General features: G+C 33.3%; 2 protein-coding genes across 42 annotated transcripts; one reads left to right on the forward strand and one right to left on the reverse strand.

Moving 5' to 3' along the window:
* Nucleotides 1–9357: 9357 nt before the first annotated feature.
* LOC143243054 (prolyl 4-hydroxylase subunit alpha-2-like) lies at nt 9358–30442 on the reverse strand. Of its 7 annotated transcripts, none has more exons than XM_076486766.1 (9): nt 30318–30436; nt 27514–27619; nt 26977–27128; nt 26049–26222; nt 25447–25514; nt 19433–19587; nt 14509–14668; nt 12487–13460; nt 9358–9671 (listed from the first exon to the last, which is right to left on the reverse strand). In XM_076486766.1, the coding sequence occupies exons 2-6, from the start codon at nt 27554–27556 to the stop codon at nt 19572–19574; spliced, it is 453 nt and encodes a 150-aa protein (XP_076342881.1). In that variant the 5' UTR covers nt 27557–27619; nt 30318–30436; the 3' UTR covers nt 9358–9671; nt 12487–13460; nt 14509–14668; nt 19433–19571. The 7 variants fall into 7 exon arrangements, with proteins under 7 accessions (XP_076342881.1, XP_076342880.1, XP_076342882.1 ...); XM_076486765.1 differs by having other exon boundaries at nt 26040–26222; XM_076486767.1 differs by having other exon boundaries at nt 26040–26181; nt 26957–27128.
* A 1608-nt stretch (nt 30443–32050) lies between these two features.
* LOC143243051 (dynein axonemal heavy chain 7-like) lies at nt 32051–108905 on the forward strand. Of its 35 annotated transcripts, XM_076486718.1 has the most exons (11): nt 32075–32139; nt 33148–33227; nt 44898–45081; nt 48569–48724; nt 56898–57109; nt 58529–58690; nt 59036–59114; nt 60000–60131; nt 60594–60735; nt 103268–103412; nt 106829–108905. In XM_076486718.1, the coding sequence occupies exons 2-6, from the start codon at nt 33220–33222 to the stop codon at nt 58605–58607; spliced, it is 639 nt and encodes a 212-aa protein (XP_076342833.1). In that variant the 5' UTR covers nt 32075–32139; nt 33148–33219; the 3' UTR covers nt 58608–58690; nt 59036–59114; nt 60000–60131; nt 60594–60735; nt 103268–103412; nt 106829–108905. The 35 variants fall into 35 exon arrangements, with proteins under 35 accessions (XP_076342837.1, XP_076342811.1, XP_076342833.1 ...); XM_076486713.1 differs by lacking the exon at nt 58529–58690 and having other exon boundaries at nt 103268–103391; XM_076486698.1 differs by lacking the exons at nt 58529–58690; nt 59036–59114 and adding an exon at nt 84013–84060.
* The last annotated feature ends 5779 nt before the right edge of the window (nt 108906–114684 follow it).

Below are 114684 nucleotides of genomic sequence, written 5' to 3' on the forward strand. Positions count from 1 at the left end.
AAAGACGTTAGAACTGTAACTGATATGACTACTGGTAGGAAATATTGAATAATATCTTAAGTTGATCAATAACATTTTAACTAAACACATTGTTTGTGAAGAACATCGTGTAATTGTAACAGTATGTGAACAGAGTGATTTATAAACATAAAGAAGTGTTTACTGATGGTAAAAAATAGTGAAAATATGCCTTCTGTGTCTTAAGAAGACAAACCAATGTATTCTTGAAACATGTAATATGTTCCACCATGAATAAAACACTTTTTATGCTTATAGTTAGTTGTTTGCTTATCTATTCTTTTAACCAAATTTTGTAGAATTAAGAAATTTATTGTTTCAACAAGATTTGTGAATAAGTGAATAGTGTAATCTGGAGAAAAGCTATCTATACAGTTGAGAAGGATTTTGTAAGTGAATTGTAATGTATTTTCTTATAGCAAAGCCGCATCAGGCTATCTTCACTGTCCACCAAGTAGGATCAAACTTGTGATTTTAGCGTGTAAATCTGTAAGCTCGCCTCTGTACCATTGAGAGCAGAGCGAATAATAAAAACATTCTTTCACCTTTTGGTTTGTAGACGTCATACATCAATCTAGTGATGAACTGACAATGCCATAAATAATTTTGTGTTTTCATACAAATTAACAGAGAAAGTTCAAAATATGATAATAATTACATATATATATTATGATTAAAACATAACTGGGCTGTAAGTTAATATTTAAACACATTATATTCAATTATAAACATAAAACTGGTTCTGTGATGATATAAAAGTGTAAACATATAGTCACGTGATTTTCATGTTTATGTATGGAAATATATTTCTGACATTTAATTTAAAGTATGAAACATTTTTATTCCTTTTAGTATGTTGAGAAAAGCACATAAAACTTATTCTGTTGATTTTTCAACAGAAAAATTATGAAGACGTGTGAAAAATTGAAAATATTTACCGATAGTGGTGACCATGTCTTCACTGTATCAAATACACCTACACTGCTGGAACAACGACCAGTGTTAAATTTTACCTCTTACAGTGGAGTCACCCAGGATTTAATAATGTCCCCATATAACTTAAAAAATTGAAATGTTTACAGATAGTGGTGAAAGTGTCTCTACTATATCAAATATACCGACATAGCCAGTGTTACCTTTTACATTGAGTTACTCAGGATTTAATAATGTCTCCACATATAAACAAAAAGAATTAAAATATCCATTATTATGTTTAACATGGTGTTAGTAACAGTATGGTAAGTGTTTGTTACCACTTACATATTGGTTTGTTTGTATTTGTATAACTTCTATTTCCGTATGTATGTGTTTTACGATGTAATTTCGGTTAATTCCCAAATTTATTTTATATATATCAGTATCACATTTTTTTATTGGTTCACTACCAACTTATTGTCATAATGGATAATGCCTGTGGATATCCCATTTATCAGTCAAAACCAAACAGTGATGGTAATCCAGTCAGCAGTGATGAATAATCATAAAAAATCACACACATATTATGGTAGGGTATACATTTTATATATTTTTTGTTTTGGAAGGGTGGAGGTAGGGAGTACAATTAGTCGAAATGTTAGCCTTCTATCCATTTGCTTTCTTTATGAGGTATTTAATGGTAACTGTGTTTCCAAACGAGGTTTAGACAGTGTGTATTTGTCTATAGCAAAGCCACAAAAGATATCCTCTCAGCCCACCGAGGGGAATCGAACCCCTGATTTTAGCGTTGTAAATCCGGAGACATACCGCTGTACTAGCGGCGGGCGTTTAGACAGTGGAAGTTGAATCGTTGTTGGTGTAAACACTCAGCTTTCTACCATTACTTACTTTAATTTTTTTTTTCACGATTTTCCATGATGTTTGACTAGATTGGCATTGATTTTGATTATTTCTGAATGATGGAATATACCAAGTACATTCGGGTGGTATTATCAATTATGACAACAATTTGAAAACCTGGACAAATAATCGTAATGAAATATTTAATTCATTATTTTTTTATACTGCTCATTTAATCGCCTATTAACAATAAATGCAATCTATAGTATGCAAGCTATTTACACACACATATATACATGTAGTGAAACAATGCCAAAAGTCAATTTTCTAATCCGAGGCCAAACAAAGTCCTTTCTTTAAATGGAACTTCTGAAAAGGTTGAAAATTGTCCATAAAGAAAGAGTTAACATCTTTGTCTGAGGTCTTCACAAACTGATTCATCAAGCCCACTTTAATTTGAAGTAAAGCTAACAGGACTTTCTTTGTGTAAACCAAACTTTCACGTTCAATGTTTTCTATCCTGCTAACCTGGGTGGCCATTACTTCTTTATCTGGTGCTGATTTAGTACTTTGCTCGTCCCATTTCACATACACACAAAAAAGAACAACAACGCAGAAACTTTGTATAACAGTATTGTTAATCCTACAACATTCAAAAGACTTTTAGGTCTCCACAAAGTAGCCAAACACATTTTTTTTTATATTTGACTTTATAAATAAAGTTCGAGATTTTCGTGTGTTTCCTTCAAGTGACCAAAATGAGTAATAGTAACAAATACATATATCTTATCGTTAAGAAGAGGACACATTTGAGACCACTGTTGAAGGAATCAATAAACAATTACCATTCATTAAATTATCAAACTTCATCTCTTAACATCGATCCCTCGGTGTAGATTCCTGTACGTGGTGAGAGACCTCCCAGAGAAGGTTATTCTTTCAGTTTACCTTCTCTGGGATCTAAACATTCACACACGTGTTTGCCGTGCATGATGACCTGCAATGGGAGGAGAGGTTCCTGGTTTTGAGGGATTCAACCCTAACACACTATTTTGGCCTTGAATTTCTGTAGATGGGCGACCTTGAATAGCCCCTTAAGGTCAATTGGCTAATCCACTTGGGCTAGGGTCAACCAAGTACTAGTGTTGGATGTTCTCAACAGGTGTTGTGGACATGTTATCTGATACTGGTCTTTGGGTATAGTGCTCATGAAACCCTGGTGTTGCTGCAGTGTTCTTGTTTGGCATTGTAGTCCATCCCGTCGTAGAACTCCATGGCGGGGTGAGGTCAGTGAGCACCAAAATATTCTTTCTTATTATGGACCATCCAAATAAAAACTTAAATAAAATAGTGAAGAACAGCCCACGTCTTGAAGATTTTGGGCAGCAATCTTCAACATTTGTAACACCTGTACCTCATTTTCTTGCAAATGTCTTTCTTTTTTTCATTCAGAAGGAAATAGAAGGATTTGCTGGCTCTCAAAAGTCAGTCAAAAGCTTTGCTCTGGTGACATATTGGTGGAAACATCCACATCTAAATGCAGTGAACTCCTTACACTCAAAGGCGATTGGGGATATACCTATTGAGGTTATGCCTCATCCTATTTTGAATTCATCATGAGGAGTTATTGTTGAGGATTTGATGAGCATCCCAGGTCATAGATCCTCTTTGGTTTCTCCACCTAAGGAGTTTCTGCAGTGAGGCATATCTCAATTTGCAGAGGTGGAATTATGATGCTGACCAATGTTCTCACTTTAACATTTACATCATTATTTGCACCTGCCACCATCAAGGCAGGTTATCTTAATTGTAAGGCACGACCATACATTCCAAAACCTCTCAAATTTTTTCAGTGTCAAACGTTTGGTCACTCGAAGACATCATGCTGTGGTTCCTTAATGTGTGCTCATTGTGGTGGCAAGGGCCATGAGGTCTATGAGTGTGAAATGGACCCTCATTGCGTCAGTTGGAATGGCTCTCACCCATTCTACTTCTATTCTTGCCCTAAAGTATTGGGAGAAAAGTAGGGCAGCATTTGAAGACAATTCAATACATTAATTAACTTTAGGCTCAAAGTTGCTGTCCATTACTTCATCCTGGACGTATGCTGCTGCACTTCGTTCCACTACTACAGTGAGAGTGCAGACAGATCTCTCTGTGCCTCAAAGAATTGTTCTCAAACCAAATGAAAAGCTTTTTGACCTCAACCCTGAATTAACCATTAAGCAAAATAAGCACATGTTTAGCGCACCAAGTGAAGAGGACACCACAAAGTTTTTTCCCCCAGCTACAATGCCCTTAACTCTTTCACTGCCACACTCAACTTTAGTCGATTTTTTGTAATTCTCCTTATATACCATGTCCAAGTTTACTCTGCATTGTTAAGAACACATTTTCTTTGGCTCGGTGAATAAATAAAGTTTCGAGAAACTACTCAACTATGTATCTGAAGCAAGTCGTCATTGGTTTGCAAAATATTACTGTAAAGAGCAGCACATAATCTTGATAAAACTTCAAGTAAAAGATGATTGTATGTTATGATAACTGACATTCTTTCTGCTATAACTATGTATAAGAACTTATAGGTGGTGGAACTGTTTTGTTTCATCATTTACTGCTTTATTTAGTCACATCTACAGAAAAATAAGAGTATCATACTATTCAACTATTTTGCAACTGTAAATTCAAATCAGTATGTTCTGAAAAGCTGGGAAAACAACTGACTGAACTAAGCAGTCTAAAGACGATAATTCGACCTTTTAGGTCAAATTGCGTAAGACTTCGACACGTATGACAACATTATTCTTAACTTTGTTATGTATACACTATACGACTAGTGGTAGTACAGTACTGTGGCACCGTCTTCATATAAAGTTAGTGTAAAGAACCGACAAATCAACAAAATCAATTTAGGATTGTCTGGAAACGTACACGAGTTCAACAAGTTCAAGTAAGCAAAGTTAGTACTGTAGTAGTAAGTAGGCAACGTTCTCAGTTGCATGCATGGATGCGAAAGCAAATTCAAAACAACGGCCTTAAGTTGGGAATAGTCCACTTCATTATTTCGGGCTACAGTAGCATTTCCAGTGTACTATTTCCAACTTTAGGCCGTTGTTTGAATTTACTTTCGCATTCATGCATGCAGATAAAGTTTCAGATATATGCCTATTTTGTTGATGTATGGTTTGTTGGCTCATTTCAAGTTCCCAGGTCAAAACTGAGCTTAAAGTTGAGATTACAACTCATTCTTCAGATATTTGAGTTGGATTAAGATACTCTAACCTAGGCCAAACCCATTTTAGTAGTTCAACATGCAGTGCAGTTTACAATTGATTATGTGTTATGTACGTGTACCAGTACAGAACGATCACTGTATACAGGTTACTGCAGTCCAGAGTTCAAAATTATGAACTGCCCGACATCCAGGGCATGTAAATATAACATACAGGCAACAGTTCTTGCTCTGTCTATTTCCCGAGCAGATAAGTGATATTTCACGTTTAAATAATTGTCTTATTGGTCATTCTTAACGGACTTTTGCTGATAATGGGCAATAACAGCCTGTAATAAAACTGGAAACCGGGAAAACAAGCTGCAATTTCTTTCATTAGACATATTTCCCCTGCCGCACCGGCAACACATATTGTAAACATACAGATTAGAAGGTACATGTGAAAACTATATTGAACAGCCTTGTGCTGTAGTTTCTGTGTGCCGATGACATCACCTTTGGGTGACAGGGTTTCAGTGCCAGCGATTTTGTGAATAGATACCCTCCCTCCAATATCTGTCTGTTTCCATATAATTTACCTAGCCCAACAAGTCCGTGCATCTAATAAACAGAATAGCAGTTCTTGTCTGTGGTTAATGTGTGGTTTTACCAAAGAAAGTGACTTTGTTGAAATATTTCAAAAGTGAAGGAAATCTGATGATGAGAGTTTAGAATTGAATAGAGAAAGTGACATTAGTAAAGACGACAGTCGTACAAAGTGAAAGGAACTCTGGAGTGAAGATGTCAGAATTGACAAGGTTAAAAGTCGAGGAAAAGCAGGCACCACCATAAGTGTCAATGGTCGTAGTGGGATCATTCCTGCTGCTTCGGCAGCAAGATCAAGCAATCAAGGAGGTAACCCAATGTCTTCTGTGGAATGCAATCAATAAAAGTATGAGAGAAGCGATCTCTGAGTTACCTACCGAAATGGGAAGAAACATTCCCTTGGTTAAAGGTGATCAAGAAACTAATTAAATGTTTTGCAAGGCATGCAAAAGCCACAAAAACGTGTGCCAAGGTAATAGTGTTTTGTAAAGGTACCAGTAATTTTCGTCTACAACTGACCAAAGCCCACGATATAAGTGGAAGGAATACTCCGTGTGTTCAAGCTGCCAATGCTGAATCTAAACTACAGGCTCAGCAGATGGATTTATGCATAAGAAATTTACATGCTTATGAGCTTGAGAAACTGGAAAAACTTTTCACTACCGCCTATTACTTAGTAGTAACAGAACAGCTGTTTCTCTATTTGGGCCATTATGCGATTTACAGAAAATAAATGGAGACATGTACATAAATGACAAATCAGCAAAAAACTTTATCACATGCATTAATGACATTATGATGTAAGATCTGTGAGCAGACCTTGATAATGCTGCAGTGTTTTCCTTCATCTCAGATATATCTAAAGACACTGAAGTAATTGAAGAAGAAACTGTATTTGTTAAGGCAGAAAATGTTGTTACAAAATTTTTGGACTTGCAGGCCCCACCCAGTGATACTGCCACAGGATTAAAACAACAATTGAAAAAGTATTTGAGACAGCTGGTGTGGAGAACTGCAAAAGAAAGGCAACCACTATAGGTACTGATGGTGTTTCCATCAATGATGGAGCAGAAAATGGACTAATTGCACTTCTTACTAGAGATGGGATGCCATGGTGAGTTGGGGTATAGTGTATGGCCCACTGCTAGATGCTGTGAAGGAATTAAAAGTTTTATCGGACATAAAATACCTTCTGTTAGGACTTTACAAACAGTATCATTTGGGTGCCAAAGCAAGCAGGGAATTAAAAGTGTCAGTGATGCTCTGGAAGAAAACACATTAAAACTTGTGAACATCTTAGGGACAAGATGGGCTCCTCATCTCTATTCAGCATTTGAAGTCCTGATGAATAAAATGTCAAATCCACATATGTGGATTTAGACCATCAACTGAATCAAAAGATGCTTGTGCTACAATGGTTGGAGAGCTACAAAAAACATTGGGTCTGTTCTCGGATAACATAGCAGTATTTACTGGTCAGCCCATCTCACCATGGCTTATTACAGTCCCCAAATGTGGTCTTTCTTTAAATCATTTGAGAAAGCAGATACTCAGGACAAGAGAAATGGCGTACAGTTCAGCAGTGAACACAGAAAATGTTGAGTGGATTCTGTATGCAACCACTAAGCCACAACAAACCAGAGTCACCTGATTTCAAACCATCCATATAAATAGGAATAGAAGGATGGTTCAAAATCAGGTGATTGTGTGAGCTTGCCATGGTTTGATGTGGTTCGGTGGTTGCACACAGAATCCCCTCAACATTTTCTGTGTCACTGCTGAACTGTAATATTTCTCTTGCCCTGATCACATAGGAGCAAAGCAGGACTTAAATTGCACTATTTGTACTGACTCGCTTTGTTCTCTACTGGCCCTGGAATTGCTTCACATCAGTTCTCATCAATATTCAAAACTGACCGCCCATTTCTCTTTTAACATCTACTTCTATCCAGTTTTTCTAGATACCAGGCCATGTTGGTATTCACAGGAATGGGCTTGCTGATACTGCAGCTAAATCTGTCTGCTCTGGCACTATCACTGCTGTGTCTGTTCCATACATGGACTGTGGTCCTGTATTCAAGACTCAGCTCTGTACCAGTTGACTTGGAGTGAGTAGCGTGAAAACAAACTTTTCCAAATAAAACCCTCTATTAAACTTTGGCCATCTTGCTTCCACAAGTATCAGAAAGAGAAAGTTTTCTTAACTAGACTATGCATTGGTCACAGTTTTTTAACTCATTGTTGCATTGTTGCACCACTGTGTTGTCTCTGTAACATTCAGGTCACAACAAGCCACATTTTATGACTCTCAACAACAACACCAATTTAAACATGTTTTGTCCCATTATTTATCAGTAACATTACAAATATTTTTCGTTTTTTAAAGGCCATTCATCTTTTTAATGCCATTTAACTTTTTAATTTACACATTACATCTTTTTTTACGTAATTCTCTTTTAAAATCAAAGTCCATGTACTTTGATTTGAAATCAGAAAACAGACATTACATCAAATAGCTCGAAACCAGAACTGCTGCTGTTTGAACTACTCATTAGTCAACCTGGTGAGTTATAATTATTAAAATTTTGCTACAAGTCTTTTAAAACTTGTCTTGTTTTACTTTCTGAAAACAGCCATTATGCCAAATAACTCTAAACCAAAGCTTCTAGAAATCAAGAGAAAGGATTTATTCCATACATTTAGGAAGAATGTTCACTGCTTTATTGAAACAATATTGTTGTATTAATACCAATACTATGAGTTGCAGCCTGTGAATGAAGAGTGGATATTGTTCACTGATAACTTCAATACAGGTCCAAAATGTGTTGTTCTTCAAAACAGTAACATATATGTATGTTCCTATTAGTCAATCGATTCACTTGAAGGACACATACAAAACTATCAAAATTCTTGTTAATAAGGTCTATTACAAAGAACATGGCTGGCTATTTTGTGGAAACTTGAAAGTCCTTTGAATGTTGTTGTATTAAACACCCAGTCAGACAAAGTTTTCACATTTTGTGTGTGAAATGGGTCAAATGACACAAAACCAGTGCTGGATAAGAAGTAATGGCCACACAAAGTCAGCTGGATACCAGAATTGAAAACACTGAATTTGAAAATCTGATTGACACAAAGAACGTCTTATTACTTTCATTTCATATAAAACTGGGCTTGATAGATCAGTTTGTAATGATCTCAAACAAAGATGGTGACTGTTTCAAGTATCTGCATGAGGAATTCCCAGCAATTTCAGAAGCAACACTTGAAAGGATTTTGTTTAGCGTCAGATTAGAAAACTGACTTAAAATGAACATATCTAAGTCTGTTTGTTCATTTGAATTTTTTCATTAAACCACACAAAAGCTATCTGTGTTAACTATCCCAAAGTTAGCTATGAAATACTAAAGAAAATGCAGTTAATCATCAGCATCCACTGTCAACTTTTGGTTACTTTTTATTAAAGAAAAGTAGGGTTGATTATAATGACTACTTGGCTGAAAAAAATAAGCATGTTTGGTTGGACAAGGATTCAACCCACAACTCACAGACTGCAAGTTCAACTTGCAATACATTGAGATCATAATACATAGTTTTGACACTAAATGATGTAGATTTCACAAAAATATCAGGATGTATCTGAATGCATATCTGTTTGACATCAACTTTCCTCTCGTTTATTCATTTTTTTTATTTTTATCAACAAACATTATAAAAAATGTTCATTGTGGCAAATAAAATAATAATTTGATCTAAACAAGAGTTTTATTTATTCCTAATTCATAACAACATTTTTACATGGAGGAGAAATGGATATTATTTTCAAAATCTAATAAGCTGAATAATAGGAAGTCGTGGCACCCAATATACTTCTGCTCTTGAAGAAATCTAAGAAAAACAATCTGTTAATTTTCTTGTCCTAAAATGGTGCCAGTCTTCATGGTCAATATATTTCAACATGTATATTGGGATATTTGTTTTTGAGTTATTTGAGTGAATCTAGTTATCACTGTAGTGGGCTGTATTGTTTTCACTGACCGGCTACTTCAATGAACAGATGCTGGGTGAAAAATAAAAAAGTGCTTATTATACATCACATACAGTTTGTTTAATTAGTCTCTTTATACAGTACTGTGTGAAAGTGTAAGGGCAAAAGAATATCTTTTCATTCTTTCCATTTTATGGGCTAATTCTTCCATGTTATTACTGATTGTAAATTTCAATGCCATGGTAGTGATTCATTTATCACTTTTTAACAATTAAACAAGCTGGAGTGAGAACACTGAGTTTTTAGAATTTCCTATGCTTGTACCTTGGACATGTCATAATGGTTCTGTTTGAATGAATATAGGGGTAAAATTTAGGGCCTGAAATAAATGTCATGGTACCACATGCAATGTCTTGACTATGTAGAAAGTAGTTAGCATATTGAACCAGTATGTACCAGAAGGAATAAATTTAATAGCAATCCACAAATAAATCTTGATAAAACAGTGATAACACACATTCGAAGTTATCATTCCACAATTCATAAAGAGGAAAGAATTGTCAGTAGATCAGAGACTTTGCATAAAAGCTTTATGTGATGCTTGTTGGACTCTTCATATAATTGCTGTAGACTTGAAATTTCCCTCAAATACAGTCAAGTACACCATAGATCATGGGAGCAATACAAATAAATTTAAAAATAAGAAAGGAAGAAACAGAACACCTGGATCCAATGATACTGGCATTAAGTACCTTTGTTTGTGCAACCTTCTGGATAGAAGGAACACTGGTTTCAAGCATGAGATGAATGACAATGTACTAAATGAAAGAAATTTGTCCAGATCTACAATATCAAGATGAGTCAATGATGATAGAATATTTGATCATGTAGCAGTTAAAAAACCTTTACTTTGTTCTCCAAGTATTGACAAGAAACTGGACTGCTGATAATTGGAAAGAAGTAATATGGATGGATAAGTCAAAGTTTAAAATAGTTCATTCAAAGTGTGCATTGTACATCCAGCATAAGAAAGATGAAAAATTCTTATGTCAATGCATAGCACCTGTGATAAAACATGAGAGAGGCAGTGTGATGGTTTGGAGTGTTGTTCTGCAGAGATGACAGGAAATTTCTGCAAAATAGGTGGAATAATGGACCACTAAATAATGATCCATCATGGCAGACCAAGTGGTTTGCAAATTATTTGTAACGAAGTTCTACTTCCAAGAGAATAATGCCCCAAACACTCATCCAACATATGCAGAAATTACTTAGCTGAGAAATAAGCCACTGGAGTTATTCAAAATAATACAATAGTTCCCTGAGAGCCCCATCTAAAATTAAATGAGCATATTTGGGATTTCACAGATCAAAAACTTGAAAAATCAAAAGCTACTTCCAATGAAACTATAATGGAAGTGTATCAGAGACATTTTGACTAAACTCCCAAAGGACACTGTGATTAAACATCTTGTACCAAAACCTGAAAGACTTTCTATAGTTATTAAAGTAAAGGAGACACAACAAATATTCACTGTTTGTTGAACTCTCGCTAAATTTTTCTTGCACTAAATGTGAATAATAATAAAATATCGATATTTTACCTGTGATTTACCTTCAGATGTTCTTTGAAAGCTGCCTGAAATCTGATTTTTGACTTTGTCCTTACACTTTTGCACAGTACTGTAGGATGGGCCTAAATGTAACTAAACATACTGGTACTGCTTTTTGGTATATGTTATCAAGATAATAGGTTCAAAGTAAACCAAAATATCTGAGTAAATTAACAGTAATTTATATCATATCTTTAATAAGAGTTCAGAGGCAATGTGGCGTTTATTTACGTCCACTTCTGGACACCTGTCTAGAAAGTCTTGAAAACCTATAGATAGGTTATCTTTATTTTCATTGTTTGGTTTCCCATTTGTTAATATTAAATCAAGTACCTGAAAAGGAGTGTGACTTGATAACAATACAAAATAATTCTGATAATAAAAATATACATGTATATATAATGAAAACAATTATATATATCAGAAATTATAACCAATACTGTTAATGACACTAGCATTACAGAGATAGAATATACCTTACTCACAAAACACAAAAATACTATCTGTGTCATGCACTATTACTGACTCATGTCACTTGACACCCATGACATCGGAATGTACAAATCTTTGGATAATACTCCCTAATACTGTCTAAATATCTCCACAAAATATAACTTTACAGTAGCAGAACACCCTGAGTGAATTAGCTAACATGTAACTATTTATTTATGGGGGTTTAACAAGATGGTAGTGATACTGTAGCAGAAAACAATAATTAACTATTTGTAATTGTATATAGTCTTGTTAAATATTCAGTGTTGCTGTCATCATTCCACTGTTCATTATTACCTTCATTACATCTACATGTTTGAATTATGTGAACATTCTTGTTTTTGTCTTTATTATATATATTACCTGTGGTTGGTGAAGACATTCTGGACAAAGCAGACAATTGTATTTTAAAATTCAAAAATGTAGCTTTTAAAAATTTTGGTTTTGTGAAACAATGATAATTTTTACTATTAAACTTTACGAGAGAAATATCTGTGTTTAACTAAAGCAAAGCATTAATACACCCAAGTTATTAAAAGATCTTGAAATTATTGGTGAAAGACTAAGTTTATCCACTGGAAGTCTCTCTGAGATTTATTAAATCACATTTTATATTATTGTTGCACCAAAGTATTTAACTTTCCATCCAATTTCATGGACTTGTAACTTTTAAAACTTAAACAATTCACAAAGAGAAAAATGCAAGATACCCAAACAAGGAGAAAATTGAACTTCAATCAACTCTTATTCCTTGGCTGTAAGTACTGGTTACCTACACTTACCATGTCAGAATTTTTCTGACGAAATACCAAGAAACCAGATGTTAACCTCCAGTCCGTTCTTTTTCCTTTTATTAATTCTGGAACCAACCAATGCCAAGTGTCAACCAGGCAATAAAGTTATCATGCAAAAGAAAAAGAAAACAGAAATAACTTGTAAATAACTACTAGTAAGCCTTACAAAATTAACTCTAATTTAGATGCCAATATTGTAATCTGATTCCCAACATTTATACAAGAATACACTGGATTGTATTTTGTGTAAGAGAATGAAAACTTAATATTTATTGTATTACACACTAAACAATGTTTACAGTTTTGTAAATAATGCTACATTTGAGAGTACTGTATAAACTGCAAATAATTTAACAAACTCAACCTTTCTTGAATAAAATAATTTCAACAACCATGTACATATAAAGAAGTTGAAACAAGCATAATAAAAACTAAAGAGTGCTGGTTGGAGATAACATACTGGTAGAAACTTAGAACAGAAATGTATAAAGTTATTTCAAAGTTATTTATATGTGGAATGAATTGAAAAAGTCATTATGTCAGAACCAAATGTGGCTGCAACCTCCCACAATAAAACTGTCACGTATTACTTACAACTACAATTTAAACAAAGCAAACCTGTGAGAGTGATACATAAAAAATATTCTTAAACTTGTAAAATTGCTTTAAACTGACCATTTAATTAAATAAAGACAATATGTTAGCACACACTTTATAACAGGTAAGTTTAAAAATAAAAAAAATTAATTAAAATGTAACATTAATAAGACTAACCCAAAGCTCATCACCAACAAGATAGCTAACCAAATAGTTGACGATGGTTTGGATGTTTACTTTGTCCACCACTATAAGTTCGGTGGACGCTAAGCTCTTTTCTTGGTTACTGGTTTTCATTGATCTCTTTAATTGCAACTTAAAACCCAGTAGCAGTTACTATGGCTGTGTAGATAGTTCCTGAACCACTGAAACAATAAAAGTATCATTAGAATTTGTAATGTGCTACAACATGAACATATTACCACATGCTACTTATAAAATTATTGTACCTTTTAAAAAGTAATGGATTAACACATGTTTCTAGTCTTATCTTTTTGTAAGGTGATAAAATTGTATACTTTCCTTGTATGTTTATTATACAACAGTTAGAAAATTGTGCACAATTACTTTTAATTATGTGAATTTCACTCTAAAATACTGATAAAAAATAAATGGTGCATTATATTCACACAAGTAAGCACCGTTCCTCCAAGTTATATTAATAACCTTTTAGAAGTGTGTGTAGCTGTAACATTTGCAATGTCCTAATAATATGATGTTAGTTTTGAATATGTAATACAACAGTTCTGCTTAGATTATATGCAGAAATTAATCTATTTCAGTAAATGTATGGTTTTAATCCTTACAATATTAATAACACTGGATTATTTTGATCTCTAAACCTTGTAACCATTACTGTGATCACACTTTCAAAGTTCCTTGGAAATAATATTTCTACACTGTTATTTTACTCTTCATAATTTGTCAAATCTCCCCTTTGAATCAAAATGTACAATTATCTAGTTACACATTTTTAACACTTACTGAGTTATGCAACTACTTTGCTTGGACTGAAATAATTACAACTGAATACAAACCTTTATTGATGTAAGCTGTTTTTGGGTGAATCAAATTACCAACTTGTAACACTACATTTTTTTTCTTTCCTTGGCAGGCCATAAAAGCATTAGATGTTTTTAATATTCACAATTACTAAATTTTATAATTTGAATAATATTTTCAATACTTCAAGAATACCATTCTACAGACTGATTAACCTGCATATTTATTTTTAATCTACGTCACATATTCTATAAAATTGTTGTGTTATTTATAATTTTCTGTACTAAAAATTAACTTCCAATAAGTACTTATCTCCCTTTACACAGGCCTAGAATAACCAGACAGTTAAGACCCTCAACTTGTAATTTGATGATTGCTAGTTCCAATCCCCATCACACCAAACATGCTCACCTTTTCAGCTGTAGGGGCCTTCTAATGTTACGGTCAATCCTAATATTCACTGGTAGAGAAGTAGCCCAAGAGTTGGCAGTGGATGATGATGACTAGCTGTCTTCCCTCCAGTCTCACACTGCTAAATTAGGGATGACTAGTGGAGATTGACCTCATGTAGCTTTCATAAAATTAAAAACAAACAAACAATCCTTTTACATCAATAGATATTCTTATTCAATGCTGCCATATTTTTGTAAACCTTGTTTTCAAGCATGTCACAGTTTCTGCCTCCTCTTGATTGCAAATTATTCATTAAAATTATCATGTAACAAACCTCCATCAGTAATAGTGCAAGGTACTCTCATTATGCTTATGACTTCATCTGTTCAATTCTAACAGATATCACTGAGTTCTCTTAGAATTTGGAAGCATCAGGTTTTAATGAAGAGGTAAGATGGGAAGTGTGAAATTTGGTAAGAACCTTCCAGAAATACAATTACAGTTTGGAAGAATTACAACTTCCAATACAGTACATTATGTCATATCAACAGATAGCGAGAATCTTACATTGAATAGGTGGAAGAAACAGTTTGAGGGAAGGAAAGAAGCATCTTCCAAAACCATCCAGAGGACATGAGAAAGTCAAATTTGGAGAACATTTCACCCATATAAGAAAGATGTGGTACTTATGGGAAAACTGGAATGTAATAAGGGCTATCAATCTTCATTAGAAGAAAAGTGAGGGCATAAAACACAGTAGAGAGTCTGAAGGAACAACAACACCTGAAACAGTGCAATGGATGACCACAAAGACCTATTTTCAAATGCAGACCATAATGATTCACTCAATACAAGGTATGGTAGGGATGAAGAGCTATTCTATTCCACCTGAACCATATATGTTTTGGTTTAGGATTATGGCTACTTTGATAATACTTTTACAGTCGACTAGATGCCCCCATTAGTTCTGTCAAGGCAATATAAAATAAACTTAAAACAGATTTATCACAGATCCATGGTATGAAAAATCAACTTTGGAAGTATTGATGTGATTAATTATTGTAGTTTACAAAAATAGAGGCATTCATGTAATCCACACCCTGCATACTGACAGACTTGATGATTTATTGAGATGAAAGATTAGTGTGAGAAAATATTACATTATTAAGAACATGGAGTTTACTAAACACAAGTTATAACTTTTTGATAATCTATAATTATTTCACATGTTTACCACTGAGCAAAATAAAACTGACAAGTGGAATGAAAATTAAAATATGCACTGCAAACTCAACACATACCTAGATAAAATGCAGCACTTCATAGATCTCAATTCTTTCAAAACAGAAACTAATTACATGATTTGTGTTCTCCTTGTAGCTGGCCAATCAACTTAGATGGCAATAATCCAGAACAACATATTATTTTTGTGTCATTATTAATACAAATTCACACTCAAGTTGATACCGGGTGAACTATCCCATGAAGCAGCAGGTACCATCCATCATGACTCATGTTAGGTACAGCAACACCTAGAAGTCAACTAGCACATGCCCTATAAAGAAGTTCTGAGCTTGAATCATAAACATAACTCAGAATTTTATGTTTCATATTTATCAAGCTGAGGTACCTGTCCTTTATTTGTACATGAACTTAAAATCTGGAGGTGGAAGATATGATAAATGAAAAAAATCCTGATTTTCATACAATTCATTTACTAGACTGTATAATGGTCATTATGACCCTGTACAAAGAGGTAGTATCAATTGTAATGTCAGTAGGGGTGCATTCTGTTACCTGCTTTCAACACCCAGTTCATCACATCTTTCTACAGTGTTTTAAATGATTATTTAATAGAAAACCAATGGCTACAGAAGTGTCTTACAGACAGGTCAAAGTAAGAAATTACAACTCAAACAACAGCTTTTCATACCAGCCTTATGGTGGCTGTTGAAATAGAAACTTCATCTCAGTTTATGCATTATTGTAACAAAGGCAGTCATCTTTGTTCATTTAATTCCTCCAAAGAAAGCCCATCACAGTCTCTGAGATGTATATATTAAATGTTTGTCTACTTTCTCCCAAACTATATGCATGCATATTAGAGAAAATTGTACAAACGTCTTACATTTTAGTTTAATAACAAGACACCATCTACAAATATATTTAATGTTAACTTAATCAAAGTGTTCAATAACAGCAATAAAGGGGTGGAGGAGTTATGAACCCTCCACTAACATGACCCCTTCCAAATTATCTTCACATTTACCCTCATAAAAAGGATAGTCATCTATTGAAAGCACTGCTGTTTTGCTCCTTTGAAAAACATTTCACACAGTTTGGTTAAGACTGGTCCAGTGAACCTGGAATAGTTAGATAATGGAACAAGAGACAGACACAAATTTTTGTGTTTTGTATATATACACATAATATAGCAATGAGGTATATGGTATCTGTATACCACCTAATTCTCCCTTCAACAAATCAAGACAGGATTTAGAAAGTTATTTTCCTTCTTTCTCAGACAACATGTGAAGAGAGAAAAGAGTATTGTTTTTACCTGCTCTGGATCCCTCAGACCCATGGTGTCCAACATGGTCACCACTTGCCACATGCCAAAACAGCTATTGACCTGTGGTGAACTGGTACTTTACTTCTACCACCTATTTTTTGGTATAATTAATTTTATTAATAAATAATTGAAAACATTACTTTGTATTTTTTACCCATCTGTAAAAACACAGTTAATATTTTTGCCACAAAGTAAAATTTTAACACATTTTAAACAGTTTTGGTGACCATGAAAATGCAGTTTTTCCAAATGGTGAAAATGTAAACACATTTTAAACAGTTTGGGTGACTATGAAATACAGTTGAACACTGGTGTATTAGACCTAAAAGCCACCCACTCCTACAGCTTTTGAAGAACCACAATTACTCCAATGTTCTGATTTCATTTCAGTTAAAACTCACTTTTAAATAGTGTATATAATAATTTAAATTTGTGTGTTGGACTAAGGATTCTTTTACAGTGAATGTTTGCCACTTTTTGGAGATAAATTCAAAAATAAATGAACAGCATGCATTCCACTTATTCTAAAATATGTTCAAAACAAGTGAAACATGACAAATTCTTCACAATACATGTATCACAACTGGATCTAAATACTGTATAGTTCTCTTCTTGAGAAAAATAGTTTGGCTTGTCAACTGCATTTTAAACCAATTGAATTTGGCCAAAATGGATTTTTGTGAAGAAGAGAGGTATTCTTACATTGAGGCATTCTAGAAATCTCTGTAGCCTTAATATCAATTACACAACTTTCAATAACCTTCTGCTTTCAACTTTCTTACTGTGAAACAAAACAGTCATGAAATATTAACTCACAAAATAAATTACCACCACCTACATTAAACAGTGTATTCTATCTTATAACACTGAACTTATATTTTCTAGTCACTACACTACTTATCATTGGTTGAAAACACTTAAAGTTTGTTGTAATGTAGTTTTGAAGAGGAGGAAAAGAGAAAGTGGACTAGTTTGAACAATTCTTGAATTTCAAAAGATAACTTAATTTTAGTGAAATACTTGATCAAAAACTATGAATTTTTTGTATACAAAAAACCAGTAATATTTACAGAAAGCTAGTCAGATTTTGTGAAGATACACATATCATTTTTAAATTATAGTGTTGAAACTGATGGTTATGAACAAAGTCACACAGAGTGAGTCTGTAATGAAAGGGTTCATTTGTTTTGTTCCTATCCCCCCTCTTATATGACATTTTAAGAAGAGAACTGTAGTTCCTCTATCCAGTAAGTATTTATTGCATTGGCTATTGAACCTCACCCTTCCAAGAAGCCAACAGTTGTTAACTACTATTCACAGCAGTGGATATACTAATTAGACTCCTTACTAAAAACCTGTATGCATCTGTTGGATGCACTTTGTTTCACTGTTACTTTGTGTTGTATCTTACCATTTGTACTTGAATGAAAAGGAAAAGAAAGAGACTAAGATATTTGGTGTAGACCGAAGACAGTTTTGAGACAGCGGAGTTGTTTTATAGTACCTATAAAAAACAAAACAACAACATCCCATACCACTTTAAGCTTTGATGTTATGCTTATAATGCTAACAAACATCTCACCAGGGTCCCAACAACATAAGAACTGGTAACTACAATTTTCTCTCCACATTTAAAATCTAAGTGATTTTCACCCAATCATATAAAGCATTTTGAATTGTATGTAATTATCATAACACAATAACAGTTTCAAACAAATGTGTTCTTTCATTTTATACTTAAAATAATTACTAAAATACTCTAGTTCTTATCTCACAATAATGCACAGAGTCTTGTAGAATGAAATTTCAGTCATCACAAGACATTTGATAGTTGGTTTTAATGGGAGCTCAATAACACAAACAATGGAAGTGGATGGTTGAACTAAAGTACCTGCCTTTCACCTCTTATGCTTCAAAAGTGCTCTTTTCCCCATTATAAAACACTGTCCATAATTAGACCTTGCCTGCTGTGAGCTTGGAAATACAAATGTCAGCTTTAAAAATAATTGGCACATATACAAATATTAAATGTTGATATACAAAAAATTGCTGTTCAATTTTACATTTTAAAAGGGTTTGCAAGATTGACTGAAAGGAATAAGAGATCTACATCGATCAACCCATATGGAGTAGAGGAAATCCACAGCCTTCTGTAACCACTCCCTCATAAATGGTTTTGCATCAGATTGCTTAAAAAGTAAGTCCCCATTTTGTTGATCCACTGCCTATATAATGTCCTCCATATGTTACTGTAGGAGCTTCACTATGTATGTTTAGCTCACTTCAAGAAATTTAATGATGAAAAAAAAAGGAAATGGACAAACGTGTACTTGCTGTGGAGTGACTGACACCTCTACCCCATAGTTTCACCTGTTTATTGGTACTTTTCCTTCTGGTGGACAGATTCTTCCTTCACAGGTTTCTTCACATTAATCTTGTTCAGCCTCACTGACATGATGACAAGGAGCTGGAAAGTTTAACTTGAAGGCCATTCACACAGTCAAAAGGCTTAAAATCTTATAGTTCTGTAAAGAAGAAAAATACAGTTTTGTTCACACTAAATCTTGTTCTGAACACAAAATCTCAATTTAGACCCAATTTATTTTAACATTTTACTAATTCCTGGACAATCAAGATTCAAGTCACCTAAAATTTGCATAGTTTTTCTTTTCAGTTAAATATAAAATTATAATAAAGTTAACTGTTTAACAAGTTTTACTGCTATTCATTTAATGTTCCTATAAAAATTACCTTTGAGAAAAACAGAATAGTATTAAGTATAAATCTTTACAAAGTTCTTCAATGGAAAAACTTGAAGTAGGCACTTCTTCACCCACAGCAAGCAATATGTAGACTGCTTATTCCTGTAATTTTAGAAAATGACAGCACTTTGCATAATCTGATGTATCCTGAGGCTTTTTCCTTAGCCACTTATATCACATTATCAGCCACCTTACTGTGACTAACTGTCACTATGTTCACTGCTAACACTTGTTACATATATAGACAACTTATGCATTATCTATTAACAATTGGCTGATTCTCAATTACTTAACAACATTTTGTCAAAGTACTTGTACAAGGTGCTTCCCATGGAGTTTTTGTTTTTGCTGTTTTGATGAGGAAGATTGATTTTGTTGCTCACAATAACAAAGTATTTCTACTTAATGTTTTGCTCAGTTAGACAGCAACTGACGTGCTCCAGTGTGCCCCAACACTCTACCCTTGGCACATATTTATTTGGGCCCATTATCAATTACAAACAGATATGATGCTTGCCTATTACATATTGCCTCACAGGTATTACTCTGTTCATTACTAGGAGAAGAGCATACCTGTTCTAGAAACAGTTCTATACCCCACATGTGTGCCTTCTTTTATCATATGTTACACATTCTTTTAAGGCAGTTGCTATCTGCTCAATGACAGTATTCATACTGTCACACCTTTACTAACCTCTCCACCTTTGCAGTATGGAATTCTGTCTTTGGGTGAGTGGAAGTAGTACTTATTCAGAAACTAACATTTTCTTACATTGAAAATGTATTTTCAATATGTACTTTACCTCCTCTTACCCATTTCCAATCTGTCCTTTCAACTGATATGCTGGTTTTTATTTGTATTTGCCAATTCTCAAAAGGATTGTGCTAGAATAGTTAATCAGGTTTACAAGTCCCATAGTAGTGATTCATAAATTGGACTGTTTTGTTTTGTATTTATGTAAAATAATTTAACAAATTAAACTTTGTAAATATAACACATCATAAATATACTATGGTGTTTTGAAATAACTCATAAATTTGACTTTGCAACAACTCTCATGTTATCTCTGTCATTCGCTGTAACACATTTTATTACATTCCTTTATTTTTCTTTTCTGAATTTGTTATATTTGATAACGGCTTTACAGGCTGAATATTAGAAAAGACAGAAACTCAATACGTTTCTGTTGTCAGAATCAATAATTCTGATGTTATGTGACATTTATTTGCTATGTTTCAAACTTCAAGTCCATTTCATAACTTTATATATAGTTAAAAGAATGTATAATCATAAAGATTATACCTAATTTCAAATATTTTGAGCAGCAGGAATGCTGGTTCTTCAGTATCAAACCTGATGGAAAAAATTTATTTCTGAATGTAGAATTAGGATCATTTATGTATACCTGACTTTAGTCCAAATTTCCTTACAACCCAGTCAACCAGTATGAGGAACCAGAAGCCACTCCAACCATTAACAATTTAGTTGTCTTTAACATACTTTAAAAATATATCTTTGTAATTAGTTTTAACTTTATCAGCTAAATAAGCCCATTTGAGCTTCTTAATTTTTCTTGAAGAAAATCTGTAGCTTTTCTCTAGTTCTACAAATTTTTAACATATCTGTCAATTTAAATATCTTAAAATCACTTAACATCATGGAATTTATCCCTGATTTTCTCTTTTATATCTTTAGTAAACTAGTTAAATTTGATCTTTCCTGTTATTCTTTTGCTTTTTTTGGCTTAATCTATTTTTTACACGAATGATAAATCTTGCATCAAGGTCTCAGAAGAACAAAGATCTCATTTCTTGTTTTTCTCAAAGTATAGCAAAACATTACACTTAACTATTTAGTGATCACTTTTCTCTAAATACTCCTCCACTTCAAATCATAGAAGCATTTCAACTTTAAAGATTAGCAGTTGATAAATCCAAAATAGAATACCTTCTTGCTTGTTTGCTGACTAACTCTTGGGTATAGAAAACCATCTTGAATCATTTCAAGAAGTCTCTCTCTTTCATTACTTGACTTTACACGGTCTCAATCAATGTGTCTAAAATTATTCTCCTATTACGATTGCATCAATATTTGTATAAGTAAAATCCTTGATGTTATTATACAGTTTATCATCGACCTCACATACATGAGGTCAGTAATAAACTGTATAATGTTAACTCCCTTAACAATAATCCAATTAAAACCTTCCTACACTTGCAACCTTTAATTGTAACTTCCATTCTAAAGTTTTCAACTTAACAATCCACAGTTTACTTCTTAGGTAAATAGTCTCTCAACCCCCTTTTCTTTAAAAAGCCTTTCACTGTTAAATAATTTGACCTCTTATCTATTTATGAAGCACTACTTGACAAAAATTTTGTGTCCACTTGTAACTTGTGAATCACTGGACTGATTGTCACCAAATCTGGCCTGTACCTTTAGGCACCTCAAATAGTTAGCATTTGGATCTCTCCCTGGGGACCTTATGTCTTTCCTGTACATTTGTTCACTTATGGCTGGCAAACTATTAAACTTTTTGTCACCAAACCTCACAGGTTCCCTTAGGGCAGTTGGATCTGATGTACTATTCTACCCCTAAGGGATCCCTATTGTCTTCCATATGCTTTGAATGGATACATTACATCAGCTAGTTTCAAAATGATTCCTATTATCAATATTTTCCAAGCTTAACAATGTTCCCATGTTTCCTATTATACCACACTCTCCAATTTCAACTACAACTTTGAACTTATCTATCTTGTTCCTAATATTCCTGATACTAGAATAATAGCAGCTAAGCAAATTGTTGAATTTACTATTTTTATTTTAAACAATGCTTTCAAGGGCCAGGCACTTAGGATTTGGGCTGTATGGTAGACATTAATATGTAACATTATTCCACAATGAGTTAAAACCATATTTTTAGTGTTTTCAGGTTTAACTAAAATTCCAAACAGAATTTTAATGAAAAATTCACAGATTTACCAGCACTGTTGCAAGTTTTTGACTCTCATAGTACACAGTATTCAACTTAATTCTTTTTGGTGAATGTCCACCTTGGAAGATGTATGTATAGTATTGCGTTGTTGACTAACTTTCTCAGCCTATTTTCTAAGATCAAACATAGTTTGTTGTATTCTTCTCTATTTTTTTTCTATTATTTGTTTTCAGAGTAAACAAAGGCCTTCATCTTGGCATTAGTGGGATAATCCTCATCACCTTGGCCAATGGTACTCTATTGCTTTCAGTGCAGTTGGACAAATCATTCTGTAGGTTCTAGCTGAAACCCAGTCTTCAGTCAATGAAAGTGCCATGTAGTGGTTTAAAAAGCTTCTTCTTCAATCTCTCTTTCACTTCTTTGAATGCCCCTGAGTAACATATCAGAGCAAGTATAACTTTTCTCTGGCAGAGAATGTTGCACATCGTTGACAGATGAGAATACTTTTGTATCATCATACATGTTAAAAATGTCATTTCCTATTATGTACATTAGACCTTTAGCATCTCTTTGAAGTAACATGGTGCATAGAATCCTTATTATAGTCATACAGAATGCAAGCAAATAATTGTTCTTGTCAAGAGGTCTGAAAAATTCCGTCTATCAAACTTCTTAATTTGGAAGTTTGACATTGCTCTAGATTTGATACCAAAAAAAAAACTTTCAAAATGAATAGACATCATTCCTGTGCCCTGTTGAAGTACTACAATAATACCTTGCTTTTACATGAGTTCGTGGATAATCTGCTTCGCTTTTTGGTATCATGAAATCCAAGGGATCTTTAGAAATAATGCTAGACTTTTCATCTTTATCACTCCAGAATGGAATAGTATAATCAATCCTTCCTCTTCTTTTTTTTTCTTTCTGCCTTTAATTTTCTCTGCAGCTGTTTCCCACTTTCTTTTGCCATTTTGATCTCCAAGCCTAAACTGTTGCATCCACACTGACATCGAGAACATTTCCTTCAAGTATCATAATGTATGCCCTTTGCACCTACAAGCCATTTTCTTCTTTTCCTGTATTAATATTGTTTTATCAATACAAGATCAGTACAATATGTGATTTATTGGTGTGACAATTATCTGCTTTTTGTCCAATCAGGTTTTGTAGGTTTTAGCCAATGAACAAATGATGCAGGATGACTTCAAAAATTAAGTTATGCAAAATGCTGGTTGCCTAGTGCATGGAATCACTGTCAAATTTACTAAATTTGTCTTTAATAATGTATTTATCTTGTTGTACTTCATGTATACAAATTTCACATTGCCCTAGTTAGCTTATTTGCAACTACACAAAAGGGTCTTGTAGAGTTGAGTCATAGGATGAATAATAGATCAGGTTGGCAGCAGTTCCTGATAGCAGCAACATGTGACTTTGGATATGATAGTAACTGACTGAATATCTTTACAAACATCTTAAAAGTTCACCAGACATCCTACTAACTGACCTACTTAAGTGAATCTCATCTTTAGTATATAATCTCTCCCTTATCGTAAAACTATTCCACAGCTCCAGCTAGCTTATCTGTTGGCCTAAGTATCCACTTCCACTTGACAATCTTTTACTTAAACTTTGGATCTTACTCAATAATTTATTTCAGTATCTGGCTTGAAGGAGTATTCCTTAAACCTCAGATGTGTACTTCTATCCTTAAATCTCTTATGGCATTCTTTATACTTTTTAAGCATTTCCTCTCTCTTGTCTAGTTTTCATTATCATTTTTTCCTACATGCACTACAAAAAGAGGATGTTTCTTGGTACCAACAAGTAAATTATCAACATGCTTCATAATGTCTTGTACTTTAGTATCTAGCAAACAAATTCTAAAACATACTCCCTCCACTGACATTTATAGCAGTTATTGGACCTTTAGGATTTCTTCCTATGCCCATCTAAGCATTGGTCTGAATTTTTTACACTTGCTCCAATATTTTGTAATGCACTCAATTGCCCATAAAGATATTTGTCTTGTAATACTTTCCAGTTACAGTTGACAGTGTGCAATGATCTGTGTTACATATTTGTACTTGTGCAATAGTGTACAATGATCTGTGTTTTGACTTGTACTGTTCACACTCACTATAGATGTACACGCTTATAGCTGGAATCAGTTTTGCTGAGAAATACTGTGGCAACAAATCTAGTAAACATTTGTAATTTTCTTTGCTATCCAAGCGACCAAACTGTCTTACAAGACGTAACTTTTAGATATGTACATGTTAGAATAACAGTAGGTCTTTAAAGTATTACTTTACAACACAACACACAGAGAGAAGTTCCTTACAATACATTATATTATCCATCACACAACAACAACAAGAGTAGTCTATCACAGTACAACAACAGTGGAGTAGTATATCACAGTACAATGACAGTAGAGTTTTCTCTCATTATACAGCAACAATAAAAAATTAATCTTAAAACAACAACAACAGATAAATCCCTCCCAGTACAACAACAATGGATTAGTCCTTCATAATACAAAATAAAGAAGTCCATCTCTTCAAATTGTTACACTAATACATAGACCATTCAATCAATAACCATTAAATGAGGTGATAAACCTCTAGTTGTTAAATATTCATCCACTGTCGACATACTCATTTGTATCTTGAATACACACCTTGCACTTGTTCGCATAAGAGAAGCTTCAAATTCACCACTGATAACATAGTGAGAAGGCCTATGAAGCTGTAAGGAAAGAATGATAATGTTCAGATCACAATATTACACAAGGAGGAAAGACTGGTAGTATTGAAATTACAAAACTAAATGGCTGGAATTACTGATAGTGTACACATCTTAGGTTTACTATTGAAGGAAAGATTGATGGTGCACAGATCTCAGGTTTACTATTGAAGGAAAGATTGATTGTGTACAAATCTCAGGTGTACTATTGAAGAAAAGATTGATTGTGCACAGATCTCAGGTGTACTATTGAAGAAAAGATTGATTGTGTACAGATCTCAGGTTTACTATTGAAGAAAAGATTGATTGTGTACAGATTTCAGGTTTACTATTGAAGAAAAGATTGATTGTGTACAGATCTCAGGTGTACCATTGAAGAAAAGATCGATTGTGTACAGATCTCAGGTTTACTATTGAAGAAAAGATTGATTGTGCACAGATCTCAGGTTTACTATTGAAGAAAAGATTGATTGTGTACAGATCTCAGGTGTACTACTGAATGAAAGAGTTATATTGCACAAATCTTACAATTCTTACTGTAAGTTGACTAATGTTCTTTAGTCTTTGGATTTCTTGGTCACTTATGGCATCGTGGAGTTGAACAATATAAGGTTTGTGGCTCTTTTCCTCTAACTTAATTGGTTGTATTAGCAGATACGGATGATGACCACTGAAATATCGACACTTGAGATCCTTATCCCATTTTAAAGGCTGTGACAAAAACATCATATATTACAATAAAAAATAATGTATTTTAATTTTATTATGAGTAAATTAATTATTTTATAGTATGAACGTTATTAATACTAAAAAATTCACATTTACATTAGGTACGAGTTAATATGTACCAGTTTTAAACAGAGTAGATAGATGTAATTAAAGACAGTAGACACCTAAAGGTAAATAAAGACATCCAGATGTCAATAAAGTAGGAGACATTGAATGCATACATATAAACAAAGAGAGTAGACACATATATAAATAAAGTAAGAAACAGTAGACATTTAAATTTGAATAAAATGAGAAACATTGATCACGTGTATTGAAATAAAGAGAGTAGACAAATATGCATAAATAAAATTAAAACAGTAAACAAATGTACATGAATAAGTAGACACGTGCATTTCGATGAAGAAATATTAAAAGTACATGTAAACAAAGAATACACCCATGTACACAAATAAAGTAAGAAACAGTAGACACCTACATGTGAATGAAGTAAGAGACATTGAACAAATTCTTGTAATGAGATAAGTATAAATCAATAAGGTAAGAAACACGAGACAAGTACATGTATGAATAAATAAAGACATCTACATGGGAATAATGTAAGACACTTACTTATGTAACTTACAGTAAAAAACATGCTCATATTTGGTATAATAAAACAGCATATTTACGATGCTCCTTTAAAGCTGATTCTAGTTTCTAACATACAGATTTACCTGAAACATATATCCATTACCCTGAGTTGTTCTCCACAATACAGTCTGTTGAATTGTTTCTTTTCTATTACAAGATCAAGATTGTCAACAAAAAACACTGGCTTGAAATTCCTTTCATAAGACATGTTGTTTCTATCACTAAAGGAAACAGAAACAGTCTTCCAAGTTGTTTCTATAATAAATCAGAAAATGTTTAGCAAGGGATAAGAGAAAGTTTTGATATTTCTGGTAGCTACACCAACAACTTAACAGCTACAGTTACTCCATTACTGATAGTTACACCAGCAACTAAACAGCTACAGTTACTCCATATTTATATTTATATTCATATTTGTATTTATATCCGTATTTATAAAGTTTAAATTATGCCTTTTAATTATTTATACATTGGCTTTTTCTAATGCACAGTAATAGTTAAATATGTCTAGAGTAAGACACAATCCTCAGTGAACACGTAATAAAACTCTACCAGAAAAGAAGCAGCCTTTTCAAATACAACAAATACGACTAAAACAGTGTTTTAAATAAAGCTTTGTGTCTTGTAATTATGTACTGACCCAAAGTTCTTTGTTTCCCAGGTTTGGTGTAAACACGCATCATGTACACATGCAACCCCTCAGAACAACATCACATCTATTATCCAGTTGTAACCATGGAGATCAACTTTCAATGAAAAATAATCAACTTTTAGATAGGTCATGGACATTCACAGCGTTCGGTATAGTAGTCTGTTTCAGTTTTAGTGCAAAACAAACAGTTCATTTTGCGATAGACTTGTGAAATAATAATATGAACAAATAGAAAAATTTTGACTTTTTCTAATGAACGTGAAAAATCCCCTTCTGTTGATTATCAATTTTAACTTTGGAAAAGGAAGGCTGTGAAAAAATAAGTCTGTTTTAAAGGTAGCCCAAATGTTCTGTAAAAGAGTTTTGAGGAAATTCCTATCATTTTCATACCACTGGTGAAATAGGCATATACATTCTGTTATTATTTTAGTGCCACTGAAAGTTTAGATATGTGTGTATATGTAATACTCTGTGGTACCATTGAAGGACTAGGTACATCACGTTTTTTACCACAGTAGTACTGAAGAATTAGGTACATACACTATGTTGTTGTTGTAGTGACATAGAAGGATTAGGTATATACACTATGTTGTTATTGTACTAACACTGAAGGATTAGGTACATGCATTCTGTTGTTATAGTAGTAACACTGAAAGGCTAGTTATACATGTTATATTGTTATTGTAGTAACACTGAAGGACTAAGTATATGTTATGTTGTTATTGCAGCAGCACTGGAGGACTAGGTATAAACATTCTGTTGTTACTGTAGTAATATTGAAGGACTAGGTATAAACATTCTGTTGTTACTGTGGTAATACTGAAGGACTAAGTATATATGTTATGTTGTAATTGAAGCATCACTGGAGGACTAGGTATAAACATTCTGTTGTTACTGTAGTAACACTGAAGGACTAAGTGTATATGTTATGTTGTTATTGTAGCATCACTGGAGGACTAGGTATAAACATTCTGTTGTTACTGTAGTAACACTGAAGGACTAAGTATATATGTTATGTTGTTATTGTAGCATCACTGGAGGACTAGGTATAAACATTCTGTTGTTATTGTAGCATCACTGGAGGACTAGGTATAAACATTCTGTTGTTACTGTAGTAATACTGAAGAGACTAGGTATATATGTTATGTTGTTATTGTAGCATCACTGGAGGACTAGGTAAAAACATTCTGTTGTTACTGTAGTAATACTGAAGGACTAGGTATATATGTTTTGTTGTTATTGTAGCATCACTGGAGGACTAGGTATAAACATTCTGTTGTTACTGTAGTAATACTGAAGGACTAGGTATAAACATTCTGTTGTTACTGTAGTAATACTGAAGGACTAGGTATATATGTTATGTTGTTATTGTAGCATCACTGGAGGACTAGGTATAAACATTCTGTTGTTACTGTAGTAATACTGAAGGACTAAGTATATATGTTATGTTGTTATTGTAGCATCACTGGAGGACTAGGAATAAACATTCTGTTGTTACTGTAGTAATACTGAAGGACTAGGAAAACATTCTGAAGGACTAGGTAAAACATTCTGTTGTTACTGTAGTAATACTGAAGGACTAGGTATATGGTTTTACTCATCATAATACTCTAAACTGAACAGAAACTGTTTAACCAGTCAATGGATATTTGCTGTAAAATTCTTATCAACGCTTTAAGTGCAGCTAACACTTTAGTTGCCAATTTTGATTTCATTCTTATCAAAAACATCCAAGGTGTTTTTGATAAGAAACTAACACAAAGAAACAATGAAAACCTTTGAAGTAAAATTCATATAAACCAGAAAAACTCTTAAACAACCCTAAAACCTCCTTTCTTAAAACTAAAGCCAATCTCTACAACAAAACTATTTTACTTGTATCACAATCTCTTAAATAACTAGGACCAAGTAGTAATCAGTTAATGATAGTTTACTTTGATGTTGAGTTCAAATTTAACTGTATTTTGTATCATTATCAATATACCATAAATTTTGTTTCTAAACTATTAAACCCAAAGATACAGTAATTGTCATTTGGTATTTTGCCACGTGCTCTACAGTGATTGAGAGTATTTCACAAGTCAATGGTTAAAGTAAATCACGGTTATCACCCTAATAACTGTGATAAAAATAATCACTATACTGGTTATTTTCTCCTGTTTCAGTGTAATCTTCATTATAAATATTACACATTCTGGTTCTGTCAGTTTTCTCCTTTTTAGATATCTTAACACAAAATCGTGGTAATGTGTTGTAGTTTTTTTAACTCAGCTGAATATTACTGTCAGCATAAGCTTAACTGCTCATCCAACATCCTCCATGCATCGGAGTTCATTGACTATTTTTGAATAATTTGTACTTAGACACATAATCTTCCTTCATATTTTCTCTTCCCTTCAAAGAAGCTGTAAAAATCTTACTGCATACAAAAGAAATAAACACAAAAAGTACTTTTATTGTCATAATTACTTTAAAAACACCCTGGCTTTGAACCCATAATTAAATTATTTATATATTTTTTGAAATGCATAGTTGTTATGTAATATTTTGTTACAAATTCACTTGTACTCACTCACTTCTTTTTCTTTATCAGTAATCAACATGAACAAATATTTTTGTACAACTATCAATCAGGTAATTAGACAATTAGCTAAAATAATGCTGTCACACCTAATCGTATAATAAATACTGACTGAATTAATTTATCTCGGTGTTTCTTAAGTTTATAAAACGTTTAACCTCATTCAGATAAGGCATGAATAAATTGTTTATTTGGAAGATTTTACACTTACTTCAATAGTTCTTTGGATTTCTTTTCCATGTTGTTCTTTACCATGTGTGATATCTTTTATGTCAACTAAACGCTGAAGTTTTCTTCATATGTCACTCCCATATAGTATATGGGATCACAAGATTTATTGACTTATTACATAACAACAATTTTGATAATTATCAAACAATTTATCTTTTCTATATACGATTTTTTTTCTCGTAACAATCATCAAAACTATATATGCAAAAATGGATCGTTTGGGTTGAGAAATTATTTTACATGAAAAATAGAACTACGTCAAGTTCACAATGAAAGAAGTAACTGACCGGAAGCTGACCACATATTTGGAAGGGATTGTGTAACTAAGTGTCGGAATATAGAGGGCAGTGTTAGATTTTTGAATATATAATTTTATTTATATAAATAAATTACCGGTCAGTTACTTTCTTTGTGAACCTGACGTAGTTCGCTCTTCCATGTAAAATATTTTCTCAACCCAAAAGAAACGTTTTTGCATATATATTTTTCTACACGTGGGTTTTTATCGACATCACTAATCGCCATAACTGTATTAAATAAAAAAGTTATTACCTTAATTAATACGTAAACTAAGATATATTGGACAGCTGTCATGTTTTCTTTGATTATAAATTGGAGTGTAGTCATTATTATGACTTTAATCAGTTTCTCTAAGATACTGATCATCACCTTTTCAGTTAAGTATCTCTCGATATCTATCATTAGCATTTTAGTCTCACGCATGAAAACAATTAACATGATTTGTGAAGTTAAACATATTAATACGGCTATCATGACAATGTTAGTCAAACATCTGCCGAGAACCATCAGGATGATATTTACGAAACAACTTAGGATAACCACCCAAAAGACATTATTTGAAAGTTTTAGTACATTTGTCATGGCTAAGATAATTAAACAGATTAGGAGAACCACCAAAACTACGATAATCAGGAATATTGCGATATTTATCATGGATACGTAATGTAATCGCCATAGGACAGTTACCACAACTATAATAAGATATATCAAGATATCCGTACAGATTTCTTTAAACATGTACTTTAAAGCGTCTTTCATATATTCCGTGGTTTTACATTTACAGGAAGCCGTCATTACTTTAATTAAGTAGCATATAGAAGCCATTATTGATGCTACGATCAAAAACCTAAAGAGAGCCTGTATTAAGATATCCCTCCAACAGCATATTAGAAGCAACAGAAATACATGAGTTAAACACTCCAGAATAGACATCATAATTATGTTAACTCAGATCTTCCAAAGAGGCTTTGTAATTACTTTTAGTAAAATTAATATTTTGAAATATACGCCGCAGTTGTTTTTTTTTTCACACAGACTTCGAAACTTGTGCAGTGATAGTTTGGTTCCTAAGAGACGGTGTGTATTGTTGAGTATTTCTAAAGTAGCAAGCGCGTAAGGCGTGCGACTCGTAACTGAGGGTCGCGGGTTCATTGTTGCGAAAGGACATCAAAAGCTGATGTAAAAAGTAATAATATTTCATATTTATCATTATATTAATGGTTTATTCTTATATTTGAGCCTTTCTTCACAGTAGTATTTCTGACACTGATGTGTATCAAATATTATATTTGTACATTCTTTGCATTTGTTATTTGCATTTGTTATTTAAATGCTGTTCATTTTAAATTTCCGATTTTGAACAACAAAAATTCTCTCAACGCTCAGGTTGCTTTTTTGTCGTTTAAACGCTATCAAATATATATGTATATTTTTGATGTTAACGCTGATCATCAAATCTGAGTTTTGAGATGCAGGGTGAGAGTGGTCGCTCTTATAAATTTGTGAGTTATTTAATCTTGATATTAAAATTGAAGTCATTTGGGTTAAATAACAACTAGATATAGTCTGATTTATAAATAAAAAAAGGATGGTCACAATTTAAACTTAAAATTTAAAATGTGTAGATTTTACAACAAGGTTTAATTTTTAAATAGGCTTAACATTGTAACGGTACTTTCGGCTTCGTTAAAGATAAGCTTGTGATAAATCGTAGAACAGTATAAATATATTTTTTTATTAAGTAAATATAATCTAAAATATAGTTTACTAAAACTGTTTTTCTCTTCGTGTTTTATTATTACAGCAGAAATTAGTGAACTCGATTAACTGTAACGAGCCTATTCTAAAAGTTTTAATATCTTTTGGTGTTTTAAGAATTAACTTTATTACTTCAAGTGAGATCGCTAGTTTTGATCCAGCTTATAAAAATAAGTAGATTATAAATCAGACTAAAAATATTTTGTTATTAACCTCACGTATGTTGTCAGTTATATTAATTTATAAAGTTCTATATAGCTAAACTTCATTACGTTATTGTGAAGAAGGAGTAGTGATAAAAAAATAATGTAATTGATTCTTAAATGTTAAGCTCAATAGTAGCTGTAAGCTAAAGATTATGGTAATTAGTATTGATAACTGTAAGGCTGCAAGTATCAGTACAATGGTTAAGACTAGGAGACAAGCGTTCAAAGTTTGCCAGATGTAACGAGCACAATGAGGGGATTTCATTTGGGAGCTTTGGACTGGCAGGTATTTTGAAGGAAGCTAGTAATGAAGATGTGCAATTTGTGTGTAGAATTTGTAATTGGAGAGTATCCTCATTAAAGAAGAGACAGGTAAAGTGTGGACTGTGGAGAATGACAGTAAGATTCCAGGAGGAGCTTAAACATTTACATGGAAAAGATATATCAGTTAACATTGACATTCAGGATGGCAGAAAGAACACTATTTGATTTAAAAGTTAGGAAATTGATAATAATAATTCTGTTTTGTTGAACAATAAATTCCAGGGTTTTACTTCTGCAGTTGAGGAACTGTTGGATGGAAGGAAAGCCAAAGATTGAATTACAGTGTTCGAAAACATGTGGAGGTGACTATTTGTGTTCTTTGAATGTGGTTTCCATTTTTCTCCTTGTTTCTCCAATATAGAAGTCATGGCAGTTATCACATTGTATTTAATAAATAATATTGGTGTGGTGTTTGTCATTGTAGTTTTTTACATAATATAAAACTTAGATTTGTGCTTGGTTTTTGAATAAATTTGGTATTAACTAGAATGTCATATTTTGTGACTAGTTTTTGCCAAAAAATTATTTTCTAGGTTGGTTCTAAGGTCCAACATTAGAAATTAAAACATGTTTAGAAGACCTAGCCAGAAAACTTGTGATACTTTCCACAGAAAACAACCAACAGAAAGACAACTCTGACAATTTTATTGACTTTCAACAGCCAAACTTCCCAAAAAAATTAAAAATTAATATTTTCCAGAAACACCTAAAAACAACATATTAAAAGATTTTTTTCAAATAATTTTCTCACAAAATCATCAACATAATTTCACAACAGAAATCTAAAAACAATCTTACAAAAAGAGACATTAATTCCATTAAAAACCTAAAACAAGACAAAAAACATAATTTTAAAAGCAGATAAAGGAAACGTTATAGTCATAATGAACATAAATGAATACATCCAAAAAATAAAGAACATTCTATCAGACACAAACAAATTAAAACCAATACACACAAATCCAACAAAGACACATGAAATGCAACTGAACAAAATACTACTAAAAATGAAAAAGCCAACACAGTTTCAAAAAACTTTATTCCTGCCTACGCAAGACCGACTCACGCACACCACAAATATTCGGCATCCCCAAGCCTCTCAAACCAGATCATCCATTATGACCAATAACATCCACATATGAATTGTTTAATTACAATCTTGGTAAATACAAAGCATAGGCATTCTCCAAGTATGTAACATCAACCAACTCATTCATCAAAGACTCTTTTAATTTCAAGTCTAATCTTAATCAACTTAATCATAAAGCCTTAATGGCCAGTTTCAATGTTATTTCCCTCTTTACAGAAGTCCCAACCGCTGAAGCCTGTATGATAGTCTTAGAACTCTGTATTCGAGACCCTAACTCATCAATAGACATTCCCAGCAACCAATTAGCAACCCTCATAGAATTCACCACAATGAAGACAAACTTCATGTTCAACAACTACAACTATATACAAACAAATTGCCTAAGCATGGGCAACTCAGTATCACTAGTTCTAGCTAATATTTTTATGACACAAGTTGAAACACAAACAATGAACACAGCATTACATCCGCCACTAAACTGGTACAGATATGTAGATGACACAATTGTGAGATTCACATCCACACAACACACACTTAATTTTTTTCAATCACTTTAACTCTGTATATCCCAACATTAACTTCACATGTGAACAGAAAGAAAGCAATCAAATATCATTTCTTAACATCAAAATTACAAGAACTAACACGCAATTTAAAACAGAAATTCACTGAAAAATCACCCATACTGGACTATACATTCCTTGGGACTCAGCACATAAAACAAAACAAAAACTCAACACACTAAGAAACCAAATATGCTCACCAGATAAAATTAATGATGAATTAGACAAAATAAAACAGTACTTCGTCAACATCAATAAGTTTCCTCCACAAACCATAGTTAAATATTGTACACACACACCTAAACATAAAGCAAAATCAACCAACAAAAGTAAATGTACCTCACAAATCAAAAAATCATGAAACCACATACTGTTGTATATCATATATTCCCAATATTAGCAGAAAAATAACCAACATTTGGCAAAAACTAGTAACAAAATATGACATTTCAGTTAATACCAAATTTATTCAAAAATGTTTATTAGAATGTCAGTCTTGATGTCTCATTTATGGGTTGGAAATTCTTTTTTAAAAAAAAAAACGCTGTTTTGGATCAAACTATTTAAACTGAAATGTCTGTAAAACTGTTAAATATTGTTTATTGAATAAATATTAGATACGTCTTATTACAAGTTAAATTGATAAGTAAGAATAAAAGAAAATTATATAAAAAATTAAAATATAATGAAAGATGAAGTAAAATATGATATGATAAACTTTTTACCAGCACTAACAAATATTCACTAAAAAGGAATCATTTATAGAGGTATTTAATCAAGTAATTTTTTGTACAATAAAGAATGAAAACATTAATTTTTGAAACTGTACACAACTAAGACATGATTGACACTTATGATAGATAATTTATTCCAAAACATATTCTCTTTCTCAGTGATAAGTCTGTAAAAAATTGAATATAATGTTTTAAACTTCATAGTTTATTTTAACTGATCTCATGATATTTAACATATTAAAATAAATCTAGTTTTTAATAAGTACTGATGTTTTCCTCGTGAAATATCTTTATTACTTAATTGCTTACCATGTAATTTGTACGTTTTTACATTTTCACCTCTCGATTTAAGTCCACATTAATTGTTCATATTTAAAGTTCAAAGTATATTTTGCTGAAACTTGTGTTCTCCAGTGATGTTTTGTTATTTAGAGTGATGTGATAAACTGTGTAACTAAGTAGTACTACATTTTTACCCTTAGATATATTTTAATTTTCTGTGATATCTCTGAAAATCTCTTGATAATTTTGGTCCATCTAAAAGGAATTCATCTGTGTTTACCGAGAAAGCATCCTCACACCGTGACTTAAATATTGTCTACAATAAATGAGCCAAGATGAGTAAAGTTTAAAGGCAACCATATTGGTGACTATATCAGTAATAACACATGAAAAGACTTGTGGCTCTATTAGGAAGTCCCAAGTTTCTAACATCTATTTAAGTAGATACGTTAGCACAGCCTAGGTGAGATTAAAATATTTAAAAACACTGAAATACTTGGAAACTCAGGGTGGTGCAGCACTTTACTACAGAATTACAATAAAATCAGGGTTTTCATTGTCCTCAGTGAACATGTTAGATAGCTCGATATGGCTTTATTACAAAATAACACAAACACACAATATAATTTAATGTTATAATAAAATACACAATATAATTTAATGTTATATAATGTTATAATAACACACACACAATATAATTTAATGTTATATAATGTTATAATAACACACACACAATATAATTTCATGTTGTTTAATGTTACACTTGCAAAAATATTTATTCCTCAACATATTTTTCAACAAGTTATTCAACAACATTTTTATTTAGATATTTTGTGTTTGATATAAAGTTATTATACCTGATTTTATTTATAAATTAATTTTAAATATTAAGTACATTATCAGTTGCCATGTGTTATATTCAGTTTTATTTTTCTAGTTATATTTATAACTGATGGTTTATGTGTATGTATACATAGGAAGTTATATCATATCACTCACTGTACATACCCTAAAATATCAGTTTTCATACTATTTTCAATAAGAATTTGTATTGTTCATTACAACCTTCAAAGAGTGAAAATGTTTATACTGTCTTCTAGTCTTGAAACTCCCACCTACTTTACGTTTCAATGTGATTCAGCTGCGTTGTAGCATGTAAATGTCCAAGAACAACTCATCACTAAAACACACACCACTATCACAACTGTCTTCCTGTTTACTGTAGTTCACATTCTTCAGTTCTGTATTAGTCAGAAAAGAAGCACCAGAAGTGTGAGGAGAGTATAGTATCTGTCAGAAATATGTTTTCACTGTAAGAAAATATTAACATTGATTCGATATCTTACTGAAACTAACGTAACAACAGGAATGTCACTGGGGATCTCACATTGATTTGGTTTAGGAACCCAGACAAGCAGTCCTCGGAAAATGTCCAAAGAATTTGGTTGGAATGTTATTTTTGTAAGAGGAATAAGCCAGTGAGAAAACACACTAACTAGGTATATTATTCTTCCATCTTGAAAGTCAAGGTCACTAAATTGTATGTAAAATGAGTATGACATTCTTAACTGTAGATATGCTGTCTGGTTTATCTTATTTACCAATACATCTAGACTGGTCCATCTCTTTTTCTGTACCAGACCTCCCAGGAATAAACCAGCTGGAGAAAGTATGATGAGGGTTCTTTAGTCAACTATTATTATTTGGTCGGTCAAATTCCTTTCTAAAGCCAATTCTCTCACAAAATAATCAGTAGGATTTTGTAGATTATGGAATACTCAGCCAGTTATAATTTTCTCTGATATGGAACAAAGGATATAGGAATGGAAAGTACATGTGCAGCTAGTTCAAAAGTCACATGTAAAGCAAGAGAGTAGCAAAAGTGGGATGATACATTTGCTTTCTAACAGTTAGAGTGGACACCACCTCCCGAATTGTTAGCTCCCTATATAGTTCTGCATTCGAAAGATGCCTTTTTAAATGATAGAAATTTACTTTGGTTTTTGACTTATATTTTAAAGCTTATGAACTTACAAGCTGATATTACTATTTCTGTCTCTATTGTGATGGAAGAACTACCTCACCTAAGTCAAATCTCAACAGTGGCTTGGTAAAGTAGTTACATGTTGATGACGTGACAGCCTATTTTCATATATTAGTGATTTTCATTATGTAGCCTACAACTTCATTTCCTATGGTTTTAATCTCTTTCATCTCCCGTTTTCAATGAGAAATTTAGCTTGTTTATTTATTTCCATCTACTACATAAGGCTTTGTCAACTTTGTTTCCTCTTGAGGACAGTATTCAGCCATCCTCTCATTATGTGTACATCATTTACAGCTATGTTCCATTCTGTATCTTTACTTTTATCTCATGACACTTCTTAATTCATTTTTCATCACCAGTAATTTTTTGTTTAAATTTTTTCTGTTTATTATGGTATTGTTTATTAAACCCTAAACTGATGTTGGAAACTTTGAAATGCAAGAGTTTATGATAATTGTCTTTGAAAATCAATGTCTAATAAGTTGTTCTGTAGCTGTAGATATGATTTTTCATCATATCTATATAATTTAAATGTGTGGAAATAGACAGGTATATGGATAACTTGGTATAATCCTGAATAAATTAATTTACCATATGAGCTGAAGGATGTGGTACAAAGATCCAAAAAGAGAGGCTTTTCTTTCTTAGATAAATGGTAAATGTATACAGATGTTGAGTATTCAACTGATACAAAGAATCTTGTAGAATAGATAGGGATTGATAGAGAATTTCAGTGAACCTACAGAAATCTTCCATTAATTCAATCATACTCAGTAACATGTATGAAAGTAAGTTTGAGTCAAAGGTATAGGGACTTCCATCATAGACATGACTTTCAAAATAGAAATAACTTCACTATAAGACAGATCAGAAGTGGATCAACCTAAAATAAAAGGAAGAAAATTCAGCCTCGTTGAGAAATGTTTTGAAAATTCTCCTCAGTGAAAAGGGTATTAAAATTCATATGAAATTCAAGATTCATTTTCATCTGGAGTGAATTTTGAAACTTTAGTTAATTAACAACTATATAATAAAGGAAACACAAACAAACAACATGCAAAACATAAAAGAACAAAAAAGGAAGATTTTAACACATCATCAAATGTAAAGGCCCCCCCATTTCTTTGCATTATCTCCTGCTGGTTAGTCACCACAGATCTGATTTTGGAAAGTTAACATTTTTCATAAAAATTTGTTTCAATTAGATACTTAGCATTTCAGAGAAAGATTCCATCTTCTGTTAGCATCTTCCTTAAGTATTTGTATGACAATAGCTTTCAGGCAACTCCCACCTAAACTTTCGTAAGTTCTCATGAATTATATTATTGGATAATGATGTTACTGTGCAGTAAAGGCCTCTCTCTACCAATAGGAGAGTGATGTCAATTCCATGTTTGCTAGCTCCATCTGTACTCATGAATCTTCATTACTGATGAGAAAAGAAGCTGTAAGTATCCAAAACAAAGCATACACATCAGGAAACTTGTGAGTGAAGTGGCTATTTAATAGGTGGAAGAGGGTACAGATGGTTTACTATGAGGTACATCGCTCTTAATACATTATAATCTATAAAGCAAATTCACTGGATAGATGTTTATGAGGTTGAGTGTTTAAAAATAAAGAGTTAAAGATCTGGTACTTACTCTATTATTGATATACAAAATTACCATGAAACTGTCAGAATGGATAATAATCAAACCATCTACTAGCATTGGTAAGAAATGCAAACATCTCCGTTTGATAGAATAAAGGTCGAGCACACTGATGTGGAGGAATTGCTTATGCTGGTCCAGATGTCTGAGGTGAGATAGCTATTCAGAGATGTACCACAACCAGAAAGATAAGCATCTGTGAAGAGGTGTAGGTCTGGTTTGAATCGATTGTGATTTATGACATTAAAACTACTTCATAAGCAGCTGAAGCCTCAAATATTGATCAACATAGGAATAGAACCCTAGATTTTAGTGTTATAAGTCCATAAACTTAAAATTGATCCATCGATAACCCGACAGCACAAAAAACTAAAGTAAACAGTTTACGTCTGCATGTAAAATGTAAGTAACTTTAACACGTGAAACTGGTTAATGTCGTCCTTGTGTACAGTGAGCTAATAATATAAATCAGTCAGTTATTAAGTTAACTGGAAATTCTTTGTTTGACTTTTTCTGTAAACCTCTACATGAGACCCTATGAGAGAAGAGAGGACAACAAATGTTGGTGTAGACTATATAAGAAGACTTAGGATATGAACTGAGAACAGTGTTTGTATATAGTGTTAAAGATTGTTGATAATATTTTTATTGAAGAAGGGCTTATTTCTGGATAAACAAGACTGCTTAGTGTTGGTGTTATTATTTGGATTATTTCATGACTTAATATTTAATGACTGTTAAGTTCTTCATAATTATATTGTTAAGTGTTATCCATTTTTTACTTCAGTATTGGTAAAGTGAAAAGACAGTGTTTGTTTATGACAACTGTTTCATATGAATCTGGTTCATTTTCTGTCCTTTTAATGGTGTAATTCAATATTTGAATTTATAGATAAGTAAATTTTCACTCTTTGAAATTAAACACTCACTATTCTCTAGTACTTTTCTTACAGTAGTTTTAGTTTTGGTTTTTATTGATATAAAAATGGCTTCACTTTCTGTGTACATATGTGTTTATTTTTTATTTCTCAGGTTTTTAAAGATTGTTTACCTTGTGGAACCACAACATGAATTATGCCTGCTGTTTAAAGTATTAATAATTGAATGTTATTAGAATGATGACATATTGTAACTTTCCAAATCACTGAATAAAATTCACAGCACTATGTGTTCGGACTTACATTGCTAGAAACAGGATTGAATACCCATGGTAGGAAGAGCAAACATATCTCATTGTTTAGTTTTGTGCCTAACTTTAAACAAACTGAATAAAATTCAACTAAAAGCTTTTTATGAATAACTCCTTCAACAATAGATACATTTATAAAACAACACAGAGATATGGGACTGATAACAGTTTATTATATCTATAAAATTATCAGACAAAAACCATTAGTAATTACATTAAAAACAAAATAAGTACTAACACAGCAGAGATATATATCAAAGTGTATTTTTAAAAATTATTGGTTTATGTAACTGTACATAAACGTTATAAAGTTTATAGCCATTATTTGTTTATACAAATGTACGTAAACATTATAAAGTTTATAGCCATTATTTGTTTATATAAATGTACATAAACATTATAAAGTTTATAGCCATTATAACCTATGATGTATTCTAAAGACCCCTGGTAATTAAGTAGGGGTACATTGACAGCTGTACATGGTATGTACGTCATCTCCAATTAAATTATGGTTGATGTAATAACTATTTCAAAATTAGCCCACAAACTATCTCTACATATCTTGTGTCATTTTTGTGATGAGAATACACCTCACTGAGTGTGTAACCATTCAAAACTGATACATCATTCAGTTTACCACATAAAGTCTGGCTCTAACCGTCTGTACATTGACACATTATCCAGTTTCCGCTATGTCTGGTAAACGGATGGCATTGTTAAGACTGGTTCTCTGGTAATAGTTTTAGTTGTGGGTGATCTAAATTGGCAGATACTGGTCATCTGTTTGTGTTTTGAATGAAGCTGTCCGGATGTGTAATATTGGTTTGGATATAGTGCTACATTCATGCTAATGGTACATGTAACCAACTTGTATTAACCTGCTCTGATTGGCCAGTTTTCATTCATCTGATTGTTTTTCAAGTGGTAAAGCATCGATATTTCTTTACTGAGGTCTGGACATTGTTCACAAACAATTTGAAATACTTTAAATGCTGTGATTGACTTTAAAAGAGGCAAGTGAGAGAAGCTTATGCAAATCTAGTGGATATAGTGTGAGCTAAGGTGATCAGTTTCAGATCATAAGTCCAATCATCACATATCTGATTTGGATAACAATAAACATTCATTAAAACATTAGTTTTGTTACCATGGCTGGCTGGCATGTTAGTTTTGTTGACATGTTAAAATTACCTGTTGGTAATGAAATAAGCAACATGTGAACAAAATACTTGTGATATTTTATATTGTCAGATGTGTGTTTTGGATTATTTGGTAAAGATGGTAAAGCCATATCATTCTACATAATGATAAAAACAAAGTTATTTCTATTTCGTTAGATCACTGTGTTACCGAGATCAGCAGTGTAAGTAAGTACTGGATCTGATCAAAATTGTCATTAGTGTAAGTACTGAATCTGATCCAACTTGTTATCAGTGTAAGTACTGGATCTTATCAAACGTGTCATCAGTTTAAGTACTGAATCTGATCAAACTTGTCATCAGTGTAAGTACTGAATCTGATCAAACTTGTCAACAGTGTAAGTACTGGATCTTAAACAAAATTGTCAGAAGTGTATTCACCCTGATCCTGAACTCCATATCAGTGAAGTTGTGCTGTCTGTGGTCCCTGAGACAAGGTTCTTGGAACTTATCTTTGCCTGTATGCTGACCTTTACACCACACATGGGTCAAATGTATAAGAGCACTGAACATCCTCTGTGTCCTCTCTTCCACCACTTGGGCAGCAGATCGACGTTCTATGCTAAAGATATGTAGTGCTCTTATCAGATCGCAACTTGACTGTGGATTATTGATCTATAATTCTGTCTGACCTTTGGCCTAAAAGATGCTAGATCCTATTCATCGTTGAGGTCTTTGGCTCTGCACTGGGGCTTTCAGCACTTCCCCAATTCAGAGCTTATACATAGAGTCTCATGAACCTTTTTTGCACCTCCATTGTTTGCAACTGTCTTTACAATATGCTTTGATACTTCGTTCCTCACCAAAGCATCTCATCTGGGGTTTTGTTTTCCTTCCTTGTTGGGCCATGCTTTTTCAGACCAGATGGTCTGCCATTGCTCCTTTTGGCATTCATATCAGGTACAGTTAGATGAATTGGGTCAGTTCTCAATAAACATTGCTGTATCCACTGGTCAGCCCATCCTACCATGGCTTCTTACATTTCTTAATTGTGACTTATCTTTAAATCATCTGAGAAAAGTAGACACTCTTGATTGGAAATATTGTCTGCAATTTGCTGAACATCTTTTGAACCATCCTTCCATTCCTATTTATATAGATGGTTCGAAATCAGGTGACTGTGTTGGCTCTGCCATGGATTGTTGTGGTTCGGTGGTTGCACACAGAATCCCCACTACAGCATCTGTGTTTACTGCTGAACTGTATGCTATTTCCCTTGCCCTGGATCACATAGAAGTCAAGCAGTAGTCAAACTGCACTATTTATACTGACTCGCATAGTTCTCTTCTGGCCCTGGAATTGCTTCAAGTTAATTCACACCCTGTTCTTGCTGATATTCAAAACCACTGGCCCATTTCTCTTTAACATCTACTTCTATCCAGTTTTTCTGGATACCAGGCCACTTTGGTATTCATGGGAATGAGCTTGCTGACACTGCAGCTGAGTCTCTGCTCTGGCTCTATCACCACTGTACCTGTCCCATACATAGACTATGGTCCTGTATTCAAGACTCATCTCTGTGCCAGCTGGCAGTTGACTTGGAGTTAGCAACACAAAAACAAGCTTTTCCAAATAAAACATTATATTGGACTTTAGTCATCTTGCTTCCGTCAGGATTGAAGAGAGTAAGTTGTTCTAACTAGACTACGCATTGGTCACAGTTTTTTAACTCATCATTTGCTTTTATCTGGAACTGATGCACCAGTGTGTAGTTTGTGTAACACTCAAATTACAATAAGCCACATTTTACTTTCTTGTCATTGTTATGACTGTCAACAACGGCACCATTTTAAACATGTTCTGTCCCAAGGTTTGTCCATAATGTTAGACAGTGATGGTGACACTGTCCACCTTGGTAATGTTTTTAGTTTTCTAAAGGTCATTAATCTTTTTAATTTCTACATTACACCTTTTTAATGTGGTTTCCTTTTAAAAATCATCTAGTTCAATTTAAAATTAGAAACTGGCCTAACATGAAATAACTCGAAGCTAGGACTGGAAAGGCCAACTTCAGGTGACTAACACTGCTTTCAAACTACCCATTAGTCATCCTGGCAAGGTATAATTATATCAGGTGACTGATGGTGGTTTTTGTACTTACCTGTTCGTCTTCCTGGTGAGTTATCATTATTACAGTTACACTACAGAAAGTCCTTTACAACTTAACTTTCTGTAATTTTTTCTTGACTTTGTAGACTAGATGTAAACATTGGTTTTATGCTATTTATGTTGTTTTTTTTAACTTTGTTTTGTTTTACCTTAATTTCCTTTTATGAATTTTACTAAATTTACTTTTAACTTTTTACCAGATGTTTGGTGCAGATAGCCTAGCTGCTTTGTGCCATAAAACACTTAATCAAGCAACAACCAATCAATAATGTAACAGTGAACTTTCTGTAACATTATGCATCTCTTGATCTCCACAAAAATGAGAGATTCATGAATCTAATTTAGAGAAGAAAATTGCAGTGATTTGTAACAAATGGAATAAAAAAAGACAACAAATTCAACACTATTTATTGTATCAAGGGAAACTAAAGGATATTCTAAATGAGAAAGTTAAACTGTAGTACACATTTTCAGTATTTTCAGTAAGTATAAACATTGATAAGACTTCAAGAACCAAGTTTTGGCTTTCTTAAAAGACAGACTGCTTTCCTCCAGATTCAATTGAAGGCTTCATCATAACCATAAAATTTGCTTATCACAAGAAAATTCAGAAAAGGGTACCAGGACATAGAAATGTCTTGTTTCTTGTGACAACTTCAAAGTATCCTCACAAACACAAGGTCAAGTAGAATGCAATTAAACTATCCCACAAATAGTACGTTGTCTTCTTGAAATATTGAGTCACAAAGAAGTAACACCTCAGGTTTGATGTTTCATGTGACAGCTACCAGGTTTAATCAGAATTTAAAAAAATTAAAGATTGTTGTAAATAATAAATACTATGGGAAAGAAAGATATGTAGTATTTGTATACTTAATCATTCACATGTAAAATATAAGAAAATGAGTTCTTTAAGAAAGCAAGTTTTTATATCCTCAGTTATAGAAAATATGGGAAGATCAGAACATTTCTTAAAATTCTGTTTATAAAATACAGATTTGTAAATCCTTTTTTGCTTGTTAGTATAATAACAATAGGTAAACTAAAAAGCATCAACTCAGATTGTGATGTTTACAACGTATTAATAAGTAGGTTTTCTTCTTTCAGGTGGTTTACAGCTGTACAAAACACAATTCATCAAGGTATCAAGCAGAAGCATGTTCCGTCTCCCACTATTCAGCTTCATCTGCAGTCTTTCTTTGACAATGTAGCAATGCTAATGACTCTGCAACTCCAATCTCTCTGCAAGGTGTTTATGGAAAAATACACTGAATTTTTATGCAGATCTAAGGTAGTTATGCCAATATTTGCCTGACATTTTAAAGAAAGATGTTTAATTTATCTTTAGAATAACATGGGTTGCCCTATTTCCTATTTGTAAATGCATAAACAAAACTACATTTTGTCTGTTATAAATACATAATTAATTTTTACCAAAAGAATTGATTATCTGTAAAAGAAAGTTACCAGTAATACAAAAAATGTTTAAAAAAACGTGTAACTATAGATTAAATGTTTTATTGACATCTCATTGAACTGAATGTGTTAAATACTGGACCTGGAGCATATAAAGTTGAATAACTCTGGAATTTACAATCATCTAAACTAAGACTGAAGTTAGAAACTGAGCAGTGGACACTTCAGAATAAAAGACTCATTGAATGATGAATGGATGCAAAGAAAATACAAAACACTCCTCATTTATGATCAACAATTTAGGCTGAACAATCAACCAACTACATCACTGCATCTCAAACTGTGATTAACGGATCTTGCCTGAGATGGAAAAATGTGAAAATTTCATTCAGCAAATAAGTGAAGTGGAAGAGTAAATAGTGTTCATAAGATAAATGAAAAACAGAAACTAAACCTGTTAGGAGTAAACCAACTTTCATAGCTCATTAAAGAGAATCTTCACATATGCAAAGCCACATGAAATTATTTCATAACAATAATTCGTACATAAATACTCCAGAGCTGATGAAGTGCTGTTGCCCAAAACATGGTATTCATGTTTTATCAATAAAGTTATTTTAAATTGTTGACTCTTTCAGCATTACTTTATAATCTATTTTGCATTTGTTATTTTCTCACCTGTACAATTATTTTATTATTAGAACTAATCGTTCCTTTATTATGTCATTGATGTAAATCAAAAAATGAGCAAAGGTTCTAAACCTGACTCTCACTTGCGATATTAATAGTGTGACTGAATTGTATTTACAGTAACAATCTACCATTCAGCTGCTCTTCTGTCCAGTTAGGTAATTGTTTTCTAATACCTACAGAGATAATTCCTGTTAAATGTTTTATTTAGCACCTTGTCAAATGCTTTCTGAAGGTTAATATACCAAATCTACACTGTTATCCTCATCTACATAAGCAGTAATGCTTTTAAATGACTTTGTAAAGCCTCTATTATCAGACTTTCTTAAATATTTTTCACAACTGATGTAAGATTAATACACTTATAATCACTGGGAGAATTATTATCTCTCATGAAAAGAGGAGTGAAATATTAGCTAACTTACAATCCTTTGGCACCTGCCCACTATTCAAGAACTAACAAAAATAGTAGCAAGCAGCTTATATATCTAATCCTTAACCTCCTTCAAATTTCTTGGTAAATATCAAGCCCAGTAGCATTATCGTTCTTTAAACTGCTCAATGTTTTCTGAACAAGCTCAGAATTAATGAAATCATCTTTTTCAACCTGTTCAAGATTAAGAATACCTTTTAAATATTCATTAATTAAAACTGAAGAAAAACAAATTTAATAACCCAGCCTTCTCATAATCATTAAATATAGGCCGATCTCTATCAGTCCTAAAGGGTTTTACCTTATCTGAAGACTTTGTTATATTTCTTGAATATACAATGCTTTTCTTTAATTTTATCTCTTATACCCTTTGTGAACCAACCTGATTTTTTATTTTGAGCTACCCTTTTCTTTCTAAAGGAATATGTTTGTTTAATTATTTTCTCTGTATTTACCCCACAGACAATCCTATTCACATACTTTGTTAAGGAATCACCCATAACTACAATCTTCTTAGGTTATCATCCACATCCTTCTCTGTTTCTTTTGTTGACTTTCTCTCTAGTAGTTCCTTGTATATACAATTCAATGAATAAAATATTTTGTTCAATAGAACAGGCTCGTTACAGTTACCTCCACTGTATAATACTCTTCCTAACTTTCTGAAAATCATTGTTAGTTGATGTACCCTTTCTTATAAAAGCTTAAGCCCTTGCTGCCATCTCCCACAGTTTACACATCTCTTTATTTATAATAGTGATAGGCATAAGCCTCTTGTGTCTTTCTATTTTTTTTAATCTTTTGAAATTCTTTTTGAAGTGGTTAGCCTTAGCCAGTGGAAAGTTGCTACACAACATTTACCAACCCATTTACAATGTTTTGGGAGGTAAAACATCTGAATTATAAAATTCAAGTTATCGTTGTAGTCATCTTTGAATATCAAAGTTAATGTTAACTGACACTATCATACAACTCACATAAGATTTGCATTAAGAATAAAAGTAGAAAAACTTTAATTTACACAAAAAGAGAAACAGTCCTAAAACATTTTTTTCTGCACTTTCAAAAAAAGGTTTACAAAGAAGTATAGAAGTGCAAGAACCACAACACACTGCTGAGTATATATTCTTCAACATTAAAAAAAAGTTAAACTACAGTGATACAAACTAACAGCTTTCAGAGAAGAAGGAAAAACAATTTTGGTTACTTTCCCAAAACATTTTTGTGTATACATGTATTATGATTGTTTCTCTTGTGTGTTTTAATTCACATTTAAATTTTGTAAGCTTGATTAGCTTATAATTAGTATGATTCATTTCTTTTTTTATTTTTATTTCATTACCTAAAATAGCATAATTCTATGTATATTATGTAATTTCAATGACCAAGCTTGATTGCCTTGTAAAAGAACTTGTACCTTTAATACATCCCCATGTTGTTTTCTAAAGTTCACCACAGAAAAGATATTTTCATTGTTTACAAAAAAAAACAATGGAAAATTTCTTAAAAAATTACTTTAAACATTGGTTTTGTTGTTTATTTAGCATTGTAGAAAATGTACTTCCAAATATGGGCTAAATATACTTTTCTTTCTTCTTTGTGGATAAAAGTTAGTCAACTAATCTGAGTATAATGTTTGAGTTTTATACATACACCTTAAATTACTGTCTTGCAAATCATTTTGTACTGTTTGTGTTTATATGTGATGTTCATTACAGTATCAGAACTTTGTTTACCTTTTTTCTTAAGACTTTGATTATTACTTCAGATAAGATAAAAATTTAAACTTTGATTGTTACTCCACATAAGTTAAAAATTAAAACCTATTAACTGTAAAAATAATGCTTTTCATCACCACACATACATAAGTAGAAAATGGACACAGCCATTTACTTGTACAGTTCAAATCCTTGGCTGTACAAAAATATATTTTATACAAATTGAGAGTTAAGTATGGTGAGCAGTTAGTTTTAGTTGATAAGTTCTGTATAACAGAGGACTGCATTTTAAAATACATGTTTGCATACCTATACAACCTTCATGCAGTTGTTTACTTGCTTGTCACAAAAAGAAAAAAAATGTCACAGATTAGTTAGAAAACATTAAAATATTTTCTAAACTTTTACAAATGATTTTTTAGGCTTTGTAGAGTAGATAAGATGCGACCATCCAGTATGTTGCACAAAAATATCTATTTATCTATAGAGTAAAATTTGTATGCATGTCTTTTTTGTTTCAGGAAAATCACATGTTTATTATAAAATTGGTTGCAGTTGGACAGCAGATCAAACTTGAACCAACTTACCATGATTTTGAAACAGTTTTGCTGGATATCTTGGATTCTTTGCTTCATTCTGTCAGAATAATTCCTCGAGTTGAAAATCATCTGAATACAGTATGTTTTGGCTCTCAAGTATTATCAAGACACAGATATTAACTGTTCTCAAAGACAATTCCAACATCTTCAGAAATACATGAACAACTTTAATAAGTATCTTTACATTTTAGATGGTGAGGTATGTTTTCAAGTTATTAAAGTAGGAAATTTATTTGTATCATTTGATCAGTGATCATGTTAAAATATAAAGAATTAACAGTTTTTTTCTATTATATTTAATCATTTTATATTTGATTATGATGGCTAACTATGGGATAATAGAAAAACTGCTTATGTTTGTGCTGCCTAACATGTTACTTCTAGTGGAGCAGCGAAGTGCAAAATTTAGTATGGACCCACAGCAATATTGTGCACAGGATGTACACTGTCATTTTGAGACAAATTACAGATTAAAAACAAAAACTCTACATATGACTTATTTAGGAATGGGAATAATCATGCAGTCTCTAACTGAGTAGGCTTGAGTAATGTGCAGAATGGTTACAGTCATGCCAAAGCCATCCCATGCTTATGATATTCAAATATCTGATATATCTTCTCAGCACACGGGGAGAAGACACAGTAGTCCTTAGAAAGTAACATACAGCGATTAGATCCAAATGCAAGCCCACCAATATCACTCCTAGGAGGGTGCTAAGAGTACTTTCAGAGTTAAATAGATATCAGTAAAATAGTAGGTAAAATACATAGTGACCAAGGGGGATAACATAGAGAACTAAGTTTATGTGCTGATCCATCAAGACTTTCTGTAGAGGCCCTGAAGGTGCATGTCAAGTGTAGGTGAGAAGTGTATATGCACAAACAGCATTTCTGCTTGATATATATATGTATGATGTAGTAAACATTTAAGAGCATTTGTAAAAGTTATAAGTTATTCTAAATATATTTATAATCACAAAAACAAACCTCAGCAAAACTGACTGAATTCTAACTTTTTAGCAGTCCCCAAACCCAGTGGGTCAGCAGTAACTTTATGGATTTAAATCTCTAAATTCATGAGTTCAATTCACTACAGTGGACAGAAAACACAGTCCAATGTGTAGGATTTTACTAAAACAACAATAAATTTTTTAATACATTTCTTCATTAAAGCTTTTCTCCCCCCGCTAGTACAGCGGTATGTCTCCAGATTTACAAAGCTAAAATCAGGGGTTCGATTCCTCTCAGTGGGCTCATCAGATAGCCCAATGTGACTTTGCTGTATAAAAACACACACACACAAACTTTTTTATGTATTCTCTTCAGAGTCTATTATTATCAGATATTTTTTGCTATAATGTGTTTTTCTAGTTTAAGAATTTACTGAAGGCCTTTGTAAATAGAACATTGTGGAGACTTCAGGACCAATTAAATAATACTAAACATTTGCAAGATGTAAAGAAATATATGTTAATGAACCTCACAAGACAAATTAACAAGAATAATTAAATATTGTGTAAATGACAGCAATATAGCAGGTTAATGTAAAACAATATGAAGTTCTGCATTGGACTATGTTAGAAGACTATATTCTGAGAGTAAAAATTTTAAATACTTTTGTTACTTGATTTATTAAGTGGAATATTTAGTGTCTGATATTTGTGTCTGTGTTACTTAAGTGTTTTAAAACCAAAAAAATCATAATGTCATTTTGTTCATTAACACTACAATGTGATTGTGTTAGTAAACAATGCTCTGTGTCTTTGGAGAGTTTATTATGTAACTGTGTTGGTAAACTCTTGGTTACATAGTAATATTTGTATTATTTGATAATTGAGTTTAAAGCAGACAGTGTGATTGTATTAATAAACTGTACTTTAGCAATAAATAAGTGTTATTATATTATTAACATATTGTATTATATGTGTTGCATTGTTTTAATAATAATTATTCCAGTATGATCTCAAACACAGCTATATCACATTTCTTTTGCTCTTTGAGCATTGTTAAAAACTTTTCTCAATCAGTGCACCAGTCTATATACCCCTATCAATTTTGCACCATTTCTGAACATGTACATATCATGCAATTACTTTCCACCAACAGTATTGTGCTCCATATACTGAAGCAGCTTAGCTCTTTCTGCCATTCTCACTCAATCCTCACTTTTAAGAATTGGCAGATTCTGAAAGAAATACACAAGAAAAATGTTAACTTCTGATATGGTCTTACCTCCTTTCACACCTTCTCTATTGGTACAGCATTGTTTAGTTATGTTTTTTTGCATGCTACTGAAATATAAGAGATCTCATGAATTGCAAACATTGTGTTAACTATGCATTTCCTGTTACAGTCGAAAATGTTACTGTTAAACAGCTTCTCAGGAATCAGGTTAGACTTCATCTGCAAAGAAAGTTTATGTCTTAATTTGCAGGAAGCTACGTTTGTATGTTCAACAGTTATTTCTTCTTATTTTTCATGTGGCATTGTTTCTGAGAAAAAATACAATTAATGAGAAAATAATTTGGACTCTTTTTCTCTAGTAGCTTATTTTAATCTGTTACACTGTACACTTCTTAAAGAGTTTTCACCTTCCACCCATTCCTGTACTGCAATGTCATTCACTTTGGTGGTGAATTGTTCTTCCTGTCCTTTCTCATGTTGCTTCCAGCTCTATCAGGGAATCCATGATAAGTATTTCAACATGAATACTTCACACCTGGTTAATACACTTGTAGCTTGGCTCCAATACCCTTTGTTTGACTTTGCCCTTATTTTAATCTGTTACACTGTACACTTCTTAAAGAGTTTTCACCTTCCACCCATTCCTGTACTGCAATGTCATTCACTTTGGTGGTGAATTGTTCTTCCTGTCCTTTCTCATGTTGCTTCCAGCTCTATCAGGGAATCCATGATAAGTATTTCAACATGAATACTTCACACCTGGTTGATACACTTGTAGCTTGGCTCCAATACCCTTTGTTTGACTTTGCCCTTATTTTAATCTGTTACACTGTACACTTCTTAAAGAGTTTTCACCTTCCACCCATTCCTGTACTGCAATGTCATTCACTTTGGTGGTGAATTGTTCTTCCTGTCCTTTATCCTGTTGCTTCCAGCTCTATCAGGGAATCCATGATAAGTATTTCAACATGAATGCTTCACACCTGGTTAATACACTTGTAGCTTGGCTCCAATACTTTTTGTGTGGCTTTGTCCTTGTCTAAAAATGGAAGAATTAAGTATTTTGTGTCATCTCTGTTTAGACTTTGCTATGTTAGAAATTTATGTGTCATTTGTCATCTAAGTGTCTTTTAGAGGCATTGCAAGTGAGATATTGATTATTACTTTGTTGTTTTTCTTTGCATATTCATTAATATTAAATACTGTGTAGACTTAACAAATTTCAAGGGCTTGTTAGGTTATTTTCACTTAGTTCTTTAACTAAGTATGTTTAAATTGATTGCAAGTTACACATGATTACTACTTGTAACATCTTATTTGTTATTCCAGCTCTCAAATGGTGCAACAGTATGTCTGTGGATTTACAATATCAGAAACTGGGTTTCAATACCCATGGTGGACAGAGCACAGATAACCCATTGTGAAACTTTGTGCTAAACTTCAGACAAACAATTCTTATTATCTTTTAATAATTTTCTTCATCAATCTTAACTGTGTGCTTCATCATCTTAATTTTTGTTAGTGTAGGACTTAAATGTGTCCTTTTTTCTTTAGGTTAATTTAGAGGATTTGTGAATTAATATTGATTCTTAATGTGTTTTCTAGGTAATTTTCATTGGTTTGCACATTTTTTTATTATTTTTAGAACTATGCCGATTTAGATGGTTTGTCTGATATTTATCAGTACTTTTTTAACTATATATGTTTAAATAGCTTGTATGTCACATATCTTTACTAGTAACATGTAATTCACTAATCTATAAGAATGATATTTTTCATTGTTTTTATCTCCATGCTTTATTCTCATAATTTTCTTCAGTGTTGGATGTAATTATGTGTCCTTTGTCATCTAGATTACTTCATATGAATTGTAAGTTAGATGTGGATTATTAATGTGTTTTCTAGGTAATCTTAATCATTTTGCACAGTTATTATTATTACATATTTTGTGGGCTAGATACACTTAGATGGTTGTCTATTTGATACTTATAAGAACTTTGCTAATTAGGTAGATTTAGATAATTTCTAGATTACATACCAGAAATAGGTACTTGATTGTTCTATTTGAATAAATGCTGTTGTTTTTTTGTAATTCTTCACTATGTGCCTTATCATACTAATTTTGTAAACTTAGAACTTAAATGTTTGTTTTGTTCCATCACTGACATGTTTTATTCTTTCCTGGTTATAGAGCTGAGCTTTGCTTTGGTTTCTTTTCTTATGTTCATGACACTAGTAATGTCATTTTATCCTTCTAATCTACAGCTTGGAGTTCTTCTTTCCATATCACCATTCTCAAGTTTTTGGCAGTTCATCAAGCTTTATCCTACTTTCTTCCTCTCTCTATCATGGAGTGGGTGGTAATGTTACATTCTGACATCTTCACTGTAGTAACTCGTATCACAGAGCCAGGAAGTAACAGTTCAAGGTCTCTGTGTTTTCAGATCCTAAATCTCTTTTCTGGGCCCACAATTACCACTTTGTGGTCTTCACTTGCCTTTTCTTCTAAATCGGGTAGTGGATTTTTATCTCCTCCCAACAAGATTCTACATGTGGAATAGTCTCTTAATCTACAGGCCTGTAGGTGGATATGTTCTCAGTTGGAGATATCTCATTTATGCCTTTCTCCACTGGATCACCAAATTTCCTTTTCTTTCTTCTTCTGTTTATTATCCACTAACTTTGGGGGGTAGTCGTGTTCAGTCAAGTTTGGAGAATTCTTCACAATTATGCTTAATATCTTATTTGATATTCTTTCAAGAGTTCTATTTTTATTCCAAACCACACTATGTCTTGTTTTACTAGTGGTTCTGTCTTGGCCAATATAACCATCATTCTCACTGCTCCAGCCTTTACTTGTGTAACCTTTGTCTACCCTTAAATCTGTATTCTGTTGATTTCAGTTGTATATTGTTCGTCCAGATGTCACCACACTCTTCCTTCACACATGGCTTTTGTCAGGTGCATTGTTTCAGCCCAGGGATTGACTCCATGTGTAACATCTTTTTTTTTCTTGTACCCTTAGTCCTTCTTTCATGTCCATTTACCACATAGGTGAGAGTATACCTTAAGACTTTGATCTATTTGTTGTGATTTTTTTCCTTTCTACCCTTCTGTTCATTCTCTTTCCTTGTTCTTCACCTGTTTGTTTGACAAAGGGTTCTCCATGTTGGTCATTTCTAGATATCAGATAGACTTGTCAAACACATTCCTTTTCTGCAGGTTTTGTCTTTCCCTTTCATTTCTCTCCATTTTTATTATTTCAAGTCATGCATCCTCTATGTTCCTATAATATGCATGATTGGGATCTTAGTGTGATTCTTTACATCTTTACCATTCTTACTTTGAACTTTCATTTTCATGTTCTATCATCCTCTTCCCCCCTCAAGATTTTATTTTCTTCTCCTCATTGCTTATGGAAATCACAAATTAGATATTTCTGTTTTCAATGTTACCCACTTCTTCTACCATTTCTCTTATGACATACTGCTTAACTGGTCTTTCATCCCTAAGATTTGTGCTGCTCATGGATGCTGTTTGACTATCACTTTCATCTTTCACTGGTGCTGATGCTGATCAACTTTTGTATAGTTCTCTCCTTATGATTTTATGTGGTATTACCTGACTACTTTTGAGGTTCAATTTCCCAACTTTTATACCCTGGAAACCTTTCATTTTTCATAATAACTTATTAGGCTGGTGTATTCTAACTCCTCCATGGAAGGCCCCCACCTCCACAATGTGTTTTCTCACCTTATTCATCATTTTGTCATATCTTTTTGCCTGGTCAGATATGCACTATTGACGTCATGATTACATTATAACACTCACTGTAGGAATGGGATGTTTCAACAATACCACTTGTAGCATACCCTGTGGTATGTATATGTATATATCATTTGGAGACCATCACTCATGGACTTCCTGAGTATAGCAGAAGGGGATTATCACCCATGCTTGCTGATCTTTTGATTGCATTAATTGGGAGTGATATGCTTTTAAAAGTAGGAATTAAAGATACCCATTGTACTTTCTCTAGTGTGATGGTCCTCTGGACTCCCCACCACATTTAATTCCCCTTTTTTTCTTTCAGTGTAACATAGGAGTTCTTACCCATTTCTTAGTTTCTGAAAAGATTGATCATGAGTGAGACTAGAACTTTACCAGTTAGAAGAGGGCAACACTGATCTGCCTCCTTCCATTTCCTCTGGATGCTTTTTATCAGGTGGACTCCTGTCAAAATAAAGTAACAAATTGGTTGGAGCAGGCCCAGCCTATACAGAATCCTCCTCTTAAAACTAGGTGCAGGATGACACTTTCCTATTCTTATAGTTGTTTATGGTAGAGACTCCTATTCTCATTAATTCTGGTTGCAGGAGGTTCTTTTCCAGCTCCTACAATTGAGTTTGGGGGACTTCACCTGCTTCTCAGTGACAGATACAGGACATAAGTGCACTGTTTCTTGTGGTTGAGTAAGTGTTACAAATCTTCCTAATAATTCCAGATGCTGGATATCTCTTTCCTGTATTTATGACTGGGTAATGAACAATTTCTGTTCGTGACACTGGTTACAGATATTGCTTTGTTCATGAGGTTGATTTGAGGCAACCCTGTAATGATAGTTTTGGTGTATTATACTTCTTGTTCCTGATGTGGTTTTGGGAGTTTGTCCAGTTTCAGCCAGAAGCTAACTTCCACTTCTTAATTCCTGTATACTTATGATTAGGTTTGTTACGTATATATATAGATAACACAGTCCACGTGGCTTAGCCACGTTTATGTTTATGTCATAATTTATCTTTTTTTCATCATCAACCTTCTAATGCCAAGGACAAGTCATGAAATCTCATTTGTCTGGTTGAGATTGCACGTGTATGTAGCTAATTCTGTTTATATTTTACTGTGGATTACACCTATGTCAGATTCATTTCCTACATCATGAGCAAAGAGCATACCTGTTCCAGAAGTCAGTATGGTACCTCATAAGTGTGTTTCATTTTCATCTCAAAGCACATACATTCATTCAGGGGAGTCACTTTCCACTTGGTTCCCACATTGTATGCTAAAACTTTGCAGTGTTGAATTCAAGTTTTGTATGAAAGGAGGTAAGACCATATTGGAAGTTAACATATTTCATGCACTGAAAATGCATTTCTGATAGCTGCTTACTTCCTCTACCCTTGGCTGGTGTTCTTCTTTTATAACCTGCCATGAAAGTGAGGATTGAATAACAATAGCAGAGGGAGGTAGCTGCGCAAATGTAGGTGATGCAAAAAATTAGTGGAGAGTATTCACATGATATGTACATGTTGAGGTATCATGTGAAATTGGTGAAGTATATTAACTGGCAGGCTGATCATGAAAATGTTTTACAATGCTTAGAGGGCAGAAAAAGGTTGAGATAGCTTTATGTAAGACGAAGTAAGTACCTATTTATAATACATTTTCAGTGTATGAAAAATGTCAACTTCTGAACTTTAAAAAAATAATTTTTTTGCATTTTGAATTTATAATTCTGTGTCTAAGGTTTACCAAACTCACTTTTATTATTGATTCAAAAAACTATTTTTCTTTCTTTGATATAGTAAAACTTATGCAATAAGTCATATTCATGCTTTTTTTCGCTTTTTTTGCAAAGTTTTCCTGTAAAGATAAATTCTCTTCATTTACATTATTAGACGTATATGAATACTTTTAATTTGATATTTTATTAAGTTTATTAGATATTAAATTTTTCCATCGAAACCTTCTAGTTCTTTTCCACTGAAATTTCAAGAACCTTGTTATGTGATATGCAGGTCTTTGATTTGCACTACCTAACACTGTTTGAACTTATTTTTAAGAACTTCATTCATTGAAGTGTTCAGTTAGAGATGTTAGTAAAGAAAAGAAGGAGGTCCTAATTTTAAAATAGTTTTTGCTATCCTAAAATATGTTTTAAACCTGTAAATTTTGTTCAAAAACAGTTTTATGATAACATTTTTTATGTATTTTTTAGTTTATTATATTTTTTATTTCCCAATAATGCATCTTCATTAGACTGAAAAATCACTGTTTAATATGTTAGAGTGAGAGCAGCTTTGAAGTATGGAGAAAACAGGTTTATGAGTATAAATCCTGGATCAACAAATTTATGTACACTGCAGACAAAATTGTTGATCTCGGAATGTTCCAGTTGGATTTTCGGGAACTTTATGAGTCTTTAGCTAGCCAAACAGAGATCCTTTTGGAAAAGTTATTGAATAACATCTCAAATGAGCACCAGGAAGAAAGTAAAAGGTAACACCATAAAAAATTTAAGCACAGACTTTTTTAATGTTATAAATTCTAATCTAATCAGTTTATCAACAAAAAGCATAAAATGAGAGGGTATTAGATACATACTGTTAATTTAAAAAGTGTGTAGCATTTTTTTATTGCACAGTAAATATTAATTTACACTAATAAGTACCTTCACAGTTATGTCATCTAATATATTATCTTATCTACTTGATAATAGTCATTTTATAAATTTATTAAAATATTTTTAAGTTGATAACCTATCCTGACATAAAAAAGATAACAAATAAAAAATGATGCATAAGTTGTTAAGTTGTATTTTTGTAAAATCTATTAAACAGAAGGAAGTATATATAGAAGGAAGTAGGAATCTATTGTTTATTGGGTTATTATTCTCTACAAATATTCAGAAGAGCTAAAAGGTAACACTGATAATTTGTGAAAGACAATTTTAAAACATATCTGACCCTTACAAAAATTATGTATGTTGTAGTCGAAAGCCAACTAGTTTAGAACTACATCAGTTATTACAGATCATAATTAAAATGAAATGCCTTAATGAAAGTCAACCAGTATAAAAAAAATTGTAAAATATACTTACTATTGTAAATCAATGAACTAGAAAATGAAATCCTAAAATAATTAGATTGTATTGAGTCATTTGTAGTACTCTTGCTATTTATGATGTTTATTGATATAGAACTGAAACTTCTTTTACCTAATAAAGTCTTATTTCATGGTAATAACTATAACCTTTTTCGTTTGTTTATTTATATCACTTCTATTCTTCACCTTCAGGTTTTCACCCTAATAAACAAAATATTAGACTTACACGATGACTGGAAATTCTGTACAATTGAGAAAAGCCTTACTATTATTGTTGGATTAACATGTTCATCACCAATGAAGTACTAATGAGTCATTTCTATTAATCAGGCACTAATGATGTGTTAACACATCAATCAGCAAAGATGCTATAACTGTGTGTAAGCAAACAGATAAACAGTCCTTTAGTATTGTACAATGATCATGCATGTGTGTTTCCCTCTTTCAATTACTAAAATTTCAGTTCACATGACCTGAGATTTCTGCAGTGCCTTGTTTTGATTACTATTATGGCAACAAGATAGCAAAGTTGTTTAGAGTTTTACTCTGGATGAAACTGCAAGTAATTTACAAAATTCCAATGCACAGTCATTTGAAGAGGATGAAGTAGGTAGTAATTATGAACCTTGTGAGCCTGATGATTCAAGAGGACTGGAGTGTAAATACTAGGTTTTTTTTTTCAAACTGCTTCATCCATGGCAGATACAATAACCCAGACACTGACAGTGCACTGGAATACTGGTATAAACTGACAGGTGGCTGATTGTTCGAGCTAAATGTATCAGTCCAACTAATATTTATTTTATTGCATAGCCTCAACTGGTTACAGGTTTGCTACAAGAGGCTGTTCCAGTTGGAATATTCAAACTGCTTATTGTGGAGGATTTTTTGAATAGGATGGTTGCTGAAAGGAATAAGTTTGCTGAACAGCTATTGGAATTGAACTTCCTGTTTTTTAATGCCTCTTTGACACAAGTAAGCAATAGAAGTCACTGTACATTATTGGCTTAGTGTATGAGATATAAGTACTGTAGCAGTAAATGTATGAAACCACGTTACACTGTGTACACTGTATTCACTAAAGGTTAAGATACCTGTGTTTGCACAAATGATTGACACACAAGAACACCAAGAAGTAATGATTTATTGTTAAAGAAAATACACTTTGATTACACAGATGTGAAAAAACTAAACACTTAAGAGAAATTGTTTGATTGCTCTATATATTTAACATGCAGTTTTTGAGTTTTCTTCATAAATGCCTACTTTTATTTAATTTTAACTAACATGGCATTACATGTATAAATTTTTATCTTGTAGGATTTGTGATGAGTACAAACACATTGTAGATAAAGCTTTAACCATTCCAAAAAGCACTCAGGAGTTGATGAACTCTAAGGTAAGAAATGAAAATAATATTGACATTTATTACATGTTACATATTATAATTTATCTATAAGTCTACAACTAATTACGTTACATACATTACATATTACGATTTCAAATAACTAGACATTTTAATTTTAATTTAGAAGATAATTAAATGTCACAATGTATTAAATTTACAATATTTGCCAACAGGATTAATACACACAAGTTTCTTAACACAAACCAATTTTGATATACAAAAAAACAATACAATTTATAATAACAGTTATTAAAAATAATTATGAGAAATAATTATTTATATACTAAAATTTTACAAACTCACAAACAATATTCAGTCTTCTTTCTTGTCTGGAACTGGATATTTCATTAATAGTCCAGGCCCACAACGAATAAATTAGTTTTATGTTGATACACATGCATTTCATTTGACAGGAATGCTAGCTAACTCTATTTGTGGTTAAAGTAAGCTGCAAAAAATTAATTTTTTTTTGTAACATAGTTGATGGTCATTCTCAATTTTTTTTAAGTACAGATATAATCATATACATGTGTATGTGTGTGTATTGTTTTCTTAAAGACAAATACACATAAAGATAGATATATACATGAAAAAAATCCAAAAAGGACTATGTTTGAAATGATAGTGTAATAGAAACGTGTTATACTAAAGAGTAATGTTTACTGTGTTTTTAGAAAAACTTAAAGGTAATGTTTCATAAATATAAAAACAGGTTTGAGAAAATATTTTTATCAAATTAATTATATTCTAATAATTTTTTCTTTGTTAAATATTACTTTTATTTTATGATAAACACTATATATACCTTTATATTTCATATACTATATATTTCAAATTGTGAAGTATTTTCACTTTTTTATTTTTCATTTTTTACAGAGAGTGGGAACACAAGTTGTTGATGTTAGGAGAGATAATTGATGAGTGGTTAAAAGTTCAAGCTACATGGCTATATTTAGAGCCAGTCTTTAGTTCCCCTGATATTATGGCTCAAATGCCAGAGGAGGGAAGGTATGCACTACAACTATTTTAATATTTCCTCAATGTTTTTAGAATTTGTATAAGTAGTATTTTATTGCTTGTGTGAAGACAATTTATATATTATTGTTTTATCTCTGACTTTTTTATTCTCTTTATATACATATTTATGTATATAGCTTAGTATTTTAAACATCAAATATAATTATTAGTGCTTTGTGTAATTCAATTATCTTCTTATACTTATTAGTTGAAATAGAAAAATGTAGTTGTGATAAAAATAAAATGCAGTTATTAAAAACGTTCCATACAGGAAAGAAATACAAATAGAAAACATATTTTTATTTGTTTAAATCTATTGTTACGGGTAGTACCACCTTTTAAATAATTTTGTGGTACATTTAAACTTTAAATGTGTTCCAACATCTTAGATGTTTTTTTTATATAATTGTTTGAATAATTACATCATCTTAATATTCTTATCATACAATACAGATGATTCACAACTGTAGACAAGAACTGGAGAGACACCATGAAAGCTGCTGTTTTAGACAGACATGTACTGGCAGTTCTCCAGGTTGAAAAAAATTTAGAGAAACTAAAGAAATCCAGTGAGTTGTTGGAACTGATTCAAAAGGTAAAATTGCAGTCCTTTTTTGTTGAAACTGTTTAATCTCATTCAGAAGATAACTTTAGTATACTCAATGGCAGTTTTCACCTCTTTGACGTTCCCCATCATAAATTTAAAAAAGTATCTATAAAAATATTCAAGAAAACAAAATGGTCATATATTTTCACTACCTAACTTAAATAAAGATATATACACATATAAATCAAATAAACAAAATAGTTAATTGTTTTTTTTTATTTGTTTACATTTTATAACGTTAATATGTCCTGCTAAGCACTCAGCTGTTGTCACCTTCACTTCACCACTGATATATAATTTTTATAGAAGTCTGGCCAACTGTTAGGAATACCCCTCCTTACATCCACTTCATTGCTAACTTTTACTCCAACTTTCACACTTCACATCTGTAAGCAAATTGCTGACATAAATGCACATGCCACTCATGTGCTAGATGCCATTTGTGGACCACTCCACTTTTTCTTGTGTAATTGCTTAGTTTTAAATTATATTTTGCTTTCCACAACATTTCAGTTAATGACATAATTGTTTTGCTATTATCAATGTGTTTTAAGTAAAGTTTTGTGTATATTTTACTTTTAAAATCAACAAAGTGGATTGCATATTTCCAAATAAGCTCAGTAAATTCACATTATTATTGCACTTGTGTTTAATTAAACCATCATTTTCTGAACTGTATTATATTAACACTGATAAATATTTTAGATAGATCACACTGTTCACAATAATACATTCATTAATATAAAAATGTCTTACTTCTGAGACCATACCTACCTCCTCACACAGAAAGCAATCTTTCTTGTGCATCTGCCTGAGATATTTGCATTCCACAATTCTTTAAACAACTTCAACCAACACTCACTAGATTTCTCATGATTTTCACCATTACATAATGATGTTATTATGTAATAAAAGCCCTCCACTAATATGAGCATGACATAACCTTCCTGTGCACTGAGATTTTCCACTGAGATTCTTCATTAATCTTCCTTAGCACTGTGTGTATTTGATGTATTTTGTTGTATTCATAACTTACAGAGGTTTGCAATCTAATAAAGGAACTTTGTTTTCTTTAGTTTATCAAACTATGAACTTTCAAGTTCATGAACTTTGGCATCTGCTGAGATGAGGAATAACCTTGCAATAGTCAATTTCTTAATTTGGCTACTGAAAACATGTTAAACATAAATGGCATGATAGCCATTGTGCATAGGGTAGTAGGTTTTATTATGCAGCCATGAATTATTTCCCCTCATTTTGAGAAGGAATGTGATGAGAAAGACAACTTTTACTGTTTGTCTCCCCCTTCTGGTTATGCTTTGAGAACCTCTCTTGTCGTTGAGGAGAATTTTTAGACATCCTCATGCTATTTGGACCTTATCACTCTATCTCTCATTCCATTGTCTTACTATATTTCCCATTCTCTACATCACAACTCCCAACTTAAATAATTTTGATTCTTTTCCCATCTTCTGATAATGATGTTAATAATATTGCTTCCTTTATAGATCTAGTCAGTGATCTTATTTCTTGTCCTTGCTTTCTAATTCCTTTATCATGGCCTACAGTTAACTGAACTTCCTCCTTCTAGAGTCATAGACCTTGAAATCTCTTTTGCCTGTTTGGGAGCAAGCCCACTGAGGTCGATTTCACTCTCCAGTGCTTAGTTCTCTTGTCTTTGCTTAATACTACTTTCTGTGTTTTATTACCTTTCCTCTCTTCACTTCATGTAAGAGACAATTCATCGAGCCCTACTTGAATTTTCAGGCAATTCCTGTTCCCTTCTCCTTTCTGCCATAGTCTGTACTACTACTCTTTCCCTGTTTACTTGGATCATTATACTCCTCCCACTTCCTATATTTTTACCCCTTTTCCTATTTTATCCTTTTGCTCAATACTCTTCAGCCCAGTGTCAGACTTTCTGGATTCATCAATGACAATGGAGCAGATTCAGTTGTAATGGGGGCTGGTCTTTGATATGCACATCTTTGTTAACAACTATCTGCAGTTAGATGGGTCATACTTGTTAGTTTTCATGGACTGTCCCTTCAATTCTTCTCTCAGTTAATAGCTGGTTAACTTCACTTCTCTCTCAAATTACATCTATCTTCAATATCTGGAAGTCACTGTGCCAGATCTATTGCACAAACAAGTCATAGAGAGGGTCTTACTTTCACCTGTTTGTGGTCCCCAATAAAACTGGGGACTGGAAGCTGGTAATCTACCTTTCCACTTTCATCTGCTAGGTGGTCATCCCTCATTTTTGCATGGAAAATTTCTTTACTCTTTGTTGGTTCTTTTTCCTTGGACTTTGGATGAGCAAGAGTGACATCTCAGATATGTTTCTTCATATTCCCAATGCTGAGTCTTAAAAATATTTCAAATTTGTTTCTTGAAATCATTCCTTCCAGTTCAGCGATCCTTTTTTCTTTTTTAGCATTGCATTGACCTCCTGTGTCTTTAACAGAACAGTCAAGGCTTTTGTGTACCATCTGAAAGAACTTGCTCTATGATTTTCATTATTACATGAATGATTGGCTTCTTCTGTCCCATTAACAGGAGAAGTCTTACCTTCATACTTTCCTTCTGTAGGAAACTGTCTTTGTAGGATGGCTTGCCAAGACTTCTAAATGCTTTCTTATCCCATCAAATACCTTGTTTTTCTGGGAGTATTTTTTCAACTTCTTTCTCAGCTGGGCTGAATCTTACCCTGTCTATCTGCAAATGATGGAACATTCTCTCACTGGGATGTGAGTCTGTCCTACTCGTGTTGCCTGAGAGACTCTATTGTCTTTAGTAACTATAGCTTTCCTGAAACTGTTTATTCTACTGGGCCATGCTCATATCAACCATCTCTGAATGCCCTTGTGCAACCAGTGTAATGAATCACAGGAACCTTTGGACCTACTGTTTCTCTTCTCACAGACATTTTTGAGTGGCTGTCTACCACTTCGATACCACTATAAATGTGCACCTACTTCCACCCAAATTTTTCTTATGCCTTTTTTTCACCAATATATTCTTACTAGGAAGAGAGGCATCTCTGAATGACAACCTTATGTTGAACACTCTGATCAAGGATGTATCTTGACTTCAGCTTAATGTACTCAAACTTTTGGCAGTACTTTGGGCAAGTTCCCATTTTCTACCCCTCCTGTTGGATCATTTAGTTATGGTTCACTCTTTAAACTTCACAGTCGTATCTTATATCAAGTGTCAGAAAAGTATCAGATTCAGGACTCTTTGTTTTCAAACCCTGTACCTTCTTTTTCTTGTGTCACTTCTCAATACATTTGCCTTATTGTCTGTCATGTACTATATGTTGTAAACCTCAATGTAGGCCATATATCTTGACCAGACTTTGTTCTGCCCCATGGAATAGTTTATTGACTTTGGGTTTTCAGATGAGCGAGCTCTCTCCTGGGGAGTCTATGCATCTGTGCTTTTGCCACACCTCCATGATTTTTATTATGGGCCCTTGTGGCACCTCTTTGACTGACTCATCACTGGTTTTCTTTTTTGCCTTCTGTCTTGCTATTTCCCTCTTTTCCTTCCTCTCACACCTTCTTTCTTGCTGCAACATGTTGCTATTTGATTTCATACTTGGGATTTATCCAATCCATTACCTGTCAAACCAGCCATTCTTATATGGTGATCTTTTTCCTGTCTTATTCTTGTTGCTTATCTACCCTGTCTATCTACCAGTGTAATAGTGTTTTTCATTCTGACCTATTCATCACCATCTTCATCCTGACTGTCTCATTGTTGGCTATCTCTCTTTTTTTACAATATTTTTCAACAAAGGGTTGGCTCTCTCTACCATTGTTGGTCATTAGGCTGCCTTGTCTACCACCCATTATCTTTCCTGATTTTGCAAGGTATTGTCTTCCCCAGTTCTATCCATATTTTTCCTCTCCTTCCATAGATATCCCTGCCCTGTTCCCTTGCTCAGTTTGGACCTTAATAATCTTGCATACTCTTACCCAGTTTCTCTGAGCCAATGGTCACCTACTCCTTATATTAAATTTCCCTACAGTTCTATTTTCTCTTACTCCTTCCCTTAGGTCACCATCTCTCAGACTTCTATGCTTTGAACTCTTTCCATACCCTTTTCTATCCTCCATATCTTTTACTGTATCGTGTCTGGTCTCTTTTCTTTCTAAGACTTCAGCATTTGGGAAGGTGATTCCTCCTTCTCCCATACTTCCCTTCCATTTCACAACTCCATGCTCAATCTGACTTGTGTCTTCTGTCGCATTCTGTTTATGCTGTATCTTGCTACCTAGCCTACATCTCATAATTTCCTGGCTCCCTTCTTCACTTCTTTCTTCCCTGGGATTTTCTTCTTTGAGTGACTTATCACTATCTAAACTTACAGGCTTAGTTTGTCAACTGCTGTTGTTGGTCTACTTTTCATTGGATGTCAATACCTGCAGGCTGTTCCATATTTCTTCTCATCAAATCTCCCATCTCACCCATTCTTTTGCCTCTTGTTTTTGATGGCTACTTGATGACATTTTACAGACTGGCATGTGGACTACATCTTCCACTTTCATCACACACTATCTTCATCACCTGGCTGTCTCATCTCATGTGAGTTACTGCCTATTCCAGTCTGTTATCTTCCAATCTACTTACCATCCTTAGTCAGATGAATACATTTTCTCTATTTTACAGGATTCTGTAAAGTGGCTCGCAGTGCCACTCAGAGTACTTTTATTTCTCAAAATTTTGCACAAGTAGTATCCCACAAGTATATCCATGTGAAGCTCCTGCTATTGGGTGTCACACTCCATGAGTTTCTTTGGGTGCTCTCTGAATGGAGCTGAAATAGGTAAATCTTGCACCAGTCCCTTCACTATATTAATGTGGGATTTTAGTTTTTGTGTGATTAAATGTATATCATCTTGAAAGTTACCATAGTGGTTAAAAAAGTCCAGATGAAAATGTATTTGTTATTGCAATAATAGCAACAATTTGACTTTGTAATAATTAATATAATTAATTTTTTGCATCATTCAAATCATTAAGTTATGAGACTAATTATATCACCTGTCAGCTGGAATTAATGTGTATATATACATATACATGCCCCCCCGCTAGTCCAGCAGTATGTCTCCGGATTTACACCGCTAACATCAGGGGTTCGATTCCACTCAGTGGGCCGAGAAATTGTCCTCCTGGTTGGGGGTTGTGCAGTAGGCTAACAATTGTTGTTGTTGTTGTTTTTGAATTTCGCACAAAGTTACTTGAGGGTTATCTGTGCTAGTCGTCCCTAATTTAGCTGTGTAAGATTAGAGTGAAGGCAGCAAGTCATCACCACCCTCTGCCAAGTCTTGGGTTACTCTGTTACCAACGGATAGTGGGATTGACCGTCACATTATAGAGGAACTACATTTCTCTTCTTAAAATGTCATGTAAGAGGGGGATAGGAACAAAAGAAATAAAACCTTTCATTACAGACTCGTGTGTGACTTTGTTCATAATCATCAGTTTCCACACTGTAACTTTTAAAATGATATGTGTATCTTCACAAAATCTGACTAGCTTTCTGTAAATATTACTGGTTTTTTGTATACAAAAAAATTCAAAGTTTTTGATCAAGTATTTTCACTAAAATTAAGTTATCTTTTGAAATTCAAGAATTGTTCAAACTGGTCCACTTTCTCTTTTCCTCCTCTTCAAAAACTACATTACAACAAACTTTAAGTATTTTCAACCAATGGCAAGTAGTGTAGTGACTAGAAAATATAAGTTCAGGGTTGTAAGATAAAATACACTGTTTAATGTAAGTAGTGTTAATTTTGTGAGTTAATATTTCATGACTGTTTTGTTTCACAGTAAGAAAGTTGAAAGCAGAAGGTTATTGAAAGTTGTGTAATTGATATTAAGGCTACAGAGATTTCTAGAATGCCTCAATGTAAGAATGTAAGAATACCTCTCTTCTTCACAAAAATCCATTTTGGCCAAATTCAATTGGTTTAAAATGCAGTTGACAAGCCAAACTATTTTTGTCAAGAAGAGAACCATACAGTATTTAGATCCAGTTGTGATACATGTAGTGTGAAGAATTTGTCATGTTTCACTTGTTTTGAACATATTTTAGAATAAGTGGAATGCATGCTGTTCATTTATTTTTGAATTTATCTCCAAAATGTGGCAAACACCCACTGTAAAAGAATCCTTAGTCCAACACACCAATTTAAATGATTATATATACTATTTAAAAGTAAGTTTCTAACTGGAATGAAATCAGAACATTGGAATAATTGTGGTTCTTTAAAAAGCTGTGGGAGTGGGTGTGCTTTTAGGTCTAATACACCAGTGTCCAAATGTATTTCATAGTCACCAAAACTGTTTAAAATGTGTTTACATTTTCACCATTTGGAAAAACTGCATTTTTATAGTCACCAAAACTGTTTAAAATGTGTTAAAAGTTTTGCTATGTGACAAAAAAATTAACTGTGTTTTTACAGATGGGTAAAAAATACATAGTAATGTTTTCAATTATTTATTAATAGAATTAATTATACTGAAAAATAGGTGGTAGAAGTAAAGCACCAGTTAACCACAGGTCAATAGCTGTTTTGGCATGTGGCAAGTTAGTGACCATGTTGAACACCATAGGTCTGAGAGATCTAGAGCAGGTGAAAAACAATACTCTTTTCTCTCTTCTCATGTCTGGTGGTAATGAATGTGTTTGATTGTCAAACATAATGAATCTAATAATTACATGTTCTTATTCTGTTTGAAAAGAAGAAAGTGGTGTTTATGTTTATTATTTCCAAAACAAATCTGATTGATAAAATGTTTTAAAATGAATTTATTGCAAATAGAAACAGTTAACTGCTTTATAAGCTTTAATACTTTTAAAGACAAACATATTTATCAATGCATTTGATGCACAAGTAAAGCATTCACATGCTGAACTGGAAACAAGTGTTGATAAGTGGATATTTCTAGGCATCTGTTAAAAAAACCTTGCAAGAATTTTTTAAAATTATTTTCCTGATTTAGTAAAGTGAAACTTCACTTACTCAGGAGCCTCTTGTTGGGAAAGTTTTGTTTACGTATTTTGACATACATGCTGTTTTGCCTATCTTCATGAAAAGTATTTAAAGGTTGTTTAATCAAATTATAGATGATAACAACCAGAGTAACCAAACAATAATAAAGCTGTATTGTACTTAATTTTACCCTTCTTTCATAAATCAACAAACATGGCAGTGGACTTGAAGTACTATTGACACCCACCTGGAAAATAGAATAACAACTGTTCTCAGTGTTCTGGAAATGAAACTAGTATTTATGTCTGAGAAAAGAAGGAAAATAGCTAAATTTTGTCTTGATTTGTTGAAAGTAGAATTAGTTGGTATACTGATACCATAAACCTCATTGCTATATCGTGTATATATATATAAAACACAAATATCTGTCTTTCTCTTGTTACATTATCTTCACTGGACCAATCTTAACCAAACTGTGTGAAATGTTTTTTAAAGAAGACCAAAAACAGCAGTGCTTTCAATAGATGACTATCCTTCTTCATGAGAGTAAATGTGAAGATAATTTGGAAAAGGGGGCATATTAATGTAGGGTTCGTAACTCCTCCACCCCCATTATTGCTGTTATTGAACACTTTAATAAAGTTAACATTAATTATATTTGTAGATGGTGTCTTGATCTTAAACTAAAAAGTAAGACACGTTTATATTTTTCTCTAATATGCATGCATACAGTGTGCCTAAAGCAGACAAACATTTAATATATACATCTCAGAGACTGTGCTGAGCTCTCTTTGGAGGAATTAAATGAACAAAGATGACTGCCTTTGTTACAATAATGCATAAACTGAGATGAAGTTTCTATTTCAACAGCCACCATAAGGTTGGTATGAAAAGCTGTTGTTTGAGTTGTAATAATTTCTTACTTTGACCTGTCTGTAAGACACTTCTGTAGCCATTGGTTTTCTATTAAATAATCATGTGAAACACTGTAGAAAGATGTTATGAGCTGGGTGTTGAAAGCAGGTAACAGAATGCACCCCTACTGACATTACAATTGATACTACCTCTTTCTACAGGGTCATAATGACCATTATACAGTCTGGTAAATGAATTGTATGAAAATCAGGATTTTTCTCATTTATCATATCTTCCACCTCCAGATTTTAAGTTCATGTACAAATAAAAGACAGGTACCTCAGCTTGATAAATATGAAACATAAAATTCTGATTCTGGCTCAGAACTTCTTACTAGGGCATGTGCTAGTTGACTTCTAGGTGTTGCTGTACCTAATATGAGTCATAACAGCTGGTACCTGCTGCTTCATGGGATAGTTCACCTGGTATCAACTTGAGTGTGAATTTGTATCATTGATGGCACAAAAGTAATATGTTCTTCTGGATTATTGCCATCTAAGTTGATTGGCCAGCTACAAGGAGAACATAAATCATGTAATATTAGTTTCTGTTTCGAAAGAATTGTGACCTGTAAAGTGCAGAATTTTTATCTAGGTATGTGTTGAGTCTGCAGTGCATTTTTTAATATTTTTTTCCTTTTGAGTCTGTTTTAATTTTCATTCCTCTTGTCAATTTTATTTTGCAAAGTGGTAAACATGTGAACTAATTATAGATTATCAAAAAGTTAGAACTTGTGTTTGGTAAACCCCATGTTCTTTATAATGTAATATTTTCTCACACTAATCTTCCATCTCAATAAATCACCAAGTGTGTCAGTATGCAGGGTGTGGATTACATGAATGCCTCTATTTTTGTAAACTATAATAATTAATCACATCAGTACTTCCAAAGTTTATTTTTCATTGTATGGATCTCTGGTAAATCTGTTTTAAGTTTATTTTATATTGTCTTGACAGAACTAATGGGGGGCATCTAGTCAACTGTGAAAGTATTATCAAAGTAGCCATTATTCTAAACCAAAACATATATGGTTAAGGTAGAATAGAATAGCTCTTCATCCCTACCATGCCTTGTATTGAGTGAATCATTACGGTCTGCATTTGAAAATAGATCTTTGTGGTCATCCATTGCACTGTTTCAAGTGTTGTTGTTCCTTCAGACTCTCCACTGTATTTTATGCCCTCACTTTTCTTCTAATGAAGATTGATAGCCCTCATTACATTCCAGTTTTCCCATGAGTACCACACCTTCCTTACATGGGTAAAATGTACACCTGGCTCGTACAGTTTCCCACATCAGTTCTCCAAATTTGACTTTCTTATTTTCAGGTGTGTCCTTTGAATGACTTTGGAGGATGCTTCTTTCCTTCCCTCAAACTGTTTCTTCCACCTATTCAATGTAAGATTTTCACTATCTGTTGATATGACATAATGTACTCTATTGGAAGTTGTAATTCTCCCAAACTGTAAATTTATTTCAGGAAGGTTCTTACCTCATTTCACACTTCCCATCTTACCTTTTCATTAAAACCTGATGCTTCCAGATTCTAAGAGAACTCAAAGTGATATCTGGTAGAATTGAACAGAGGAAGTCATAAGCGTAATGAGAATACCTTGCACTATTACTGATGGAGGGTTGTCACATGATAATTTTAATGAATAATTTGCAATCAAGAGGAGGCAGTAACTCAGGACATGCTTGAAAACAAGTTTCACAAATAGATGCCAGCATTGAATGAGAATATCTATTGATGTAAAAGGATTGTTTGTTTGTTTTTTAATTTCGTGAAAGCTACATGAGGTCTATCTCCACTAGCCATCCTTAATTTAGCAGTGTAAGACTAGAGGGAAGACAGCTAGTCATCACCACTCGCTGCCAACTCTTGGGCTACTTCTCTACCAATGAATGTTGGGATTGACCGTAACATTAGAAGTCCCCTACAGCCAAAGGGTGAGCATGTTTGGTGTGATGGGGATTGGAACTAGCAACTTTCAAATTACGAGTTGAGGGTCTTAACTGCCTGGTTATTTCAGACCTGTGTAAAAGGAGATAAGTACTTATTGGAAGTTAATTTTTAGTACAGAAAATTATAAATATCACAACAATTTTATAGAATACGTGATGTAGATTAAAAATAAATATGCAGGTTAATCAGTCTGTAGAATGGTATTCTTGAAGTATTGAAAATATGATTCAATTTATAAAATTTAGTAATTTTAAATATTAAAAACATCTAATACTTTTATGACCTGCCAAGGAAAGAAAAAAAATGTAGTGTTACAAGTTGGTAATTTGATTCACCCAAAAACAGCTTACATCCATAAGGGTTTGTATTCAGTTGTAATTATTTCAGTCCCAGTAAAAATAGTTGCATAACTCAGTGTTAAAAATGTGTAACTGAATAACTGTACATTTTGATTTAAAGGGGAGATTCGACAAATTCTGAAGAGTTAAAATAACAGTTGTAGAAATATATTATTTCCAAGGAACTTTCAAAGTGTGATCACAGTAATGGTTACAAGGTTTATAGATCAAAATAATCCATTGTGTTATTAATATTGTAAGGATTAAAACCATACATTTACTAAAATAGATTAATTTCTGCATATAATCTAAGCAGAACTGTTGTATTACATATTCAAAACTAACATCATATTATTAGGACATTGCGAATGTTACAGCTACATACACTTCTAAAAGGTTATTAATATAACTTGGAGAAATGGTGCTTACTTGTGTGAATATAATACACCACTTACTTAGTAAAATTCATATAATTAAATAGTAATTGTGCACAATTTTCTAACTGCTGCATAATAAACTTACAAGGAAAGTATACAGTTTTATCACCTCACAAAAATATAAGACTAGAAACATATTAATCCATTACTTTTTTAAAAGGTACAATAATTTTATAAATAGCATGTGGTAATATGTTCACGTACCAGCACATTACAAATTATTAGTATACATAATGAATAATGGACTATTTTTAAAAAGGGTCTATAATGAGTCTGAAAACGTCTCGTGGTAGTCGTTTTTCGAAGATTGTTTTTTCTTTGTAGGAGTAAAAATGTTGAGAACACGAGACAGTAATAGAAGATTCTGTCGAACACAGCATCAGTTCCATATCTGTGATGAGACTCTCTCGATAATGAGTGTCGAAATCTTCAAAAGTCGCTAACAGGTTGTTTGTCTGTCTTAGTTCTCCAGGCTATCTTGGAAATACATATCTAGGTTTCAACATGCTTGTTTGGAAGAAATCAGTTGATGTTTAAAAGTGCGTTTGTGATGATTGAGTTTTCATTATATCCTTCTTTGTATGGAGTGTCTGTGTAAATTTGTCTATTGACTTAAATAGCTTCTCGACTTGTGTATTCTGCATGAACATGTCTTTGAAATTTGTTTCTAGTTGTGGGTGCTTTTTTGGTAAGAATGGCTTGGATGAAGGTGGCGGATGTCCAATGTTTCGGGGCCCAGCATGGCCAGGTGGTTAAAGCGCTCGAATCGTAATCTGAGACTTGCGGGTTCGAATACCCGTCGCACCAAACATGCTCGCCATTTTAGTCGTGGGAGCGTTATAATGTCCCGGTCAATCACACTATTTGTTGATAAAAGAGTAGCCCAAGAGTTGGTGGTGATGACTAGCTGTCTTCCTTTTAGTTTTACACTGCTAAATTAGGGACGGCTAGAACAAATAGCCCTCGTGTAGCTGTGCATGAAATTCAAAAACCAATATTTCCTTGAAGTTTACTATTCTTCTGGCGCTGCATGGCCAAGTGGTTAAGGCGCTTAACTTGTAATGCGAGGATCGCGGGTTCTGAATTTCCGTCTCACCAAACATGCTCGCCCTTTCAGCCGTAGGGCCATTATAGTGTCCCGATCAAACCCACAATTCGTTGGTAAAAGAGTAGCCCAAGAGTTGGCGGTCAGTGGTGATAACAAGCTGCCTTCCTTCTATTCTTACATTGCTAAATTAGGGACGGCTAATACAGTTAGCCCTCGTGTAAATGTGCGCGAAATTCGAAAAAGAAAACAAAAACCAATATTTCGTTGAAGTTTTCTATTTTTCTACCTAAAAGTTAAAGCTGAACGTCAAGGCCACTTATTAACGAGTGTTTTATATCTTGAATATTATGAAGTGTTTGTTTATTATGATTTATATGTTTATTGTAGAGCATATTCAGCGGGGGTATCAACCGTGTTGAAAATCGATACACTTATCTCTGTCCCACTATGGATCTTTTTATAAAGTGAATGGAGTAAGTTGTTTGTTTGTTGTTAAACGCAATGTTTCGTGAAGGGCTATTTGTATGCTGTCGAAGGTTTTTAAAATTCGAATTTTACTTTATATGTGCTATCAGAATTGTTATCACTTGCAGCATTGAAATCAATAAAAGATACATTCTACTTAAGTTGTTTACTTTTGTTGTGTTTGAGAAACGAGCTTTTGCTGAAAAGGTGCTAAGTGTCTTAGTTTTGTTTCTCTTTACACGTCCCTCCCAGTGCCACAGTCTGTAAACTCGCACCGCTACAAACCGGGTTTAGATACCCATCGTGTAGCTTTGTGTTTAATTCCAAACAAGCAAGCAATTAAATCTTTAGACGTAATATGTGAAAAAAACAAAAGTAATTTATCACGTGACTGACTGGACAGTGGTCAGCGTTCTGGACTGTGAATCGGAGGTCTTACATGTTGCCTTAAAATCGCGCCTCGCACTTTGGGTCTGTGTCAAAAGAGCGACATTGAAATTACATTATTAGAGTGGCTCAAGGGCTGGATGTCAGCGCTGTTGTAGCCACTTTAAAATTAGGGACTACTAACCCAGATAGCCCTTGTAAATATCCGAAACAAACAAAATTATTTCTCTTAGTGGCCGTTCCCTACATAGCTTTGACCCTCACTGAGCTGAGACTCCGTCGCCTTTTGACTATGAGATTTCACTGACCCCTATGCCCTTGGGTTAAGTCTTGATGGGAGATCAATCGCTTGTACTTGTCGGGTTTTAAAAGACTTTCATAAAAGCAGTCTTCACGTGTCAACTTGTTTAGATAGTTTTCAATAGCGTCTGTTTGTACAAGTGTGCACGAAATATTTCTATTACCTAAATTACTGAGACAAAACTAGTACAGTTTAACTGTTGTCTCCTGGCGACATATATTTCATAATAGTTTTTACTTTTATGAGACTTTTTTATTTGTTTTAAGTTCAAATTCCTTTGGTAACAAGTTTCTCCAGTATAGCTGTTTACATGTAACACCAATCAAATATTACTTTGTTCTATATGGTTACAAGTCTTATTTTACATTGTAGATTATTAGTAGCGTGTTAACAGTAGTCAGGATTTTTGAGATTGGAAGAAATATTTTTACCCTGGCATTGATTACGTAAAACAAACCGTAAAAGGTTATAACATAATTGTTTAAAATTAATGGATTAAAATCAGTCAAGCATGTCTTCATTCGTTGAATTGATTAAAATCAATCAAGCATGTCTTCATTCGTTGAATTTCTTTTTTATTTTTGTTGTACTTTGGTCTCTCTAAGTGTTTCGGTCTCGTTCAGGCCAGTCGAGAGGTTGTACAAAGTAAACATGGGCAGCGATTATGTCTTGACTGTACTTTTCAGGTACTACTTTTTGTTATCTTGGTTAAAATCTTACACCTAGCTCCTGTCAGTACACTTTCTAAAGGATGGCATGTGTGAGGTTGTACAAAATGAGTTGAAGTAGTCATTAGGTCTTAAATGTGTTACCTGTACTTTTCAGGTACTAATTTTGTTATCTTGGGTTAAGAATCGTACACTTAGCTCCTGTCAGTAAAGTTTTAAAGATAGCATCAAAAGGGCTGAAACTGGTAAAGCAACCAAAGAAAGCTTGTTTCACCATCAAACTTGATGCTTCGCGTGAAGGGCCCTTTAAAAGAAATCCAAAATACTTCCGCAGCCCCGTGGGTCTTCAAAGCCGGTATTTCCAGGTCGACAGCGGTTATATGAATGCCGTAGGTGAATTTCGTTTGATCGTCAGTTCATCGTTGTACAAACGGTTTCTTTAACGACACTATAATAAACAAGAAAAGTAACTGATTTCACTCTCCAGGTTTTAGGCAGAAATATATAATTGCTCAATATGATAAAATTAGTTGGACAAACGGTTGTGCTCACTTGTCTCTTGTTAAATGCAAAGCTACATAACGGACTATATTTGACTGTGCCAACCGCGTATCGAACTCCGATTTTATTTATCTTGATGAGCCTGTAAGATTACTTCTGCGTTAGCGAGAGCACCCCATTCTAGTGGACAGTGTAAGAACTTGAAGACTGATGTTGATATAAGCCTTCACCTCGTGCAACTAACTATTCACGTAATGTAATATATATCTTCGAGAGAATTTTGTAAACTTGGCTGAGAGCTATAAATTCGAATAGCCCTTCAGTAATTAAGTTGTACCTGTGAAAAAAAGAAGGGCTGGCGAAACGACGAGTAAGTAACTGAACAAGAACATTAAACAAATATTTGGAAGTACATGCTTGGATTGGAAAAGTTGTTTCAGTCTTATAAGGTAATACGACGTGAACTGGAAGATAAGTGTTAACCCTAAAGTTGATTTGGTTTTAATAACGTTAAAAAAACTCGTTGAACGTTTGAAACCTGTCTCACACGTATATCGCTGTTGTGCAAGATTCGAATCTTCGTTCCAAACTTTTCTCTAAAACCAGTAGTTAACGTGAATTATTTTTCGTGTTTAATCAGCGATAGCAGGAATAATTATGTGGATACAGATAATTAAGATTTATTTCCCTTTTGCTCTTAAACCTTTTGTTTAAAATCGTAATACTATTTTCTGATATCTTTGTACCGATATCGCCTTGAAAACATACTGTTTATCAGTATTGTAGGGTCAATACTAACTAGCTCTTACTGTTATTTTTAGCCGCGGCATAGCAGTTCGTAGTACACCTCTGAGTTGTTGTTTTTTAAAAGCACAAAGGTTTAGCTCACAGCTTCGTCATTTCTTGATGTATTTGAGATTTAATTGCAGTTTTGAACTCAGAAGGTCAAACCCTATCGACTGACTTATTTGATCACGTCCAAAGTCTCATAGATGAATCTATTCTAATCGTGCCTAAAATAATTTCTATTTGAGGGTAGGCGAGTAGATAAGTGCTGAGTAATAAAGTTGAATCGGGTTGTATGCTTGGCATTGCCAAAACAGAAAAATATAGCTAATACATTGACTAGTAGATTATCCCTGCCTGAGAGTCCAAGTGTTGTGGATATTAAGGATTCGTTCTGATTTATTTTGGTAACCATTAATTTTTCGGAGCAATTCAATAACGTAATAAGTTATTAGTAGCGTACTAGGTTAATACTGCATTTCTGGAAACGGATTCCTGCTTATCCTAGAATTTCCAGTTCATCAATTCGAAAATAAATGTTGGGTTATTACAAAGGGTTGCCATTGTTGTTTGTTATTAAACACAAAAATTCACAAAGGGTTATCTGTGTTCTGCCCACCATGGGTATCAAAACCCGGTTTCTTGTGGTATAAGTCCGCCGACATTCCACTGTGCTACTGGGAGAATTACAGAGGGTTCTTGCCTTCATAATATTTATCTTTTGCCATAACTAGAAAAACCTACAATAACTTCAGAATATATTTCACGGTATCACTGACCATTAGATACCACTTTGGAGAGCTAATTTTTTAGAATATTTTAGAATAGGCCTTTGTTTGCAGTTATAACTCTGAGTGTAAGTTGTAGAACAGTCTTTCATTGCAGTTATAACTTTGAAAATGAGTTATCAGTTCGATAATAATACCTGTAATATTACCCCACCTTTAAATAGTCTAAAAACGTCATTTTTGTATAAATATTTATTTACAATAAAAAGAATACAACATTAAAATCATTGCAACTTCTCTTTGTTGACATGAAAATGACATAAGAATGTCGAAATGTTGTTCTTCACTTTACTTTACTTAAAGTTTCAATACTCGTACCAGCCATCTTGATAATACATTTTTACTTCAAGTGGATTTTTCGTTATCACGGACAATAAATAGTTATTAAAAACAGGACTAGCCATACCAAAGAGATTTCACACATGTTTTGGTATCTGTGTAAAGTATTGTAACATTGTATTCATTTCAATCGTAAATACTCTATTTTATTACAGACATTAGAGTAGCCTATTTTTCGGAAAGTTAGTGTTAAAATTCCGTAGTTTTTAATGTCGATAATGATTTCAGAGATATAACATGAAATAATTCAGAAATGAAATAAATTTTATAATATTGTTCAGATTGTTGGTACAAAATAAATTTCTGTTTAAAATTAACTTTACTAGAGTGTTGCTTCATACAAGTTCACATAAACCTCGTTCATGCGAATGTATATAAATAATTTGTGTATCTAGTAAAAATAAAAATAAAATGTATTAACTGTTGCGTTTTTTATTATTTTCATGGAGAAAAACAATCTTGTATTATTTGGAGGTTATGTCACAAGTTCCTGAAGAAATCTACCACACGAAGTATTATACAGATATTAAGGTATACACTCAACGTCTTTCAAGGTTTTGTGTAAAATATTTGAGTTTTATAGAAGGATCTCCACCTTTCATAGTTTAGACGAACAGAAAGAATTAATTCATTAAATATTCATAAAGGAAAAAAGATTTCAAATAATGGCATAAACATGGAAATTTCTGATCATATGTCAAATATTCAACATACTTCTTGTGAAAAAGATGACTTTGTGAAGTCATGTTCAGAAAATAGAACTTTCTGTATTCCAGATACGAACTATCCAGATAATATCATCTACTCAGAAGCTTCACACGAACCATCTTCCAAAGAAAAGGTAGCCGGACAAAAACTGACAGAAAAATATGATACTCTGGGCCGAATTAATGTAGAGGACACAGACAAAAGTATCAGTTGTGGTTATTTGACGATGCGGATTTTCGACAGGATTTAGAAGATGAATTAAATAACTTATGCAGCGAATTGACATAGCCCAAGTCGAAACGGTTTTCGTAGCCACAAAACACTTGTGTTTGTGTGCCAGTGTCTGGCCAATCTGTATTTGAGAAAGCCAGAGGAAGAATGGCAGTTAGCCCTGACAGGTATCCCTGTCCTGCTGTTTGATGAAGGAGAAACGAAAGCACGAACTCAACGAAGACTGAAACTGGTCCTCGCCGAAAAATGCACAGGTTTCATTCTTTGGCATGATGTCATTGACAATTTGACGAACTGCGAGGCCCAAGATAATACTTTTCACACCATGTTCCTTTCCACCGATCCTGTGAAACCACCAAATGGGTGGTTTCAGTTTCGAAAACAAAACAGCTGCCAGATAGTTTCACGAACAAGTCGACCTACTGACGTCGGACCCTCTCAATATATCTTTATCCGTTCCTAAAGCTAAAGGGAAAAATTCCAGGAAGTTGAAAAAAAATAAAGTTACCCTAAAAATGTGATATTTCTCTTCCTTGCTATTTCGAACACGTCACAAGTATTGATATTAGAGATAAAGAGCAATTTTATACGCTGACGAATTTAGTGCAAAGGAAATCTAAAAAGGCATTAGAGCAATCTGTTCATGAGTAGACGTCCATTGGGACCAATAGTACCTTTCCTCATGGAGACCAAATTAATGTAGAATGCCCGTACTTAATTATTATTAGACTAGAAGGTTTTGATGTTTCGCCGATATCGTAAAAACGATTCGTGAACAGTATAAGCACTGGTGTGACGTTTCGTATGATGACAATTTTTATATTAAATGTGCAAAGTGGAGAATGGTAATTCGAACAATATGTGCAAGTTTGTTAAGAATCGCTGTGTATTTGTGATTTCTTTCTCTCAGAACATATGTGAACCCTAGAACGAACCACATCTATTGGACAAAGTGACATACACAGTTATAATATTCGTATTTTCTTATAGGACGCAATTTTTTTTTCAATTTAAAAAAATGGATTTCAAACAGTCCGTTTATATTGAGAATTTCATGTATCGTTTTTGTTAATTTAAGTTTGATACATAAGCACGTTTCTGCAACAGTTAAGTACGTTTAGAGAACTAATATATAACTTAATTCTCAAGTTAGGATTCTATTAGTGAAATATATTAACCAGTTTTAGAGTAGAAATAGGTTTTTAAAAGACAAACCATCTCTCGAGATGTTACCTTCAGGTTATAGTTAATAAAATTATGTGTCAACTTTCTTTTAAGAACTTTATATTGAACACAGCAGTATAAATTAATTTAGAAAATTAGGTTTTTAGCTTTAAGATTCAAACAAGGCTTGGTTCAATATATATATATTATTCATTAATATTTACTTTATTTCTGCACTTGATTACAAGAGCTGACATTTTGGAATGTATAGATCGCTCTCTCTCTCTCTCTATATATATATATATATATATGTATGTATGTATGTGTATGTGTGTGTGGGTATCGCCATTACATAAACAAGTCTGGATTTAAAATATGAATATCTTTTTAATTATTTTAACTGATTTAAACCGTAATTATAACAAAAAATCAGATGGCGCTGTCTTTCTTAAAAGCAGACTAAGCTTTTTTAACTCACGTTATCTTGTATTTGTCAACAAACTTCTTATATAAACTTTTATAACAAAATGTAGTCAACATTAACGACACGTAAACCACTAATAATTATTCGCTCTGGTTATAACAGATATAGTGTTGTTGAAATGTTGTGGAACAGATTTCTTTATTTGCGGGCAGAAATCCTTATTAATATTTTAAACCTGAAATTGCTAATGTATTTTCTTGTATGTTGTAGAATTCACTAAGACTTAAATCACAAAAAAACGTGACATTTGTAAATGACTTTTAATTAACTTCTATGTTTGGTTACAACGTTATTTTTATATGGAGAGTGAACCTGAAAATGTGTGCACACGTGTATGTACTGCAATATAATGACAAAAACCCTTAAACCAATTTTTTAGTAAATATTACGTCCTGTGAATTCTTTTTAAAAAACTAGTTTCTTCAAATATCGGAATTTTTTCTTTAATACCAACTTTCGTGAGTCAAGTTCTCTGTCATCACCAATTTTCGTGAAACAAGCTTCCTTCCTTTATAAAAATAATGTGCAACAATTATGTGTAGTTAGAATACAGACAGTTTTATACGACATTTTATGAATAATTAGTTAGTTAGATCTCATTAACAAGAATTGTTTTTAAATTACTTAAGTTAAAACTCGTAACGATCCTTAATTTCTTGTGTTTTTATAAAAAACAGACCTTGAAATTTAAACCAATAGTGTGATGGTAGAGATACTAGAAATAGCATGAACTTTATGAATTATGGTTCAAAAAAGGAAAAAAAAACCTGTAATTAAATAATTTGGCCTTACTGTTTGCTGTCGTTAAACTTTATTACATATGTCTTCGAAAAAATATGTGTCGTTGATATATATATACATGAATAGACGCCTTTCATTCGAGTTAATTTTATTAGTTTATTATATCTTAGTACAGAGCCGGGGTTGTTTTAAGGGACAGAATCCGATATTTCCATCAGTCTTACAGTGTTATTGTTGTTATATGAACGTATAACTACTTATACTGTTTTTGTTAAAAAAAAGTTTTAAATTGTATAGACAAACATAATTTATGTGGCTTGTACGTCACTAAAAGTTAACTACTTTGAATAATTTTATTCCAGGATCTTTTCTGGTTTGTGCCTTCTTGTTTTTTAAATTTTATTTTGTACATTTATGCATTAGATATGGAAATGGTGCTTGCATTGTGATCTCTACATATATTTACTTCGTTCTATATTAAACCTCAGCTAAGCCTTTTTCATTTATCAATAAATTTTCACCTGACAAATATTTAGCGATCTGCAGATAATTTGTTCACCGAGGAAGACAGGAAGAGCTAAACATCTGTTTCTTTTCTTTGTATAACGTTTACACAACCAGTTCCCCCCAATCATCAGGTTTCTGAATTACATTCACAAACTACTTACTAAAAACAGCATCGTCGATTTTCTGTGTAGCATCTGTTAAAGCGAAGCTGTAAAAGAATTTATTTTCATTTTCTTACGTTAATAATCGGAGCAGGAGGTGAATGTGTGGTGAGTAAAGAAAAAGTTCGCAGAATTTTTCAGCTTGAAGTGGCACTTATCTGAGATAGTTCAGTGGAAACCACTGATAATTTGTGAAGAGAATTTATTAGACTCGTGTTTGTACTTCATTAAAGAATACTTTCTGTGTAACGGAAACAAATTTTTATTCAGAAAAAAGTGAGTAAACCTAATACATGAGAAACACTCAAGAATCTGAAAATGTATCAGTGAAGTATTCGAGGATAAGACCTCATCGCACTAATTCAGATAATAGTGTATTTTTACCTTTTCTGATACACTAAGGTATTCTTGATTTTTGATATACAGTGGCACCTCGGTTCTTGAACTTATTCCGTTCCAGAAGGCTGTTTGAAAACTGAATCAATTTTTCTCATAAAAAATACTGTAAATTAAATTAATCCGTTACAGACCTCCAAAAATTACGCATTTTGAAGCATTTTAAGTAAAATATTGCTTATTTATACCTGTATAATAATACTTATATGCATAAAGTCAGCCACAGAAACTATAAACACAGTAAAAAACAATAAATGAAAATTTAACTACACTTTACCTGTGCTGAGGAGAGCTGATGGCGTAAGTGAAAGGTGGTGAGGAACGTGGAGAGTAAGAGGGTTATTATTGTTTGGAAGGGGTGTCATCTTCCATAAAAAACGTCAGGTAACTCTCCTTCTGGAGTTCTCTCTCTTTTCTGTCGCTTTGCACCTCTGCAACCTGCTTGAGACTTACTGGACCTATTTCTCACTAAAACTTTTCTAATGAGGCTTGTTTCTGCCTGCATTTTATAATGTTTCTGAAGTAAGACATGGCTTTGTTATTGAAAAGGTTTATGCTGCGATTTCCTACAGCTTTGTCAGGGTGAAAATTTTCCACAAAACTTTGTAACTCTCCTATATTTCCACACATTTCCTTGATCAGTGAACTACAAACATCATCCCTTCCCTCCTCCTCATCTGAAGACACTTCCTCAGTTTCCTTCTGTTACTGCTCCTTCTGAAGGTCTTGGAGTTCTTCCGTGGGGAGCTCAGTGTTGTGGTCTTCCACCAACTCCTACACATCATCACCACTCACATTCAAGCCTATACACTTGCCTAGTGAGACAATATCCTCGACAACAGGCTCAACCTCAAAGCCTTCAAAGTGTCTATTTGCTACTGAGTCTGGCCACAATTTATTCTGAGTTCATAGTCCTCAAAGACACTTCCCTCCAGGTTTTGTCTATGATTCTCAAGCAATGGAGTACATTAAAGTGATTTTTACAGAACTCTCTGAAGGTTAACTCTGTGTTAGTGGTCACTTCAAAGCACCTTTGAAGCAGTGCTTTGGTGTAGATTTTCTTAAAGTTCGATATGACCTGCTGGTCCATTGGCTGAATGAGAGGAGTCGTGTCAGGGAGCAAGAGCTTTACAGTAATGAAACTGTACTCCTCCACCAACCCGTTTTCCAAGCCTGGTGAGTGAGCAGGTGCATTGTCCATCACAAGAAGGGCCTTGAGTGGTAACTATTTTTCCGTGAGGTAATTCTTTACACTTGGGGCAAATACTTTATGGACCCACTCCATAAAAAATTGCTTGGTTACCCATGCTTTACTATTAGCCCTCCACATGACATTTAGTTTACTTTTCAGGACATTATTTTTCTTAAAAACCCTCGGATTCTCAGAATGGTACACAAGCAAAGGCTTAAGTTTTAAATCCCCACTTGCATTACTACATAACAATAGAGTTAGCCTGTCCTCCATTGGCTTGTGTCTTAGCAGTGACTTCTCCTCCTTGGTGATGTAGGTCGTCTTTGACATTTTCTTACAAAAGAGGCCTATCTCATCACAGTTGAACACTTGTTCGGGAATAAAACCCTCAGCTTCTACATAATCCTTAAATTCCCAAACAAATTTATCAGCAGCATCTTTGTTAGAACTGGCACCCTCCTCATGTCTCACCACACTATATATGCCACTTCTCTTCCTAAATTTTTTAAACCACCCCTACTGGCACTAAAGGCATCGCTTGTATCAGCACTCGTTCCAGAGGTGTTTTCAGGAGGTCAGCATGCAACTGCTTTGCTTTCTCACAAATGATGGGGTCAGAAATGCTATCACCAGCTAACTGTTTTTCGTTTACCCAAATCAACAACAGTTTTCTACCTCTTCCATTGTTTGTGATCTTTGTGGCGTAAGCACTGTCACTCCTTTTGCAACATCAGCTCCTTTGTTGACCTCTTTATTTTTCAGTTTGGTGCAGACTGTAGACTTCGCCATACCAAACTGTGTAGCAAGATCAGACACGCGAACACCACTCTCATACTTCGCTGTGAGATCTTTTTTCACCTCTATTGTGCCTATAACAACTTTTATTTTTGGTTTGCTACTTTCATTCTCTTTCTTTGACCCCATGGTGGCTTATTTAATCAGAATATTGAGAAAAAAAAAAGAAAAACGAGAACGTTCACAGCAGCTTTTAGCGGGGGTGTGGACTGAGTGACAGATGCGGGTAAATTGTTTTGGGCAAGCTTGGCGTGGGCTGAAAATGGTTGAAGGGTCGTTCGGGTCATCAGTCGGGTTATTTCGGGGGTTTGGGCTTCGACAGCTTGGTTCGGGAACCGAGTTTATGTTCGACAATCGAGACATTTTTTTTCTCAAACAATATGTTCGAAACCCGAATTGTTCGAGAACCGAGGCACCACTGTAATTTCAAATTATCACCTACACGTGATAGTTGATAACTTTGCTGTAAGGAATTTTGATGTTATATTATTGGGTCATCAAGGTACTTTCTCTGAGGACTTATTTATCTTCTCGGAGTAATACAAATTCGTTAATAATAATAACATACTTCGCTTTAAAAACGTATTATCAATTCATGATCTGATATAAAAATTTGACTACAACAAGTGTTTTTTATGAATTGTTATAAAGATATTACTATTTGTGAAAACAGTTTGTGGCAACGATTGAATATTTTAAATAGAACGTAACGAATATTTGTGTGTCTTTGAAACGATACTTTATTTTAAAGGCTTTAAATATATTGTATTTTTATTGTATAAAACAAGCAAAATTGGCTTTAAAGTGATATTGAGACGTGGAATTTTGCTGTACATAGAACTATTTTTATTTCTGCCTTTAAACCGCGTTAAAATATTACATTTTTGTTTTGTATGTTCATATTATAAATTTTGAATGTTAACTTCATATGATGTTTCAGGCTGGAATGTAACATCCGAGCTATGCTGTATGTGTACGATGGCTGGATGTAAGTTCAAATATAAAGCCTTCATTTTATCTCTTTTTTTCTATAAAGAATGTAGGCTATAACATTAAATAAAAGAATATAAAATAATAAAATGTGTTTTTCATAGCATCTTTATTGTGGTTATTCCTAAAATAAATCAGTACTAATATTTTAACAGTATTTCCTAGTATGGTTCGCTCGTTGATGAGTACAAAGACACATAATGGGCTATCTGTGTCATGCCCACCACGGGTAAAGAAACCTGGTTTTTGGTGTTACGAGCCTGTACAATTATTGCTTAGCCACTAGATGTCGATGGGGGAAGGAGGTTATGTCACTGAGTAAAAAAATCTACAAGAGGTAGTTCATGGTTTTAGTCCCTTTCTTAAATTAAAAACGTTACATAAATGAGTTACTTTAAGGGCTTTCTTATATAAAAGTGTATAGATAAATTACAGCAGGGTTTATCAACGGGTCCGGCATGGCCAGGTGGTTAAGGCGCTCGACTCGTAATCCGAAGGTCGTGGGTTTGAATCTCCGTTACACTAAACATGCTCGCTCTTTCAGCCGTGGGGTGACGGTCAATTCCACTATTCGTTGGTAAAAGAGTAGTGGGTGGTGATGAGGAGGCACTTTATAATGTTTGTTTGGAATTAAGAACAAAGCTATCTGTGCTCTGCCCACCACGGGTATCGAAACCCGGTTTCTAGCGGTGTGAGTCCGCAGACAACCGTTGGGCCACTGTAGGTCTTTATAATGTTTTAGTTTCAATGCGTAGAAATGGGTTAGTGCTGGTAATTGTTTCGATTAAGAACTTGCAAACACAGTTCAGTTTTCCGCAATAATTCACAAAACATTTGAAACCACAATTTTTTTATTCACATATCATGATTTAATACAATGTTAAACAGTTCCTTGAAAATGATATTTACAGTTCCTTTACCTACAATTTGTGAGAAATTAATTTTTATTTTACTGTGACATTAGGTTAGATAACTTCACCTATACGTTACTGTGGTGAACTACGTTTTAACCTTAATTTTGTATTCTGCATACAGTTTTATACTTTATTTATTACAAAGGGATTTTAAACTACTTACTTTATTACAGAAGGGATATTAAACTACTTACATTATTTATTAGATATATTTTTAAACTACTTACTTTATTTATTACATAATGATTTTAAACTACTTTATATATTACATAATGATTGTAAATTACTTATTTTATTTATTGCATAATGATTTTAAACTACTTACTTTATTTATTATGGAAATAATTTTAAACAACTTAATTTTTTACAGAAGGAATTTTAAACTATTTACTTTGTAATAAATAAAGTGAGTTTGAAATACTTTATTTTTTATTACAGAGATTTTAAACTGCTTACTTTATTACAGAAGGGATATTAAACGACTTATTTATTACAGAAATAATTTTAAATGAATTACTTTATTTATTACATAAAAATTTTAAACCACATACTTTATTTATTACTTAATGAGTTAAAATAATTTATTTTATTTATTGCATAATGATTTTAAACTACTTACTCTATTTATTACAGAGGGGGTTTCAAACTACTTTATTTATTACAGAAATAATTTTAAACTAATTACTTTATTACAGAAGAAATTTTGAACTATTTACTTCATTTTTACAAAGAGATTTTAAACTACTTAGACTATTTATTATAAAGGGACATTAAACAACTTTATTTGTAACAAATTGAATAATTTGAAACTTCTAACTTTATTAAATAATGATTTTAAACGATTTACTTTATTTATTACAGAAAAATTTAAACAACTCACTTTATTTACAGAAAGAATATTAAACTACTTCCTTTATTTATTACATAATGATTTTAAGCTACTTACTTTTTATATTACATAATGATTGTGAACTATTTATTTTATTTATTGGAAAATGATTTTATACTACTTACTTTATATATAACATAATGATTTTAAACTACTTACTTTATTTATTATTCAAACAATTTTAAACTATTAACTTTATTTATTACAAAGGGATTTTAAACTACTTACTTTACTACAGAAGGGATACTAAACTACTTATTTTATTTATTACAGAAATAATTTTAAACTAATTACTTTATTTGTTACATAATGATTTTAATCTACTTTATTTATTACAAAATTAATAATTTTAAACAACTCACTTTATTTATTAAATAATGATTTTAAACTATTTGCTTTATTGATTACAGAAAAAAATAAACTACTTCATTTATTTATTACAAAAAGGGTGTTAAACTTCTTACTTTATTTATTACAGGAATAATTTTAAACTACTTACTTTATTTATTACAGAAGGTATTTCAAACTATTTTATTTATTACAAAATTAATAATTTTAAACTACTCACTTTATTTATTACAGCAGGGATATTAAACTTCTTATTTTATTTATTACATAATGATTTTGAACTACTTATTTTATTTATTGCAGAAGGGATTTTCAACTACTTACTTTATTTATTTCAAAATTAATGATTTTAAACCATTTACTTTATTATGGAAAAATAGTTAAACTACTTAGTTGATTTATTACAGAAAGAATTTTAACCTACTTACTTTAATTATTAGAAAGTGATTTTAAACTACTTTACTTCTTTATTACAAAGGGATTTTAAACTACTTACTTTGTTACTGAAGGGATATTAAGCTACTTATTTTATTTATGACAGAAATAATTTTAAATTAATTACTTTATTTGTAACATAATGATTTTAAACTGCTTACTTTATTCATTATAAAAAGATTTTAAACTACATACTTTATTTGTTGCATAATGATTTTAAACTACATACTTAATTGATTAGAAAAGGATTTTAAACTACTTTATATATTTAATACTGAGGGATTTTAAACTACTTACTTTCTATTATCAGGACCATGGTTATGAATGTAATACATTTAGTGTTTCATTACCACTTTGCTTTATTTCATCGTGCATATCCCTTCAAATAGATCACTTGTAAATTATCACTTATCACAATATTATGAGCGGAAAATAAAATTACGCATTTCATATTGAATGTGTAAATATTTATAGTATATTTAATGCTAGTAAAGTAAGCTCTGGTAAGGGGTAATTATTTGGTTTTGAACAAACAAAAAATCATAATTGTTCCAATTAAATATAGGATTATCAGTACCAAATGTTTCTTTGCTATTTTTAAAAGTAAAGTGATGTTATCTGTATTTGCGAATTCTGATGTTTGTGGGTGAACTCTATGAAGATGTTTTTGGCTGCTTCTAAGGTATAGATAATCAGAGGCCGACTGTTGTTTATTTGCTAGATTTATGGTTTTATTTGGGTGTTTTTATGTCGTTGTTTTCTTATTTTTCCCTGCTTGCTTGCTCTCTTTTATTTGTTTATTGTTTGATGAGTGCGCAGCTTTTAAATAGGTATATGTTTGTGTTCTACACCCTTGTGCAAATTAATTGAAACAAATGGTCATTTTACAATATTTTCAGCATGATGGCCGGTGTTGGCTCGTTGGATTTCCTTTAACACTCATTTTTTTTCACACAGACGGCGTCATAAGCTGTGTTTTGCGGTACGGTCGATCTATTTCTGGAATATATGACGAAATTTTGAGGAATATTACGTTATTCGAAATTGCATTAGAAGGGCAAAGAGACCAGTCAAAAAACAACTTCTTATCAACTCAATGAAGAAAAAACGGTATCAATGAGGTCTGAAATACAAGAACTAGACGCAAAAACAATGAAAGAAGGTGGTATTCAGTGACGAGGCTCATTTCTTCGTACAGGTCAAAGAAGTCTGCATTTTCGCAGACTTCTTTGACCGGGTGAGAAACTTCAAGAATCTTACATCAATCATTTCATAGAACATCCCTTGAAGAAGATGTTTTGAGGCTTTTTCAGCTACTATGGCGTCGGAGGCTTACATACCGTGAAACTAATATTTAATCAAATATAAAAATTATCAGAAATAACCACTTTATAATGAAGCATCTGATTTTCTGAATCTATCCTCCTCTGTTTAATTGCACGATGGCAATCTTTGGTAGTTAAAATATTAGAATTATTCTGTAACTATGCATCAGTACTGTTATTGGTTGAAAATTGTTAAGATAAGGCCTCCACACTGTCACAAATAAGCTATACGAGAGTGTGAACTTTTCTATAGGCTTAACAGTAATTTTGAGGGCTATTACCTCTTGATATATTTGTTAGGCATTGAACACATAGCCCATTGTTCAAGTTGTATTTAAGAAAACACAGACACAGTAGAGTATCACTTCTTTTCTTGGAAGTAACTTATTTCATTTCATCAGAATCGCCTTATTTTACGAGTGTGTGAATATCAATTCCTTTTAGTGGATGTAAACTATTTTAAACTATGGATACTAGAGGTAAATATGTTGACTAGTTAAAAGTTGAGGGGATAGAAGCTTTACTGAACCTAAATGCTGTTTCTGTTTAAAATGTAAAGAAAAATTGAGTCATTATAAATGAAAGTTAGACAATGTCGTGTATTTTAACAGGCGGTGGATGGTGATGACTAGCTGCCTTCCCTCTAGTCTTACACTGCTAAATTAGGGATGGATAGCACAGATAGCCCTCGAGTAGCTTTGTGCGAAATTGAAATAAAAACAAACCAATGAGAGGGGTTACAAAGTTCCATGAAGATTACCCAAACACAATGGATAGAGTTTTGAGGAACGCACTAACCGAATCTAGTATCTGTTTCTTCTCTCCCTCCCCCTCTTCCCCCAGATCCTGTGTTCATGAAGTTTCAAACTGTGTTTATATTCTCACTCAGAAGCTATTGAAACTAAACATACCTTACGTGCACAGATACCAATGCCACGGTTTGATACCAAAAGGGTTTAGTGTTTTCTTTTTATACTAACCCTACTTATAGTTAAATATAAAATAATTAGATGTCATAGGGAAGCTTAATTGACATATTGAGGTATCTGTAAATCATGAAAAGTCCTAAACTCCACAGATATTTTGTGCTAGTTATATCTAACATAGGTATGAGTTTACCTTAAAATTAAGAATAAATCTCTTATGTTTTGAAGAAGGTTTTTAATTATTGTACAATTATATGGAAATTCAAAGTATTTAAAACAAGTTGTGGCTGTATTATTCAGTCGCAGAAAGATGCTAGTTCTTTCAAAGAAGTCTTGGCTTATTATTATTCAAGTAAAGAGAAATTCAAACTGTTTTAAAAAATATGTGACTTTTTACTTATAGAAACGGGCCTGGCATGGCCGAGCGCGTTAAGCCGTGCGCTTCGTAATCTGAGGGTCGCAGCTTCGCGCCCGAGTCACGCCAAACATGCTCGCCCTCCCAGCCGTGGGGGCGTTATAATGTGACGGTCAATCCCACTATTCGTTGGTAAAAGAGTAACCCAAGAGTTGGCGGTGGGTGGTGATGACTAGCTGCCTTCCCTCTAGTCTTACACTACTAAATTAGGGACGGTTAGCACAGATAGCCCTCGAGTTGCTTTGTGCGAAATTCCAAAAAACCAAACTTACAGAAATATTCAGAATGCTGTAGGGTATTTAAGAGCAAATCTAACACGCACGTGAACTTTCGAACCTTCCATTTAAGTGTTAAAGCGCCATCTATCCTGTGTTTGAGTTATAACCAGGGAATATGCTTGAAAATGTGTTAAAATGCTATTATCGAATCTTGCCATTTCTTTTTAATAAATGTCAATTTTGTATTCAGATCTTTTCTTACAGATTGGTCAAATATCAGGCAGAAGGTTCAGTTGAAAAGACTGAGCTTCAACAAACAGTAGCAGCATGAAAATAGAGGAATAAAACCTATATTAACTTGTGTTTAACAGCATATTAAAACTGTTTTATTGACTTATATTTTAATAAAAATAGTCTATTGTGACGTTTAAAATATTTATTTAGCAGGTACTTAGAGGTAAAAGGAATCATGTTACTAAGTTGAAAAATATATATTGTATACCGGACCACAGATCCGAGGTCCCATGTTTAGAGACAGACTGTGCACACTTCTATTTCACTTACAGCGAATTTAATGCGAAAAAATTGTACCACGTATTTATGCAGAGGTAGGTGCGTTATAAAAGTGACTGTCAAATAACATTATTTAGTTGGAGTATCATTATTCCCCCTTCATTCAATCATTTCGAAATTAGGAACGACAAGAAAACAAAGCCCCTGAGCAGCTTTAGGGAAAATTCAATAAGTAACAAACGGAGAAAAAAAATCATTGTAAATTATATGAATAGTAAACGATTGTTCCTACACACAAATAAAAACTGAAAACAGAAATATCGTCGTTTAGAGAAAACGAAAACTTAATGTGTTGACAAACAGCATTTCTTTGTTCTGATTAACGTCATTACTTTCTCTCTCTATCTTTTAATAGAACACAATCAGCTGTCTTCACTCTGTTCACTTCTTGAAACGAATTCCGGGATCAGCAATACAATTTTGTTATACTGACACTGTTTATTGACATTTATCTTTTTGTTACAGTGATTTTAATTTTGTTTTGTTTCTTGATAGTTTGTTTGCTAAGTTTTAACAAAATTACAGTAGAGGAAACGAATTTCCTTATAAATCAGGTTTGTTTGTTTTAAAGTAATCAAAACATGAAGTAAAATGAAAGCAGCAATGATAAAATAAAAATTTATAAACTATGTTTTTCTTTGTAACTGTACTACATATCATATAGTTTATGTAACGATATAGATGTAACTGTACTACTTATCAAATAGTTTATGTAACGATATAGATGTAACTGTACTACTTATCAAACAGTTTATGTAACGATATAGATGTAACTGTACTAGTTATCAAATAGTTTATGTAACGATATAGATGTAACTGTTCTACTTATCAAATAGTTTATGTAACGATATAGATGTAACTGTACTAGTTCTCAAATAGTTTATGTAACGATATAGATGTAACTGTACTTTTATAACGATATAGATGTAAATAGTTTGTAACGATATAGATGTAACTGTACTACATATATAGTTTATGTAACGATATAGATGTATCATATAGTTTATGTAACGATATAGATGTAACTGTACTACTTATCAAATAGTTTATGTAACGATATAGATGTAACGATATAGATGTACTACATATCAAATATAGTTTATGTAACGATATATGTAACGATATAGATGTAACTGTATCAAATAGTTTATGTAACGATATAGATGTAACTGTACTACTATATCATCAAATAGTTTATGTAACGATATAGATGTAACTGTACTACTTATCAAATAGTTTATGTAACGATATAGATGTAACTGTACTACTTATCAAATAGTTTATGTAACGATATAGATGTAACTGTACTACTTATCAAATAGTTTATGTAACGATATAGATGTAACTGTACTACTTATCAAATAGTTTATGTAACGATATAGATGTAACTGTATCAAATAGTTTATGTAACGATATAGATGTAACTGTACTACTTATCAAATAGTTTATGTAACGATATAGATGTAACTGTACTACTTATCAAATAGTTTATGTAACGATATATGTAACGATATAGTTTATGTAACGATGTACATATCAAATAGTTTATGTAACGATATAGATGTAACTGTACTACATATGTAACGATATATATAGTTTATGTAACGATATAGATGTAACTGTACTACAAATAGTTTATCAAATAGTTTATGTAACGATATAGATGTAACTGTACTACATATCAAATAGTTTATGTAACGATATAGATGTAACTGTACTACTTATCAAATAGTTTATGTAACGATATAGATGTAACTGTACTACTTATCAAATAGTTTATGTAACGATATAGATGTAACTGTACTACTTATCAAATAGTTTATGTAACGATATAGATGTAACTGTACTACTTATCAAATAGTTTATGTAACGATATAGATGTAACTGTACTACTTATCAAATAGTTTATGTAACGATATAGATGTAACTGTACTACATATCAAATAGTTTATGTAACGATATAGATGTAACTGTACTACTTATCAAATAGTTTATGTAACGATATAGATGTAACTGTACTACTTATCAAATAGTTTATGTAACGATATAGATGTAACTGTACTACATATCAAATAGTTTATGTAACTGTAACTGTACTACTTATCATAGTTTATGTAACGATATAGATGTAACTGTAACGATGTATATAGATGTAACTGTACTACATATCAAATAGTTTATGTAACGATATAGATGTAACTGTACTACTTATCAAATAGTTTATGTAACGATATAGATGTAACTGTACTACTTATCCAACAGTTTATGTAACGATATAGATGTAACTGTACTACTTATCCAACAGTTTATGTAACGATATAGATGTAACTGTACTACTTATCCAACAGTTTATGTAACGATATAGATGTAACTGTACTACTTATCCAACAGTTTATGTAACGATATAGATGTAACTGTACTACTTATCCAACAGTTTATGTAACGATATAGATGTAACTGTACTACTTATCATATAGTTTATGTAACGATATAGATGTAACTGTACTACTTATCAAATAGTTTATGTAACGATATAAAATTACATCGTGGGTTAGAAGAAAAAATTTTGGTGTCATAACCATAGGATATTGCAATGAAAGGAAGTTTTCAAGCACACACTTCTCCACATACATACTAATTGAATATGCTTTTATTTGAGGATCTCACTGTGTGACATTTGTAGAGGAATAAATTCACTTGAAAATACCACAAATAGATTTATCACATAGTGTATGTATACTAGTCCTGCCTTGAGCTATTGATTTGTTTGTTTTGGAATTTCGCACAAAGCTACACGAGAGCTAAACGAAAGTTTGGCGTTTTATGGTGCGAAGCAGCGAGGCCATTTGCGCCAAACAACCGGTTAAATATTGAAAATAAATTTATTAAAATACCTAAACACGAATCATTTTAAAACAAAGCAAAGTTCAATTTTTGATTAAAAACTTAAATAGCGTTTAAAAGGCCAATATCCTTTAAAAAACTAAAAAAACATTTGTAAAGCGGACAGTGTCACCATCCCCAACGGTACTGTCCAGGATCAGGGGTAAACCTTTGGATAAAACATGTCTAAAACGGTGCCGTCGTTCAAAGTCGTAATGATGGTACGACAGTAAAGTGTAGACTATTGCGACTTGAGTGTCACATAGACCACACACTGGAGCGACAGTCCTGGATAAAAAAAAAACGATGAGTTAAAAACTGTGACCAATGCGTAGTCCAATTAAGACAACCTCCTCCTTCCGATTCTTGCACAAACAAGGCGACAAAAGACTAACAGAGGGTTTTATCTGGAAAAGACTGTTATCATGCTGCTCACTCCAAGTCGACTGCCAACTGGCACAGAGCCGAGCCTTGAATACAGGACCATAGTTTATGTTTGGAAAAGGCACAGTAGTAATAATGCCAGAGCAGATAAACTCAGCTGCGATGCCAGCGAGCTCGTTCTCGAGAACACTAACGCGTCCTAGTGTCCAGAAGGACTGGATAAAAGTAGATGTTAAAGATAAACTGGTCAGTCCGTTTTGAATGTCGGCAAGAACAGGATGAAAACCTAATGTGAAGTGATTCCTGAGCCAGTAGAGAGTTAAGCAAGTCGGTAGAAATAGTACAATTTGACCATTGCTTGGTTTCTATATGATCGAGGACAAAAGAAATGGCATACAGTTTGGCAGTGAACACAGAAACTGTAGAGAGGATTCTGCACTCAACCATCGAACTACAACAAACTACGGCAGAGCCCACATAGTAACCTGATTTTGAACCATCCGTATAAAATGGAATGGAAAGATGGTTCAAAATGTGCTTAGCAAACAGAAGATGGTGCTTCCAAAAAAGACGTATCCACCTTTCTCAAACGACTCGAAGAAAGGTCACACTTGGGAATGGTAATAAGCCTTGGTGGGAGGGGCTGACCAGTGGATAGAGCAATATTATCCAAGAACAGAACCAATTTATCTAACTGTGCCTGGATACGAAGGCCAAAAAGAATCTTGTCCCAAATGATTTTGGAACTGGTGATAGAAGAGGTATTTGTTGAGAATTTAATCCAAGATTCTTTTTGTCTTTGATGTCTTAATTGCTGACCATACGCGCGTGCTTGCTGAAAAGTAATGTGGTTCGAAAGTGTGGGATATCTATGAAAGGTATCCCAGGCCCGTTTTTGAGCCTTGCATGCTGTGTGGCATTGTGGATTCCACGACGGACAAGTATACCATGGAAAATGTGTCGAGGTTTTATGTATAGATTGAGGTGTTGCTTGGATACTACAGTTAGTTATCGCTGTCACTCATTTGTCTGTTGATGGCTAATTGAAGATGGCAGGATCAAGTTCCGAGAAAGAGGGACAACTGGCTTGGTCCAGCTTCCCCCGAGACACGCGAACCTCGTGGCACCGACCAAGGCCATTCTCTCTCAAAATGATAGGAAAATGATCACTGCCCTGTGGGTTTCTGTCATCCTTACATAAAAGGTCAGGAAAAGTGAAGAAGACTAGATCAAGAGATCAATAGCAGTAAAACTCTGACTAAATGCATGAAAATATATACAAACACCGGTACTGAAGAAAAAAATGTTGTGATCCGAGAGCATATGCTTTACGAAATGACCTCTCCCATCAATATCAGCACCTCTCCAGAAGGGAATACGTTCATTAAGGTCCCTCAAGTGTAAAAAAGGAATGTTTCCTGTAAAGACACACAGGATGGTAAGAATTAATCAGTGCTTTAATATGATCCAGATCTGAACATAAACCGTGACAGTTCCACTGTATCAAAATGACCATTTTTACTTATGTGCTGGAGAATTGGGTCGAGAGTGTTTTTGTTTTCGAACACGTTTCTTTATTAGAAGGAAGTTTATCGACCTCCATGGATCCTGCCTTGGGTTGATTGGGCAGGTCTCTGTCGTTGGAAGAAGATTCCAGCGATTGAGGGCGTGAACGAATTATTATTCTGCATCTCAGAGCCAGAGAAGATGATGGACACAAGGAAACGCCAGAACTCAAATTCAAAGGAAGTAGGTCTGGACAGCAACTGGAAGAATTGTTTGGGACAGAAAGGGAAGTAGACGTTGACTCGTCTAGTCTCTTAATTATGGAGGGCAAAAGATCATTGAGATGATTTGAAAATTACTCTGTTAGAGGCACGGACAGATCTGTCTGCGCTCTCACAGTAGCAGTGGAATGGAATGCAGCAGCATAGTCTTAGATGGAGTTTGGGACATTAATTTCTGAGCCTCCAAATAAGTGATATTATTTAGTCTTTAAACGTTGTACTTCTTTCTCCTCCACCCAATTAGGAAAGAAAGAAAGTATAAAGTGGTGTGAACCATTACAGTTGACACAGTGTAGTTCAAGTTTACACACCTAGGCGTCGTGGTCTTTGCCACCAAGACGAGCACGTGTTAATGATTCACGACAAGAGGCCTTTGAATGTCTGAATCTCTGGCACTGAAAACAGAGAAGATTTAAAATATATGGCCTAACTTTACAATTTAAGTATTCTGCTTGATAATGGCAGGTGGAGGTGGCGATGCGAACGTCTACATAATTACATTTGTAGGTACCATAATTCCACCTTTGCAAGTGGAGACTCGATGCACTACAGAAACACCTTCACTGGAGAAACCAGCGAGAATCTCTGGTTGGGAATGTTCTTTAAATTCCTGTCCTGGAAGAATTAAACGTTACATGTGGAATAACTTCGATGTGTATATCCCTAATGCTCCTCGAATTCAGATGTTGTAATGAAGATGTTTCCACCAAAATGTTTCCAGATTGTAATTTTTTTACTGACTTGGGGATGCCAGCAAGTCCCTCTAATCCCTTTCGAATAAAATAGAGTCATTTGCACTAAGGATTTCTCGGATAAAGAGTGCATGATTAGAAATCGAGGTACAAAATCTGACTGAGACGGTTACTGTACAACAGAGTCGTCCATGCGTGGTCACTTTCTGATAATATTTTTTTAGATTATATTTACTTTTTTTAATTATAGTTGTCAATAATTAAGGGAATATATTTCAGTGCCCACTTACCTCACCCATAACGGAGCCCTATGAAGGAACGCGCTCCAATGCCAATCAAGGACATTGCAGCAATGCCATGGTTTCTTGAGCACTATACCCAAACACTAGCATCACACACAATGTTCACAACACTTGTTAAGAACGTCCATTACAGATACTTGGGTGACCCTAGCCCAATTGGACCAGCTGACTGACCCTGGAAGGCCACCTCAAGCCCGCTCGTCTACAGGGATTCAAGGCTAAAGTGGTGTTTTATGGTTAGACCCCTCAACCACTAGGATCCTCTCCTCCTCTTCACAGGTCGCCACGCACGGCAAACACGTAGGTGGATGTTCAGATCACAGAGAAAGTAAAGTGAAAGAACATAACCTTCTCCCATCAGTGGACTCAAAAAACAGCGAAATATGGTCTTCCTATAAGAAAACAGACAGACAGATAGACCTTCTCTGGGAGGTCCCTTCACCACGTACAGGAATCTACACTGAGAGGCCTAGATATGGTCTAGGACCTTCGCCCATGATATGAAGGCCCATGAAGTTTATTTACTTTCGAGCGTAGCGGAAGTGCGGTAAAATATCGACAGTTTCACTATTTCATGACTTTAAGGTTAAATGTTGTTAACAAAAAATCTTTTAATAGCATGTTATAATAGAAACAAAACATTAAATTTCCACAAAATAAATATTTAATTGTTCTTAACTTTATAAATGCGTTTGTGTGTGATTTTTTAGAGCAAAGCCGCATGGAATTATCTGTTGTGTTCATCGAGGGGAATCGTACCCCTGAGTTTATGGTTATAAATCCGAAGATTTATCGCTGTCACACCGGGAGATAATTATATAACTGAAAGATATTGAAGAATGTTTTAGTTTTTGTTGCAAAAGCTTTTTGAGAAAACTGCATTTTCTTGTGTTCCCCGGTTATTTTCGTATGTTAACTGGTGTTACTATATTACTTAATAGTAACAATATTTGTATGAATTTTTTTACAATTCTTTATTTCTAAATATGTACATTCAAATAAAACTCCAATGCATCAATGAGCAATATGGCCACAAGAGGTATAGGCCTAACTTTAAATTTTCATGGAATCGAGATTAATTTCAATGTTACCAAAACAATCTTCTTTATCACTAAAGTAGAGATAAGTAAATAACTTTAATTTTAAATTTAAATAATCTGGAGTTTATCATCATTGTCTTTATTTACATATTAAAATATTTTTGTGATTTTGTTTTTTTAAAAAACACACAACACCTGTGAAGATAATAAGCGTAATAATCTTATTTCTGTTGGTCAGAAAAGACGTTTTTTTGGCTTACAAAAATTCAGTTGCATTCTTTACTGTTAGGTTAAAGTAGTATCTAAGAAATATTTTAGTGGTAGCTTTATGTTTGTTTAACAGATCGAAACTATAAATCTTCTGTCAAAGTATTTTAATACAGCAAGAATAAAACTCTAAAGTTATTACATATAATTATTTAAATATGGTTCCTTAAGCCTAAGGTAGGCCTAACCGTTTTACCTAGGTTCATCAAATTAACGTTCCAATAAGAACGACACTAAGTTCTGTATTTTTAAATTACTTTTTTAGCTTCTTTTGTTTAATTTTAGAACTTGAGTTAGAAGTCAGGCTAAACCCTAGGACAATACCTTTCTTGTGATCAGCTCTAATGTTATAGTTTTTTTTTATAACTTAGAACTAGCTTCAAACAAAAATTTCAAATTTCAAAACACTACCTTCTCAAACGATTCAGTTTTCGAATATATTGTTTGATAAAAAAAAATGTTTCGGTTGTCGAAAGTAAACTCGGTTCCCGAAGCAAGCTGTCGTGATCCGAAATAACCCGACTGATGACGTAATGCGTAATTTTTGGAGGTTGTAAACGGATTAATTTAATTTACAGTATTTTTTTATGGGAAAAATTGATTCGGTTTTCGAACAGCCTTCTGGAATGGATTAAATTAGAGAACCGAGGTACCACTGTGTAATAAAACATCACAATTTAAAGGAAATCTATTCACAAATAAAGTGATATCAAAGTAACCACCTTATCTGGAACCTTTAATATTTCAAACATTAGCATTAGTTTATAAAAGTTTACACTGCTGAAACTTATGTTAACTTTAACCGCGATTACTTATAACCGAAAACTCATGCAACAAAACACAAGGTATAGTTTTGTGCTTTTCCTATTGTGTAAAGAAACTTACAAATTAGGATTTACTTTTTTATCGTGTTTCGAAATGTACGGAGCTTGTAACATTAATCAGCTACTTGGTCATTTGTTTTTCATAGATGCAGTTACTAATCACGCCACTTCTTGTCTTGTGACGTTCCCATTGTTGGTTTTGTGATCACGTAACAATACTTATAAAGATAAAAGCGTGAAAGACGTTACCATTAGAAACTATATTGATTTACAGTTCTTAATTACGTACCCAAGATATCATTCAGAACAGTATTTTTTCATGCCAGGTTCCAGTGTGATATTTGAAATTGAATTAAGTCTTTTAAATATTTTAATCGTTTTTATAATTTGAATTTACTATTCTTAGCTGCTATTCTCACCAATACCATTTTAAATTATCAGATATTTCGGCTTGTTATGTATTTTCTGTTGCATTTCGTAATCACATCTGTGTAAAATCCATAATAAATGTAATTTTTTGCCACTGTGAAATGTGTTGCCTATTTGGCACTTTTCTTAAATCACTACAGTCAATGAGGCACATGTATATTTTAAATCTCTCTCTCTTTTGCTTTGTTTTGGTCACCTTACATGTGCAATATGCAAGCATGTCATGTATTTTTTTTACTTTTTTGTGATGTAGTACTTTTGAGAACTTTCTAGTTCTTCAGAATAGTGTGCAGTTTATATAACACGTTGTTTGTTTGATTTGAATTTTCAAAGTGAATTACATGAGGGCTATCTGCGCTAACCGTCCCTAATTTAGCAGAGTAAGACTACAGGAAAGGCAGCTAGTCACCATCACCCACCGCCAACTCTTGGACTGCTCTTTTACCAACGAATAGTGGAATTGACCGCACTTTATAACGCCCCCAGGCTGAAAAGGCGAGCATGTTTGGTGTGATGGGGATTCGAACCCACGACATTCAGATTACGAGTCGAGTACCTTAACCACCTGGCCATGCCAGACCAACAAGTAGTCAAAAAGGTTCTTAAGTTACTTCTACTCCTGTTATCTGTTGCTCAGTTCGTGGTTTCGTATGAAAGTAAAGATCAGTTTTCTTCAACAACAGTTCAGATACTTTCAAGGCGACAACCTCCCTTTATTTTCTGTTGGGAATTACCAGTCAAGTTAATGGCAGAATTCGCTCTGGAGGACTATGACAGTGCTGCTTTAATGTGATGTTGTAACATAGTTTAATATTATTTAAAATTAAACAATATGGTAGATGCTTTATTCAGTAGAATTTGGAGAGGAATTAGACAGTTTAGATATGTAAAAGCCCAAGTGGTTAACGAATTTTCTCTTAGGTTGTCACGTACACAAAGTAATGTTATCTGTATACACACACTGCTGATCAAAATCATAAGGCCAATGAACATAAGGAAAAAATAGCCATTTTGCGAAGTTAGACTCAACCACTTATTTGAATAGCACTTCGAAAGATGAAAATTAAAAAAGGAAAAATAACAATAAAAAACATTTTCAGCATTTTATAGGGAAAATGTGAACACTATGAAATTAGCACAAATACTAGCTGGCCAAAAGTTTAAGATAATACCAAAAATAAGTCCTAAACAGGGTAAAAAATGCCCAACAAAAGGTCTCAGTTCTAAGTTGCACGGCCGTCATTGCGAATAATTGCAAACATTCGCTTTGGCATGGTCGATATAAGCGTTTGCAGATGGCTGGCTGGAATGTTATTCCAAATAGTGAAGATGGCTTCACGATGATCAAACACTGTTTCGAATTGACGTCCATTTCTATAGACTACCCTTGCCATCCACCTCCAAACATTTTCAATGGGGTTCAGTCCGAGAGAACACGCTGGATGGTCCAAAGGACCATCACGTTATTCGCCATAGAAAAGTTCTTTGTCCTGACATTGGCATTGGGGATTGCAGCGTTGTTCTGCTGAAAGATTCAGCCATTTCCACACAAGCGAGGGCCTTCAGTCAATAAGGATGCTCTCTCCAACATGGCAATGTAGCCAGTTGCTGTTTGACGCCCCTGCATAACCTGAAGCTCCATTGACCAATAAATGGAGAAAGCATTCCAGATCATGATGGAACCTACTTCATTGTGTCGTATATAAAATGTCTCCGGTGGGATATCATTATCGTACCAGTAACGTTGGAAGTCATTTGGACCATCCAGGTTAAATTTTATCTCATCAGAGAACAACACCTTTTTCCACTTTTCTACGTCCCATGTTTGGTGCTTCTCAGCAAAGTGTAACCGAGCTGTTTCATGGTGTGGAAGGAGGCTTGGCTTTTGAAAACGTTTACAGATTTTAAAGTTTTTTTCTCGTAGATACCGTCTTATTATTCTTGAGCCGCATTCTGCGTCCGTAAGGGCCTTAAACTGGTTCGACGATCGGCTGGTGTCCTGCCGGACAACCCGTCGAATCGTCCTGCTCAACGCCGGCTAAATTTTCTTGGCCGACCACATGAAATCCTCGTTCCGTATCCCTCGGGGTCTTTTAAGAAATTTTCAACAGCAGTTTTGCAACGCCCAATCTCACTAGCAATGGCACACTGAGAGAGACCTTGCTTTTGCAGCTCGACAATTCTGCCACGTTCAAACTCTGTCAGCTTTTAGCCTTTGCCATGTTTTTACCCAATGTAAAACAGGAGATGTCAGTGGGAAATGTTCTCAACGCTTTTGCTTGAACATAAATAACTAAATGTCGTTACGTGTTTACCGATTAATGCTTCGTTTCACTATGGTCTGAAGCTTTTGACCAGCTAGTATTTAGGCTAATTTCATGGCGTTCACATTTTCCATATTAGATGCTAAAAGAGTTTTTTATTTTTGTTTTCCATTTTATTATTTTCATCTTTCGAAGCTTTACTCAAATTAGTGGTTCAGTCTAACAAAATGCATATTTTTCTTTATATTCGTTGGCTTTAAGATTTTGGCCAGCAGTGTATACTGAACATAATAAAATTATTGAAAATAATTTAACATTAATATTATTTGTTCTCCACTTGTATTCACCGAAGTGTCGTTAAATTATAAAAATAACAAACCATTATAGATTTATATCAAGGACAGATTAATATTTGCATTAGATATTGGTAGGCGAAAATATTAAAAACTACATACGTGATACTTAAAAATAAAATGAGTTCAATGTATTCCTAACATTTGTTAATCATCAAAGTTCATCCTCCTATATACAGATATCGATTATTTGATGAAAAGAAATTTATTCCAGGTAAATATAACACAAATATATCTGATTAAACACTGGAATATCCCACCTTTATTTCGTAGATTTGAACTCCCGTCATACCAAACACGCTTTCAGTTCAGTTGGGGAGGGACTGTTATAATATGATGATCAGTCTCACTATTTATTGGTAAAAGTGTAACCGAGTTGTTAACATTGGGTGGTGTTGATTATATGTCTTCTTTTTAACCCACATGTATCATTGTGCAAAATTCAAAACAACCTCGCCAAATGTAGCATTTATGAAGTTACGAAAACTGGTGAAGTACTGAATAAACATTTTGAAAGTAGAAAGACGTTTCCATATGTTTTCTAAATCAAATAGGACACGTTCGGTTTGAAAAATATGTGTATCAGTTAATGTATATTATATATTTTTCTTTATAGTTGTTTTTCAAACACCATGGTGAACATATATATTGATAGATTTGAAGAACATACATCAGTGATGTGTATTAGTTACTATCAAACAGTCATGGTGTTATAGTTGTTTGTTTGTTTTGGAATTTCGCACAAAGCTACTTGAGGGCTATCTGTGCTAGCCGTCTCTAATTTAGCAGTGTAAGACTAGAGGGAAGGCAGCTAGTCATCACCATCCACCGCCAACTCTTGGGCTACTCTTTTACCAACGAATAGTGGGATTGACCGTCACATTATACGCCCCCACGGCTGGGAGGGCGAGCATGTTTAGCGTGACGCGGGCACGAACCCGCGACCCTCGGATTACGAGTCGCACGCCTTACGCGCTTGGCCATGCCGGGCCAGTTGTTTGTTGTTTTGTGTATTAGTTGCTATCAAACAGTCATGGTGTCATAATTGTTTATTTGTTTTGTGTATTAGCTACTATTAAGTAGTCATGGTGTTATAATTGTTTGTTTTGAATTCGCGTAAAACTACAGGAAAGCCATCTGCTCTAACTGTCATTAATATAGCAGCGGATGACTAAAGGAAAGGCAGCTTGTCATCACCACACACCGCTAACTTTTGGGCTACTCTTCAATCAAAGAATAGTGGGATTGACCATTAAACATTCTCCCACGCGTGAAAGGGCGGGAATGTTTGATGTGATGGGGATTCGAACTCGCGACTCTCAGATTACGAGTCCAGGGCCCTCCTACCCACGTGGTCATGCCGGGACAGCTAAACGCAACCTTTCATATCATCTTTGTCTTCAATACTTTCTAAGTGTCGATTTGCAATTATAATTTTATCTGAAACTTTAATTTTTGTATTTGAAAATCAGGAAGACAAATTTGGTGACGTATTTTACATGACCCTCAAATACACATTGAATATTTAGTCGATATTTATGCCAACATGTAAATATTCTAGCACGTTTAATTTCACAGGACGAACTTCAAGATGTAAAGTACATCACATCTACTAAACCCTGTGTTATCGAAGTATTTCATGTAATATCAGGACTCTTCAGTTTAGCTGGTATACGGTAGATCTAGTAGTTGTTGAGACACGACTCGTACTGTCAAATTGATTGAACAATATTTTTTTTATGTTTGAACTTATTTAAATCATGACATTTGTCAATGTTATTAAAGTTATTGGCCACTAAACCTAATGTCAGGATTTATCAATATAATACAGTTTATATAAATAAATATAGATCTATAGATCTTCTCTTGATGAAATTCACTTTTGTGTAAATGTACCAAAACAAATTCAGTATTTGTAATTATTGTTTCTATTTCAGTGACAAAAAATCCATAAAATCTCTGAAGAAGTTTCTCCACCGTTTACGAAAATCTGTTTCTCGTGAAATGGAGAAATATTATGTTTCGTCATTTTGAAGATCTAAACGATCATGTGACACTGAGGTAACCAATGTGTGACGATCTGTAAGTATCTGGTTTTTATGATTTTAGTAGGACACTGAATTTTTATACTGCGTATATAGAACGTGATGTATTGTATTACAAGAAGCAAATTTAAATTCATTAATTGTAGCTATTAACAAGTGGTCAGGCCATGGCCTTACCGCTTTCAAAAACCTACGTTTCTGACTACACACGACTGAATAATCATTTTTTTCTTAGATGACGATTAAACACTTAAACTTTGTGGGTAAGTGGCTTTACAGAGAATGTTGGGTTTGTTTTCTGTACTTTTCTGATAATACTGGAAGTCGTACTGACTACTTAGATATATTTTACCTGGTGAAATGACGATATTTGGTTAGTGGTCAAGTTATTACATAAAAGTGTTCTTTATACAATAATCATTATCTGATCCACAAAATGGTATTATTATCATGAACTTTATCGGGGCACTAGTGATCTAGAAAAAACTCCTTATGAGATTGTATGTGTAGAGGGAGATGAACTCAAACTTACAATGGATATTTAGTTTGTGTTTTAGACTATCATACATTTGAACAGAAATATGTTAAAGGTCGAGAGTTCATAATTTTCCTAACCCTTCTGGAATGTCTCTGAATAGATTTATACTGATATTTTCAGTTGAAATTACTTACTGGATTTATCTACATTTTGGCTCAAATTTTAGACACTAAGAGACACAACTATTTTTATAACCATGCGGTGTTTTTATGTTTTTACCAACATCCGTGTGGCATGACACTAATTGGATACTTAAACTTTTAATCCATGTTAATATAAAAGAAAAACAACAATCTGTACTTTAACTACAACTGTTTTCTCCCCAAGTGACGTATCAAACCCCACTCACGTCACTCTACACCGGAGGATACTAATAATATGGTATCAATTATCAACCACTCTCCGAATACAGAGCGGCTCTTTTTTATTACTATTGCCGTGTAAGAGAGCCTTTGGTGATCTGTTTTAACCATTTGCACTATTATACTGTAGGGTGTTATCTGTCTGTCTCTCAGTCAGTAAACACTTAAATGATGCCATGTAAGGGGTACTTAACGTTGTAATTTGTACTGTCGTGACGTTAGTGTAACGTGCAGATGCCATAAATCACGAAAAGAATTATAAACTGTACGATACAACACAACATGACGTATGAACTTGAAAAAATATTTTTCTTACTCTTCATTTTGTTTTTATCTGCTGTTGAAAGAAAACACGTTAGAGGTCGTTTCACCAAATATCTAGTTTATTAATATATTTCGTAGGTTAGAATTTAACGAAAGATAAAAGGAATATGTATTCAACTTATTATTTTGTAGTTAATTCATTACAGGAAAACAAAACTAACCTGGCAAGTATCAGGGTATAATATCTCAGAAAATAAGGTAAGAGATAATTTCAAAATACAATAACAACTATTTCTAACTGATGATTATGTCTTACCAAAGGTCGAAAGGATGAAGTTATTAAAAGTCAAAATTTACCTTATGTAAAAGTTACTCTTATTGTATTTTAATATTATTTATTCAACCTAGCAGGTTCCTTACCAGATATTAGTGGCCCGACATAGCCAGATGGTTAAGAAACTTGACTCGTAATCTGAAGGTTGCCGGTTCGAATCCCTGTCACACCAAACGTTCTTGCCCTTTTAGCTGTGGGGCATTATAATGTGATGGTCAATCCCACTATTTGTTAGTAAAATAGGAGGCCAAGAGTTGTCAGTGGGTGGTGATAACTAGATGCATTCCCTCTTGTCTTTTACTGCTAAATTAGGGACGGCTAGCGCAGATAGCCCTCGAGTAACTTTGCCAGAAATTCAAAAACAAAACAGATATCAAGACAAAGCTAGTTTAGACGCTATTTAATCTTGTACCAATCGGAATTTTCTTTTATTTCAAACGTATGTAAAAGTTACTTGAATCATTACTTGGTTTTCAAATCAGAGACGGATAAAGCGTTTTACATCGCATTTGAAAAGATTTTATCTTAACGTTTTTAAATTTCTCTTTATTAGTTTTACATTTTGAGCTAAAAATAAAGTTTGTAGAATAGCTATTGTGGGCCTGTCGCAGATACCCACTTGTTAAGATTAAACCCACACACAAACATATTTTATTTAGTGAATAAAACCCACCATCAATTCTTGAACCTCCCTTTCATGTCGTGGCAAAACGAGAAAAAGATTCAGTGTATTGTTATTATTTTTTATACCAAAACACTTGAACAACATTCAATATAACCATTATGATTCATTTGTTAGAATTATGAATTGTCAGTTTGGGAAATCCTTACTTATAGAAAATGATAAAGAGTACTGGGACAGAACATCAGTTTTATCATTTGTAACTGTCGAATCATTAACGAGAATAAGATAATTTGATGTAAGAGAGATTTTAATTGGTTAACGCGATCTATATTTTCAAGCATTTTGTTTCTGTGTACGGATACTACTTTTCGGGCTATTTCATATTCGTGTTTAACTTTACTTACATAGGCGAACAAGGCTAGTTAGATATTTTGGATGAAGTTTATTTGGGTAGAGAGAACGCTGTAACAATGATTAAACCCTACAACGATTCATGTATACATATATATTGTCTTGATGGTTTGAGGAGTGGTCATAACCCAGATGAGAGATTATGAAACATTGAATTTGCTCAGTAGATTGTTTGTTTTACGCAGGTGACGAAAGTTTAGCGCATTACAGAACAAAATATGCATGACCGTCGGTCATCGTTGACCCGCTAATTATTGAAGATTTGAAACTGGGACCTCTGTTACCATTTTTATTAATAATCGTATTACATATGTATTTGTTGTTGTTATTGTTTTGAATTAAGCACAAAGCTACACAATGGGCGATCTGTGCTCTGCCCACCACGGGTATCGAAACCCGGTTTTTAGCGTTGTAAGTCCTCAGGCATACCGCTGAGCCACTATTAGTTAGTAAAAAGAGTAGCCCAAGAGTTGGCGGTGGATAGTGATGACTAGCCGCCTTCCCTTTAGTCTTACACTGCTAAATTAGTGATGGCTAGCACAGATAACCCTTGCGTAGCTTTGCACAAAATTCAAAACAAACAAACAAAAACAAACCTTAACATTTAATTAAATTATCCTTAAAGACAATAATATCATAGATTAAGTAAAATTAAAAGTATATGTCAGTATTAAGTTCCTAAATAAAACCCACACATTACATCTAATGAAACATGAACACATAACTGTTACACTGATCAAAAACCACTGCATTTATACTTATGGCCTGAAAATAAATACTATGTATGAAATACCAGTGATCTATTGTTAACATTGTTGCTACAAATACAAATGTTTAAAAACCAATTATTAAAGATGTATTTGTATGAAAACGTCTCACAGCAAAATCATTAACAACTATACTATTATTATCTCTGTAGGTTTTTGTTTTGCCATCCAAGTAAGTCTGACAGAAATGAGATAAGTAATATGATATTTATTCAATCTGGAACCCTATCCCAGCATATTTGGACTTGGATAGAAGATCGTCACAGTACGTTAGAGATAACAACTTTCCTGTTGTTCTGCAGACAACTGACCTGTTTCTTGAAGAGGTTCAGAAATTAATCAGTATCTTATCCAATGCACTTTCTAATTTTACTACCTTATTGGAAGGCTTTACTCCGAAATTTAATATACATCTCATTGAACATGTTATCCAGCAGTTAACAGAACTGACAAAAGTAGAAACTGAAAAATGTTTGTTCTTTGACAGTCATCATCAGATTGAAAATACTCGAAAGAAGAGACCAGATATTTCACTGTTAGCTTTTATCGGTTTGAAACATCTTTGTCAGTCTCTGCATGGAGATGTTGAGCTATTGGATCTCACTGTTATGAAATACCTTCTACCAAACATCCTGATGTTGAGGGAAGTCAATCTATCCCTCGAGCCCAGCAAATAGTTAAACTAAACTAAACTAAACTAACGTGGCAGGGGTTCAGTTTAGAGAGAGAGAAATCAGAAGAGTTCTCTCTCCAACTGGGGTGTTCAGGAACTTTGTAGTTCCTCTTCGTCCCCTTTCGTGGATTGTTATTAAGATTAAGTGGTGGGTTTTTTTTATTATTATTATTTTAATAAATTAATTATCGTTATTATTCTTGACTTTTTGGGTGGAAAATGTCTCACTAAATGTTCTTTTGGGTGGAGCAAATAGTTAAAGATAACGCTGTTAATTTTATTTGTTACCTTATGAAGAAGAACCAAGAAGCTTCATTGAAGGGTGTGAGAGTTCTTTTCTAACACTTGTGTACCAAAGTTGTTGATAAATCAGACTTCAGATGTAAAGTAGCCAAAGCTTGTACAGATATACTGAAATGTTTTCCAACTGGATCATTTGCTGAAATGGCTGCATTGGTTGGTACGACATGCTAAGGTTAATTATAGATGTTTTAGCTTGGAAATATTTTCATTACTGGTTAATGAACCAGAAAGAAACCAAAAGTAAAAGAATAATGTCAGCAGACAAACAACTTGACAACAAGACTGAATTTGATCTTCGTTGCTTTGAACAACAGCAAGAGGAGGAAAAACAAGAACATTGAAAATGCTTTAAGGCAGAGAAACACGAAGAGAGCATCTGAGAAAGGTAACACACTTCAGCCAGTCATTACTTCTGCCGAGCTAGCCACCCCATCCACTGTTTCCAGAATTCACACACCAAAAGTAACTTAATAAATTCAATAAAGTAAACTGTGGAAGCAGCAAAGCTAATTTCTTCCCAAAGACGGTTATTAAGAGCAAAATGTTCAAGAAACACATGTGATGAAAACGATTCTATGTGGTAGACAAGAAAATGCACTAAACAGAGTAAAGCTGGCTCATTTTCAGTTGTTTTGTTCGACAGAATGGATGTTGAGGCAGCTAAAACAAAACTACAAGAAATTAGTGTGCATTAGTGTGAAGTAAGGAAAAGGAGCAGAATTGAAGAACACTCTCAAACTCCAAATCATCATACTCCAAAGAAAAGTGTCATTTCTACTTTTCGAAGAGGGCAATTAGCACACCTTCTGTTGTGATTAGCAACAAAACCTTTCAAAATCCTCTTGATGTCAGTGATATTCCCTTTGTTGAACCAAACTATGAGAAAACAAAAGACAGATAAGGGAGAAGACAGTTCAACTCTTTTGATTCTTCTCCACCTAAAGTCTCCAGAAGTTTTTTGTAAGCCTTGAGTGTGGCACTTGAAAACGTGAAGTTAATATGAGAAACAAGGAACCTTGGTTTTGATTTTGTTGTTTATGTACATATTTCATGTGAATAGTGTTTAGAATGGGGACACCTTAAAGATGTCTCACTTATTACGGATTAAATGGTTTTTAAAATTCATGCTGATATTGGTAGAACAGATTGTGTATTTTTTAAAGTGTAATATTTGACTTTATAAAAGTGTAGCGTGAGGGAATTTCTCAGTTTTTAAATAAAATTACTTTGAAAAATTGGTTCTCGGCCTGACCTGAATTTTCAGTTTTGTTTATTTATACAGATTACCCTTACTCTTTCCCTGCTACTTGTCTCAGATTCCTGTTTCCTCACTTATCGACATGTTCTTCTTAAGCCTGTCCTTGTTTCTGAATATTTCTCAGGTTTCTTTTTGTTAACTGTGTTTTGTCTGTAATAGTTCTGATAATCTTCTCAATTCTTTTCAGCTTCTTACAGATTTACTTAAGTAATTTTATAATAATTTTCCACTTTCCTCACATAATCTGTTTACTCTCATCTCATGACTCTTTATCCTATCTTATTTAGTCTAACAATAAAAATAGCTTGTTTCTTTCACATAATAATTTTAAGGCCAATTATTCTTGATTTTACGTTGTTTTTAATGGTGTTAAAATATATCACATGTTATGACGTACACATAAGCGTACAAAAAATGTTAAGTACATAATCTGCAGCATATATTTGTAATTATACATTGTAAACAAATTCATGATTTTTCCTTTACAAATCCTCTAATACGAAATTATTAAAACTGCAAACCAAAAATATATTTCTCATTTTGAATTTTTCATTAATATTTACAATATGACAAGAGTAGGTGTTTTTTAATAATTACACGACCATCTAACTCGTCAGCTGTAGAGCACAGTAATAGAATGAAGTACATCTGGTACTTTATATTTACAGTTGAAATTCAGATATTTTCACAAGTACCGTCAATACATCATATAACTTAATAACTGAGATTGAAGATTGATTTATTGAATGTCGGTGAAGTGATCCAATAGGTTCATATCGTCCTAGCCAACTATTGTACTGGGTTACTCACTTTATGTGGGAAAGATCAATGTAAAGTGGAGCATATTGCAAAAAAATATGTATTAGTATTTTAAAAACGCAAACCAAAGATAACTATTTTAACAGTTTGTGTGAAACTTGTAAGAGCGAGATAAAAGCTCTTATCAGGTGGGTGTATCCCTCCATTAAAAACATCTTCCAAAACGAAAGAAATTAAATAGAAAACCTTAAAAATTAACTAGAATTGAAGTTGCTCGTTATCATCACTTTTACACAAAGTTAAATCCAAATGATAACCTGACATTAATATAAATAAAAAGATTTAACCTGCTGTAATAAAACAAGTTACCAAAATAAAAGTTTAGTGAAACATTACTAAACGATAATAGTGTCCTAACTTCAACATTGTCTCCAAACAAAAGAGGAATAGCCATTTTTTATATGCTGCTTATATTAATTATCTTCCACTACTCTGAAACGGGCCTCATTCAAATAAGTACTAATAAAATCCTCCATCTTACATGATTAAAACAAAAAATAGACTCGGTGTAAATCTAACAGTAACATTTCACGCTCAATCATAATTATAATACATTACTTTATACCAGACTTGAAAATGTTTTCTATATGAATTAATACCTCGCATATCCAACTTCCAAGTGCACGAAAACATCAGCGGAGACCACGACTAAACATTTGTTGTTTCTATTATTTCTCTGTGTAAGACTAGTCATTCCCATTAACTCTTGCGCTACTCTTTTACAAACGAATAGTTAAGTTGACCGTCACATTATAACGCCCCCCACAGCTGAAAGGGCGACCATATTTGGTGTGAAGGGGATTCGAATCCTCGACCCTCAGATTGCGAGTTGAGTGCCTTAACCACCTGGCCATGCTTCAAACAATCTCTATTAATACTTTGAAGTACGAAGTTTTACAAGTTAACTAGGAAGAAATCAGAAATGCAAAAACAGTTATAATGAATTCACTAAAGCCATTAAACAAATAGTAAACGAAATTCAACACAGCTATGAAAGACGTTTCTTACGTCAATTATGTATCAACACCCGTGACAGGACAGTAGAAACAAACAGAAGAAGAATCCTAGTCAAAAACCAGAAGAAGTGGGTACAAATTGACAACATGAGAATCATTCACCCCGCTTCTAGAAGTTACGATATCTTTACTTTTAAAAGTTTCCTGAGTCACGATAGAGAAAATATTTCTCAGAAATTTTTAAACTCTGTTTTTGATTGTTTGTTTTTGGAATTTCGCACAAAGCTACTCGAGGGCTATCTGTGCTAGCCGTCCCTAATTTAGCAGTGTAAGACTAGAGGGAAGGCAGCTAGTCATCACCACCCACCGCCAACTCTTGGGATATTCTTTTACCAACGAATAGTGGAATTGACCGTCACATTATACGCCCCCCACGGCTGGGAGGGCGAGCATGTTTAGCGCGACGCGGGCGCGAACCCGCGACCCTCGGATTTTGAGTCGCACGCCTTACGCGCTTGGCCATGCCAGGCCCTCTGTTTTCGAAAATACTAAGATTGTTTAAGGACATGGCTTGTAGCTTCATGTAACCATTACTCATTTAATAGCATGAATCCATTTTAAAACCTAGACAAGTTTAAATTACACAAAAGTAAAAAGAATTTAAAGAAAAATGTAATTAACATACAACTTTGAAAATGGCAAGTGGAATTATTTGTAATCAGTGTAACTCAATGACAAGTGGTAAATTAGGTTTCAAGTTTTTATCATTTTAAACAGCTTGTTTGGATGAATAATTCTCAACAATACGTGAATGGCACCAATTTTAAATATTCTAGAAATTTCAATAAAATATAGTGGTATGATCAAAACACCATCCATAAAATACCACAACTCTTGTTTTCTTTTATCTTTTTTAATAGTCACAATTTACTGATGAGGTTTGGATTTCATTGAAACAGATATTTCTAGGTAACTGTTGATGAATCACTTGGTTTCAGATACTTTACTTAATATACTCTTCAAAAAAAAAGAAACGCAAAAGGCAAAATATGAGAAAACTTGTTAACAAGTTTATTTCAGGTAGTTCTGTTTGACATGTGTGAAACTGCACATTCACTGCTGAACATCCAAAGTCTGCAAAGGCGAAGTCCACGCTCATTGGTTGAAGTTTAACGTCACTCAACGTCAATAACGAGTATGCCTCCCGTAAGCATCAATAACTACTTGGCATCTCCTGCCCATGGAAGCGTTGATATGACGAATCACATCCTGTGGAATGGCTGTCCACTCAGCCTGCAAAGCTGCTGCAAGCTGAGGTAGAGTCTGCGGTTGAGGTTGTCTCCGTCGCAGACGTCGGTCGAACTCGTCCCAAAGATGTTCGATGGGGCTTAAATGTGGTGATCTGGAGGGCCAGGGAAGAACGTTGATGTTGTGGTGTCTCAAGAAGACAGTGGTGAGTCGGGATGTGTGAGGACGGGCGTTGTCATGTTGAAAAACGTCATTGAAGTTCACCATGATGGGTTTCACATGGGGTCTTAGAATCTCGTCGACGTATCGTTGAGCCGTAAGATTCCCTCGAATGTGCAAAAGGTCTCTTGAGGCAGTAGACGTCGCAGTGGTGGTCCTATCCCGAAGGTGACGTAACCGAATGTAGCGATCTTGTGCGGGCGTGGTCACACGAGGTCTGCCAGATCGTGGACGGTCACGAGTTAATCCATGTTGTTGGTGACAATTCCATAGCCTTGTGATGGTGCTTTGGTGGACATTCACAGCTCTGGCAACATCTGATCGAGATTCGCCTGCTTCCAAGCGATCAATGGTGTTGTTGCGTTGTGCTTCAGTCAGTCTTGGCGAAGCTGTATTGCGTGTCGGTGGCTTAACACTGAGCTATGGAAACCGAGAACCCGTCACTTTTATAGGGATTTTGCACATGTTGCACTTGCAGAACATGCAACAAATTTATTGGTCACGCATGCGTTTTGGCGAAAAATCCGATGTTTTCCTCCGTTTTCAAAGTGCACAACTTTTATTGTCACTTTGGTCTGACGATCAGTGCATTAACACGTGTAACATCACATACTTTGAGCTTGTAACGTTATTACATATATTTCTATTTAAAATAACAAAAATATCCCTTTTGCGTTTCTTTTTTTGAAGAGTATATAAAGGAAATTTATGCTCTGCAGGTTAAAGTTTAAGGATCGTTAATATACAGCAGACTTAGGATAAATTTTGCAAATACTGATTGATTGAATGATTAATTGGAATTAAGCACAAAGCTACACAATGGGCTATCTGTGCTCCGCACACCTCGGATATCAAAATCCGGTTTCAAGCAGTTAGTCCGCCGTACCAGTCGGGACGTTTTGCAAGGATAATTAAGACACGAAGAAGAATGAAAAACTCGAACAAATAAGGAAGTCATGGTAACTCATACAACACTCTAAGTCATCTCTCAGCTTGAATACTGTACAAACTACACCACAGACAGTACCGGATATAAAGGGGTCCAACCCGTGCAATAGCTTGAGAGTGTAAATTCAGTGAAATGAAGAGAGAAGATGAAGGGGAAACTATCCAAGAACCCACGATACGTTTACAAACATGTTGACAAAAATCATATTGAATGTTCACATTTCCACATGCATCAAAGCAAAAAAAAAAAAAAAAATCAAATAAAAATGTGAGAAATGTTCTACTTCTAATCCACCATAGACATATTATGAAAAATAAGTTAGCTGTTTGATATTATTTAAGTTTTACAAAGACAAGGGAGTAAACATGACACAAGTGGTGTCAGATAGTAACGCTATACAGGCTATTATTTATGATAGTAAATAATGTTTCATGCTGGTGAGGTGGAATCTATTGTACTTGTGTGTCATTACTCAACACTAAGAATGTTTATCTTTTCACAAATGTTTTTTACTGCCCCCCATACCATTTTATCAAATGTTTTTCAATTACGACCTGATGAATTCTGATATCATACAAACGATATTACCGGCATTTGCATGCGCAACAGGAGTTCTAGAGAGGTCAAGGTGATATTGTTTTCTTTTATTGGAAACATATGGTAGAGTTTCAATGAAAAAGATTTAAAATAAATCATTACAAATCTCATTGTCGTGTGGTCTCACAAAATCGTCCAAGAAAATGTGATATATTTTTATTAGTTTACTTTTTTTAAGATTTACTTCTTACTGTTTAATTGTTTGTGAATATTTGGTAAATCCAGCTTCCCCTAACCCCTATATCATGTAGATTTATATTTCAACGTTACGTGTTATTCATTACGTTAACAAACAGTAGCTTGACAGGGACTTGTAAAGTAGGGGGATGAGAAGTTATATATCCGATTAAATTTTAAAATAATGTGAGAAAATATTTTATACCAAAATCATAAATCATTAAATAGTTGTTGTTTTTGCTACACATATAATTATAGCATAATATTTCATTATACAATGTTCTCTAATTCCTATAAAAATACACATAATCACAATGATCGCTGAATGTGAAGGGAGAAGATAAAACATAGTTTCTTTAATTCCCCAAGAGTTATATCAGTTTTGTAGTCACATAAAGGTACTCATTCTTCTACTTTGATCAGAATATCGATTTTCTTATTTTATCCTTGTGTTAGTGCAACGAAAACATTTTATGTAAAATAAGTCACCCTTATTATATTTCATTGTTCACACGCTAGTTGCTCTATAATTATATTTATTTAGCAGAACCAACATTACAACCACCATTAGACTAATTAAGGTGTTTTTTGGTGTGAGTTTCAGGCTCTAGAAGTAAAGATTCGTTTGAATAAATGTTTAGAAATAAACGTTTAGTAAACACACTAAAAGAGAATCATTATAGCCATTCCAAGAAAAAATGTTCAAATATCTTATTTTACGTAAGTAAAATAATTAAGCTAAAAGTTTACTTAAAACTAATATTAATGAGAAAATTCATTCGTCAACTTTTGAGTAAATACAACGTTAA

This window comes from Tachypleus tridentatus, unplaced genomic scaffold (genome assembly GCF_004210375.1).
Source record: "Tachypleus tridentatus isolate NWPU-2018 unplaced genomic scaffold, ASM421037v1 Hic_cluster_2, whole genome shotgun sequence".
Classification (NCBI taxonomy): domain Eukaryota; kingdom Metazoa; phylum Arthropoda; class Merostomata; order Xiphosura; family Limulidae; genus Tachypleus; species Tachypleus tridentatus.

What these genes read in the sequence shown, in the direction of transcription:
- LOC143243051 (XM_076486696.1), top strand. An exon ending in TTGAAAATCATCTGAATACA is followed by an intron (nt 48,725 to 56,897) that starts GTATGTTTTGGC and finishes TTAATATGTTAG; the next exon opens with AGTGAGAGCAGCTTTGAAGT. An exon ending in CACCAGGAAGAAAGTAAAAG is followed by an intron (nt 57,110 to 59,999) that starts GTAACACCATAA and finishes CATTTTTTACAG; the next exon opens with AGAGTGGGAACACAAGTTGT.
- LOC143243054 (XM_076486765.1), bottom strand. Translation starts at nt 27,556, where the DNA reads ATGATGCGTGTTTACACCAAACCTGGGAAACAAAGAACTTTGG. An exon ending in TGGGAAACAAAGAACTTTGG is followed by an intron (nt 27,129 to 27,513) that starts GTCAGTACATAA and finishes GATTTATTATAG; the next exon opens with AAACAACTTGGAAGACTGTT. An exon ending in GTCAACTTACAGTAAGAATT is followed by an intron (nt 25,515 to 26,039) that starts GTAAGATTTGTG and finishes CTTTCCTTACAG; the next exon opens with CTTCATAGGCCTTCTCACTA.